We start from the raw sequence: 124,561 nt of genomic DNA on the forward strand, positions 1-124,561 counted from the left end.
ATCTAGAGTTCAAACATCCAAATATTTTGCATCTATAGCAGAGACAAAAAAATGTTGAAATAAATACTACTATTCGAGCACATATTCTTGTTTATGAAAAAATGTTGAACTTTTATGTTATACATAAGTGGATAATTCCTTGACAAAGAATTTTTCTTGGGAAACAATTGGAAACTATTTTATTTTTTTTTATAGGAAACCACGCAAGAATATATTGATAGAAAAAGAACTACAAAAGGAGGATGAGGAATCCTCCCTCCAAAAGAAAAACTAAACAACATGAAAAAATAACAATACACTAGGCTGTCCCATTGGAACTATTGGATCTACACATTGAAACAGTTTCAGAACTGGACAATGGTCCTTGTGCAGGATCACACCTGGGGAACTCAAGTTCTGAGAGTCATTCTCCAGGATTTAGCGGTAGTGATAATGGTGCTGTTGGGATATCAGAATCATCAACAGGAACCATTCCAGTGCCTGAATGTGGGGATAATCTTGACAAGATGACCATTTGTACTTTACATGGCACTTCTAGAAGCAAATGTGAGTGTAAAATGCTTGTTGAGGGCAAGATGGAGCTGGAAGGCTCTGCTTCTTTTAATTTCCAGAATCCTGATGGAGTGGATAATGTTTCAAACTTTGTGAGTGGTATACCTTTGGTTGAGAATCGAAAGGACGTGACTTTCACAAATTGGAAACTATTTTATTAAAATATTGTTTTTTGAAAATATTGCCAAACAGACCCTTAGTATTTAACAATTGCAAGTTTAATACTACTATTCGAGCACATATTCTTGTTTATGAAATAAATAATAAATTAGACATATACATAGTGTTTGAAAAATCGGAATTTATCGCCAAACTATCAGTGAAAAATCGGTTATAGGTGATGGCCGAAATGAAATCGACCACCAATAATCAGTTGGGCGAAAAATCTGCAAAATCATCAATAAATTAGCAGCAAAGCGAAATATTGAGGATAAAATTGAGAGTGGGACAACATGCGCAGGGGGATTGGGGACAGCGACATCAAAAGATCTTGAATAGTTTCATATTTTTAAGAAGCAAAAATGACAAAAACACGTTTGATTATCAATTATTTTCAAAACAAGTTGTTCAAGATCTTGGATCACTTTTCCTGCTCTAAATCTTTATATCCTTCTCCTTCAAGTTGCTCTGAAATGCAAGTTAAAAGTCAAAAATTCACAAAGTGTTTGAGCTATAAATTTATGGGATCTTTGTTAGAACTCTAATTGTCATTTCAATGAGTTACTACAATTTTGTTGATTGTTAGCTTCATTTATACCACATTTCCATATGACGAGATAAAAAAAATATTACAAATAGGGATCAACTATTAGGGTTATTGAAGATAATCCAGTTTTGACCCGCTTAATATCTAATAAGGTTTTTGGGTTCTCGATGATAAGGGGTTGAATGTGAATTCAATTATGAAAGATAGTTTTTTGTTTTTGGCCCTTCTATTTTTTATTTTTAATGTATATTTATGCACAAAAATAGTATAATATTCTTAGTTTTCTTTATATCAAAAACAAAAGATATATTAATTATGAAGATTTCAAGAGAAGAACAAGGAATCCTCCTCACAAATACAAAAATGTAATCAAAAGCCATAATGAACTACTCCACCATATAAGGAGATCTATCTAAAAAAAATATAGACCACACACAGATGTCATCTCCTCAAGTTCGGGCTACGCTCCTCTCATTGCTCATCCAACCCTTTTTGCCTATATACATATTGCAAATTGAGAAGAAGACAATATTCTTAGTTGATGGACTGAACCAACCTAGAGAATCATCTTGTAAAATTAACATAGAAACAGAAGATGACATCTCAGAATTGTAATGAAATATTTGATACTGCAACTATAACAAGTAGCTCAAGGAATGCTGAAATTAATCAGGTGTAGGTCGTGTTTGGAACAAAAGAATCAGGAAGGATGCAGTAACCCAGTACCTGGAAGGTGCTTTACATAAGGATGTAGAGGATCGTGAAGGATATAGTAACCCAGTACCTGATAGAAGGCGCCTTACACGAGGATGTTTGGAATCATGAAGTTTGTTCATGCTTGTGGAAAATCGAGAAAATGAAGAAGATGGTTGAAAGTCAAAGGAAATAGTGGAAATGCACGTCAAAAGGAAAAATGGCAGCAAAAGATTATTGAAATCTGGATTCTATTGCCTAAAGAAAGTCCGAAGATGATTATTTAAAATCAGAGTTATATGGATGAAGGTGATTTTGAAAACATAATTAAAAACATGTAAAATCATGGGGAAACCAAGAGGGGTGCAGAAGGAATAGGGTAGTGTGCACCAGAGTGGCCATGTCGGAATGAGGCTTGGGGGTCTGGCTGTGACTGCATTGCTGGTGGTTGTGTGAAGAGACCTCTGTGCATTGCAGACATGACTGGAAAAGAACTGACCGTATTCATTTCAGAGTCCATGTTCACTGGGTTTGAGTGTATAATTTTGATCAGTAAAGGCATTCCAACCCAACTCTAGCTTCCCAGAATCACAACTTGCATTGCTAGCAGGAAACTGTGGTGAAGCAATTAAAACCCAGTTCCAGATCTGATTCCCTTACTGCCACTCATTCTGGAGTTTCAAGTCTTTGCTCAGAAGTTCAACTGATTCATCTATTTTCTCAGAGTTCACTTCTGGATTCTTCTGTAGCTTAGTTTTTATGTTTTCCTGCTCCTCATGAGCTCCATCTTTTACCTCTTCAGCAGTCTTAACCAGTTATCTGCAGCCTACATAAGGGAGCTCGCTGATTGCTGCTCACTTCCATTAATCAAAGATGTAATTGTGGCAAGAGCGTCAGTTTCTGATCCTGGATATACTGTATTCAAAAAGAGCTCTCAACTCTATCCAGCGTTGTTGATGTCGTCATTAAAACTGACTTGATGGCAGCAAGGCTCCATTAAAGATGCTTTTCTTGACATCTCTAGCCCTACATGGCGCCTCAAGTTGTAGCTCAAAAGGCCCGGGTTCAAAGACCTTACTGCCACTGGCAGCTACTTGGTTCACGGTTCCAATAGATTTAGAGTCATCAGTACCGTTTTTGGTAGTTCCCAATTTTATGAAGGAAATGCCATCTGGCCAGAGAAAATCTTGGACCTACAGAATTCCTGGAGCAACAACTCCCCCTTGACTGAGTAATTGAATTTGCCTCAAAAGCCAGTTATCAATAGCCATTTCCATTATTGGCTGCAAGGATTCTCATTAAACACAAATGGCTATCTCCCAAATTCAGAATGAAGACCCTTTTCTGAGAATGGTTTTTCTGCTTTCTCTAGATTATTATCAGTATGGGAAGAACTATTCTGTATTATATGGCCATCAACATTGCTTGACCCTCCACAAGGACTAGCTTGGGTTGCATTAAAACCATTCTGGATATCTCCCATTGTGGCAAGAAGTGGCACCTAACGAAAAATCAGAGCCAAAAGGTCCTTGTGCAGTCCGGAAAATCAGCTTCTTTATTTGCTTTCAGACCATAGGAAAGTGACATCTGGTCGTCTGTCACACCCCAGGACAGAGATGTTTGATAGAGCTGAGTTTGCCATGAGTAAGGAGGTCTCATTGCTATAAAACGATTGGGAACATCACCAAATTCAGACTCTGGTGTATCAATACTGAGAGAAAGTGCATTACTAGTCCTTTCTGCTAAAGTGGCTTCCTTATTTGCAGCAGAACCAGAGGAAGTACAGTCTGGATCAAATTCTGTCCTGAATATGAGCCTAATCATTTGGGTCAACATTGCCTTTGATGCTGCTCGGTTTATAGGACTTTTGAGAATAGTGCTATCAGATGATGAATTATCAACTCAACTGCATACCGTATTCAGAATGCCTATAAACAGTGGTGCATTTCTACAGGTAATTAGATGCTTCATTATTTCTACTGATGAATATAGTTGGAAATGGGACAGCTTCTTATCCTGAGTAACACTTCCAGAAAAAGTTCAGGCTCCTGTAATTATCTACTTCTTCACCTTTTCAAACAACAACAAAGTTAATTCTTCTACTTCGCCTTCATCTAATATAAAAGCCACCGTATCATGTTCAGAAGAAAAATCCACTGCCACAACAATCAATCCAAAGCTAGCACTACCATCCCCATTTTCTCTGCTGCATTCGCCAATAGGCAAGGATCCACCAATCTCATGTTCCATATTACTCAAATCAGTACTCAACTTCACATTCCCTTCCTCAACAACAGGAACAACTGAATCAAAGTTATGAATACCACTCTACCTAGAGACTGCATTTTAAATGTGTATTTGAGTAGACTCGGATGGAGTGGAAATTGGAACACGGTCTCCAGCATTTATATCTTCTCCATGAACTCCAATTGCACATTTTACATTTTCAGTTGTATGTGATTCCCCATGAAATTCAGCTGAAGAAGATACCCCAAGCTTACTAGAAATATCTCCGTTGTGATGGCTTCCACTTCCATCACAATTACCTTCAGAAAGTTTATTGGTTTCCTCAGATAACAGAGACGTGTCCAAGTGACTGGTTGAAATCTCACTATTCAATTGGTTCCCACTTTCCAACAAATCATCCTTTTTCTTCACAAAACTGCTCTTTCCATAAGTCAGCTGCACATGAGAATCTATCTTCTGCTCTAATATGGCACAATTTTCTGCATTTCTGTTGCTCACCTCAACAGCATGCCCTGAAAAACTACTCTCACCTTTTGAAGCAATGGGTGAGCCCCCATGCATATTACCTGTAAATTGCTTAACCATTTCTGTGTCTTTTGACAAGACCAATTCTTCACATTTGCTCTCCTGAACAGATTCCTTTACACCCTCGCTGCATCCTTCCACAACATTCAGTTCAGAATCACCCTTCACTATCGTACTAGAAGGTCCCTCCACATTACTAGTACAAGTTTCAACAGCATGTCCTTCTCCCCTAGATTCTTCGGAGTCCAAATAGAGAGGGTGCTCCAAGTTACCAGCACCACTGTCAACTAAATTTCCCTCCAGAACTTTATCATTCATTTGGTCCTCCTTCCTCAAAACATTGTGCTCCTCTCCATCCACATCATTATCTTTTGATAAGGCATCTCCACTACCATGACTAATATCATTTATATGATCTGGAGGAGCCTTTTGATTGTTCAACTCCTCAGCACTTGTCATGACATTATGCATAGAGGTGATTATATTATCAACTTGCATCCCAGAAGCAGAAAAATCGTCCTGAGTATTGTTATTCAGGGATTCATTAACCAAAGTATCAATTTCCCTTTGATTTGCATCATCATCTTTGCTTTCAATTAACATATTTCCCTCAGTGACAGGTAAGTCAGTTGAACTTCTGTAAGCCAATGAGTCACTTTCATGAGTTTGTGACGTATCCTCAATCTGAGGTAGTTCTTTTCCTGCATCGTTTAGAACAGAAAAACTTCCCAGAAACTCATCTGGGCGTATTGTAGGTCCTGAATCTATAACATTACCCACGTTAGAAAGATTGCTATTATCTGGTTTCAGATTATGCTCCATTTGCTTGGTTATGCTTCCCAACTCATCACAGGCACCTGAGTCCTTGACAGTAGTTTGACCTGGAATAATTTCTTCCTCCCCAACAGATTTTAATAGCATTTCCACAGATTCCGAGGATGTGGCCTCAGACCAAACATTGGTCCGCCTGGAAATAGAGCAAGATTCTGCAGCACTTGAACTAAACTCTATCCCACTACTTCCCTGAGAGAAATCCTCAATCCACTGGTTGTCTTCTTCACTTTCAATGCCAAGAAAAAACCTCAGTTTCAACCAAACTATCAAACCTTAGATGCCCCTGGAGGCTGTCATCAAAATCAAACTTGGGAAGAGCATATGGCCCTAAAACAGGAGGAAATTTGGCACTCCCTTCACCAGCTAACCAAAGATTTTGGCTTTGAAAATCATTGTCATCATAATCCATGGGTGTATCCCAGAAGTAAGTCTAGGACGCTACCTCCAGTTTCCCCAGTTCACTACAATACCTCGGAATCAACTATCCAATATTTGAGCTTTCATCCATTAACACAAAAAAATCCTTAGAAAATTAGATAGGTTGTAGAGGAATTCACGGAGACATAAAAGTAGAATCACCAGAAACACTGAACATACTGAGATTGCTGCACACTTCATCCCTCATATCAACACTTCCATCATTCCCCAATGTACACCCAAATACAAAGACAAAGATTCGAACACCGTGCAGGAAAAGGAATAAAGAACAAATAAAAGCGAAGTAAAACTTGGAGAAGGAAAGAGCAGAAGATGTCGATCAGTAAACATAAATAGATCCACTTCAAATATTAATCCATGGGCTAAGAATAGAGGAAACAATGCAGAATAGGATTTAAACGAAAACAGAGCATGATCAAATTCAGGCATGGAGTCATAAATTTCAGAAAACATCAATGACACATTAAAGAATCAAAATCAAAATAGGGCAAAGAAGTAAACGACCAATCTCAACAGGACAACTTGTGGCCCTAAATGTCCACACCAAATGGCAAAATCTAAACATTCAGAAACGGCCAAGTGGAGGAATCGAATATGGGTAAGAACACCGAGAGTAACAAGAAGTGTACCTGGATAGTCTTGGCTGCAATCACTCCTTTCCCACTCCTGCTGAAGGGGGGGGGGGGGGGTGTGTGTGGGGTGTTCAAGGTGGGTGAGGGAAGGATATGGAGTGGGGGCATGGAAAGCTATTAAGAAAGGGTGGGAGGGTATTAAGAGCAGGTTTTGTTTCATAGTTAGGAATGAGAAAAGGATAAAATTTTGAAAAGATATTTGGTGCAACAATTTACCCTTGGAAGAAGCCTTCCTAAGTTTATAGCTTCAAACAAAGAAAGTTGGGTAGCATACACATGGGGGCAAGTGAGGGAATGGGGTGATTTGAGTTCCCGTTTTTCTAGGCAGCTCAATGATTGGGGTCTTATGTAGGTGGAGTCATTCTTTCAAAAGCTCCACGCCTTGTACCTCCTCATTTATCACATCCCAACACTTCTAACACATTGCAATGGTAAAACCATCCAGCTTGAGGGCTTTTTCGTTATCCAACTGAAAAACGGCAAAATGTACTTCCTCTTCTGAGAAGGGGCAGTCCAGCCAAGCAACACTCTCTCCTGATATGAGAGACCAATCGAAACCTTTTATTCTCCAAAAGTCGCCTGGGGGCTTGGAGTATAGCTTTCTAAAAAGATGCATTATCTTCTTTGAAATGTGCTATTAAAATTTATGAAATACACAACCGTGATATTCATTTTCTAGCTAACATCCAATATGCTCTTAAAATGTAGAATACACACCATAAAAGATGTCAATTCACACTGCTAGTTGCATCATACTAAAAGCAAGTTTCTTAATCATTCTCACTTCTCACTCATAACTACCTCCATTGTTGGTGTTGTCAACTCGAGTACATTAAGAATGTCTAGAAGGTGGAACGGGAAACTTGGCAAAGAAACACTGATATATTACTATCATGAACCTGCTGCCCCCACTTTCAAAGGCCTTGAAGCAACAAGAGCTTTGTTGGTAAAAATAATTGGGAGAAATATTATCCTCCTAATAATCTTGTAGCCATTTTAACTGAAAATATCCATTGTTGAATGGGGAAAGAAGGATGAATAAGTCTCAATGAATTAAGGCCCAACAAAGGGTTTTGAAAACAACTTGAGCTTTTATATAAAGCTATGAGCCTAGAGTAGAACTATATAAGGCTGCTTTACTTGAAAAGCAAAAGAATAATTTCAAAATGTTGTGCAGAAGAATGCAATGAAAAGTAAGGATGATGATGCTAAACAAACAAAATCCTACCTTTTGAGGAAATAGGGGAGGAGAGGCAGTTTATAATTTTTCCTTTCTTACCTTTTTCTTAGCAACCAAACAGATTATGAATGGATCAGAATATGAAATATTTCCTAAGGTAATGTCCCTGTTCTCTCACATGAGGCCTGGGAGGCCCTCGAGATCGCTGAAGGAACCGATGCTCACATCCGTGGAAGCCACCAAATGAAAAAAAGTTAAAACAAACAACACCAACAACAACAAAGCCGATTCTCTCACCATTTCATCCAATAAAAACAATAAAAAAAAAAAAAAAAATCAAGAATGGAAAGAGTAACCTTACCAATATCAATATCGTTGCTGAGGAGGACTTCAAGAGAGTTCTGGAGAACGACTATTCTTTACTCTCATGTGTCTGCGTAAGGCTTCACTATCTCAACATGTTCCTTCTCCACTGCCAATTTTCCCATTCTTGGAAAGAATCTGAAAGATTATTCAAAAATCAGAATAATTGTTTTGGAGATCAAACCAAGAACAAATGAATATCATAAAAACAAAATGCCCTCATTCCATAAATTTGTTTTTTATTTGTTACAGAAATCTATTTATCAAAACCCTAATTTAGAAATAAAATTGAAAAAGAAATAACTCTATAAAGACCAGCAAATTGAGAGCACAAAGTTTGGTTACCCCACCAAAGATCTTCCCAAAAACGAATTCTCTCCCCATTCCCCACCACTAGGCGGATAAAAGGGGAGAAATCCTAAAAAACTTGAGCAATAGCCTTCCAAGGACATCTGTGTGACCATCTAACCACCATGTTGGCATCCCATCCATTAGGATGTGTTCTATAAATACTTGCAATAACCTTATGCCAAAGACCATTTCTTTCTCTAGGGAACCTCCAGAGCCATTTCCCTAAGAGAGCAATATTTCTCAAAGAAGTCTTCCCGAAACCCAAACCTCCCAACTCCTTTGGCCTACAAACAACATCCCATCTGATAAGATGATCTTTCTTCCCTTGGAAGGCTATTAGATTCAAAGTGGTAAAATTAAAAATATAAAAACAAAGATCTTTACAAGATGATCAACACTGCAGGAACATCACAATGTAGTCAACCCCTTTGGTATGGCAATAAATAAAAAGTAATTGACAACACGAAATTGAGTTTCAAGATAAAAAAGCCAAACCCATCAACAACCATTGTGAAGGATCATCACCCTATATATGATTCTTCTGAAAAGCAACCTGAAGCTCTAAAGTCTGAGTCAAACTACATCATTTCTTTGCAGTTTAATGCTTTTTTTGGTAATCCAATGCTCCTGACTTCTTCAAGACAGATCACAAGGCTATAAAGTCAAACTTATATCATTGATGACTTCTTCAAGAAAGCAACCAAAACTCCAAACGAAAACTATATAAACCCTAAAGAAATATGTATTATATATATCTATATATATATATATATATATATATATATATTATAACTCTTGACTTCTTCCGATTTCTAACCTAAGCACCAAAATCGAATAAAAATCATCGTTTATTAATTATTTCATTTTTTGGTACATCTCTCATGAGCTCACATTGGTGGGTGATTTTCAGAAACTTCAGAATGATGATAATTTTGATGTTCGTCTTCGAAATTTTTAAACCCTTCCTTTATCTTTTTCCATTCCTCATGATATTTTTATATGTTATTCTGAACGTTATTATTGTTGGTTCAGCTCAGATAATAATTTGGTTTTGTGGTTTCATTTTACATCTTCTGTTCTCCCTAATTACTAAGCACCTGATCGTGACCTTTCTCATAGTCACATTTTGTCTTCTGCGCAAACTGGTTTGGGATTTTCTAGTTCAATCGTGTTTGGATTGAATCAATCATCAGGCAACCACTAGTCTGCCCATCCAAGCTTTGTGAATGGATTGGCCCTTTCTTATTCTGGTTCTGGCATCATTTCAGTTGCATAAGCTCCAATCCAAGGCTTCATCGGGCAAGAGAGACTCCTAAACAGATTAGTCTAAAGCTAGCAATTGACAAGGAAAAGAACCAAGTTTTATTTGCAGAATCTGATCTAGATTTTGTAGATGTTCTCTTCAGTTTTCTCACCTTGCCAATGGGAACTATTCTAAGATTGGCTGACAAGAAATCAGGTGTGGGATGCATGGATTACTTATATAAGAACGTTGAGGCTCTTGATGAACAATTTCTACAATCAAAAGAATGCAAGACCATGTTGCTCAATCCCAGAAGTGCTCACGACATTCATTGTAAGAACTTGGTTCTGAACATTGATGATACAGAGCCTACTAAAATCTACATGTGCTCAAAACTGTTCTGCCCTATTAAAACTCCAAATAAGAAAGCTTACTGTTTGTCTAGTATGGTTGAGAATTATAAATGTAGTTGTGGACAAGCAATGGATAAGGAAGTATTTCTAGAATACCAAGAGGGGATCATAGATGGAAATGGGGTATTCATGAAAGGAACATCAAGAATGTTTATGATCACAGATGATTTGCATATCACACCCGTTTCCATGTCAGATAGCCTTGCAGCGTTTCGGAAACTCAGATTGGAAAGCGGCAATGGCATTGAAGTAAGGACTGTAACAGTCGATGAAGAAGAGGTATTTTAGAATGCACCACCTAAATGAATATTTACTAGAAAGGGTACATCGATTGGCTTCTTTTTGTCACCTTTTGAAAAAAGGCTGAAAATAGCTACCACAGAGGAATCTTATTTTAAATATTTTTCAGCATTTTCTTCATTAATTATATTCTAATTTATGGATGATTGAGTTTCTGATTATCACTAATTCCAATAAAATTATTTTCACCAAAATAAACGAGATTTGATAGCAACCATGTCCTCTTATAATCCTTACTATATATGTTCCTTTTGTTGTTTGTCTTGAGCTAGGTTTTGCATCTACTCAAGCATTCATTACTATCCAAGACTCCTATGACAGATACATTCTTATCGAATGAAGAGAATACAGAAAATGCAGCACCTTTTGAACCACTAAGCAGACCCAATCACCTTGAAAATAGGTTTAGGAAGATGAAGGTAAAGCTCCTTATCAACAAATCCAGCACGAGGGTTTTATGCCTAGAAGCTAAAGAAGACTTTATGAACCTGGTGCTTAGCTTTCTTACATTGCCTCTTGGTTCTATAATAAGACTGTTAAGGGGACATTCTTCCCTGGGGAGTGTAGACAACTTGTATAAAAGTGTGGGAAGCTTGAAGATGGAGGATTTTTTCAATTCTACCAAAAGTAAGGATTTGCTTCTTAATCCTAAACTTCCGCTGCATTTCAGTTTGAATGAACAGCTACCACTCAAAGAGGAGGACCCAATAACCCATGAAAGCCGTAGATGTGCTGATTGCTTCAGGAAAAATATGGTTTACTTATATCCATGGGGTGAAAAGCTTTGCTTTATGAACCCTAAACTTTCTGGTCAGGAAGCATGTGGAGGAGGATTCATTAAGAAGGAAACATTACTACTGATTAATGATGACCTAACAATTCAACCTTTATCTCCTATCAATGGCATCCTTGACCTTGACAAACTTAAAGTCCTTGTAAGCAACTCAGAGGAGCATGAGGTTGAAGTAGGGGAAGAGGAGGTACATCTGAATCTCTTTCTCCATAGACACCACACACACATATATATGCATTCAATTGCTAAACATTCCTCTATATACAATAAGTTTTTTTATTTATTTGATAAGCAAGCCAGGAATTTAATAACAAGAGGCTCTATATACAATTAGTTATTAAGAAAGTTTTACAATATTTACTTCGGAGATATTTTAATAATACTAAATAATATCAGGTTCTTCATTCTTAATGATAGAAAAAAAGATTGTAGAAACTTAGATTGAAAATTCCATTCATAAAAACCTTGGCCTTCTATCTTTACCTTTAGTTTTATAATTGGATAATATATTGTGTTCAACATCTGAAAATAATTTTCCTTATTTTAAGCAGTATAAAGAAATGTTGCAAAGATCAACTTCCGAGTTTTATGATTGTTAACTATTTATTTAGTAATTATAATAAAAGGTGGTAATATACAATTAAATTATGATTATTGTAGATTTTATGAGTTTTCCTTTGCTTGTTCAAAAACCAATTTTTTTTATTTATTTTTTTCATTTTTGGCTGTAGAAACTTAATCAGTAGTTTATTTCAATGTGAACCCAAAGCATATAGTGGCAAAACAGGGCCCTAGGAAGTGCACTTTGGATAGGTCCCCTACCTCCAATAATGTTGGGCAAAATGGCTACTCTGAAGAATCAAACCTATGCATACACCTATTGATAAAATATAAATTTTTATTAATAATGCAGGTAGTAATTAAGAAATTAAAATCAGTAAGGTTCTTTTTCATTCCAATAGCTTAAAACTATAATCGAAGTTCGCTTTGGTTCATAGATGACCCTTTTTTTTTCTTGTTTCCGATAAGCATTTGGGTTCATGGCTGACTTAAAGAGAGAGGATTATGGATTCCCCAACAAATCCTGGTTCATTAATGAACAAATAAATATCCAGAAAGCACTAACTTTTCCCGAATTAACTGACAATACACCACAATTTACTATATCATTCTCATGTTTCTAGGGAATCTAGCTCATATAAATGCAATATAATGTAAATTTAGGTTTTGAAATTCAACCATCCACTCATTCCTATTGCAGACTAATTTGTACTTTTATTATGCAGGCTTTAACTCTTCTCAAGGCTTCTTTAATCTCCAGGAGTGTTCTGAATCATGTGTTCAAACCAAATGATCTGGGACAAATGCTTGGCTAGTGAGTGCCCAAACACTTCCCAGCATGTAAAAGGCCAGCATTGGCCTCACTCACTTGGGCTGTGTGCAGTCAACACCCTCAAGACTAATGAGAGGGACTTTGTTGTCTTTTGGATCTTATAGATAATCTAAGGCAGTTAAGCCTCGGATCCTCATCAGTACTGTTTTTATTGGTTTTTTTGTTGGGTTCTATTTGTCTGTTTTTATTCTTTTTCCTTCTTCTCTGGGTTTTCTTTACACTTCTCATGCACTCAGGTTGTGCCTTCTGTTGCACTTCATCTTTGATTTCTTAGTTACTGAAACTTAACCTCTGGCTCAGACTAGCATGGACTCTATATTCCCAATAATATAATATAAGTATGCTTCTACATCCATCACTGAATTTGGCCTTGTGGTCAACATTGAAATTTTTTTGCTCAAAACCAACCAACTGTTTTATTCCAAAGGCTCAATCTCTGAGCTGGAATTACCTAACTAAAGATGACACTTTTTCTGCCTGTAAGCCCTATACCAACAGGCAACAGAAACTCTATAATCTTCATCAACTAGTTTTGGTTTTATAATATACCATGTAACCATTTGACCTTCTATGAACATGGTTACATTGGTTCTATGATTATGTATATTCTTTTTGAAAACACATAGATTTTATACATACTACTATAATTAAAGACTTTCTTAATATCCTCCAATGGGACAATTTTAAAATTTAGAAAATTTGGTTTAAGTGAAATTTGAACCAAAAGAAATTCACCATCAACAAGTTCACAAGCAGTAGCTTTGTTCAACTACGCTAACCCTGAACCTCTTGCTTAAGAGCCAATTAAGAATTTAGAAACTGACATTGCAGTGAGCTCTAATTGGTCATAATGTAGATGGTAAAGTGCTAGGAACTGTCAGGTAGGGGGTAAGCCTAGGGTTCAAATATCCAAATATTTGTGCATAACAAAGAAAAAATAAAAAGCTGAGGAGATATATCATTCGGCAATAAGGGCTTGTTAGGCAAGATGGTTCTAAAGCCAACTATTCCTCTGGTGTGTGCTCTGTGCTTGATCATTGGAGGCAATAAACAATTTAAGAAGGAAAGATGAAAAGCAGAAAATTCTGGTTTAGGGTTGAGGTTGAAGTCTTTTGAAATCTCAGTAGAGGTTGTCAAAGGTAGGGTGGAAGCTTAAGCTTGGAAAGGGGACATGGGTTCTCTAGTTGGATTAGATTTGGAGAAAGGTGTCTTTCGTTTGAGAGGGCCATTTCCAAAGAGGAATGGAAAGAAGGGGGAAGTGGTACAGAGTCTACAGACTGCTGCTCCATAGTAATGAGCAGGGCAGTATCAGCTGTACTCGGTTTGCTTTGTGGAGGCATGGAGGTTCGCTTTGGGGTTCTCAGAAGGCAGGGGGTTTCTTGGGGGTTGAGTCATTCTAGCTAACAAGTTATGGAGAATGTGGGTGGTCTTTCCTGTCCCTGAAGCTGACCCTTTTACTAAGGTCCCCTATGCAGAGAGCAGTTAGAAGGATACCAAAAAGGGAGGGTCCTTTGATGAGCTTGCGAGGAAGGCCCAATATAGGTAGGTACTGCAGTGTGGATACAGTTAGGGGAGAAGGAGTTGAGCAGTACGATGAAGGGGGCTGCAATGTTGTTTAGTGGGTAGGCTGGGGGATTTTCAGACCAAGCTCCAGATCTAATTTTGTTGAAGAGGTGGGGTGTATAGCTGAAACCAAAGAGGGCATGCATTTGGCCTTGTCAGGGAGCTCCCTTATCTTATTTGGATTTGAGGCAGTTTCTGATGCAGAGTTGGTCCCTAAACAGGGTTGAGAAGGTAAAAGAATAAAATTCTGTTTTAGATAGTGGAGTCCCAGAGGTGGGATACTGTGGGGAAGAAGTTCATACTAGAGAAGCTTGTGTGAGAGTAGTTGGGTTGTCATTGCATTTCTAGGATAGGGAGTTGTTCAAGTAGCTTAGGGACTTTTGGAGGGGGGTTGTGGCAGTGGATGAAGATACCATGAATCACCAAAACTTATAGTGGGTAAGAGTCCTCGTGAAAACAATAGGGATAAAGGTGTTAGGACAATGCTGATGGCAATGGTGGTGGGCTGTTGGTGTTTTGCAATACAAGAAAACAATAGGGATAAAGGTGTTAGGACAATGCTGATGGCAATGGTGGTGGGCTGTTGGTGTTTTGCAATACAATTTTGGTGGGAAATCCCATGGTAACTAACCTTAAAATTATGTTGGATAAACTAAGCTAACCATACAAACTTCAATTGAGCTAAAGTAGCTAATAAATAGAATGGAAAAAATCAGAGCACATTTTATCCATATTCTCATGTCCTGAGATCTAGGAAGTAAAGGAATCTAACACTGTACATAGCTAGAAGTACACTAAAACCCGACATCTGTACCTGCATCCATGTAACATAGATGCACATACCCATTTCTCAATCATTCATTTTTCATGTTGTCATTCATCTATCTCAACACTATCATCTTGGCTATGATCATTTCCAAACACAATTCCAAACCAAAATTCTCAAAACTCCATAATAATAACAAAAAGGTCCCGTGCCTTTGGTAAATTGAATCCCATTTTCGACCCTAGCCTTCCTCGTCTTTTACTAGTTGACCCTAACAATATTTTCCTCCATTCTCTTCCTAGTTATCCTCATTTTCTTAGCAACCAAACAGATTATGAATGGATCAGGATATGACATATTTCGTAAGGTAATGTCCCTGTTCTCTCGCACGTGGCCTAGGAGGCACTCGAGATCGCTAAAGGAACTGATGCACACGTCCGTGGAAGCCACCAAATGAAAAACAGTAAAAACAAACAACACCAACAACAACAAAGCCGATCCTCTCACCATTTCATCCAATAAAAACAATAAAAAAAAAATCAAGAATGGAAAGAGTAACCTTACCGGTATCAGTATCATTGATGAGGAGGACTTCAAGAGAGTTCTGGAGAACGACTATTCTGTACTCTCATGTGTCTATGCAAGGCTTCACTATCTCAACCTGTTCCTGCTCCACTGCCAATTTTCCCATTCTTGGAAATAATCTGAAAGATTATTCAGAAATCAGAATAATTGTTTTGGAGCTCAAACCAACAACAAATAAATATCATAAAAACAAAATGCCCCCATTCCAAAAATTTGTTTTTTATTTGTTACAAAAATCTATTTATCAAAACCCTAATTCACAAATAAAATTAAAAAAAAAAACGCTAAACTCAAAAATCAAATTTAGGGAATCAACCCACCCCACCCTACCCATGCACCCCTAGTTTCAAAAATCAAAACAATTATATCAAAAATCAAAAACCCTATTACAAATCAAAGGAAAACCTAGACTCAGAATCAGAAAAACAAAAAAAAAAAAAAAAAAAAAAAAAAAAACAGTCCAGAAATCAAAATAATTATTTCATAAATAAAACAAAAAAAATCAATTAAAAAAATTTGTTTAACAAACCCTAATTTAGAAATAAAGTAGGAGAACAAAGAAAGAGACTCAAAAATCAAAATTAGGGAAACCTCCTATTTCAAGAAAGTGCTAAGGAAAAAAGAAAAATCACATTTTTGTGTTTGGCTTGGATGAAAAATGTGAAAGAAAATCTCATATGATGAAAATTGGTAATTTAAGTTGAAGAAAGAATATGGAGAGATTTTATCGAGCTTAAAAACATATTTTCTTCTTTCCCTGATACTTCCTAATACCCAAACAAAACCCTAACGGATTCGCCTTATATGAGGAAATGGCCCAGGATGCTCTGCTTTTGGTGCAGCCTTTTTCACTTCTGGCGTGCCAAAAGCATTCCAGAACTTGAGAGTCTCATCTCCTGCAGCAGTTGCCACTGTACGTCCATCTGGACTCTGCCAAAAGAGTTGATCGAGAATATTAGAACATATAAAGATTTGGTACTCAGAAACATTCACTAAACTAAGGTCCATTTTATTACCTGAGCCATGAAAAGAACTCTGGATGTATGACCAGTAAGCTCAGCAATTTTCACCATTGATGGATACATCCAGAGGGTCATTTGATTCTGCATAAAGCCGTGGGAGCTAAGCAACTCACGCTCGTTCTTGTTCCACAGCAGAGCACAGACCTGTGAGCCAGTGTCCACTGAGTTCAAGCATGCGCCAGTGTGGGTGTTCCAAAACTTTATGCAACCATCACTCCCACCTCCTCCAGACGCCAGCAAATTGCGCTGAAAAGGGCACCAAGCAAGCGCTTTTACTGCAGCAGTGTGATCCTCAAGCCTGTGAAGCCACTGAGAACGTGAATGCATAGAGGCCATCGACCTATCCCATATGTAGAGTAAATTGTCATTTCCTCCACTCGCTAACTGTTGGCCAGAGGTAGACCATTTCAGTCCACAGACCTCTTGCCGGTGTCCTCTAAAAGTTGCCACAATGTGCGAGTGCACTCTCACATCATTGTTAATGATCTGACCATCCATTCCCCCAGTTGTAAGGATGTGGTTTTTCCAATCTAGAGAACCAACTCGTGATTGGTGGCCACCTCTTAGAGTCCTCAGCTGCAGAATTGATAGAACATCACCGTATTAGGAAATCATCAACAAAAGACCATTCCAAAGGTTAAAACAAAGAAAAATTACATACCAGTCGATTAGCTGTAGAATCCCATAGCTGAACATCAGAATTGTTCAAGCCAATGGCAAGATATTGTCCATCAGCAGCCCAACTCACACTTGTAACAGGGCCATTCTCATCATCAACAGTGACAAGCTCTGAGGCAGAACCATTTGAAGCATCCCACAAATATACTGTGTTTTGAAGAGCAAGTGCAAGAACATTGCTGCTACCCCAATCCATTAAGTTCAAGCAAAAATCATCTATAATATCAGGAGCATCCAATGTCCTCTCAGGAGTCTGTCGCATCCGATCAAATCAAAAAACAATAACAAAAGGAAAAAAAAATCAGATAAAGTAAAGCTTAACAATCATATATCTTAAACAAGTAGAGATCGAATCAGTCAGTAAATATCATAAACTCCATTTTATTGACCTAATCTGAATTTGTCCAACCTGAGGAATACACCGCAGAGGCTTTGAGGGCTTGGATTGATGAACAGAAGAATAGAATTCATCTGGTATCAATTTTACTGGAGTAGGTGGTTTGTTCTTAAAGGCGAGGATGCGAGAGCGATTCATGTTGAATGTCTCAGCCAGTAGTTTCAAGTAGGCCTCTTTGGATTGAGACCTGACAACACTTTGGTTCTCTTTGCCTTTCCCCCTTTCAGTCAACATGTAATGGGCAAAGTCGAAGTCCATTGCTGATCTGTTTGGAATGAATCTGTCCAACTGAAAAGCAACAAAAAACCATTAAATCAAATATTCAAAACAGAAATCATTCTAATATGCATGTTTAGCAGAAATCATTCGACAAAATAAATATCATAAAAACAAAATGGCCCCATACAGAAATCCAATTTTTTTTCTTACATTTTCCCATCTCTGAAGAAATTCAAAACAGAAATCATTCTAATATGCATGTTTAGCAGAAATCATTCGACAAAATAAATATCATAAAAACAAAATGGCCCCATACAGAAATCCATTTTTTTCCTTACATTTTCCCATCTCTGAAGAAACTGCACCTGTTGAGGGCAAGAATTCAAAGACCCTGCATCCATAACATTTAATGAGAACCAAAGACCAGATTTTAAAAAAAAATCAAAACCCTAAATTGGAGCGATTTCGCTGAAATCTAAACGAGAAGCATTTAATTAAAATCAAATTGTGAATCAATGAAAGCGGTTAAGGGTTGGGGAGGGTTTCACCTCTGGAGAGGCGTGCAAGGAGGAGAACCGAAAGGGGGTCAGCCATCGATGATCGATTGCGGGGATCGATTGCGGGGGATCGATTGCAGGGGAGCGAGGGAGAGAGATTGCGGGGAGCGATGAGCAAGGCCTGGATTTTTCCAACGGTAAGTGCGGGAGAGAAATTGAAAGAAAAGAAATTGCGGGACTTTGTAACGGTAGCCAGCTCGCAGCGGGGATCGATTGCGGGAGATCGATTGCGGGGATCGATTGCGGGGGATCGATTGCGGGGATCGATTGCGGGGGATCGATTGCGGGGATCGATTGCAGGGGAGCGAGGGAGAGAGATTGCGGGGAGCGATGAGCTGTGCTTGGAATTTTCCAACGGTAAGTGCGGGAGAGAAATTGAAAGAAAAGAAAGTGCGGGATTTGTAACGGTAGCCAGCTTGAAAAGGTGAAACTCAGGCAGCTGCCTCTAAGGCCCGGCCCAGCGGGATAAATTGGGTTAGGACAGGCTTTGGTTCCCCGGCCCATACCGGTCCGGTTTGCCCCAACCCATTTCAAGCCTAAATTTCAGTTTTAAGCTTAAAAAGCAAGGGGGGAAAATAGTGAAGAAAAAAAAAAAAAAAAACACCGAGTGTAGTTGATTGACAGCAAAATGTGAGTTGCTCTCAACCCTAAAAATCTTTCCTTTTTCTCTGAGGTAAAATCCCTAGTTTTTTTATTTTATTTTATTTTATTTTTTCCTCCCAACCCTAAAAACACAATGTTTCCTTTTTAACATGGATCGGCTTTCCCTACCCAAATTCCATCTTGGTCCCGAAGTGCAGAATATATCAAAATTTTCAATTCAATCCCCATAAAAGAATGCATCCTCATAGACTTGAAAGACATAGGTTTATTTACTGTTTTATTGAACACAAGGTCAGGTCAAGTGTCAGACATATAGGAGCTATGGTTGCAATATTCCCAAGAAAGTCTATTGGTTTACATTTCTTTGTAGTTCTAGGATGGCTTTCAGGCTTTTGGGAACACAAAGGGAATTTTCAATTCAATCCCCTTGAAGGCATCTTGATTGCATTAGTTCAATGCAGAGGTGAAGGGAAGACAAACTATAATGGAATGATTCTCAATTTGTACATTGTGTTTGCTTTCCTATTGTTGACCTTAATTCTGAATTTACTTATTTTGAGTTATATGTGAGACCATTGCATGATGTAATGCCAATGGCTTTGGGAAGCCATTCTCGTTAGGTTTTCTGGATTTTATTTGTCATGGTCAATCCATGATAGATGAGTCTAAGATCATATTTGGGAGGACTCATGGGAGATGATCAAATTTTGTGCTCCACCATCTAGCTTCTAGCGCTTTTTTCTAGTAAGTCCAAATTGTGAAACTTTGATTTAGTAGAAACCTCAATGAGGCAAATTGAGGACTTCAATTGGGACCTTCCATTACTGAAAAGTATATTTTGATGCCCTTTTATCTTGGTAAGAGATGTTGATTTGGAAATTTTAGGCGCATTCCCCGTAAATTCTTTGACCTAGGATGGACAGAAGTCTAATGTCCCACATCAACTGATTATCACATTTGGTGTGGGGTTACCTCTATCCCCCAGTAGCTTAGGCTTTTAGGAGTGTATGTGGTCCCACATCATCCTTCTTGTTCCTTGGAACGACTCGCAAAATATCTTCCCTCTAACCAAACTTACTTGGAAGTGGAGAACTCCTTTTCAGGTGAAAAATTTTACTTGGTTAGTGACTAATAGGATTAAAATTTGCTTTAGATAAGGGACATTATACAAAGCCCTCAGCTTGAACAGATGAGTTTTATGAAGAGAGTTTGAAGAGACAGTTGAACATCTCTTTCTTTATTACCTCTTCACATAAGCTATGACAATCTCTTAGCATTTGGATATTATATGGGAATTATCCCTTTTTACTTTCCTTAACATTCAAATCCTTGAGAGGAATTCATTCTTTGAAGTATAGTGGAGTCATTGCTTCTAGTGATTATAATCAAAATGGTGATGTCATTTCATGAAAATCCTAATGATATTGGTGTAAGGCATGTCACAAGACTCTTACTGCAAAATAGACTCGTTTCAAATTGTAAGGATAACAAAATGGACTCATTCAAATCCTATGTAATACATGATGAACTGGTTTCTTTTTCCTATATGTTCACATTTTTTCTCAATCTATTTAAAATGTTGTAAAATATTAATTTAATCCCCTATCATCCTGGTGAGAGATGTTGATCTGGAAATTTTAAAAACATTCTCTTTGAAATCCTTCTTTGCGTTCCTTGAAGGACTGTCAACCAACTTCTGTCTAACAAAACTTAGTTGGAAGTCAAAAGCCCTTTTTCAAGTGAAAGATTTTGCTTGGTTTGTGGTTGATAGGAAAATGAATTTAAAATGTTCTTTGACGAGGACAGCTTACAAATCCCTCAACTCAAACAGGTAATTTCTATGAAATGGTTGCGGAGACAACTAAAGATCTCTTTCTTTATTGCCTCTCCACATAAACTTATGCCAACATTTTAGCATTTTATGGGAGTTGTCCCATTGTACTCCCCTTAGTATTTAAATCCCTAAAAGACAAATCTATCCTTTGAAATATAGTGGAGCATTGCTTCTAATGATGGTAAGGAACCAGGAGATATCATTTCATGAAAATCCTAATGATAATTAAAAAAACAGACATTTCAAAAGACTACAAGTGCAACATATACTTGTTTCAAATGGTAAGGACGAAAAAAGGGATTTATTCACATCCTATGTGATACATAATGGAATGGTTTCTTTTCCTGTATGCCCTCATTTTCCCTTAATCTATCATCCTAAAGTATTGATGTGTAAAGTTTTGATTTCTTTTCTTGTATGTTTTTTTCCCATTCTGTTGCAACTTACATTTATGTATTTGCTATTTTTATAGGACAAACATGAAAAGATAAGGGAGGTAACCCAGACACTGGCCTTTGAGAAGCAACTAGCTCAAATCTATAAAAGGTACATGGAAATGGTTATTGTGTACATTGAAGACTATGATAGGAGTATATCAAAGACCATTGAACTTACAGTAAATAATTTGAAAGAGATGGAGAGTAGAGAACAGTAATGTCATAGACAAATTGAGAGTGATTCGAAGCTCATTTTGTTTTTGAAAAACCAAATCAGGATGGTATGCAAAATGATGTTTGACGGGTAACTTATTATTTTGATTGTTTTGTAGGTATGCCTTTGTTCCAAATTCAAGAGGATCAAGACAGTTTTTATAGCATGAATATCTTCATCAACATGCATTTTCTTTTTTCTTTATGTGACTCTTCTCCTTGGAACACGTGGTTGATTGAAAAATTGGCTTGGCCAAACTCAATATGTGAACCTTTAAGCCAATATTTATTCTAACGAATAATACATAGGATTGTTTAAGGGTCGTTTTGACCAAGGTTTAAAGTATCGGTCAAGTCTAGTATGAGTGTGGTATTTGATACCATATTAAACAAAGAATTGGCAACGAATCGGTTAAACTCGATAGAATTGGTCGAGATTCTAAGTTAACTCAGGTGAATCGTTCGAGTTGCCAAAAAATTCCCTAGTTCAACTCTAAAATGAAAATTTTTTCTTCCAAATCATGGCAAAATAACACAATACAACAACCAAATTTGAGAAATCTTTGCAAATTAGTGATTCTATTCAAAAGGAAAGGTTTTTTACAACCCGTGATTGAAGGCCCGTGATGAAGAAGATGACACCGGTGAAGCCTTTGAAAAGTTTTTCAGTCCCTTGACTGTTTTTGAGGTATATAAGAAAAGGAGGTTGAGAGCATTTCATCGCTAACCTCACAATGGATGGACTATGGTGTTTTCGTGTCAGTGGTGTCATTGCGGTGATTGGTGAGAAATATTAGATTCCTCATCCTCCATTGATGATGATCCTGAGTGTTGGTCTCTCATTTCTATGCTTTGTTGTATGTTGTAGAGAAATTTTTTGTGTTTGTCAAACTAGGGTGCTCTTCTCTCTCTTGTGGTGTGGGTTTGAGAATTAGGGATTTGAATTTAAGGGAGTAATGTATGTTATCATTGTTTTAAATGCTAATATATGTAATACAAATGGTATTGTATTAATGTGTTATTTTATCGTTCTAGATGCTAATGTGTGGTATAAATTGTAACTTTTCATTTTTTTTTATTTGATTTTTGTAATTAAAGAGTAGGGTTTGTCATCAATTTCAATATTAAAAATTCTCTAAATAATTCTAATTTTCATAATATTTTGTGTTATTAATTTTTTAAACTTATTTAATTGTATTTTTTTTTTAATTTTTATCTATCTTATTTTGCACATCGTTTGATATAGAGTCGAGATGTTGAGACCAATGTGCTTCAAGACCCTCCAAGTCAATAACCGTGACCATGACTTTGATTCATGATCTTGATATACCATGTATATTGAATCTTCCATCCCCCCCCCCCCCCCCCCCCCCCCCCCCCCCCCCACTTTTTTTTTTTTCCTTTTTTGAATTTATTTTCTTAGCAGTTCAGAACAAGCTCATTTTAGGATCTCAATAGACATCTGTCTTCTTATCTATGATCCATTTTAGTGTTTTGAGTTGGTAATCAAGATGCAACTTTTGCACTACTTTCTCATTTTGTGCAAAAAAAAAAAAAAGAACATACTATGAGCTAAAACTCTTGCTAGACTTGGATACTTAGTTTCCATAGACTCCTAGGACCTTATGACTTAAAACTATGAGGTTCCTATTTCAACTCTGTGAAAGTTAGGGTTACTTCATGAGTAAAACGATCTAGGTTTTCTTTTGCAAGAAGGAAAACAATGGTAGACTAGAAAAAGAAATCCAACATGGACATGAGCATGACGTTTGTTTAGATTGATTATCCAACTTTAGTAGAATAGGAAAAATTTATCCTAGTCATGCTAGTCAGTTGCATGTTCAGTAGGAGATGGTTAGTGTGAGTGCTTTTTGGCACTTGTGATTGGAGGTGATTGATATGCTCGATATGACATCTTACATGAATAACAAGAAATTAAGTCCGATGCAATTAACCTAGTTTATCGCAAGTAATTGATAACACACATGGTGTTGCTCCCCCTATATTCTAATTCCCAATTGTATGAAACATTGTGAAAATATTTTGAATAATCCCATGTTGACAACATAGATTTTCTTTCTTGTTTTTTTTCCCCTTAAATACGCCTTATCAAGATCCAAATTTATTGGCAAGTTGCACATTGATGTTGGAGCTCCATATAACACATTCTAAGATGGCTAGGGCCCAGAACTTCAGAATAGTAAACTAATTTGCTTATTTTCTTACATTTTTATTTCTTTTACTTTCCTCATCTAAGTTCTTCTAAACTCTTCTATGAGTTACTTAGGAATTCCATTAGTCACTCATTTTGTGCTTTGGCATGTCTAGTATCCCTATCTATAGTAACAATAGAGTTCCTACTAAATTTAGAAGGTATGATTATGCAACAGTAGTGGGAAATGAAGATAATATTAATGGTGCAATATTTATGAGTGCAGTTACTTTGGAAGGTTTCTTTAGCACTTCTATTGAAAAGGTTAAGAATGCCAAATTGGAATATCATACACAACAAGTTCAGTTTGACCTCTAAATATTTTGTGTTCCACTTGCTTTCTTAGACTGCTTTCCTTGAGGTGGTTTTCTAAATTTTTGCCAATACAAATGTTACCTCTTCAAGACTCAAGTAAAGCTACATTCTCTAGCAAAATTTTATTGTAATCTAATGATTACATGTGTTTCTTTTGTTTTTTAGGTATGAATAATACTAATGACATGTTCCAAGAACCAAATTCTGCTCAAATGGCATTAGTCTCAATAGCCCCCTTTTTTTAATAGAAAACATAGGAATTTATAGAAAAACGCCAATATGAGTTTGAAACCAACAATACATAGTGTGGAACAAGAAGCTCGAAAGGAAATGGAAAATGAAGAGGCCAAAACAGGAGGTAGTTACAACATTTGGCTTATTTGAAGGCCAATCAACCTTAGACTAACATATGTTTCACCATCTTATATGAGACCAAGCATATCTACATAAGATTAATTTGATTGTTTGAGTTTAAATCATGTGACTTGTAATAATACCCTTTCTGGGACAATGCTTGTCTTAGGAGTTAAAACTATCACAAGCTTGTGTGACCATCTTAAAAATTTTATTGGACACTATTGCTTGTAGGTCCCATGAGTTACAAAAATGTTGTATAGTAATTAATAGTTATTTTTGTGCTATAATTGTTTTTAAATATACCATTTGTGTAATAGTTATTATCTTACCTATATAAAATATGGTAAGAGGATGAGATTTTTTTTTGTTTGGTTCTTTTGGATACTAGATCTATTTCTATGTAATCATTACAATAGTGCTCAATGTAATATATATTTGTGTGTGTCCATATATGTGCATGTATTATAGTGTGATTAATAATTATTTAATCTGAAATAATTATTTAAGTATTCCATTTTTATACCATATATGCTATATAGAATGTGGCATTTTGAAAGAAAAAAAATATAGTCATAACTTTAGTTTTTGACATGAATACAATTTTTTTGTAATAATTATCATAGTAAATTAGTAATTAATGTCATAATAATAAAATTTACTTCTTTTGAGCACTGGTTATTCTTAAATATAATATCAAGATAGAATTTCTTATATACAAGGTTTTTTTTTTTTTTTTAAGAAACAAGCCAATACACACTATTATAGCCAATGTTACAATAATAAGATGGTAAATTTATGGATGTCTTACATAGTAAGTAATAGTTATTTTGGAATAATAACAAATCTAAATTTGGTATTTATATATCATATCTTTGTGAATCATTATGGAGATGGGTACCTATGGAAGAAAAAGGTGGAAAAATACTTTTTAAAATAATTAATATAATAGCAAAAAGATAATAATTATTGTATTGTTTTTGTATAATAATTACTTTAAAATAGCATTTGGCTACAATCTTTTATGGCAGAAAACAATGGATGACTATTATAATTATTACTCCAACCTGTATTACTATTATAGTGGATGTGATATCCAGTATTTATAACTAAACAATAATTGTTTTTTGAGACTTATTTCTAGAGAAAAAGAGAAAGTACACAGACACTTACTATTGAGAGATAAAGATAGGTTTGGGACAAAGAGTCTTGAATTGCATATTGACTGTGAGGCTAGAATTTTCAAAATAGTACGAATTCTCAGTCAGTTTCTCTAACTTTTCTTTTCTTTCATTTTTATTCTATTATAATTTGTTTAATATTATGAAAATTTGGGTTTGCAGCCATGATATGTTAATTTAAGTGTTAGTTGATTCTCTATTTGATTGTTGAAGAGCTTAAGAAAAGAAGAAAAGTAAAGTTTGAATCTTTATGTTACGTTATTTGGTTTAGATTGAGAAAAAAATGAAAGGAATATGAAAATTATTTTGTCAAAAGTTGTATATTTTCCCCCCCTGCAGTGAATTGGTGTATTAGGCTTTTTGGATAGAATTTCATGTGGGTAATGTGTATTTTGATTTGCGCTTCAAAAGTTTGAAGAATGTAGGGTTCCCTTTGTTTTTAGAGTACTATTGCTGGGAGTTTTCTCCTTTGTTCAGTTTGTGTAGGAAGGACCTCTCATCATTCCCTTGGTTTCTTCTCTTTCTTTTGTACCTTTTCTTTCTCCTGTATCTTTTCTTCTATCAATATATTTTCTTCGTTTATGATAAAAAAAAATGTGTATTTTGGTTTGTTAAATCATTCTTGTTAGTTTTGACTTTTGAGTGTGTTTAGTTTTTCTTTATTTTTGTTATAACATTTGAAATTGGGACTCATGAAATGCATGTAGAATTTCATGTAGCTAAAAAAAATTATTAGATGGGCTCAAAATGAATAGTGATTTAGGTCTGTTTGGCTGCTGAGTTGTTGGATTCATAGATAAGGAAAAGAAAATTTAATCTTTATCTGTCTATTTAGCTCCTATAAAGAATGAGAGAAAACTCCTTAACAAAGAAAACAATTTAAAACAATTTTCTTTTCTTTCATTCTTTCCAAGAAATTATTAAATGAAAAATGTTGATCAAGCCTTCAACAATTATTCAACCATGTAAAGCATTTTGCTTCCACAAGGTTTAAACAAAAACAAATTCTCTTGTCGGTTTCTTTTTTCTTTTTAGAGGAAAAAGTCTTTATCTTCCCATTTGTCCACATAGATAACTAAAGAACTGGAGTTTTATAGTCTTCTTTTTATTTTTCCCTTGCAACCTTTTCATTTTGGTCTGAAAATCATTAATTCATTGTTTTCATTGCAGTGGATTTTGGGGCCACAAACGATGCTGGTGGTGAGGTGGTGGGGAATTCTGTTAATATGGAGGGTGACCAGCAGGGAAGTTTTGTTGAAGTGATAGCTCAACAAGATGAGGATGATAATTTGGATCAAGATTCTTCAGGAAGGGAAATACTTCCTGGAGATGAACCTTATGTGGGTCAGGAGTTTGACTCTGAAGCTGCAGCTTACGCTTTTTATAAGGCATATGCGAAGCGGGTAGGTTTCATCATTCGTGCAAGTAGGCTTTCTAGATTGAAGGATCATAGATCTGAAACTCGCAGGATGCTGGTTTGTACCAGGGAGGGTTTTAGATTGTGTGACAAGCATGAAAGTGCTCTAGAAAACAAGGAAGAGAGAAAGGCTGGTTGCAAGGCAAAACTTGTAATGAAGAAAATGATTTCTGGTAAATGGGTTGTCCAGAAATTTATCAAGGAGCACAATCACACTGTGGCTCCTGTAAAAGGTCAAAGAGATTTGATCTATGATCAATATCTGGTAAGTTTTATCTCCTCCATTATTTAAATCATGTTCATTAATATAAAATCTTCAGCTTAAATTGTAAAAGAAATCATTATGGAATTTCAGAGAACCACATAAACCTTTGAAAAGGAAATTATTTTTCCTTAGTGTTAACTTCATTCTAAAAATTTTAATGAAGGATTTAATAGCTCGTAAGTTCTATTTCCAAACATTAGGAGAAAAAGTTGCAAGAGTTTTTCTTGGTCTCAAGTTATCTATGTTGGACTGTGTGTGCAACTGTGCATGTGTATGCACGGTTGTGCATTCATGTATGAACACCTATGTACCAGTGGGTGTATATTTGTTAATATTTTGTGATGTTTATGATAGATGCGCTATAACTGCCTTGGTAATGTTGCTATTCTACAAATAAATAAAATATAAAAAAAAATGTGAAAAGTTGATTTTGCACCAATGATTATACTTGAAAGGGCACCATAGGCTCAACGCCCTAACCCTGAGGAGTAGCTCAGTTGGTCCGGCCTTGGGTTTGCTCCCTAATGGTCACCAGTTCGAGTCTCCTCAGGGCCATTGGAGGTTTACCCGGTCATTAACTTCAGGGCCCCGTGGGATTAGTCGAGGTGCGCTCAACACCCTGATATAGGTAATAACTAAATGGGCAGTATCCACTAGACATGAATAAGTTGTGATCACTTGAGAGTATTTATTTATTTCTGTTTGTTATAATTAGTTTCATATTGCACTGTTTATTGTCCTTGAAGATGTTCTTTAGGCTTAACATTGTAATGATGTCACTTATGTCGACCAAGTTAGGAGAAAGCCTTTGGAGTGTCTTATATACACACAATGCACCTTATTGGTAAGCACAACCCTTGATTGACTCTTACGGATGGAGGTTCAAAAAAGTGGGAATAAACTGTATGCATGTCAAAACCATTTTAGCTATTTTGAGAAGAAACGAGCCCACCCATGTGTAGGAAACAAGTGTTAAGCAGTACAAAATTTGGATCCCTATGAAGATTTAATTTTCCATTTAGAACAGAGGATTGAAAATGACTCCAATATCTAACCTTATTTTGTTGATTAATTTGATTAATTTTGTTGATTAATTTCCATTCTCTTTTTTTATTTTGTTGATTAATTTCCATTCTTTTCAGACTAATTTGTTTTTATTTTTCATGGTACAAACTAAACAGTCTTCCAAGCTACTACTAAAGACTGTCTTTTACTGCATGGGATTACTAAAAACGTATACTCTCCAATAGGTCGGACCCAATATTGTGGTTAGATGGTCACATCATTGCCCATGAAAAAATATTTCCTAGGGGCTTCCTTGATTTTTCATAATACAGTTGATTTTTAGTTGGTGATATCACTTAATAGACCAAGTGGTTCTCTAATTTTATTTTGCTACCAAATAACATATAGATTTGGGAAATCTCCTTGGTTGGCACTGGTCAAATTAAAACATATAGACTGCACAGTCACGACTTTAAACATGTTTTGAAGTAAGACATCTAGCTTTTGTTACCACGTCATATTGATTCATTCTTCCCATCCTCCCTCTCATTCTCTGTTTGCCCTTTATTTCCTTATCTCTAAAAAAAGATCTGAAATATACACTTGCCTTCTACTTTAGTGGGGCCAATGGATGTTCATGAAGTTTGAATTGCCATTTTTTTTTTCATGTGATGCTAAATCCACTGTTTTATGATATTTTAATTTAGGATACGACAATATTTCCAATGTTTATTGTTGTTCTTGTTGATGAATCCATTACCTTATCATTTGAAAGAATCTATTAATTATAGATTGCTTAGGCTCTTTGTACGTGTAAAACTAAGTTGAAAACTTGAAAGGGACTAAATCCGATCAACATACTATTGTGTTATGATTGAGTGATGGCCTTGCCTTGAATTGTTGTAAAGAACTGAGAGACGCTATTTCATGAAAATCTTAAAATGTTGGTAAAAAAATTAGAGTTGTTTCATGAACACCTAAGTGCAACATGGACCTGGTTTTTCAACGGTTAGAAGAACAAATGCATGTTTTAATCCTTATTAGATTTAATGGAATGATTTCATTTTCATCAGACTTCCACATTTGATGTTGGTATTTCAACCCTTTTTTGTTCATTACAACTTACCTTCTTTTATGATTTTGCTTTTGTAGGATGAACATGAAAAGATAAGGGAACTAACCCAGTCACTGGCCTTTGAGAAAAGACGAGCAACAACATATAAGAGGTATCTGACAATGGTTATTGGTTATATTGAGGAGTATAATGAGAGGATGTCGAAGACGATGAACAAAGCCACTGAGAATGTGGGAGAGATTGAAGTCAAAGAACATGAAAATCATTAGATAGTTTCAATACAATTTGAAGAAGATTTGTTTTTTTTAATATATAAATAAAACCCGGAAATGGTATGCAGAATGCTGTTATAGTTTGTTTGTTGTTGTTGTTTTTTTTTGGCAAAAGCAAATTGTGATTGTAATGTTGGCATAAATTTGTTCCAATCTTCATTCCAGTTGTGGCGGTTATACTACATTTGTTGTCCAAAGAACTTGTTGTAGATCCTTTATTTTGTTCTAGTAGCAAATGTTTTTTTACGTGTTTTCCTCCGCTAGTCATTACCTTGTATCCATCCCAAGGGTGGTCCATTGCTACTCATTTGATACTATTTTGTCCTACCTCATCTAAGGCAAAGCATTAAACTTCTTGTCCTTTATATGGGACACACACCTTTGAGAGTGATTTTCTACATTTCTCTCCACTTTTCTTTCACCTTATGTACATATATATATCAACATATTTGCTCCAAAGGTAATTCTATGAACCTTAATTTGGGTTTGTTAACATTAGATTTTGCATATTTTATTAATGTTTATTTTCTTTATCTAAATTATGTTATATATAGACATGACATACAATCCAATTATTATATGTTTTTATGATTAGATAGATAGAATTGTTTATTTGATTACTACTATCAATACCATTCCAATGGCGATCTTCACTTGTTTCCTATATCAAAGCTATGGATAAAAGAAGTCACCGTCAAATAGCCCACCCCGCTAAAGTACCAATGGTGTGCTCTTCTGACAAAAAGAAATTGGTTTGCGCCTAAATTGAAGTGATGAGATTAGTGGTTGATCTTTAGTAAGCTTCTTATGCATGAGTGTCAAAAGCAAGATATTTTTTAGTTTGGTCCATCAACATTTGGTTACTTTTTTTAGTAAGTATTGAAACACGTCATAAGTAATGTAATGTCACATATATATTTTTAAATCTCATTATTTGTATTCTAATTGTATTTATTTGTACTTCTATATATATATGGAGATAGATAGATAGAGAGAGAGAGAATTATTTATTTGGTTACTACTATCAATACCATTCCAATGGTGAACTTCACACGTTTTAGATTAAAGCAGTGGATGAAAGAAGTCATTGTCAAATAGGCTACCCTGCTATAGTACCAATGGTGCGCTCTTCTACCAAAAAAAAAAAAAAAAATAGTTTGCACCTAAATTGAAATGATGAGATTAGTAGTCAATCTTTAGTAGACTTCTTATGCACTAGTATCAAAAATAAGATATTTTTGAGTTCGCTCCATTAACGTTTGATTATATTTTTGGATAAAGATCGAAACACGTCATGAGTAATATGATGTCACATATATATTTTTAAATCTCATTATTTGCATTCTAATAGTATTTATTTGTACTTTTATATTTTAATTGTATTTACTTGTATTCTTATTTTCTTATTATACATATTCAATGATATGAATTTAGATTTTCATAGGTATCAGAATGACACCTTAGCAATTTTTTTTTTAAGTTAAAATTATAACTTATATTTTATAGTTAAAAAGTGAGATAAATGATTACGTGATTACAAAGATTGATAAATATTTTTTGAAGGGATGTATTTCCATTATTTTTTCTTTAAAAGCACTATTTTGCCCTTAAACTTTTATTTATATATTTAAATTTAGCTATATATTTTTTAAAATTTTTATGAAATCATTTTTAAAATGCATTTTTTGGTACCTAAAAAATAATAGCACGGGAAGACCCAAAAGCGATCCCTTCTCCCTCTTAAACCCTCGCTGTCACCAGCCCTGAAACCACAAGCTGCTTACTCCGCTCCGGCGAACCACCACAGCATCTGGCTCCGAAGCCCTCCGTAGAGGTACTCTGTCTTCGCAGCCTCTCTGTATCTCTCTCTCTCTCTCTCTCTCTCTCTCTCTCTCTGTTTTTGTTTTATCGGCTCCCAAATATTGAAACTGTTAATGGGTAAGATGCGGCTATTCTCAGAACCCTAGGTTTAGACAGATGAACAAACAGCTTCATTTTTTCCCCTTAATTTTTGAATTGGGGGAAATTAGAATTTGGTTGGCTTGCTTGACATTTGGATTTCACATCACACTCTGTTCTTCCACGATATTTTTTTTTTGAAATTTTTTTTATTAGTGGCCTCCAGAAATTAGCTGATCCAAGGAAGTTATGAGGCTCATTGCTTTCTCACCTTGTAGCTGAAAGTCTTTCACCTCCCTATCAGCAACTAATAATTGAAAATTTGGGATATGCATGAAATATAATCATTTATACGAAAACCTATACAAGTAATTAATATCAGCATGAAAAATAATGCCATCCTTAGTGTATTTAATTGTCTAGTTAAATTTCTTTTGTTTACTGAAATCATTGCCAAAATAATTTTAATTCAGTTAAATTACTGGGAATATATCTCAAGCAAAAGAAACCCGTTTCTCCTTTCTTTTTTTTTCTTTTTTCTTTCCCCCACTTTTCTCTGCAACCAAACAGTTAATCTTGCTGATTTGTATATTTTCAATGTAAATTTGTGCTAGTTTTATGTAATCATGTTACTATTTTGTCTAATCCTCTTGTTCATAGTTGATGGAGATTCTACTATTAATTTGCTGCAGTTTTGGGTTTATTGTGTTTGAATGTTTATGCATGATTTATAGTGGGTAGGAAATTTATCAGTTTTTCAATCAAAGTTTGAGAATATTGCATTTTTTTTTGGATTGCTTTTGTAGCTTAGAATGATTATCTGTTTGATAAATAGTTTAGCTTTTCCTAATGATGCTTATCTTTTCAATAGGGCGATCTCAGAAAGGGATTGATAATTGAAGCAATTCACAAGATTGTGGAGCAAAATCAGCAGACAGAGCTATCTAACAGAAGACTAAAGCAGGAAATTCCAAATGAATCAACCAGTCCAGAAGAATACCCTCTATGTTGGTAAGCAACTGAAAATCCTGATTAATCAATCCACATTTACTCATATATGAATGATGATGATGATGGTGGATGACTCAAACAGGGGGGCTAGCAGAGGAGGTGAATGAGTCGATACTGCATTCGGCATTCATACCTTTCGGGGACATAAAGGATGTGAAGACACCATTGGACCAGGCAACCCAGAAGCATAGATCCTTTGGGTTCGTTACCTTCCTGGAGAAGGAAGATGCAGCTGCTGCCATGGACAACATGGATGGTGCTGAGCTCTATGGTCGAGTCCTCACTGTTAATTATGCCCTTCCTGAACGTATTAAGGGTGGTGAACAGGGTTGGGCTGCTCAACCCAGTAAGTTTTTCCTCACTCCTTCAAACCCAACTTAGTTCTTTCTATTTTTTCTTCCAAACTTATGCTTTTACTTTCCTTTTGGTGCATAAAGTATTTGTTTCTCTTTTGGGTAATTTTCTTTTATTATCATCTGTGATTAATTAGAATTAGAAGGGCCAGGGCCTTTTGGACAAGATGTATTTCCATTTTTAAAAAAACCCTGTGTTATGTAGCATTTTTCAACATTAGATTTTCATCATTTAAGATAAAATCATTACCACTCATGCATGAAATGAATTTGTCTGTATATTAGTACATAAATCAGTATAATGCTGGTGAAGGTTTAATGCTGTAGACTAATTTGTAGAGGTTAATTATCTGAGAATAAGAGATGCAATGTTCCAGGAGAATCTTCTGAAGTCCTAGTGGTGTTGGGTTACTTAGGGTTTAGTCTATTATCTAACTCAAATTAAGGTTCAGCTCTAGGCTTCAATATAATCTATCAAAAGAAAAAGCTCTAAGCTTCAATATAACAGGTAAACTGCTAATATATTTCAAACAACCTGTCAGGGCCAACTCCCTGTTATCAAAATACATGTATATTGAAACTCAACCAAAGAGGCATATGGATGTTATTGAGCGCATATGTTTGGTTCATGGAATAATCAATGCTGCTCAATAGGTCCTGCTAATAACTAATTAGGAACATGCCCCCCATAAAAAAGAAACAAAGCTCTGTATTGCTGTGACTTCAATATGGCGTTGTGCATGGTACTCCGTTTTTCACTTGGTTATGGGGTCTTCAAGCTGTTTACTCTAGTCAATACTTGTAATATACTCCTTTTGACGAGCCATCCTTGAGGTGGTTGTAAAATCAGTTGGATAGAGTACTCTTTCTATCTTTCCTGCTGATCAATTATGCCAAGTAGATGGAGTACTCTTTCTATTTTTAGAGACCTACAACTCTTACTTGCATCTAGAGGGCCTCGGACATGTAGATGAATGGCGAAAAACAGTGTGGCTGATTTGATGTTATATATAATTTTCTGTCAAGGCTCTTGCTCTGCGTTTATTTGTTACTCATTGAAACCCAATTCCTAATTATTTTCAAGAAAAAGAATCAACTTTCCCAGTATTCAAGAGGACCCCTTCAAAAATGAAACTCGTAAGAAATGATACATTAAATATCGGAGATTATGTTTCTTAACCTTTTCGCCTATACTGGACATTTTTTTGTATACTTCATGTGTACTGTGCTATGCATCCCCTTTGGTGTTTTTAATATATGTTCTCTTTTGCCTATACAAAAAAAAATTAAAAATGTGGGAGACTACCAAGGACTTCTAAAAGGTTAAATCTTCTGATGAGTGGTGACCACTGGCTGGACTGATACTAATACAAACCTTAGCTCTATTTACTTGATGTACATAATTGGGCTATAAGCCATGAAATTAGATTCTTCTTAATCACCATTTTCGGATTTGGGATAATCTTCTTTCTCTGACTGGCAGTTTGAGGATTACCCTTGTGCATGTGGGATTGATATGCATGTGGTTTTCTGTTTTGCAGTTTGGGCTGATGCTGACACATGGTTCGAACGACAACAACAAGAAGAGGAAATGCAGCGCATTCAAGCTGAGAATCGGGCTGCAATGCAGGCAGCCGAGGAGTTACACAGAAAGAAAATGGCACAGGAACGGGAAGGGGAGAAGGACGAAGAAGTAGAGGGCAAGGATGATCCCATGGCAAGGGTGGAAGCAGAGGTCTTGAACCAGAGTAACAGTTCTTAGCAACCAAAAGCAAGCACTCAAGTCCCGGAAATGGTCACATTTTCATCAAGAATTATCCCCCCCTTGTTCTTTCTCACAACTCACTGCTCTGGGATGAAACTGATATAGTGGAACAAATACTTGCATTATCATTTCCCAATGTTATGTTTGGTTCTTGAAAAATGAAAAGGAAAGAAAAAAAAAATTAAAGAAAATGATATGAAAAATATTTTTTTAAAATTAAATATAATTAAAATTAGTTAGAAATTTGTGTATTTTAAAATTATTTAATTTTTGTGTTAATGATTTAAAATAAATACAATGAAGTAATAAATAAAAATAATTTATTGGGTTTTAATTTTTTTTTCTTTCACTTTTTTATTTATTTATTTATTTTCTTATTTTTCTTTTCTCAAATTTCTCATAACCAAACATGACCGATAGGTTGGTAGCTTGAAAATAAGTGATTTATCCAACATCTAAAAACTAATCTTTAGAAATGTTGAAATGAAAACATTTTGATAAAATAATATTTAAATATAATTTTTATAAAATACCAAAAATATCTGGTATTTCTAAATCTTTTTTTTTTATTCATTTTTGTCTTGTAAAATAACTTATTTTTTTTACATAAATGCCCCTTAGTTTGTTAATTATTTATGTTTGTGTTTTAAAAGAAAATATTATATCTCTGGCAAAAATTGGTATTTTTCAAGGTTTGATAGAGAGTTGGAAGATTGACAAAGAAACAAAAACAATTTGGCACATATATTTATTTATTTTTGGTTATAAATAATTGCTAAATATTTTTATTTTCATATATGGCCCTAGTTATTTTTTACTTATTTATTTTTTCAATTAGGAAAAGGACTAAATAAAAATAAATGCATTTTTTAAAAAGTAGCGACAAACGGGCCCTTAGGAGTCAGCCCTAATTCATCCATTTTCTATTCTACTGTTTCTCTTCCACTTCAGCTGCAGTAGCCTCCACCACTCCTGCGCCATGAAGAATCTCACAGCCTTGGGGTTCGAGGGCTCCGCTAATAAGATCGGCATCGGCGTCGTAACCCTAGACGGCACCATCCTCTCTAACCCCCGTCACACCTACATCACTCCTCCCGGCCAAGGCTTCCTCCCCCGCGAAACCGCCCAGCACCATCTAAACCATGTCCTCCCTCTCGTCCGCTCAGCCCTCGACGAGGCCGGTGTCTCCCCTGCCCAAATCGATTGCCTCTGTTACACCAAGGGCCCTGGCATGGGCGCTCCGCTCCAGGTTTCGGCCATCGTGGTCAGAGTACTCTCTCAGCTCTGGAAGAAGCCCATTGTGGCCGTGAATCATTGCGTGGCACATATCGAGATGGGGAGGGTGGTGACTGGGGCGGTTGATCCGGTGGTATTGTACGTCAGTGGAGGGAATACTCAGGTGATTGCGTATAGCGAGGGGCGGTATAGGATTTTTGGGGAGACGATAGATATCGCTGTGGGGAATTGTTTGGACAGGTTTGCGAGGGTTTTGACGCTGTCCAATGACCCGAGTCCTGGCTACAATATTGAGCAGGTATATGGTTGATTTCCGCTGTTCTGCAATCAGTTCAAAGGCCGCATTGCTGTTCTATAATTGTGTGTCGTTATTCCATTTGAGATAGTGAGTGGGTTTTGTTTCCAGTTTGCGTGATTATTTGCTAAATGGGGTTTGAGGAAGTAGCTTATTTTTGTATGCCTGGATTATATGCATGGAATTTGTAGATTTGGATCTTCACAGTGATACTTTCAATTATTTCATAGTTATCATGAGATTGTGTGTTTGTACTGGTGCAGAGATTTTTATTTTTAGCCTCTGAACACAATTCCATTCATTTAGTGTTTGTTACTTTAGAATAAATAAATAACTTACAAAAAATCTAATTATTACTTAATTTCATGTTTATAATATTTTGGTAATGAGAAATTGCAAAGTTTTGTTTGGTTCTCAAGAAAATGGAGGAAAGGAAGAGATTATGAGTAATTATTTTTGAGATTTTATCTTTTAAAGAAAGCTGGGTAACTTTTAGCACGTCTTGCTTACTAGTCTAAATTATTTCATATTCTCTGGACTTTGAGGTAATGCTATATGTCACATTGTCTTTTAAGTTTATTTGAACATGTAACATATTATGGCTAGGACTGAAGTTAATTTTGCATATTATAACTAATATAGAGATGAAAGGTATGCAAATATGTCAATAATAATTTTGGTTTTGAAGATGGAGAAATCGAAGTTGAATTATTGGTGGGTAGTCTTATGCATTGGAGATATCGACTTATTGGTAGAGGCTGAACACCGTTTTGCTTATTTAGTTTCAAATGTTCATTTTTTTTTATAGGTAAATAAGAGATTGTATTAGAAAAGCCTAGAAGAGGCGAAAAGAGTACACACGAAGTATACAAGCAATGCCTAAGAAGTTAGGCAAAAAGAAAGAAGAAAACCTTTCTCCTATCTAGACAAAAGCCACTCTATAAAATCAATCAAGGACAAAAAAATGATCCTTTAAATACACCCTACCCCAATTCACAAAAGTGTACAATAATGAAAGTTTTAAAACTTGGTCGGAACATTCAGTGTCATTGAATACTCTTTCATTTCTTTCCTCCAGGCCTTTTCCTTTCTCTTAGTCACAAAAGCACCATTCCAACCTTTCAAATTCCTTTTGATTGAGGAATGTAGGACCCACTGCACATCAAAAAGAAGAAAAGCAAGCTCCATAGTATTGAAGCCTTCTTACAAAAAAGGATTAAGTGGTCACTGATTTCCTCTTCCACTTTACATAAGTAACACCTATTTGGCATATTCCAACCCCTTCTTTTAAGCTGATCGATGGTCAAGATTATGTTCCAAGACGCTTTCCAAGCAAAAAAGCTTACCCTCATGGGAGCCCAAGATCTCCAAATAATACTCCAAGGAAAAGGGTCATTAGAGGCTTTTGTGAGGGAGCGATAGAGAGATCTAACAGAAAAGGAGTCGTTCTTGCTATTCTTCCAACTCAAGACATCCTCCACATCTCTATGCAAAACCAAAGAATGGAGTTTCCGGAGCAAGCCCTCCACCTCTTCCATTTCCTAATCGTTAAAGTGTCTTGAAAACAAAGGATTCCAACTTCCCACCTCTCCACCCTCCTCCCAAGCATCAAACACCCATTGATCCTTGTTGACCACCAATCAGAATAAGTTAGAGAAAACATATTTCAAAGCTTGGTCCTCATAACACAAATCCTTCCAAAATTTGACCTTTCTCCCATTCCCTACGATAAAGCGGGATCTAGAGCGAATGTTTTCCCAATCTTTTCTAATAGCTTTCCACACTCCCACACTATAGGCTCCCCTCACTTCTCTCGAACACCAACCTCCTTCCTTTACCCCATATTTGTCTATGATGACTTGTTTCCACAAAGAATTCCTCTCTACAACAAATTTCCAGCTCCACTTCCAAGCAAAGCTTTATTTAGGGCCATAAGACCGCGAATACCTAAGCCTCCCTGTCTCATATCAGCACAAACCACACTCCAATTCACCAAGTGCGTCTTTTTCTCTAAGGCACCACTGCCCCACAGGAAGTCTCTTTGGATCTTTTCAAGTCTTGTATGCACCTTCCGCGAAATGACAAAGAGAGACATAAAGTAAATTGGGAGACTTGAAAGAGTGCTCTTTATCAAGGTAAGCCTCCCCCCTTTAGAGAGATATTGTTTCTTCCACAAGGACAAACGCTTTCTAAATCTCTCTTCCACTACGTCCCACACCCTTGAGGATTTGAAAGGAGCACCCAAGGGTAGACCCAAATAAGAAGAAGGGAGTTTCCCAATCCTACACCCCAATACCGAAACGATATTCTCCAAAGAATCAACCCTTCCTATAGGGATAGCCTCACTTTTATCCTTGTTCACTTTTAACCCAGTAATTGCCTCAAACCATAAGAACACCCAACTCAAGTATCGTAGCCGCTCACTATTGGCCTTGCAGAATAAAAGGGTATCGTCAACAAATAGAAGATGGAGCAAATCCCTTCCTACTCCATTACCGCTTCCCACCTTAAACCCCTCAATGAAACCCCCGCTTCTGGCTCTGAAAAGCAGCTGGCCGAGAATCTCCATGACTAATAAGAAGAGATAAGGGGATAACGGATCACTTTGTCTCAAACCCCTAGTGTTGCAAAAAAAGTTTGAAGGGGTTCCATTAATTAAAATTGAGAAATTAGTTGTGGAGATGCACCATTTGATCCAATTAATCCACCTTTGCCCAAACCCCATCTTGGACATAATTGACAAAAGACAAACCCAGTTGACATGATCAAACACCTTCTCGATGTCCAATTTTAGAAGGAGACCAGAGAGATTATCCTTCAACCTGGAGTCTACAACCTTATTTGCAATGAGTGCGGCATCCAGAATCTGTCTATTCTGAATGAAGGCATGCTGACACTCTGAAACCCCAACAACTAGTTTCAGCCTATTTACCACGACTTTGGCGAGTAATTTTTAAAGGCTCCTAACCAAACTTATCGGTCTGAAATCTTTCAACTCTTCTGCACCCCCCTTTTTTGGAATCAGTACGAGAAAAGTGGAGTTTGGACTCCTCTGGAAAGTGCCAAGGCCTAAGAACTCACCAAAAAAGGCCATAATCTCAACTTAGGTAAAATCCCAAAAAAATTGCCAAAATGCCATGGTGAAGCCATCTGGACCAGACACTTTATCTCCAGAGAGACTGCATAGGGCTTCAAACACTTCCTTTTCTGAGAAAGGCTCCTCTAAACTTTTGGACCTTTTTGTCCCCAGAATACGAAACTGTAAATCCCCAATTCTCGGTCTCCAGTCCTCAATTTCTGATAACAAAGTCCTATAAGCCTTACACACCCCAGACTTGATATCTTCCTCACTAGTAAGAGTGTCCCCATTGATAATCACCTTGGATTAAAAGTTTTTTCTCGCCTTAGCGTTGGCCATCTTATGAAAAAATTTGATATTCTTATCACCCTCCTTTAACTAGATTTCCCTAGATTTTTGCCTCTAGAAAGTTTCTTCCATTAAAATACACTTCTTGTACTCCTCCAAATCCCCCATTTGAGCCCTTGCTTCCTCAAAAGACAGGGGATTAACACTCTCCTTTGAATCCTAGAACTGAATTCGAGAGAAGGCCTCAGATTTTCTAGCAGAGACATTACCAAAAACTTCTTTATTCCATATTCTTAGATCTCTTTTAAGAGCTTTCAACTTTTTAGCAAGGCAGTGGCTTTTAGACCCTGCAGCCAAGTGCCTTGTCCACCACGCTCTTACTAGCTCTTTGAACCCATCCGACAAAAGCCACATATTCTCAAAGCGGAAGGGAGTCTTGCCTATTTTAACCCTCCCTTCCTCCAAGGAAACGGGACAGTGATAAGAGACTATTCTAGGGAGAGCACATTGAAAGACACTCGAAAAATGATCCTCCCACTCGTTGGAGATTAGAAAGCGATCCAACCTTGAAGCTGCTTGAGAATTAAGACCACCATAGCACATGAACTGACCACCGGAAGAGGATAGATCCTTTAGACTCAACTCCTCGATGACGTCAGAGAACCTTCTCATCTCTGCTGTTAGATTGAGCCCATTCCTCATTTCCCCTAGAAATCTAATGGAATTGAAATCCCCCCCACGCACCAGGGATCATCCCACAGACCTTTAACAACACTAAATTCTTCCCAAAACTCCTCTTTTCCCACAATAAGACTGGTCCATAGACACCAGTGAACACCCAAACAAAGGCATCTTCCACATTCCTGAAGCGACTTGAGATGGTGAAACCACCGTGCTCTAGCTCCAAGAGTTCCAAAACCCTGTTGTCCCAAAAAATCAGAATGCCTCCAAAGGCACCCCCAGCATCAACTGCACCCCAGTCCATAAACCTTCAAGTGCCTAAGCTTTTCATCACCTTTAACAATATCCCCTGCACCTTTGTTTTTAGAAAACAAACTAAATATGCCTTCTGAGCTCTAACTATTGAATTAATCATCATCTTTTTCTCCCTGTCGTTAAGCCCTCTAACTTTCCAAGAGAGGATTTTGATCTTCATCAATCCACAGGGATCATTTCCCATTTGTTCCTGTCGCTCTTATTCGCAAGCACAAGCTCTCCATAGCTAACCGTACAATCCAATCTCTTAAGTTCCCTTTCAAAGCGTGATGCGAACATCACTTTCTTCTTTCTCTTTTTACAGAGGGTCCCCACACCAGTCATCTTCTTCAACTTCTTTAGCAACAAAACTATTTTTTCTTCGCACCCCTCCACCGACATTCCCAAAAATCTATTGAAATCTTTGAAATTGGAAAGCTCCTTGTTGGAGGACGGATCCTCTTTGAAGGAAGCATTCTTAGGGAAAACCACCTTTGACCCATCTTGCAGAACCATAGATAAAGGCCCTTTACAGCATCGACCCTTACCTCCAACGCACCCTCTTCCCACTCAGGGGATCCTCCCCAACGCTTCAGAAACAGTGTTGTCCCTTTGCGATCCTTGCCCAAAGTAGAAGAATCCGACACCCAGAAAGGAGTAGAAGAAGAAGGCCCTTCCCCCCAAGAAGAACGGGACGAAGAAAATGTACCTTGGAATCTGAGAACTTCTTCTAAGAGAGCAATGTCTGCTAGAGGTTTCGTGTTCGCCTCCAAAGCCGTCGGAAATGACGCACAAGGGTCAAGGCCTTGGGGAGGATCCATCGCCGTGGACGGAAAGCTAGGGCACCAATTGTGAAGAACTTCTTTGGGAGAAGAGTGGAAATTCTTCATTCCTTTTAAAAGACAGGCTCGACCCACTTCCATCTAGGCTTTGCCTAAGGAAAGCCTTTTAAGGCTTCTTCCAAAAATAGAGCTCGTCAAGGCTCAGGATCCAGCAACAAGGGCCTTTTTCTTTGAGCCTAACAAAGCCCTAAAGCACCCGTTCCACAAAGCTTCCTTTTTCTTTCTGTACATGTAGTGTTCCTGTCAGAATAGGAACAGTGTCCTCTCCCTCTTTTGCAGAGAGCAGCGGGTCAACCATCGACACCTAACCATCCTCTTTCCCAGAGCAAACTTCAGCTACTCTCGGGAGGGCACATGACCCGACCTCACCCTCATCCTTTCCCCCTCTACCTCTACAACACCATGAAGGTTGCACCTCATTGATCCAAGGAGTATCTCCCACCACAACCGGACTGCGAAACAGGTAGAACCAACGACTACCTGCAGAGAGCTAGGGAAATTCCACCCTCTTACCCCGACAAGGACCTTTGCCCACTACAAGTTCTGGCGTTCCACCGTGTCCTCGTCAACACCCACAAAGCGATCGTAGGTTTCCCCTAAATTCTTGAAAAAACTCATCCCCCAAAGATGCAGTGGAAGACCCAGAATTCTTACCCACACCTCTTGGCTCTTCCTGTCCTCTATGAGACAACCAATAGAAGGGTTCCACCAATCCAATAGGAGGCATTTACCTTTAAACCACTTGACCCCTGAGTGCAACACCCTCTCAGCTTCAATGACATCTTCAAACTCAAAGAGGATAAAAGGACCTCTTAAAGAGCCAAGTGAAGTTTTCCTTTCAACATCCAACTGGATTGAGCCCAAGACTTAAGGGAATCAGGGTTTGGGGGCTGATCGGAAAGTCCTCCCATCTCCTCGCCAAGCTCTTCTTCCTTGTTGCTATCGATCACCCCTTTTTCAATTTCTAACCACACAACATTTCGAAGTTCAGCATAACCAGAAAATTCTGCCTCTACTAATGGGTCCTCCTTTCCGACACTGACCCCTTTAAGAGCCCTCCCTCTTGAAGAAGAGGCTGAGGACTCCTCTCCCTTTTGGGACAAGGAGAAACCCAGACTTCTTAACTTAGCCAAAAGTTACCAACCCCCGACCACACTCCTACCTGTAGGGAAAACCAAGGAGAATTTCTTACCTTTCACATCCCAGGCCGTGCAAAACAAAAACTGTCCTGCTTTGTTAGTGCGCAATTCCAACTGATACCTTCTTCCCCCTCTGCCCAAGATTTTTTGAAACGCTCCCCTACTTTGAGGCAGCAACAGGTCTCAACCCCTTCCAAAAGGAAGGTCAAGCCCTTACCACTGAAACGAACCCAAGAATAAAAGTTGGGGCCCCTTTCGCAGACTGTTCCGAACACTTTCCCCTTGGCCTCGTTGATTGAAATCTCGAAGGTCTTCGAATCCACTCCAAACCAACACTTTCCCCCGGAAGAAACCACAGTCATTGGATAATATATTTCTCTTTTCAGCTCCCTTCTTCAATCTGCAATCCAGATGCTCATCACCTGCAAAAGTTATTAACTAAAAAACAATGATACCAGCAACAATGGACAGAACTCCTGTCATTTATCTATTTATCTCCTATAGGGAGAAATAAACTATGTAACACCAAAAACTACTCTACATTGCTCAAGGCTTTTGGATAAAAGTGTCTTCCTGTAACATCTAACATGAAGAAACCCCAAAATCACTTTTTTCACAACAAATTCCTCAAGCAATAAGTCACAAGATGCTCTCCCCTAGCCATAAGCTGGCAAGCAGTTTATAGCTTAAGATAAGCTAAGCCAACTACTTCAGGTGTTCATATTTCACTAGATTTGGGCATTGGAGTTATCGACTATAGTTAAGTGCTTGATACCTTGTGTTTATTTGGTTGAAGTGTCAATATTCATAAGACTAAACACCTCCGCTGTACAAGGAGGACCATACACATAGGCATAAACAAATCTCCTCAAGACCGGACTCAAAAGCCGCTCAATGTTATCCACCCCCTCTGAATTACAAATAGAAAGCCAACTGAGTTGAATAACATTAAGTGGAACACCTCCAAAAGCGATGGTACAAGAGACCCACAAGAAGGAATAGGGTGAAGTAGATCCGACAACATCTCTTCTTTTCTCTACTTTTTCTCAAAGATCCTAGCATTTATCTCTTGCCACACAATCCAAAATATAGTAAGACAAGTGATTTGTGAAAGGGCCTTGCCTTTGATGAAACTTCCCAAACCTCTAAATGAAATAGTCATCATATCACAACTACTCCTAGGCAGAACTCAATCCATCTTGGCTAGATATGTGCAGGGTATAATTTGAGTCCCTGTTTTTTAGAAATCCTGTATTTTATCATGTTTTCAATCCTGATCATATAGAAAAATTGTAATCATAAAATCTTTTCTTGTTTATGGCAAGTTATATACTTGAACATATGATCAGTTGTTGTTCTTTGGGTTTTCTGTATGTGGCAAGTTATGGAGTGTTCTTCCCCTTCTGATTGGTGCCTTTTCTTTTCCTTCTTCACCAGCTTGCAAAGAAAGGAGAACAGTTTATAGACATTCCTTATGTTGTAAAAGGAATGGATGTCTCTTTTAGTGGACTATTGAGCTATATCGAGGCCACTGCAGTGGAGAAACTACAAAATAATGAGTGCACCCCAGCAGATTTATGTTACTCCCTGCAGGTAGCTGTGCATTTGTGGTTCTTTTTGCTTTTCATTACAATTAACACACATCTCAAAATTAAACTATGTTAGATTGAGGTCATTGTTTTTGTAATTAGAAATATTTGTTTTATACTTATGTATTGTAGTTCTGATGCACTTCCTGCATAATATTTTAATTTTTCATAGGAAACAGTGTTTGCTATGCTTGTGGAGATCACAGAACGGGCAATGGCGCACTGTGATAAGAAAGATGTTCTTATTGTTGGTGGTGTGGGTTGCAATGAGCGATTACAAGAGATGATGAGGGTGATGTGCTCTGAGAGGAGTGGGAGGTTGTTTGCTACTGATGATAGGTATTGCATTGACAATGGGGCAATGATTGCATACACTGGTCTCCTTGCTTATGCTCATGGAGCAACAACTCCTTTGGAGGAATCAACATTCACACAAAGGTTCCGAACAGATGAAGTGCATGCAATTTGGAGAGAGAAAGAAGAATTATCTAACACGGATGGTCTATTGGAGGGAAGCACCTAAATCAAGTACATTATAAGGTATGATATTACAATATTTGCAAGTATTTTCGAAGATTTGCTTGTTTTAGTTTTGGTAAATTACATTTCTTATTGAAATGAGAAGTGAATTTCATGTGAAAGCATGAATCCGGATGATAGGTAAATGTGATTTATGAAGTGGGAGAAGTGCTTGCCTTAGGCATTCATTGTTTTGGAGCATGGAGGAAGCATCTAGACTATATATATTTTTGTATGCAATTCAAATATAAATTCAAACTTTGTAGGAAATATATTAATAATCTAAAGTATCAATAGAATAATGACTAATTTATTATGTGAAATAATATTACGTGATTGTCTTCAGCTCTAAATTTGAAATTGAACACTAGAATAGAGGTTATTTGATGTTTGTATGACTTGTGGAAGTGTCATATATACCTAGAGTACATTTTGTCTTCGCCAGAGTGTAAACTATTCTATGGATGAGAATTTAACTTTATTAAACCTCTTCTTCTCTCTAGGACAAGGAGTGTGGAAGTTGTTTGCCAACTAGAAAACCTTGGCCTACACAGGTTTCTAAGCAAGAGCAATTTCTGATCATATAATTCACCTAGTATAGAGAGATTCTATGGGCAAGGTTGCTGACCATGTTTGGAACAACTTTTGCTCCATATGATGGTGGCACTGTCATGAGTGTCTATGTGCGATGAGATATGAGTTATTCTGTTTTGAACCTAGAAATGCTGCTTATTTCATGTTAGCAATCTATGGCGTTGGTATTTTTTCCTCCTTGCTATAAAGAACTTTGTCATATTGAGTGTGGTGGTGGATGCCTTCTGTTTAATCTACCGTTCCATTACACCTTGAACATATAAATCTTCTTTAGATCTTTTTATGTGTAGCTCACTTGCTGGCCCTTCCTGAACAATCTTTTATACTCTTCAATGAATAAATTCTTTTGCATTGCAGATTCCAGCTATATCTGAATGCATGCACTGATATTGGATCACATCTCCTTTGCAGAAGTATTTTCATCATTCAGTTTTTCATAATACTTATGTTCAAGCTCCCTTTACACATTTAATGTGTAAAAAATAGTTACATCAATATCAAATTAGTATTTAACCCAATAAAATTTCTAAAGAAAACGTAAGCTAATTAGATCTCAGACATAATCTTGAAAACTTTATGTTCTATGATATTGTTTTGGTTGAACTGGTACCACATCTATCAGATCTGTTTTATATAACAGTTCATCTCCTGGTCGATGTAATGTAATTTGTCTCCTATAGGCTATAGTTTGGTTATTTTCTCTGTATTTCTCCTCTTCTTTTATGGGTTTTGTTGTTGAAATCAGTGTTTTATCGATACTTAATGAACAACTTCTTTTCCATGTTTACTCTTTTGCTATGATTAATGTCAGTTTTTGAATGTCCAAAAGACAACTATTGAACCTAGATTCAAATTTCCTTTTTTCTTTTTTCTTCTTTTTCCTCATTTCCTGGTAATCAGATGTTCTTAAACATTTCTTTCAAAATCTAATATATATTACCCATCTTGTTTTGATCCAGATTCAGTACTTGCAGTAGCTTGGAAGATTAAAAACTACTCAATGAAGTTCCCATGAAGGTAATATGATTAAGCCCCTTGGGGTTCTGTATCAATTTGTTGCCACTAGTTTGTCAAAAAATATCAATTGATGGAAAAAAGGACTCTTTTTGGAAGATTATTTATAATTGATATTTAAAAAGGAAAAAAAAAAAAAAAAAGTGTAGAGGCCATTGATGTCTCTTGTGCTTCTTAGGGCCAGTATTATTGCTGTATAATTATTTTCCTGATGAGATTTCCCATTCAGCCTGTTTGAACACTGAAGTTTTGTGCCTAAAATATGATAGTGATGAATTTTTTTTCCTTATTTTCTAGTGTTTTTCTCATCCATCTTCTTCCCAGGCCCCTAATGTTAATAAAGGGTAACCCATTTTTTTAATGGCTTGATCCTTCTTGAAAAATCCAAAACTGAAACAAAAACAAAATACAAAAAGAATGGACATCACAGTGGCCATGTGTGACAGAGAAGGTGGTGGTGAATGTGAGGAAGAAGATGAGTGAAAAATGAAAACCCTCATGGAGAAAATGAACATTAGTGGGAATCATTGGAGATTAGGGTTTGTGCACCATGTGGAAATGAGGAAGAAGAAAGCCTTTTAACTTATCAAAATGAATTAAGTTTAATTTAAAGCCAATTGGGATTAGTTTGACTGATTGAAGTTAATTAGAATTAATTTGTAAGTATATTAAAAATTAATTCTCTGAGCACATAAATTGACAGTATCTTCACCCTCTTTCGGTATTGAATATATATTAGCCATCATGTTTTGATCCAGATTGAGTACTTGAAGTAAATTGGAAGATTAAAAATTACCCTATGAAGTTCCCATGAAGGCAGTATGATTAAGCCCCTTGGTGTTCTGTATCGATTTGTTGCCACTAGTTTGTCCAAAAATATCAATAGATAGAAAACGGACCTAATTTTAAAGGCTATTTATAATTAATACATAAAAAAGGAAAAAAAGAAAATTAGTGTAGAGGCTGTTGATATTTCTTGTGCTTTCTAGGGCCAGTAATATTGCTGTATTATTATTTTCCCTTTTTATATATCCCATTTAGCCTGTTTGAGCTTGAGTTTCATGTATAACAATATCCATGGTGATAATGATGAAGTGTTTTTCTTAGCTATCTTCTTCTCATGTCCCTAATGTGGTAAAGGCTGTAATTTAATAAAGGATGATCCTTTGCTTTTTTAATGACCTGATCCTTGAAAAATCCAAAACAAAAATAAATGAAAATGAAAACCACAGAGGAGAAAATGAACATGAGTGAGAATCATTAGAGATTAGGGTTTGTGCATATGTGGAAATGAGGAAGAAGTCTAATTTTGAGTCAATTGGGATAATAAGTTGATGACTAATTAAAGTTTTTTAGAATTAATATGTAAATAGAATAAAAATTACTTTTCGCGTATTCTGGGCCCCTTGTTTTGTCCTATTCTCTGGTTGCTTAGCAACTAAGCAAACCCAACTTTTGCAGTGAAAGTAGTCCACTTGAGTGTTCACAACTTTACACTTCACCCATTGAAGTTAAAATACCAGCAAGGATGAAAATTTCTGTTTTTTTCGCCGAAATTTCGGCGAAATTTCGTGTTTCGGCCGGCGGCGAAACGAAAGAGGAGGGCGAAATGTCGACGACAGAAATATCCAAAAAATTCGCCAAAAATCGGAGAAATTTCTCCGAAATTTCTGTAAAAAGAGAAATTTCGGCGATTTTTTCAAAAAATCACCTCCAGTTGAAAATTTTCTGAGAAAGATCGTTTTGTTTCGGTTTATTTCGGCGATTTTTCTCTGATTTTGTGAAAAAAAATTTGTACCTGTATTCATCAAAACGTCGATGCTGAACAGAGGCGTTAATGGCGGAAGACGGTGGTGTTAGGGCTTGAAGATGGGTTGATTTCATGGCAGAGAGAGAGAGAGAGTTGAGGCGATGGGTCCGGCGAGCAAGGCGATGGGTCTGGCGAGCAGCGGCGATGGGTTCAGCGAGCAGCGGCGATGGGTTTGGCGAGCAGTGGTGATGGGTCCGGCGAGCAGCAACGATGTGTCCGGTGAGCAACGGTGATGATGATGGAGGCTTGGAGCCACTTTGGCAAGGTGGAGACAAAAATGGCAACACGTGTAATTTAGTGAGGGGTGTCTTGCACCTGCTGCTCATCCAACGGCTCTCAAATTCTCCGCGTTGATCTGATGGTCCAGATTTGGTCTGAGCTCCAAAGGTCAATTTTATGTACATCTAATGGTCTAAATTGAAGATGGATGTGATCTAACGGCTAGAATTGAACCCCAACGGCTATGTGATGATCCAATGGTTAGATTTCACCCAGATTTCGATCCAACGGCCAATTTTGTTTTCCAACGGTAAAATAAGATTCTAATAGCTTTTTTGGCCCAATTTTTTTCTATAAATAGCTTATTTTTCACCAATTTCATCCACATTTCATATTTGATATCTCATTGCTCCCAAGATTACTCATTTTGTTTTTAAGGTATGTTTGTTTTAAATTTTTATTATTTTGTATTGAAGTTCAATTAATTAGTATATTATTTAAATCTTCAATTTTATTTATTTTCTTTTCAATTGTCATGAATTAGTACATCAATGTTTTTTTCTTTTCATTTGTAATTATTGAATTAATTAGTACATTTTTTAAATCTTGAATGAATTAGTAAATTTTCATAAAATTAATTTAGTTTAGTTAATTTATTAACTTAATTAACAATATTAGTAGTTTGCCAAATTTTTCAATTTTTTTAATATTTTTATTCGTAATTAATTAGTACATTTTTTAAATCTTGAAAGAATTAGCAAATTTTCATAGAATTAATTTAGTTTAGTTAATTTATTAACTTAATGAACAATATTAGTAGTTTGCCAAATTTTTCAATTTTTTTTAATATTTTCATTCGTAATTAATTAGGACATTTTTTAAATCTTGAAAGAATTAGCAAATTTTCTTAGAATTAATTTAGTTTAGTTAATTTATTAACTTAATTAACAATATTTTCCCAAAATTTTCAATTTTTTTATATTTTCATTCGTAATTAATTAGTACATTTTTAAATCTTGAATGAATTAGTATATTTTTATAGAATTAATTTAGTTTAGTTAATTTATTAACTTAATTAACAATATTAGTAGTTTGCCAATTTTTTCAATTTTTTTTAATATTTTCATTCGTTAATATTAGTACATTTTTTAAATCTTGAAAGAATTAACAAATTTTCATAGAATTAATTTAATTTAGTTAATTTATTAACTTAATGAACAATATTATTAGTTTGCCAAATTTTTCAATTTTTTTTAATATTTTCATTCGTAATTAATTAGTACATTTTTTAAATCTTGAAAGAATTAGCAAATTTTCTTAGAATTAATTTAGTTTAGTTAATTTATTAACTTAATTAACAATATTTTCCTAAAATTTTCAATTTTTTTTATATTTTCATTTGTAATTAATTAGTACATTTTTTAAATCTTGAATGAATTAGTATATTTTTATAGAATTAATTTAGTTTAGTTAATTTATTAACTTAATTAACAATATTAGTAGCTTCCCAATTTTTTCAATTTTTTTTTATATTTTCATTCGTAATTAATTAGTACACTTTTTAAATCTTGAATCAATTAGTATATTTTCATAGAATTAATTTAGTTTAGTTAATTTATTAACTTAATGAACAATATTATTAGTTTGCCAAATTTTTCAATTTTTTTAATATTTTCATTCGTAATTAATTAGTACATTTTTTAAATCTTGAAAGAATTAGCAAATTTTCTTAGAATTAATTTAGTTTAGTTAATTTATTAACTTAATTAACAATATTTTCCTAAAATTTTCAATTTTTTTTATATTTTCATTTGTAATTAATTAGTACATTTTTTAAATCTTGAATGAATTAGTATATTTTTATAGAATTAATTTAGTTTAGTTAATTTATTAACTCAATTAACAATATTAGTAGCTTCCCAATTTTTGCAATTTTTTTATATTTTCATTCGTAATTAATTAGTACACTTTTTAAATCTTGAATCAATTAGTATATTTTCATAGAATTAATTTAGTTTAGTTAATTTATTAACTTAATTAACAATATTAGTAGCTTCCCAATTTTTTCAATTTTTTTATATTTTCATTCGTAATTAATTAATACATTTGTAATAAGTTTGATTGACATGATTACTATATTTGCAATAAGTTTATTTTTAATTACTTGTTTAATTTAAAATTTTATTCAATTGTAATGAAATAATATATTTTCAATAGAGTTGCAATGGCTAGTGGAAGTGGAGGTGGAGATAGAGGTGGAGGTGGAGGTAGAGGTACAGGTGGAGATGGAGGTGGTGGGAGTGGCACATTCGGCCGAGATTTAGCTTGGAAGTATTGTTCACCATTAGAGGGAAACCGAAATGGGACAATTTGTAATTTTTGTGGGCTGGTGATGAAGAGTGGAGGCATTAGTCGATTCAAGTATCATTTAGCGCATAGAGACCCGAATAACAATACCAAAAAGTGTCTTTCAGTGCCACCCGAAGTGAAAAAAGAGATACGAGAGATGTTGCATGAAAAAAGTAAAGCAAAAGAAAAGAAAGCTATGGATATTGAAGAGATCAGAGATCAATTACGTGGCACTATGGGGGCTAGGCATACACATGACATGGATGAGGATGATGATGATGATGAAGATGAAGAAGTGTACATGTATCCAGCAAATATGGACCCGGATGAGCGGGATGCTTATCGAGAAGCGATTCGTGCATCGAAGGCAACAGAATGGGAGAGACAACAACATGAAAATCTTGTAGGAAGCAAGCGTAAAACAGGGGAGTCGTCACGACGTAGTGGTGCACCGATAATGCGGAAATCTCAAAGTATGCGACATTCAGACCCATCACCACCTATTGCACCCTCACTCTACAAGTCTTCTAAGGCAAAGCAAAAAAATATTAAAGATATGTTAAAGGGTGGTTCAATTAAAGAAACGATGGGACGCTTAGTAAGCAAATTCTTCATTTATGATAGTGTCGCGCCCAATAAAGCAAACTCTCACCACTTCAAGAATATGATTATTGGTGCACAACAAGCAGGTAATTTTTAAGTTCTCAAATTTTATATTGTTTTATACCTTCAGTAGGTGTGGTCTTTTATGTCATGTTTTAAATATTTCTTACATATGATTTGTAGGAATGGGAATCGAACCTCCATCTCCATATGAAATAAAGAATAAGTACTTGGAAATGGAGTACAAAGATATGGAAGCTTATGTGAACCAGCAAAGAGAAAAATGGAAGACATATGGTTGCACCATAATGTCAGATGGATGGACAGGGCCCACGAGATTAAGCATAATTAATTTCATGGTTTATTCAAAAGGGAGTACAGTGTTCCTCAAGTCAGTTGATGCATCCAACAGTATTAAAGACCACAAATACATATACAAGCTATTGAAGAATGTTATCAAAGAAGTCGGGGTAGATAATGTGGTCCAAATTGTCACAGATAACGGGTCAGCATTCGTGAAAGCAGGGAAGTTGTTGATGAAAAAGTTTAACTTATATTGGACCCCATGTGCGGCACACTGCATCGACTTAATGTTTGAAGACATTGGGAAAAGACCTAGTACTGCCGAGGTAATACGTAATGCTCGCAAGATAACTAACTTCATTTACAATCATTGTTGGTTACTTGCAGAAATGAGAAAGTACTGTGGTGGAGACATTGTTCGACCAGGAGCTACAAGGTTTGCTACAAACTATATTGCTCTTGAAAGTCTTCTTAAAAAAAGGGCTGATTTGAAGAAATTGTTTATGAGTGATGAATGGGCACTACACAAGCTTAGTCGGACAAACATTGGACGAGATATAGAGAAACTAATGTTTGATCATCCGTATTGGGATAGAATGAAACATGTTGTTTCATACTTTGAACCACTATATGTGGTGCTTCGAATCATTGATTCAGAAGTTGTTCCAACAATGCCGTTTGTGTACGAGCTTATGCAAGTGATGAAAGAAAATCTCAATCGTCAACAAGTTGGCGATTGGATCTTCAAAATACTTAAAGATCGTTGGGAGAAAACACTAAAACATCCACTTCATGCAGCAGGTACTTAATTTTCATCAATTGTTACTTTATTTTATTTCATTTTCTCTTACACAATACTAAATCTACATAATTTTATTGTAGCATACTTCTTGAATCCAAGGTTTCAATATAGGCGTGGAGTTGGTAGTGATCCATATTTAATTCAATCAGTCCATGAAGTATTTGCTAAATTAGACCCAAATGCTGAATCGGTTGGTCAATTTGGAAATGAGGTAAATAAGAAACTCTTATTTTACTAAAATCTCTTATTTCATTCATCATTTTATTTGAACATTTACTAACAAATATTATTAACAATTTAAATTATGAATACATAGCTTGTGCTTTTTCGAGATGCAAAGAGAGGATTCAGTGATCGAGCGGCGATTGCATCAAGGTCAACCATGGTGCCCGGTAAGTACTATTTCTTAATAGAGAAAAAAAATTGATTATCATTATTGTAAGTTCATCACATAAGTATTTATATAATTATGAATTCCCTTGCAGCTGAATGGTGGTTCATGTATGGGAACCAAACACCTACATTGAGAAATTTGGCCATTAAAGTTCTCTCACAAACTGCGTCATCTTCTGCTTGTGAAAGAAATTGGAGCACATTTGCTTTAATCCACACAAAGCAACGCAATCGTTTGGCTTACTCCAGACTACAGCAATTAGTTTTCTGTTACTACAATATGAAGCTAAAGTTACGCGATATGGAGGCAGAAAATGATCGAGTTGCTGAGAAAGACTACCTTGATCTTCTTGACATTTCAGCCGAGGTGGGTGAAGAAGAAGAGAATCAGTTATTCCAATGGGTCAGGCCTATACACTTAGATGATGAAGTTGGTAATCCTGATCCACGAATTGCTGCTCATGCTCGAGAATTTGGAGTTGATGTTGAACGTGTGTTGTCCGAAGAAGTTCACAGTGAAAGTTTTAGCAAAGATACTGAGGATTCATTTCAAGGGCCATTGAATTCCCACCAAGAGGTTGACTCCACAAGTATTGGCCAAAGTAGTAGACCTAGTGCTGCTGGTACTTCTGCTTCTGGTTATGATGGTTCAAGAGGTGGAACTGATGATGGAAGTGATCAAGCAGGAGGAGATATTGGGGAACGCCAACAAAGTCAATATCCAATGAGTCAATTCACTTGTGAAAATGATTTCACGCATTGCACACAAGATGAAGACCATGGCTCTAGAAGAGCTGGTCCAGGTATAGGAGCTATTGGGAAGCCATACAAAGGAAGAGAACGGACGATGACTTCATATAACGAGGAGTTACTTTCAGGGAGTTTTGAATCTATGAGTATAGGAACTCAATTTAGTGACTCCTCAAATGAGGCTAACGTTTACCCTCCTTATGTGATGGGTTATGGTCAACCTTCAAGTTCAACTGATGAAGAGTATGGTATGCCAACCTACCCCTCTGCTGCACAAATGTCTTACCAAGTTCCATATCAAATGCAAGGAGGATTTGACATGAACACATGGGTCAATCTTGAGTATCCTATCCATGTAGAGGCAGTGGGTAGGACTCAAGAGATATATGCATGGCATGTTAGAATTTTTAACCAATATTATCGAGGCTCAATGAGTTGGTACCAATATTGTCTCCAACAGCAAGACGGGGTTCCTTCATCTACCAATTCCATTGAACCACATCGATCCTCATTTTGGTACTAAAGGGTCATTGCAATGTAATATGTACAAAGTATTGATATTTAATGAAATCAAGTCTTTCATGAAGCTTCATAATGAGTGTACAATTACAAAATTCACATTTCTTATCCACCGACATGATATAATTACATTTAATATTGCAAATTATATCATACATATATCAAAATTTTCAACAAAACAACTTTAAATTGTCTATTATATTTCTAATTACATTACTATGAGGTTTTTCTTACATTTCCATGAGTTTTGATCACATTTTGGCATACCGAAATTTTTTTCCAAAATATCCGCCGATATTTCTCCGATATATCCGATATATCCGTAAAATCAAGTTACCGATATATCCGTGATTACCGATATTTTCATCCTTGAATACCAGTAAGAATTGATGATGAGATGTGCCGAAGTTAACCTAGCTTGAGGCCTTCTCAGTATGCCATTGGTTCCAAGCTTAGAGTCCTGTGACTTTTTCTGCTGCATCCAACCATCTGTGACCACATCATCAACCTCACCTAGGCCCTCCCGCAAATAATACTGAAATAGTCGGTTCTTGAAAATCCCCAAAGGAACCTAGGCAAGCAAGTGGAAAAGTCACCCAAGTCAAGTCAAGCATTGATTCTGTACTGGAAAAGAGATGGGGAACCCGCCATGAAACATCCTCTTCATCCTAAATATCAAGATTACCCTTGTAGATCAAGTGCGAGCCACCCCACCCATTCCCTCTCTGCTCTCAAAAGAGGATTCTAGTTTGCTTGAATGCTCCTCTACTTAGTCCCCCACGCTCACATTCAACTTCAGCAACCTCAGATCTGAGAGGAAAAAAGAAAGTGTAGGCTGGAAGTGTAGTGTGTGATACTGTGATTGGCAATGGAGAAAGAGGGAGTCCCTGCAAAAGGGGGCATTTTAGCGAGTATTTCGAATAAGAAAGCCAAAGTGAATTCACTCATCAAATCTTTCTCTGAGTCCATCACTGGAGCGGTTTGGGGGCTCAAGTCGTTTGTAACCTCTCGCAGTGAAAAACCTGGGGAAGTGCATTCAGGGGTCAACACCCACGTAGACAACTCCTCAGAAAAGAAAGTGGTGGTTCAGGTGGCTGTTGAGGAGGGAGAGAAAGTGATTGTTCCGGTGGCTCCAGAGGAGGGAGAGAAAGTGGTGGGTCAGGTGGCTACTGAGGAAGTTCAGGTGGCTCCTGAGCAGGAGGAGAAAGTGGTGGTTCCGGTGGCTCCAGAGGAGGGAGAGAAAGTGGTGGGTCAGGTGGCTACTGAGGAAGTTCAGGTGGCTCATGAGCAGGGGGAGAAAGTGGTGGATCCGGTGGCTCCTGAGGGAGAGAGAGTGATGGTTCAGGTGGCCCCTAAGGAGGGAGAGAAAGGGGTGGTTCTGGCGGCTCCTGAGGTGGGAGAGAGAGTGGTGGTTCTGATGGCTCAGGAAGGAGAGAAAATGGTGGTTCTGGTGACTCCTGAGGGAGAGAAAGTGATGATTCAGGTGACTCGTAAGGAGGGAGAGAGAGTGATGGTTCAGGTGGCCCCTAAGGAGGGAGAGAAAGGGGTGGTTCTGGCAGCTCCTGAGGTGGGAGAGAGAGTGGTGGTTCCAATGGCTCTTGAGGAGGGAGAGAAAATGGTGGTTCTGGTGGCTCCTGAGGGAGAGAAAGTGATGATTCAGGTGGCTCCTAACGAGGGAGAGAAAGGGGTGGTTCTGCTGGCTGCTGGGGGAGAGAAGGTGGTGGTTCTGGCAGCTCCTGAGGTGGGAGAGAGAGTGGTGGTTCCGATGGCTCTTGAGGAGGGAGAGAAAATGGTGGTTCCGGTGGCTCCTGAGGGAGAGAAATTGATGATTCAGGTGGCTCCTAAGGAGGGAAAGAAAGTGATGATTCAGGTGGCTCCTGAGGAGGGAGGGAAAGTGAGGGTTCTGGTGGCTCCTCAGGAGGGAGAGAAAGTGGTGGTTCTGGTGGCTGCTGAGGAGGGAGAGAAGATGGTGGTTCTGGTGGCTCCTGAGGAGGGAGGCAGAGTGGTGGTTTCGATGGCTCTTGTGAAGGGAGAGAAAGTGGTGGTTCCGGTGGCTCCTGTACCAGCAAAAGAGAGCATTTTGGTGCGTGTATGGAAAAAGATGGATGAGGCTTCCACTTGGGCGAAAGCCAAAGTGAAGTCCGCCTTGAAGCTCTTCTCTGAGTTGATTACTGATACTGTTCTGCGGCTCAGGTCGTTTGTCACCTCTTGCCCTGAAAAACTCAGGGAAGTGCTTCCAGGGATCAACACCCAGATAGACAACTTGTCTGAAAAGAAATTGGTGGAGGTTCGGGGGGTTCCTGAAGAGGGTTCCCTTCCGCATGAGATGAAGATGCTGGTTCAGAAGGCGAGGAAGCTGGTGGAGCAATGGTTCGGGCCTGACAGCAGCCCTGAAATGAAGCATGTAGGCTTCAAATTGAGATGGTCTCTTGATTTGGTTCAGGGGTTCATTGAGTTGTGTGAGTATCTTAAGCAGCCTGCGGTCCTCATAATGTTTCTTCTTAAAGGATATAGGATGTACCACGGTAGCAACAGAGCAGGTGGAGTTGAGATAGTTTCAGGGCATGAAGGTAGAGCTTCCATGGCCTTTGGTACTCTTGCAACTCTCGTTTTATCTCCTTTGAGGTCAGAGTGTGGTTAGGTTTTGGAGTTTGGGGCCAAAGTATTCCTCATGGCAAAACAAATATCAAGCACCCTCTTTTAACTTACATTCAAAATAGCCCTCTTGTTTGCCTTAAGGAGTGGCTACAATAGATGTTATTCAAAAAAGAAAAGAGGAGATTTGGCTCAAAATTAGAGGTTTTCTGGGTTTGTGCGAAGTTCAGCTTTTGTTAGTATGTGTGAAGCTGTCTTGTTGATGGGTATTTTTGCAGCTACGTCTTCCCTCAGATGGGATTTTGCACTGTAAAAATGTGATATCATTCTACTGTCTTGTTGTGTTCCTATTGCCATTTAAAATAACTTGAGATCAAATTGAAGATAAATTTGGAACTCATAGGGGAAAAGAAAGGTAAGATTTAGCCATTTGTTTGGCAAATTTTGGTGAAATTTCAACACAAACAGGACCTAGGATGGGATCTGCCACGGTGTTTGTTTTTTGTTTTTATTACTTAATTCTAAATAAAACTTAAAATTAAATAATATTTAATAGTGTTAAGTAGTATACGGTTTATTTTTGTAATATTTTATTTTTATTACGTGTTAATATATATATATAATCAACATATTATTTTTTCTATTTAATAAAAAATTTATAATAAATTAAAAAAAAAATAAATTTAGAGTTGAAAAGCAAATTATTTGATAATAATAAAGTTTTTTATTTTATAAAAATAAAATATCAAATAAGCAAATAAATTGTTGATCAATTAATTGATTTTCAATATTATTTATAAATTTTTTAATATGAAACCCTAAAATCATACTTCATTTTTAGCTTCTTAAAAAACTTCTTTACTTCACTCTTTTATATATATATATATATATATATATATATATATATATATATATATATATATATATATATATATATATATATATATTTTGTTGTCTATCCTAACTTTAGGCATTTTACATTAAAACAATATAATTTTGGCTATTTATATGTTCTATTTTTCTAGATTTAACTGTATAATTTTAAAATTATTCCTTTATTTATTTATTTATTTATTTTTTTACTTTGTTGCCTTACTAAAAAATATTTTTAAAAAACAACTACTATGTAATTGTGGATATACATATTTAACAAAAAAAAAAAAATGTATTTTTAAGTATGTTGAAAAGTAATTTTAATAAAAAGGAAATAAGAATATTACAAGTAAAGAAAAAAATTATATATGCTTGAATCTTTTTCAACTTTCTTAACTATCCTTTACAACTTCATCATCTTTTTAATTGAAGAATAAAAAGTTTTAAAACTATAAGACCCCTTTAGCTATATTTTCTTATACTTATTTTAAAAAAAAATATTTTTAAGTTAAAAAGAACAAAAAATAAATAAACAGTTTTTTTTTAGTATTTTTTTTTTTAAATTAGGGTGTTTGGCAAGTTCTTTATAAAATTAGTTTAAAAAAAACTTGTTTGGGCAAGCTGTTTTTAAAAATATTTTTTATTTTGATTTTGTAAAAATGCTATAAATTCAATTCATATAATATTAATTAAATTTAATTCAAATTTTATTAAAAGTGAAAATAATTTTGGTAATTATAAATAAATAGTTTTTTAAGTAAAATATGAATTGCAAAATTATAATAAAGTCATAAATTATATTTTTATAAAAAATACACTATTTTTTACATGTTATAAAAGTAAGGATATTAACATATTTGAAAAGCATAATTAATTTTTTTTTTATTAAAAATGAATAATAATATTTTATTTAAAATCAAATAAAATGTAATTTTTTTAAGATGTAAATGAGTCAAATTTAAATAATTTATAAAAATATAATTATATATAGAAAAGAAATAATAGACATTATGGATCAATTTTTATCCATTTTTTTTTTATATTAATTGGATTACAATTTGATATTCAAATTAATTTTAAAAATCATTAAGCTTATTAATGAATCAAATGTATTAAGGTGGTATTTGTTTTTTTTGGACTTTTTTCTTCAAACAATTTAGTTTTAGAATTTAGGTTGTTTGTTTTTCTACTTTATCATAACTTATTATAAACTTTTTACTAAATAGAAAAAACTAAAATATGTAACTTTTTCTAAATAGAAAAAATAATATATTAGTTTTTTTTTACTTTTAATACTTAATAGAAATAAAATACTACAAAAACAAACAACCTAATATTTAATATTATTAAGTATTAAGGTTCTATTTAGAATTAAGTAAAAAAACAAACACCATCTTAAGTTTTACTGAATTTAAAGTTTATTTGTCTAACAATATATATATATATATATATAAGTCATTCAAGGCCAAATTTTGTTAATAAATTTACGGTATTAAATGGATCACTATTTAAGCTTTAAATTATTTTTAGAAATTATTAAACTCATTAATGAATCTAATACATTAAGTCTTCACTTGATTTGAAGTTTATTTATCTAGTGAAAAATTTGTAAAAATGTGATTTCATGCAAAAAAAAAAAAAAAAAAAGAAACTAGCCAAATCATTAAAAATAAATTTTGGGATATGATTTTTTAATATCATTGAGGTGTATGACTTTTTAGTACTAATTAAATAGATTTTTGAGTCTCAAATTATTTTTAAAAATTAATAAATTTTATATATTAAGTATAGCTTGATTTGAAATTTATTTGTTTAATGAAAATTGTAAAGAAATTAAAGGAAATTAAGAAAAACAACATGGAATTCAAAGAAATATTATATTTGAAGATAGAAAAGGGAAGATATAATATTTAATTTTATTCACTTTTTATATATATTTTTAAATTTTCTCAATGTTTTTCTTTTGATTATAAAAATTGGTAAAAATAACTTTTATTTGTTTTTTAAAAATTGTTCCATATTTCACTTTTTTTTTTTTAAAAAAAGAATACTATCCATTTTTATTTTTTATTTTTTTAAAAGTAAAGAACTATTTTTAATAATTATATATATATGAATCATATTACTCATTAAGTCAAAAAAGTTATTGGTAAAAGTTGATTTCTAGAATTGATGGTCTAATTGTGATCTCATAATATATAAATATATGATTTATATTTTATTAAAATTAAAATAATTAAAAAAATTAAGCATATTTAATTTTGATTGAGGAAGCCATGATAAAAATAAAATTTATTAACCCATTAATATTGTCAATTTTATTGAATAGTAGAGATTTAACTTTGAAATAAAATTTAAGTATTTAAATACATTCACATTTCAGTAACCATATACTAGCTCTAGGATTATCACACATTCACACCCATACAAAACCTAATTATGATGTATAAAGCCTTTTCAACTTCTCAAATTTAATTATTGCTTACATTGCTGTGTTTTTGGGAAAATCCGGTATCAAGTGTATTTTTTGAAAGTATTATAAGTAATTTTTTAAAATTATAAACTTTGTCAAATGATTTATCTTATTTGATAATTGTTTTTTAAAACAGTTTTTCATTCTTTAGAATAAAATAAATAGAAAAATATGGTTGATAACCATAAAATAGAAAACAGTTTTTTATTTGTAAAAAATAGAAAACGGTTTCCTATTGAGAAAAACAAAAAACATGATATTTTTAAAGAAAATCTTTTAATTGTTTTTAATTGTATTTACTTGTTTTCTTAGAATTGTTTTTTTAAAATAATTATATAAATATGAAGAATGAATAAAAATAAAATATTACATAGAAAAAATATTTTTAAAATATATCTAAAAATAGAAAAAAAATAAGGTTAAAATCATTTTAAATTTTCAAACAAACTTTAATTTTATAAAACATTAGAGAACGATTTTTGAAAAAATGTTTTAAGAAACTGTTTTTTAAAATTATTTTCTAAAATAATTTTTAAACCGATTTCTTATTTTAATTTATTTTTAAAAATGGTTTTTAAAATCATTATGAAACGGACTTTTAGTTTAATTTGTAGCTAATTAGGATTGGTTTACGATTAATTGAAGTGAATTAAAATGATTTATAACTAGATTAAAAATGAATTTTCTCCCAGGGCATAAATCTGACAGCATCTTCATTTTTCTTTTGCTTTTGTTTTGTTCTCTGGTGGCTTGGCAACCAAGCAACCTTACTTTTGCTGTGAAGTGGTCCATGTGAGTGAGCGTTCATCATATACAGATGCTGCCTACTCAGTATGCCATTGGCTTAGAGACCTGTGAGTTTTTCTGCTTCATCCAATCCTCTGTCAACACATGATCAAGCTCTCCGGATAGTAGGTTCTAGAACTCCCCAGAATGAACCTAGTCAAGCCAGTGAAACCAAACACCAAGTCAAGTCCAGTCAAGCTCTTTATTCTGTACTGGAAAAGGAATTCGGAGCCACCCAAGAAATATCATCTCCCATCCTAAATATCAAGATTACCCTTGTAGATCAAGTGTGTGCCACCCCACCCACTTCCCTCCTTGCTCTCAAAAGAAGATTCTAGATTGCTTAAGTGCCTCTTTACTTAATCCCTCTCACTCACATTCAACTTCACCAAGCTCAGATCTGAGAGGAAAAACAGAGTGAAGGGTAGAAGTGTAGTGTGTGTGTCTGATTAGCAATGGCGGGAGGGGGAGGGGGAGAGGGAGAGGGAGAGGGAGGCCCAGCAAAAGAGAGCATTTTTGTGAGTGTTTCGAACAAGATAGATGAAGCTTACAATTGGGTGAAAGCCAAACTGAATTCACTCTTCAAGCTCTTCTCTGAGTCCATCACTGAAGCTCTTCTGGGGCTCAGATCCTTTGTCACATCTTGCTGTGAAAAACTCCGGGAAGTGCTTTCAGGGATCAACACCCAGCTGGACAACTTGTCTGGGAAGAAAATGGTGGTTGGGATGGTTCCTGAGGAGAGTTGTCTTCTGGGTGAGATGAAGATGCTGGTTCAGAAGATGAGGGCGTCGGTGGAACAATGGTTGGGGGTTGAGAACAGCCCTGAAATGAAGGCTGCACACCTGAAATCGAATTGGTTTCTTGATTTGGTTGAAGGGTTCATTGAGTTGTTGGAGTATGCCTACAAGCAGCCTTTGACCCTCATACCTGTTCTTCTTGATGGCTATTTGATACACCGAAGCAGTTACAAGAAGGCTGGTGGAGTGAGGAGAGCTGTGAGGGGTAAAGGGAAAGCTGCCATGGCCATTTTTACTCTAATAAATTTGATTGTACCATCAACTATCCTCTTCTAGTTTAGGGTGAGGTTTGTGTAGGTTTATGTGAAGCTGAGCTTTTGTTAGGATGTGTGAAGTTGTCCCTTTCTGTGTTGTGTCATGTGTGTTGATGACAGTAAAAAATACTACTATATTATAATAAATTGTAATACATCTCTGATGTCTTTTCATATTGATCTGGATGGACTGAGTTGTGTTCTTATTGCCATTTGTGTCTCAAGTGGCTTGTTGAGTTGAGATCAAATTGATGATCAATTTGGGTTGAGGAATGGGGATCTCACATGGTAATGAAAAGAAAAGGTTGGGGGGGAAAAAAGTGAAAAACTTAACTTAAAGCTTTACTTTCAATCATTTTGCTTATTGGTACCATTATTTTTTAAAATATTTTCTAAAACAATAAGTGAAATCAATTGAAAATAATTAAAATATGTTAAAAAAAATCACATTTCTGTAATAATTTTCAAAAACCTGTTTTGAAAATGATTGATAACCGGAGGTGTTTTCATATTTTTTTTGCTTCTTAAAAATACAAAACTAATCTAAAATTAGTTGCATTTTTTATTTTTTATCCTAAATGATTTGAAGCTATGGGGTTAAATATTGAACAAGCTCGAACTTAAGACCTCGGTTCATTGTTGAAGGGCACTAATATTGAGCTCGATTCCAAAACCAATATAAGGCTCTTTGAATTCTAAATTCCACCCCTTTGATGTTTTCATTTTCTTTTTAACCCTTTTAACCCTTGATCAATCTTCAATGATCTTAATTAAAAGTGCCAAAATCGAAAACCTAAACCCTAATAAACTAACGGGCCTATTTTGAAGTCATGAATAATGACATGATGATAATAACACAACAACAAAAATTTCGAATAAAGTGTGACTTTAATCTCTATTTATTCTATGCATACAAAGTCTAGAATCGTTACACAAAATCTAATCAAATTATGTATGATCAATCACAATTTACCTCATGGACCTCCGAAACATATTGGATTTTTGTGCTGTTAAAGATGAACCCCACATTGTACCATAAGATGAACCCAATGGGGGGATTAGCTTGATCACACTCACTACATACTTGTGCTCACTATGCATTATCAATAGTGTAACTAGCTAAATTCACGACAATTTGATCCGATGAGATTATTACTTTCCAAATTGTTTTTCTTGTCTCTCAAAAACTTTGGACTTTAGTGTCTAATAGAAAATTATTTTTTAAAATAGTTTTCCATATATCTTTAAAGACAAAAAACAATTTTCTAAATTAAAATACACAACAATCAAACTTTGATTGAAACTCAGAATTTTTTTTTTAAAGTTCTTAGGTATTTTGCATAGAATATTCTAAGAAATAATTGAAAATATAGAAAATACTTCAAAAACTTTTACATTATCCATAAGCAGATAATTCCTTGTTTGAGAACTATTTTATTAAATATTATTTTTCGAAAATATAACCAAATGGACCCTTAGTATTAAACAATTGTGAGTTTAATACTATTATTTGAGCAAATATTCTTGTTTATGGAATAGATATAAAATTAGACATATACATATACCTTGAACATCATGCATCTTAATATGGAATGGTTGTTCTCCATATATCCAAGTCATGTTAATCAAGTCTGATTTCAAGCAAATTAGGATTAGTTCATGACTATATTTACAAATAGTTTAGAGATTAATTATAATTAAATATAATTAATCTATTATTAAGGTAAAAATTAATTTTGAATCTTTTTCATTCTTTTTCTATAATTGCCCCTCAACCAAACAACCATACTTTTGAAGTAGGTCATGCCAGTGTCAAACTAAAGTTATTGAAGTCACATTAGACTATACCTAGTTGGGCCAATCAAACCATCAAAATATCTCTAATATTGAGTAACTTTTTATAATTTTTATTTTTCTTACTTCACTATTTTTAAGAATTATTACATACTTGAAACTTCTTTATCTTTTAGGACATTAAGTTTTAATACCACATCTATTTATTTTTATTTATTTATTTATTTATTATTTTTTAAAGTCTTTCTAGCTTTACAATTAATAACTATCTTTTTATTTCTTGTAGACTCTTAAGTTTCTACGTACTAACTTTTTTTCACATCCATTATTTTTAAATTTATAAATCATACATGTATAGGTACCGTATAGTAAAAACATAATACTCTTTATAAATTAATAAATAATTCATTTATCAATAAATTAATTAATTATTCATTTATTAATAAATCAATAACCATTCTAAGAAAATAATTTCTCTCGGTCCCAAGAGTATTAATATTTTATAGGGGTTTTACCATATATATTTATAATGAAGTTTAGCCTTTGCATGCTTTTATGACAAAAAATATTAAAATAATAAAATGATAAAATATAAAGCTAGAAAAATATGAATTAAATAAATAATGAACTTTTGTTTCATTCTTAATATATGATATATCTTCTCTATAATTAAATATATAATTTTATTATTTAATAAAATAAAAGATATTAATACATTTACATTTCATCTTTGTTATAATTTAATATAGTAATATTAAAGATATTTTTAGTTTTTTAATTATATATATTAAACTTTCTATAATTATTTTTAATCTTAATAATATATAAATGATATATTCACGAGGTTATATTATCATCACGGTTTGCTCACAGCTCCATCGATCCATCCATTGAATTGTGACTTTGTAACTTTTTCAATTCAATTGTCATCATAGTTTATAAAACATTAATTCAAACTCATCAAGTTATTAACAACTTTTTCAATTCAATAATCGATTTGGTTTTCAAACATTGGCTCAAACTAAGGGTGACAATTTGTGCTAACGGGTCATGTTTGTGTCATGTCAAAGTTTAAGCATTAATTCTACAAAGTAGGTCAACTCAAGCAAGGTACGAATAATATTTGAGTTAAAAATATAAACTCAAATACAACTTAATTATTAAACATATAACAAACCATGTGACCAATTTAACAATAAGGTTGTCATGTTTAATAATGTGGTTGAATTAAGTCTTGTATAAGTCTATATGATTAATATTTCAATCCGTCATACTTATAATTCGATTGACTTATTTATTTAAAACAAATTTAAAATGAATCATATATAAGTTAAACATATTATAATTATATTAGATTAATCAACATGATTATTAAATATATCAATTCAAGTTAAATTTGCATTATTCATATTGGCCTAAAATTAACCTATCTGTTAAACAAGTTATATGTTTGATACGAATTTGACCCAGTCATGATTATACACAATTATAATCCATGAAAAAAGTGTTAGATTTGAATCATGTTAATGAATCGTATTAAATTTTGTCACCCTTAATTCAAACTTATTAAATTAAAAGTTCAACTAAAGTATCGATGGGTACCTTTTTGACACCAATAAAAAAATGCCACTTAAACAAACAATTCCTTTGCTTCGTATATATTTTGGGTTTGATATTTTTAATCTTTCACGTAATCTTATTACCTTATACTTAAGTTATCTTTATTCAATAATCTATATTTTCAGTATACTCATGAATGAATAACAAGCTCAATAGAAGCCCAATTGGTGCCACAACATTTTCTTTCAAGTTATTTAAAAAAAAAAAAAACATCAGATATGCGGAAAGGTAACCGAGCTTGCTGTTTTGTGAATATGCCAATGGTTATGATTAAAGAGTCCTTCTGCTGCATCCAATCATGTGGCAATACTTCCTGCCATACAAATGCCCAAACACCCACGTCTAAGTAAAGCAGTCACTCAGTGCTGGAAAAAGCTAGGTGTAAGTTGGGAACTAAACACCCTAGTCTAAGTAAAGCACTCAAATCGTACTGGAAAAGTTTGGGCTTTGTAGATTACCTTTGTATCAAGATTATCTTTGTAGATCAAGTGTGTGCCACACCACCCAATCCCTCCCTGCTCCAGAAAGGAAGATTCCAGATTTCTTCAATGCGTCTTTATTTAATCCCCCACAGGACTCATTCAACTTCAGCAGTGGCCATCCTCAAATCTGAGAGGAAAAACAAAGTGAAGGTTAGAAGGGTAGTGTGTGTGTGATCAGCAATGGAGAGAGAGGGAGAGGGAATCCCAGCAAAAGAGAGCATTTTAGTGACTGTTTTGGACAAGGTAGACGGGGCTTGCACTTGGGTGAAAGAAAAAGGGAAGTCAGTCTGCCGTTTCTTCAGTGGAGCTTTTCGAGGGTTGAGGTCGTTTTTCACCTTTTCTTCTGAAAAACCTGAGGAAGTGCTTTCAGGGAGCAACACCCAGATAGACAACTCCTCTGAAAAGAAACCGATGGTTCAGGTGGCTCCTGAGGAGGGAGAGAAAGTGGAAGTGGTGGTTGATCAGGACGCTTCTGTCCCAGCAAAAGACAGCTTTTTTGTGCGTGTTTGGAACAAGATGCATGAAGCTTGGACTTGGGTGAAAGACAAAGTGAAGTCAGTCTCGAAGCTCTTCATCACTGAGTCCATCACTGAAGCTCTTCTGGGGATCAGGTCTTTTGTCACAGAAGTGCTTTCAGGGATCAACACCCAGCTAGACAACTTGTCTGGGAAGCCAAGGAAGGTCGGGGAGGTTCCTGAGGAGGGTGGTCTTCTGGATGAGATGAACAGGCTGCTTCAGAAGATGAGGAAGTTGGTGGATCAATGGTTGGGGGTTGGGAACAGCCTTGGAATGAAGGCTGCACGCCTGACAGTGAATTGGCTTCTTGATTTGGTTGGAGGGTTCATTGAGTTGTTGCAGAAAGCCATTAAGGAGCCTCGGACCCTCATACCTGCTCTTATTAAGGGTTTTTTGCTATTCCTCAATTTCAAGAAGGTTGGTGGAGTGATGAGAGATGTGAGGTGTAAACAAGGAAGAAAATGTCGCGAATCGCCGAAATATCGCGTATCGGCTGGCAACGAGCCAACCGCTGGGGCAAGTTTGCCCCTTGATATATAATGGGGCAAGAAAATGTGCACCCTATGGGAGGACTAGTTTCATCACTATACTAGTGCTTGCTAAGCATTATCAATAGCATAACTAGATAAATTAGTAAATATGGATGGTGGCTAGTATTCAACCAGCTTTTATTTTTCATCAGAGATTATTACTTTCCAAATTGTTTTTCCCCATCTCTCCAAAACTCTAGATTTTAGTGTCTAATAGAAAATTAGTTTTAAAACAATTTTCTATATATCTTTGAAGGCCAAAAAGAAAAAAAACAATTTTCTAAATTAAAATACAAGACAATCAAACATTAATTGAAACTTTGGATATTTTTTTAAACAACCTTTTTTTTTTTTTTTTTTTAAATTTTTAAATTTTTAGGTATTTTGAATATAATATTTTAAGAAGTAATTGAAAAATATAACAAATACTTTAAGAACTTTTATATTATACATAAGTGGATAATTCCTTGACAAAGAATTTTGCTTGGGAAACAATTGGAAACTATTTTATTAAAATATTGTTTTTAGAAAATATAGCCAAATAGACCCATAGTATTAAACAATTGCAAGTTTAATACTACTATTCAAGCACATATTCTTGTTTATGGAATAAATATAAAATTAGATATATACACAATGTTTGAAAAATTGGAATTTTTCATCAAAATATCAGTGAAAAATCGGTTATCGGTGATGGCCAAAATGAAATCGGCCATCGATAATCAGTTGGGCGAAAAATCTGCAAAATCATCGATATATTAGCAGAAAAGCGAAATATCAAGGATAAAATTGAGAGTGGGACAACATGCGCATGGGGGATAGGGGACAACGACATCAAAAGATCTTGAATAGTTTCATATTTTTAAGAAGCAAAAATGACAAAAACACATTTGATTATCAATTATTTTCAAAACAAGTTGTTCAAGATCTTGGATCACTTTTCCTGCTTTAAATCTTTATATCCTTCTCTTTTTAGTTGCTTTGAAATGCAAGTTAAAAGTAAAAAAATTCACAAAGTGTTTGAGCTATAAATTTATGGCATCTTTGTTAGAACTCTGATTGTCATTGCAATGAGTTACTACAATTTTGTTGATTGTCGGCTTCATTTATACCTCATTTCCATTTGAGGAGATAAAAAAATATTACAAATAGAGATCAATTATTAGGGTTATTGAAGATAATCCCGTTTTGACCCGCTTAATATTTAATAAGGTTTTTGGGTGCTCGATGATAAGGAGTTGAATGTGAATTCAATTATGAAAGATAGTTTTTTGTTTTTGGCCCTTTTATTTTTTATTTTTTACGTATATTTATGCACAAAAATAGTATAATATTCTTAGTTTTCTTTATATCATAAACAAAAGATATATTAATTATGAAGATTTCACGAGAAGAACAAGGAATCCTCCTCACAAATACAAAAATCTAATCAGAAGGCATAATGAACTACTCCACCATATAAGGAGATCTATCTAAAAAAATATAGACCACACACAGATGTCATCTCCTCAAGTTCGGGCTACGCTCCTCTCATTGCTCATCCAACCCTTTTTGCCTATATACATATTGCAAATTGAGAAGAAGACAATATTCTTAGTTGATGGACTGAACCAACCTAGAGAATCATCTTGTAAAATTAATAAAGAAATAGAAGATGACATCTCAGAATTGTAATGAAATATTTGATACTGCAACTATAACAAGTAGCTCGAGGAATAGCTGAAATTCATCAGGTGTAGGTCGTGTTTGGAACAAAAGAATCAGGAAGGATGCAGTAACCCAGTACCTGGAAGGTGCTTTACATAAGGATGTAGAGGATCGTGAAGGATACAGTAACCCAGTACCTAATAGAAGGCGCCTTACACGAGGATGTTTGGAATCATGAAGTTTGTTCATGTGGAAAATCGAGAGAATCAAGAAGATGGTTGAAAGTCAAAGGAAATAGTGGAAATGCACGCCAAAAGGAAAAATGGCAGCAAAAGATTATTGAAATCTGGATTCTATTGCCTAAAGAAAGTCCGAAGATGATTCTTTAAAATCAGAGTTATTTGGATGAAGGTGATTTTGAAAACATAATTTTCTGCGTATTAGTGCCATGCGCACGCAGCTTCATCTCATGCCATGACCACTCCTCCGCCTCCACCTTCGCTACTTGACCTCCGCACCTCTGCTCATCTTCTTCTTCCGCACTGTTGTCGAAGACGGTACCCATATCTTTACATTCGGCTTCATCTCTATTTCCATTAAATGCAAAGAACCCATTAGTGAATAATAATATCTTTCATTCAAATTATACCAGATGTTTGATCAATCAACTTAATAATTTAATTTAAGTTATTAAATAAATTAAGTATATTTTATAAAATAACTTAATGGTATAACTTAAAGTTAAAAACTATCTTAAATAATAAGTAAAAACAATTAACTTATTCTTGAGTACATATTTTTATTTTATTTTTTTACCCTCATTTGCCCCGTTACCTCTATGATCTCTTTTTTTACTCCATAACCTCCATTATTACTTGACTTACTTTGCTTTAATTCTAATTTATGAGAATAAATATGTTAATTTAATGATTTTAAATAAAATTTAAGTTAATTTATCTAACAACATTAATATATAAAGTAAGAATTAAGTAATAAGTTTTAAGTCAACATTAAATATAATTTAACTTAAAATCGATCTAAATCATTAAGTAATAAATATTAAATCAAATATCCTTTTAAATCCATGGTAAAAACTAAAGTTTTCCCTTTAATGGCAATTACAACTTGTCATTCTAAATTCACCTACAAGGTTTCTTTTTCTTGTATGTTCACATTAATCCCCTATCATCTTGGTGGGAGATGTTGATCAGGAAATTTTAAAAATATTCTCCTTTAAATCCTTCTTTTCGTTCCTTGAAGGATTGTCAACCAACTTCTATCTAACAAAACTTAATTGGAAGTCAAAAGCCCTTTTTCAAGTGAAAGATTTTGCTTGGTTTGTGGTTGACAGGAAAATGAATTTAAAATTTGCTTTGACGAGAGACAACTTACAAATCCCTCAACTCAAACAGGTAATTTCTATGAAATGGTTGCGGAGACAACTAAAGATCTCTTTCTTCATTGCCTCTCCACATAAACTTATGCTATAATAGTTATTTTGTGCTATAATTGTTTTTAAATATACCATTTGTGTAATAGTTATTATCTTACCTATATAAAATATGGTAAGAGAATGAGATTTTTTTTTTTTTTGTTTGGTTCTTTTGGATAATAGATCTATTTCTATGTAATCATTACAATAATGCTGAATGTAATATATATGTGTGCGTGTCCATATATGTGCATGTGTTATAGTGATTAATAATTATTTAATCTGAAATAATTATTTTAAGTATTCCATTTTTATACCATATATGTTGTATAGAATGTGGCATTTTGAAAGAAAAAAAATATAGTCATAACTTTAGTTTTTGACATGAATACAATTTTTCTGTAATAATTATCATAGTAAATTAGTAATTAATGTCATAATAATAAAAGTTACTTCTTTTGAGCACTAGTTATTCTTAAATATAATATCAAGATAGAATTTCTTATATACAAGGTTTTTTTTTTATTTTTTATTTTATTTTTTTTAAGAAACAAGCCAATACAAACTCACTATTATAACCAATGTTACAATAATAAGATGGTAAATTTATGGATGTCTTACATGGTAAGTAATAGTTATTTTGGAATAATAACAAATCTAAATTTGGTATTTATATATCATATCTTTGTGAATCATTATGGAGATGGGTACTTATGGAAGAAAAAGGTGGACAAATACTTTTTAAAATAATTAATATAATAGCAAAAAGATAATAATTATTGTATTGTTTTTGATAATAATTACTTTAAAATAGCATTGGCTACAATCTTTTATGGCAAAAACAATGGATGACTATTATAATTATTACTCCAATCTGTATTACTATTATAGTGGATGTGATATCCAGTATTTATAACTAAACAATAATTGTTTTTTGAGACTTATTTCTAGAGAAAAAGAGAAAGTACACAGACACTTACTATTGAGAGATAAGATAGGTTTGGGACAAAGAGTCTTGAATTGCATATTGATTGTGAGGCTAGAATTTTCAAAATAGTACGAATTCTCTGTTAGTTTCTCTAACTTTTCTTTTCTTTCATTTTTATTCTATTATAATTTGTTTAATATTATGAAATTTTGGGTTTGCAGCCATGATATGTTAATTTAAGTGTTAGTTGATTCTCTATTTGATTGTTGAAGAGCTTAAGAAAAGAAGAAACTTAAAGTTTGAATCTTTATGTTACGTTATTTGGTTTAGATTGAGAAAAAAAGGAAAGGAATATGAAAATTATTTTGTCAAAAGTTGTATCTTTTTCCCCCCTGCAGTGAATTGGTGTATCAGCTTTTGGATAGAATTTCATGTGGGTAATGTGTATTTTGGTTTGCGCTTCAAAAGTTTGAAGAATGTAGGGGTTTCCCTTTGTTTTTAGAGTTCTATTGTTGGGAGTTTTCTCCTTTGTTCAGTTTGTGTAAGAAGGACCTCTCATCTTTCCCTTGGTTTCTTCTCTTTCTTTTGTACCTTTTCTTTCTCCTGTATCTTTTCTTCTATGAATATATTTTCTTCGTTTTTGATAAATAAAAAAAAAATGTGTATTTTGGTTTGTTAAATCATTCTTGTTAGTTTTGACTTTTGAGTGTGTTTAGTTTTTCTTTATTTTTGTTATAACATTTGAAATCATGAAATGCATGTAGAATTTCATGTAGCTAAAAAAAATTATTAGATGGACTCAAAATGAATAGTGATTTAGGTCTGTTTGGCTGTTGAGTTGTTGGATTCATAGATAAGGAAAAGAAAATTTAATCTTTATCCGTCTATTTAGCTCCTATAAAGAATGAGAGAAAACTCCTTAACAAAGAAAACAATTTAAAACAATTTTCTTTTCTTTCATTCTTTCCAAGAAATTATTAAATGAAAAATGTTGATCAAGCCTTCAACAATTATTCAACCATGTAAAGCATTTTGCTTCCACAAGGTTTCAACAAAAACAAATTCTCTTGTCGGTTTCTTTTTTCTTTTTAGAGGAAAAAGTCTTTATCTTCCCATTTGTCCACATAGATAACTAAAGAACTGGAGTTTTATAGTCTTCTTTTTATTTTTCCCCTGCAACCTTTTCATTTTGGTCTGAAAATCATTAATTTATTGTTTTCATTGCAGTGGATTTTGGGGCCACAAACGATGCTGGTGGTGAGGTGGTGGGGAATTCTGTTAATATGGAGAGTGACCAGCAGGGAAGTTTTGTTGAAGTGATAGCTCAACAAGGTGAGGATGATAATTTGGATCAAGATTCTTCAGGAAGGGAAATACTTCCTGGAGATGAACCTTATGTGGGTCAGGAGTTTGACTCTGAAGCTGCAGCTTACGCTTCTTATAAGGCATATGTGAAGCGGGTGGGTTTCATCATTCGTGCAAGCAAGCTTTCTAGATTGAAGGATCATAGATCTAAAACTCGCAGGATGTTGGTTTGTACCAGGGAGGGTTTCAGATTGTGTGACAAGCATGAAAGCGCTCTAGAAAACAAGGAAGAGAGAAAGGCTGGTTACAAGGCAAAACTTGTAATGAAGAAAATGATTTCTAGTAAATGGGTTGTCCAGAAATTTATCAAGGAGCACAATCACACTGTGGCTCCTGTAAAGGGTCAAAGAGATTTGATCTATGATCAATATCTAGTAAGTTTTATCTCTTCCATTATTTAAATCATGTTCATTAATATAAAATCTTCAACTTAAATTGTAAAAGAAATCATTATGGAATTTCAGAGAACCACATAAACCTTTGAAAAGGAAATTATTTTCCCTTTAGTGTTAACTTCATTCTAAAAATTTTAATGAAGGATTTAATAGCTCGTAAGTTCTATTTCCAAACATTAGGAGAAAAAGTTGCAAAAGTTTTTCTTGTTCTCAAGTTATCTATGTTGGACTGTGTGTGCAACTGTGCATGTGTATGCACAGTTGTGCATTCATGTATGAACACCTATGTACCAGTGGGTGTATATTTGTTAATATTTTGTGATGTTTATGATAGATGTGCTATAACTGCCTTGGTAATGTTGCTATTCTACAAATAAATAAATAAATAATAAAATAAAAAAATAAAATTGTGAAAAGTTGATTTTGCACTGATGATTATACTTGAAAAGGCACCATAGGCTCAACACCCTAACCCTGAGGGGTAGCTCAGTTGGTCCGGCCTTGGGTTTGCTCCCCAATGGTCACCAGTTTGAGTCCCCTCAAGGCCACTGGAGGTTTACCCAGTCGTTAACTTCAGGGCCCCATGGGATTAGTTAAGGTGCGCGTAAGCTGGCCCGGACATCCACGATTATCAAAAAAAAAAAACCGTAGGCTCAACACCCTAATATAGGTAATAACTAAATGGGCAGTATCCACTAGACATGAATAAGTTGTGATCACTTGAGAGTATTTATTTATTTCTGTTTGTTATAATTAGTTTCATATTGCACTATTTATTGTCCTTGAAGATGCTCTTTAGGCTTAACATTGTAATGATGTCACTTATGTCGGCCAAGTTGGGAGAAAGCCTTTGGAGTGTCTTATACACACACAATGCACCTTATTGGTAAGCACAACCCTTGATTGACTCTTATGGATGGAGGTTCAAAAAAGTGGGAATAAACTGTATGCATGTCAAAACCATTTTAGCTATTTTGAGAAGAAACGAGCCCGCCCATGTGTAGGAAACAAGTGTTAAGCAGTACAAAATTTGGATCCCTACGAAGATTTAATTTTTCATTTAGAACAGACGATTGAAAATGACTCCAATATCTAACCTTATTTTGTTGATTAATTTGATTAATTTTGTTGATTAATTTCCATTCTCTTTTTCTATTTTGTTGATTAATTTCCATTCTTTTCAGACTAATTTGTTTTTATTTTTCATGGTACAAACTAAACAGTCTTCCAAGCTACTGCTAAAGACTGTCTTTTACTGCATGGGATTACTAAAAACATATCCTCTCCAATAGGCCGGACCCAATATTGTGGTTAGATGGTCACATCATTGCCCATGAAAAGATATTTCCTAGGGGCTTCCTTGATTTTTCATAATACAGTTGATTTTTAGTTGGTGATATCACTTAATAGACCAAGTGGTTCTCTAATTTTATTTTGCTACCAAATAACATATAGATTTGGGAAATCTCCTTGGTTGGCACTGGTCAAATAAAAACATATAGACTGCACAGTCACGACTTTGAAACATGTTTTGAAGTAAAACATCTTGCTTTTGTTACCACGTCATATTGATTCATTCTTCCCATCCTCCCTCTCATTCTCTGTTTGCCCTTTATTTCCTTATCTCTAAAAAAATATCTGAAATATACACTTGCCTTCTACTTTAGTGGGGCCATTGGATGTTCATGAAGTTTGAATTGCCATTTTTTTTTTCATGTGATGCTGAATCCATTGTTTTATGATATTTTACTTTAGGATACGACAATATTTCCAATGTTTATTGTTGTTCTTGTTGATGAATCCATTGCCTTATTATTTGAAAGAATCTATTAATTATAGATTGCTTAGGCTCTTTGTACGTGTAAAACTAAGTTGAAAACTTGAAAGAGGGACTAAATCCGATCAACATATTGTTGTGTTATGATTGAGTGATTGCCTTGCCTTGAATTGTTGTAAAGAATTGAGAGACGCTATTTCATGAAAATCTTAAAATGTTGGTAAAAAAATTAGAGTTGTTTCATGAACACCTAAGTGCAACATGGACCTGTTTTTTCAACGGTTAGAAGAACAAATGCACGTTTTAATCCTTATTAGATTTAATGGAATGATTTCATTTTCATCGGACTTCCACATTTGATGTTGGTATTTCAACCCTTTTTTGTTCATTGCAACTTACCTTCTTTTATGCTTTTGCTTTTGTAGGATGAACATGAAAAGATAAGGGAACTAACCCAGTCACTGGCCTTTGAGAAGAGACGAGCAGCAGCATATAAAAGGTATCTGACAATGGTTATTGGTTATATTGAGGAGTATAATGAGAGGATGTCGAAGACGATGAACAAAGCCACTCAGAATGTGGGAGAGATTGAAGGCAAAGAACAGGAAAATCATTAGATAGTTTCAATAAAATTTGAAGAAGATTTGTTTTTTTTAATATATAAATACAACCCGGAAATGGTATGCAGAATGCTGTTATAAGTTTGTTTGTTGTTGTTGTTGTTTTTTTTTGGCAAAAGCAAATTGTGATTGTAATGTTGGCATAAATTTGTTCCAATCTTCATTCCAGTTGTGGCGGTTATACTACATTTGTTGTCCAAAGAGCTTGTTGTAGATCCTCTATTTTGTTCTAGTAGCAAATGCTTTTTTACGTGTTTTCCTCCGCTCGTCGTTACCTTGTATCCGTCCCAACGGTGGTCCATTGCTACTCATTTGATACTATTTTGTCCTACCTCATCTAAGGCAAAGCATTAAACTTCTTGTCCTTTATATGGGACACACACCTTTGAGAGTGATTTTCTACATTTCTCTCCACTTTTCTTTCACCTTATGTACATATATATATCAACATATCTGCTCCAAAGGTAATTCTATGAACCTTAATTTGGGTTTGTTAACATTAGATTTTGCATATTTTATTAATGTTTATTTTCTTTATCTAAATTATGTTATATATAGACATGACATACAATCCAATTATGATATGTTTTTATGATTAAATATATAGAATTGTTTATTTGAATACTACTATCAATACCATTCCAATGGCGATCTTCACTTGTTTCCTATATCAAAGCTATGGATAAAAGAAGTCACCATCAAATAGCCCACCCCGCTAAAGTACCAATGGTATGCTCTTCTGACAAAAAGAAATTGGTATGCACCTAAATTGAAGTGATGAGATTAGTGGTTGATCTTTAGTAAGCTTCTTATGCATGAGTGTCAAAAACAAGATATTTTTTAGTTTGGTCCATCAACATTTGGTTACTTTTTTTAGTAAGTATTGAAACACGTCATAAGTAATGTAATGTCACATATATATATTTTTAAATCTCATTATTTGTATTTTAATTGTATTTATTTGTAATTTTATATATATACATATAGAGAGAGAGTTATATATTTGATTACTACTATCAATACCATTCCAATGGTGAACTTCACTTGTTTCCTAGATTAAAGCAGTGGATGAAAGAAGTCACTATCAAATAGCCTACCCTGCTATAGTACCAATGGTGTGCTCTTCTACCAAAAAAATAGTTTGCACTTAAATTGAAGTGATGAGATTAGTAGTCAATCTTTAGTAGACTTCTTATGCACTATTATAAAAAACAATATATTTTTGAGTTCACTCCATTGACGTTTGGTTACTTTTTTGATAAAGATCGAAACATGTCATGAGTAATATGATGTAACATATATTTTAAATCTCATTATTTGCATTCTAATCGTATTTATTTATACTTTTATACTTTAATCGTATTTACTTGTATGCTTATTTACTCACCATACATATTCAATGATCTGGATTTGGATTTCCATAGGTATCAGAATGGCACCTTAGCAATTTTTTTTTTAAGTTAAACTTATAACTTATATTTTCTCGTTAAAAAGTCACATAAATGATTATTTGACTACAAAAACTAGATTGGTAAATATTTTTTGAAAGGATGTCTTTCCATTGTTTTTTTCTTTAAAAGCACTATTTTGCCCTTAAACTTTTATTTATTTATTTAAATTTAGTTATATATTTTTTAAAATTTTTATGAAAGCATTTTTAAAATGCATTTTTTGGTACCTAAAAAATAATAGCACGGGAAGAGTGAGTATACCCTTTCTATTGAGAGGTGAAAGTCAAAACCCAAAAGCGATCCCTTCTCCCTCTTAAACCCTAGCTGTCACCAGCCCTGAAACCACAAGCTGCTTACTCCGCTCCGGCGAACCACCACAGCATCTGGCTCCGAAGCCCTCCGTAGAGGTACTCTGTCTTCGCAGCCTCTCCGTCTCTCTCTCTCTCTTTGTTTTTGTTTTATCGGCTCCCAAATATTGAAACTGTTAATGGGTAAGATGCGGCTATTATCAGAACCCTAGGTTTAGACAGATGAACAAACAGCTTCATTTTTTTTCCCTTAATTTTTGAATTGGGGGAAATTAGAATTTGGTTGGCTTGCTTGACATTTGGATTTCTCATCACACTCTGTTCTTCCACGAGATTTTTTTTTTTGAAATTTTTTTTATTAGTGGCCTCCAGAAATTAGCTGATCCAAGGAATTTATAAGGCTCATTGCTTTCTCACCTTGTAGCTGAAAGTCTTTCACCTCCCTATCAGCAACTAATAATTGAAAATTTGGGATATGCATGAAATATAATCATCTATACGAAAACCTATACAAGTAATTAATATCAGCATGAAAAAATAATGCCATCCTTAGTGTATTTAATTGTCTAGTCAAATTTCTTTTGTTTACCGAAATCATTGCCAAAATAATTTTAATTCAGTTAAATTACTGGGAATATATCTCAAGCAAAAGAAACCCAGTTTCTCCTTTCCTTTTTTTTTCCTTTCCCCCACTTTTCTCTGCAACCAAACAGTTAATCTTGCTGATTTGTATATTTTCAATGTAAATTTGTGCTAGTTTTATGTAATTATTTTACTATTTTGTTGAATTCTATTGTTCATAGTTGATGGAGATTCTACTATTAATTTGCTGCAGTTTTGGGTTTATTGTGTTTGAATGTTAATGCGTGATTTATAGTGGGCATGAAATTTATCAGTTTTTCAATCAAAGTTTGAGAATATTGCATTTTTTTTTTTTTTTGGATTGCTTTTGTAGCTTAGAATGATTATCTGTTTGATAAATAGTTTAGCTTTTCCTAATGATGCTTATCTTTTCAATAGAGTGATCTCAGAAAGGGATTGATAATTGAAGCAATTCACAAGATTGTGGAGCAAAATCAGCAGACAGAGCTATCTAATAGAAGACTAAAGAAGGAAATTCCAAATGAATCAACCAGTCCAGAAGAATACCCTCTATGATGGTAAGCAACTGAAAATCCTGATTAATCAATCCACATTTACTCATATATGAATGATGATGATGATGGTGGACGACTCAAAACAGGGGGGCTAGCAGAGGAGGTGAATGAGTCGATACTGCATTCGGCATTCATACCTTTCGGGGACATAAAGGATGTGAAGACACCATTGGACCAGGCAACCCAGAAGCATAGATCCTTTGGGTTCGTGACCTTCCTGGAGAAGGAAGATGCAGCTGCTGCCATGGACAACATGGATGGTGCTGAGCTCTATGGTCGAGTCCTCACTGTTAATTATGCCCTTCCTGAACGTATCAAGGGTGGTGAACAGGGTTGGGCTGCTCAACCCAGTAAGTTTTTCCTCACTCCTTCAAACCCAACTTAGTTCTTTCTGTTTTTTCTTCCAAACTTATGCTTTTACTTTCCTTTTGGTGCATATAGTATTTGTTTCTCTTTTGGGTAATTTTCTTTTATTATCATCTGTGATTAATTAGAATTAGAAGGGCCTTTTGGACAAGATGACTTTCCATTTTAAAAAAAAATCCTGTGTTATGTAGCATTTTCAACATTTGATTTTCATCATTTAAGATATGGCGTTGTGCATGGTACTCCCTTTTTCACTTGGTTATGGGGTCTTCAAGCTGTTTACTTTAGTCAATACTTGTAATATACTCCTTTTGACTCTGATCTAAAAATATATATATATATATACTCCTTTTGACGAGCCATCCTTGAGGTGGTTGTAAAATCAGTTGGATAGAGTACTCTTTCTATCTTTCGTGCTGATTAATCATGCCAAGTAGATGGAGCACCCTTTCTATTTTTAGATACCTACAACTCTTACTTGCATCTAGTGGGCCTTAGACATGTAGATGAATAGCGAAAAACAGTGTGGCTGATTTGATGCTATATATAATTTTCTGTCAAGGCTCTTGCTCTGCATTTATTTCGTTACTCATTGAAACCCAATTCCTAATTATTTTCAAGAAAAAGAATCAACTTTCCCAGTATTCAAGAGGACCCCTTCAAAAATGAAACTCGTAAGAAATGATACATTAAATATTGGAGATTATGTTTCTTAACCTTTTCGCCTATACTGGACGTTTTTTTTTGTATACTTCATGTGTACTGTGCTATGCATCCCCTTTGGTGCTTTTAATATATGTTCTCTTTTGCCTATAAAAAAAATTAAAAAAATGGGAGACTATCAAGGACTTCTAAAAGAGTAAATCTTCTGATGAGTGGTGACCACTGGCTGGACTGATACTAATACAAACCTTAGCTCTATTTACTTGATGTACATAATTGGGCTATAAGCCATGGAATTAGATTCTTCTTAATCACCATTTTCGGATTTGGGATAATCTTCTTTCTCTGACTAGCAGTTTGAGGATTAACCTTGTGCATGTGGGATTGATATGCATGTGGTTTTCTGTTTTGCAGTTTGGGCTGATGCTGACACATGGTTCGAACGACAACAACAAGAAGAGGAAATGCAGCGCATTCAAGCTGAGAATCGGGCTGCAATGCAGGCAGCCGAGGAGTTACACAGAAAGAAAATGACACAGGAACGGGAAGGGGAGAAGGACGAAGAAGTAGAGGGCAAGGATGATCCCATGGCAAGGGTGGAAGCATACAAGAGAAAAATGAACAACGGTGAGATTTTGAGAGAATAGGGAATACGGAAGAAACTTACTTAACAACTATTTCCAAATAAACTTCTCTTGTCCCCGACAAATTTGAAAATTTCCACCCTTGCGCTTATGGAAGATAGGGAATGTAAAAACGAGAATAAGAAAATTACCTCTTAAGGCACAACGTTGTTGAACGGACATGAAATTATTTTCACACGAAACTAAATAAATGAGTAATAGACAACGAAACAACAAGATCACAAGAAAACAAAGAAATCAACATAATGAAAAATAATTTTGCTAGTACAGATACATTTAGCACACAACACCCAAACATACAAGAGAAAAATGAAGAACAGTGAGATATTTGAGAGAATAGGGAATACGAAAGAAACTTATCCAAAAACTATTTCCAAATAAACATCTCTTGTTTCTTGCCAAGAGATGTTCATTTGGAAATAATTTTTGGGTAAGTTTCTTCCGTATTCCCTATTCTCTCAAATATCTCACTGTTCTTCATTTTTCTCTTGTATGTTTGGGTGTTGTGTGCTAAATGTATCTGAACTAGCAAAATTATTTTTCATTATGTTGATTTTTTTGTTTTCTTGTGATCTTCTTGTTTCGTTGTCTATTATTCATTTATTTAGTTTCGTGTGAAAATAATTTCATGTCTGTTCAATAACGTTGTGCCTTAAGAGGTAATTTTCTTATTCTCGTTTTTACATTCCCTATCTTCCATAAGCGCAAGGGTGGAATTTTTCAGGTTTGCCAGGGACAAGAGAAGTTTATTTGGAAATAGTTGTTGGGTAAGTTTTTTTCGTATTCCCTTTTCTCTCAAAATCTCACTGTTGTTCATTTTTCTCTTGCATGTTTGGGAAGGGAAGAAGTAGAGGGCAAGGATGATGCCATGGCAAGGATGACACATGGTTCTTTATCTTTTATGATATTAAGTTTTAATACCACATCTTTTTATTTTTATTTATTTATTATTTTTTTAAAGTCTTTCTATCTTTACAATTAATAACTATTTTTTTTTATTTCTTGTAGACTCTTAAGTTTCTACGTACTAACTTGTTTTCACATCCATTATTTTTAAATTTTTAAATCATACATGTATAGGTACCGTATGGTAGAAACATAATACCCTTTATAAATTAATAAATTATTTGTTTGTTGATAAATTAATTAAATTTTCATTTATTAATAAATCAATAACCACTCTAAGAAAATAATTTCTCCATGTCCCAAGAGTATTAATATTTTATAGGGGTTTAACCATATATATTTATAACGAAGTTTAGCTTTTGCATGCTTTTATGACAAAAAATATTAAAATAATAAAATGATAAAATATAAAGCCAGAAAAATATGAATTAAATAAATAATGAACTTTTGTTTCATTCTTAATATATGATATATCTTCTTTATAATTAAATATATAATTTTATTATTTAATAAAATAAAAGATATTAATACATTTACATTTCATCTTTGTTATAATTTAATATAGTAATATTAAAGATATTTTAAGTTTTTTAATTATATATATTAAACTTTCTATAATTATTTTTAATCTTAATAATATATAAATTATATATTCACCAGGTTATATTATCATCACGGTTTGCTCATAGCTCCATCGATCCATCCATTGAATTGTGACTTTGTAACTTTTTCAATTCAATTGTCCTCATAGTTCATAAAACATTAATTCAAACTCATCAAGTTATTAACAACTTTTTCAATTCAATAATCAATTTGGTTTTCAAACATTGGCTCAAACTAAGGGTGACAGTTCGTGCTAACGGGTCATGTTTGTGTCATGTCAAAGTTTAAGCATTAATTCTACAAAGTAGGACAACTCAAGCAAGGTACGAATAATATTTGAGTTAAAAATATAAACTCAAATACAACTTAATTATTAAACATATAACAAACCATGTGACCAATTTAACAATAAGGATCTCATGTTTAATAATGTGGTTGAATTAAGTCTTGTATAAGTCTATATGATTAATATTTCAATCCGTCATACTTATAATTCGATTGACCTATTTATTTAAAACAAATTTAAAATGAATCATATATAAGTTAAACATATTATAATTATATTAGATTAATCAACATGATTATTAAATATATCAATTCAAGTTAAATTTGCATTATTCATATTGGCCTAAAATTATCCTATCTATTAAACAAGTTATACGTTCGATACGAATTTGACCCAATCATGATTATACACAATTATAATCCATGAAAAATGTGTTAAATTTGAATCATGTTGATGAATTATAGCAAACTTTGTCACCCTTAGTTCAAACTTATTAAATTAAAAATTCAACTAAAGCATCGATGGGTATCTTTTTGACACCATACAAAAAATTATCACCAATAAAAAAATCCCACCTAAACAAACAATTCCTTTGCTTCTTATATATTTTGGGTTTGATATTTTTTTATCTTTCACGTAATCTTATTACCTTATACTTAAGTTATCTTTATTCAATAATCTATATTTTCAGTATACACATGAATGAATAACAAGCTCAATAGAAGCCCAATTGGTGCCACAACATTTTCTTTCAAGTTATTTAGAAAAAAAAAAAAAAATCATATATGCCTTTGGAAAGGTAACCGAGCTTGCTGTTTTGTGAATATGCCAATGGTTATGATTAAAGAGTCCTTCTGCTTCATCCAATCATGTGGCAATACTTCCTGCCATACAAATGCCCAAACACCCACGCCTAAGTAAAGCAGTCACTCAGTACAGGAAAAAGCTAGGTGTAAGTTGGGAACTAAACACCCTAGACTAAGTAAAGCACTCAAATCGTATTGAAAAAGTTTGGGCTTTGTAGATTACCTTTGTATCAAGATTATCTTTGTAGATCAAGTGTGTGCCACACCACCCAATCCCTCCCTGCTCTAGAAAGGAAGATTCCATATTTCTTCAATGCGTCTTTATTTAATTCCCACATGACTCATTCAACTTCAGCAGTGGCCATCCTCAAATCTGAGAGGAAAAACAAAGTGAAGGTTAGAAGGGTAGTGTGTGTGTGATCAGCAATGGAGAGAGAGGGAGAGGGAGTCCCAGCAAAAGAGAGCATTTTAGTGACTGTTTTGGACAAGATAGACGGGGCTTGCACTTGGGTGAAAGAAAAAGTGAAGTCAGTCTTCCGTTTATTCAGTGGAGCTTTTCGAGGGTTGAGGTCGTTTTTCTTCAAATTGATAAATGGTAGTTTTTTTCATTCATACTTTCATTCGTTCATGTATAGAGTATATATAAAGGGTAATCACCATTCTAAGAATGGGAAAGAATGATACAAGGAAAGAATGATATAAGAAAATAACAACTAATATCCTAATATCTCAACTTTCCTAATATCTCAATATTCCTAGTATTTCAATATTCCTAATATCTCAATATTCATAATATCTCAACTTTCCTAATATCTAAACATTCCTAATATCTCAACACTAAATGATATAAGGAAAGAATGATATAAGGAAAGCATTCCTAATATCTCAACACTCCCCCTCAAGTTGGTGCATAGATGTTACACATGCCCAACTTGTCTAAAAATTTTAAGAACACTTGACTTGAGATAGCTTTGGTAAGGATATCGGCCAATTGATCTTCTGATCGAATCTTAGGCAATTCCACAATCTTATCATCCAACTTTTCCTTAATGAAGAATCTATCCACCTCGACATGCTTTGTACGATCATGTTGTACTGGATTATGAGCAATGTCACATGCGGCTTTATTGTCACAAAACAATCGGATTGGTTGCCTAGATAGGTAACCTAAATCCTATAAGAGGAATCTTAGCCATAATGCCTCACAAAGTCCTAGAGCCATACCTCTAAATTCCGCTTCTGCACTTGAACGAGCGACAACATTCTACTTCTTACTTTTCCATGTCACAAGATTACCACCTACAAAGGTAAAGTAACCAGATGTAGATCGCCTATCATCCACTGCACCGGCCCAATCAGCATCAGTATATACTTCTATACTTTGATGATCAACATTTTTAGCGAATAAAATTCCCTTCCCAGGAGCATTCTTCAAATACCTCAAAATACGCATGATTGCATTCATATGTTGCTCTCCAGGATTATGCATGTATTGACTCACTACACTCAATGCATAAGTAAGATCTGGTCTTGTATGAGCTAAGTACATTAATCTCCCCACAAGTCTCTGGTATCTTCCCTTATCGGTTGATACTTGATTAGGCTCAACACACAATTTCAGACCTTCTTCTATTGGTGTATTAACAAGTTGACATCCCGACATTCCAGTCTCCTGTAAAAAATCTAAGGCATACTTTTTTTGAGATAGAAAAATTCCTTCACTTGATCGAGAAACTTCAATCCCAAGAAAGTATTTCAGAGGACCTAGATCTTTCATTTCGAATTCTCTAGATAGATAATTTTGTAGAGTTTTTCTTTCTTCAGGATCATTTCCTGTAATTACCATGTCATCCACATATAGGATGAGTGTCGTAATCTTACCATGTTGCTTTTTTAGAAACAAAGTGTGATCTGAATTACTTTGACGATGGCCAAAAGCTCTCATTGACTTTGTGAACCTTCCAAACCATGCTCTCGGGGATTGCTTCAACCCATACAATGACTTCTTCAATTTGCACACCTTCTGACATTGCTTTTCTGACACCATGCATCTTGGTGGAAGATCCATATATACTTTTTCAGATAACTCGCCATGCAAAAAGGCATTTTTCACATCGAATTGTTGTAATGGCCAATCTAGGTTTACAGCAAAAGACAATAATACTCGAATTGTGTTGATATTAGCTACAGGTGCAAATGTCTCTGTGTAGTCAATTCCATAAGTTTGAGTGTACCCTTTTGCTACCAGTCTTGCTTTAAATCATTCAATATTACCATCTGCCTTGTACTTCACAGTATAGATCCAACGACACCCAACTGGCTTCTTTCCTGGTGGACATTCTACGAGTTCCCATGTTTCATTCTTCTGCAATGATTTCATCTCTTCATTCATGGCTGCTTTCCACCTTGGATCAGCTAAGGCTTCCTGCACATTATTAGGAATAGCTACAGTAGATAATTGATTTACAAATGACTTATTTGATTCAGACAAACGATGGGTAGACACATAGTTGCTCATGAGATATTTGACTTTAGTAGACAATTCAGGTTCATATGTGGGTTTAGGAATACCTCTATTATGACGATGTGGTAACCGTTTCATGAATGGACCAAGTTCCAAATTAAGAACACCCTCAACAGACGACGATTGGTTTGGTATTTCAGTGAAGACATCTTCGGACCCAAATTGTTGACCACTCACATCCAACTCACCCACTTCCTGGTTCACTAGTTCAGATTGTCCAGATTCATCTTCCTCAGAGATATGATAATCATAATCGAGAGTCTGAATTTCCTTATGGTACTCCCCTGAAGTTCAGACTCAGATGAAAAATACATTGAATCTTCATGAAACACCACATCCATTGTAATATACATTTGTCGAGTTGGAGGATGGTAACATCGATATCCTTTTTTGTGCAATGCATATCCAACAAACACACATTGCAATGCATGGGAAGTTAACTTGGTGCGTTGGTGCTTGTGTAAATGCACAAATGCCACGCAACCAAAAACACGAGGAGGTAGATTTGGGACGGTTGGGGCAACTACGGCATTAGTAAGAGCTTGGAGAGGTGTTTGAAAGTTAATTGAGCTAGAAGGTACCCGATTGATCAAGTATGCGGCAGATATGATTGTTTCTCCCCAATAAGATATCGGTGTTTTTGCTGCTATCAAGGAAGCACAAACAACCTCTAACAAGTGTCGATTTTTTCGTTCAACGACTCCATTTTGCTGGGGTGTATTGGAACAAGTAGTCTGATGAATGATGTCATGTCCTTCCAAATACTTTTAAAGATCAGAACTTTGATATTCTCCACCATTATCACTACGCAGAACCCGAACCTTTGCATTGTACTGAGTTTCAATCATTTTATGAAATTTTTGAAATAGCAAGTTCACTTCATCTTTGGTCTTCATCAAGCATAACCATGTCATTCTGGTACAATCATCAATAAAAGTAACAAACCAACGTGAGCCACTCAAAGTTGGGACTTTGGATGGGCCCCAAACATCAGAATGTATAACCATAAAAGGAAACGAACTTTTATTCAAAATTAACGAAAACGAAGCACGATGGCTTTTAGCCAATTCACAAATATCACAATGGAAACCAGAAATATCACTCTTTGCAAACAAACTAGGAAACAATTTTTTTAAATAACCAAAGGAAGCATGTCCCAGACGTCGATGCCACAACCAAATTTCAGACTTTTTCTTCTCCCCCTTAGATCCATCTGCCATCAAGGCTTGTTGCAACTTATTTGAATCCTTTGACTGCAAGTCCAAGTAATAGATTTTTCCCCGTTTAATACCACAACTAATCGTCTATCTTGTTTGGATGTCCTTAATCACACAAAATTCAGGCAAAAAAATGACAATACAAGATAAGGCTGCAGTGATTTGAGAAACTGACAAAAGATTGTAATCTAAAGATGGAACAACTAAAACAGAATCCAAATTCAAAGTATCAGTAAGAGTTAAGGATCCTTCCCCAATGACTGGGGTTGTGTTACCATTGGCTGTGGAAACAATTTTTTGTGAGGAAGGTCTAAGGGGTGAAACCTGTCTAGAATCAAAAGTCATATGATCTGTAGCACCAGAATCAATTATCCATGCACTATTAATAACATGTGTAAAAGTATTTAAAAACTTACCACCATGATCAGTAACGACTACCAATGCAGAGGCTTTCTCAGCAACATTAGCCTCTGTTTTTATTTCGGCAACAGTTGCAGTCGAGGTTTTCTTGGAATCCTTCTTCCGTTGATCACGATTATTATAATTAATAACAAAGTGTTGATAGCCTAAACATGATCTAAAGGTCCATGGTCTAAACCCTCGGTTCCTTATTGTTTTCCTGGTCATACCAAGAGTCGTTGCTTTGAAATTGTGGGATATCCAGACTGGTGGGACTAGTCTTATTGCAGTGAATGCATTTGAAGGTTGACTTATCAATATTAGGGCTTGTCTTGAAATGGTTGATCGCTGTCGGACTACCATAGCAACAAAATATCCAGGATTTCAGTTTCATGGCTCTGATACCATCTTCAAATTGATAAATGGTAGTTTTCTTCATTCATACTTTCATTCGTTCATGTACAGAGTATATATAAAGGGTAATCACCATTCTAAGAATGGGAAAGAATGATACAAAGAAAGAATGATATAAGAAAATAACAACTAATATCCTAATATCTCAACTTTCCTAATATCTCAATATTCCCAGTATCTCAATATTCCTAATATCTCAATATTCATAATATCTCAACTTTCCTAATATCTAAACATTCCTAATATCTCAACACTAAATGATATAAGGAAAGAATGATATAAGGAAAGCATTCCTAATATTTCAACAGTTTTTCACATTTTCTTCTGAAAAACCTGAGGAAGTGCTTTCAAGGAGCAACACCCAGATAGACAACTCCTCTTAAAAGAAACCGATGGTTCAGGTGGCTCCTGAGGAGGGAGAGAAAGTGGAAGTGGTGGTTGATCAGGACGCTTCTGTCCCAGCAAAAGACAACTTTTTTGTGCGTGTTTGGAACAAGATACATGAAGCTTGGACTTGGGTGAAAGACAAAGTGAAGTCAGTCTCGAAGCTCTTCATCACTAAGTCCATCACTGAAGCTCTTCTGGGGCTCAGGTCTTTTGTCACAAAAGTGCTTTCGGGGATCAACACCCAACTAGACAACTTGTCTGGGAAACCAAGGAAGGTTGGGGAGGTTCCTGAGCAGGGTGGTCTTCTGGATGAGATGAACAGGCTGCTTCAGAAGATGAGGAAGTTGGTGGATCAATGGTTGGGGGTTGGGAACAGCCTTGGAATGAAGGTTGCACGCCTGACAGTGAATTGGCTTTTTGATTTGGTTGGAGGGTTCATTGAGTTGTTGTAGAAAGCCATTAAGGAGCCTTGGACCCTCATACCTGCTCTTATTAAGGGTTTTTTGCTTTTCCTCAATTTCAAGAAGGTTGGTGGAGTGATGAGAGATGTGAGGTGTAAAAAGAAAGCTGACATGGCCATTTTTACTATAATAAATCTCATTGTACCATCAACTAACCGCTTCTAGTTTAGGGTGAGGTTTATGTAGGGTTTATGTGAAGTTGAGCTTTTCTTAGGATGTGTGAAATTGTTCCTTTCTGTGTTGTGTGTTGCTGATGGGGTGTTTTTACAGAAATGTGTCTTCCCCAAATTGATGATCAATTTGGACTGAGGAATGTAGATCTTAGATCTCACATGGTAATGAAAATAAAATATAGGGGGGAAAAGGTGAAATGAGCTGAAAATAATTAAAATATGTTATAAAAAAAATCATATTTTCGTAATAATTTTCAAAAACTTGTTTTGAAAATAATTGATAATGAGATGTGTTTTCCTATTTTTTGCTTTTTAAAAAATTATTTGAATATATGGGGTTAAATGTCAAACGGCTCGAAAGTAAGACCTTGGTTCATTTTTGGAGGGCCTTTACTTTTGAGCTAGATTCTAAAGCCAACATAAACCTTTTAGAATTCCAAATTCTACCCGTTTCATATAGACACTCCATGGGTGTTTCCTTCTTTCATTTTCTTTTTAACCCTTTTAAACCTCGATCAATCTTCATTGATCTTAATTAAAAGTGCCAAAATCGAAAACCTAAACTCTAACACTATAACAAACCTAATTTGAACTCATGTATTATGATATGGTGATAATAACACAATAACAATAATTTAAGATAAAGTTCAACTTTAATACTTATTTATTCCATCGCATACAAAGTCGAGGATCGTTGCACAAAATCTAATCCAATTATGTCATTATCAATCACAATTTACCTCATGGACCTCTAAAACATATTAGCTTTTTGTGGTGTTAATTAAGATGAACCCTATGGGAGGACTAGTTTCATCACTATACTTGTGCTCGCTAAGCATTATCAATAGCATAACTAGATAAATTAGTAAATATGGATGGTGGCTAGTATTCAACCAGCTTTTATTTTTCATTAGACGAGATTATTACTTTCCAAATTGTTTTTCCCCATCTCTCCAAAACTCTAGATTTTAGTGTCTAATAGAAAATTAGTTTTAAAACAATTTTCTATATATCTTTGAAGGCAAAAAAAAAAAAAACAATTTTCTAAATTAAAATACAAGACAATCAAACTTTAATTGAAACTCTGGATATATTTTTAAACAACTTTTTTTTTTTTTAATTTTTAGGTATTTTGTATAGAATATTTTAAGAAGTAATTGAAAAATATAACAAATACTTTAAGAACTTTTATATTATACATAAGTGGATAATTCCTTGACAAAGAATTTTGCTTGGGAAACAATTGGAAACTATTTTATTAAAATATTGTTTTTAGAAAATATAGCCAAATAGACCCATAGTATTAAACAATTGCAAGTTTAATACTACTATTCGAGCACATATTATTGTTTATGGAATAAATATAAAATTAGATATATACACAGTGTTTGAAAATTTGGAATTTTTCGTCAAAATATCAGTGAAAAATCGGTTATCGGTGATGGCCAAAATGAAATCGGCTATCGATAATCAGTTGGGCAAAAAATCTGCAAAATCATCGATATATTAGCAGCAAAGCGAAATATCAAGGATAAAATTGAGAGTGGGACAACATGCGCACAAGGGATAGGGGACAACGACATCAAAATATCTTGAATAGTTTCATATTTTTAAGGAAAAAAAATGACAAACACATATTTGATTATCAATTATTTTCAAAACAAGTTGTTCAAGATCTTGGATCACTTTTCCTGCTCTAAATCTTTACATCCTTCTCCTTTAAGTTGCTTTGATTGTCATTTCAATGAGTTACTACAATTTTTTTTATTGTTGGCTTCATTTATACCACATTTCCATTTGAGGAGATAAAAAAATATTACAAATAGGGATCAACTATTAGGGTTACCGAAGATAATCCAATTTTGACCCGCTTAATATCTAATAAGGTTTTTGGGTTCTCAGTGATAAGGAGTTGAATGTGAATTCAATTATGAAAGATAGTTTTTTGTTTTTGGCCCTTTTATTTTTTATTTTTAACGTATATTTATGCATAAAAATAGTATAATATTCTTAGTTTTCTTTATATCAGAAACAAAAGATATATTAATTATGAAGATTTCATGAGAAAACAAGGAATCCTCCTCACAAATACAAAAATCTAATCAGAAGGCATAATGAACTACTCCACCATATAAGGAGATCTATCTAAAAAAAATATAGACCACACACAGATGTCATCTCCTCAAGTTCGGGCTACGCTCCTCTCATTGCTCATCCAACCCTTTTTGCCTATATACATATTGCAAATTGAGAAGAAGACAATATGGCAGAACCAACCTAGAGAATCATCTTGTAAAATTAACAAAGAAACAGAAGATGACATCTCAGAATTGTAATGAAATATTTGATACTGCAACTATAACAAGTAGCTCGAGGAATAGCTGAAATTCATCAGGTGTAGGTCGTGTTTGGAACAAAAGAATCAGGAAGGATGCAGTAACCCAGTACCTGGAAGGTGCTTTACATAAGGATGTAGAGGATCGTGAAGGATACAGTAACCCAGTACCTGATAGAAGGCACCTTACACGAGGATGTTTGGAATCATGAAGTTTGTTCTTGCTTGTGGAAAATCGAGAAAATCAAGAAGATGGTTGAAAGTCAAAGGAAATAGTGGAAATGCACTCCAAAAGGAAAAATGGCAGCAAAAGTTTATTGAAATCTGGATTATATTGCCTAAAGAAAGTCCAAAGATGATTCTTTAAAATCAGAGTTATTTGGATGAAGGTGATTTTGAAAACATAATTCAAAACATGTAAAATCACAGGGAAAACAAGAGGGGTGCAGAAGGAATAGGGTCGTGTGCACCAAAGTGGCCATGTCGGAATGAGGCTTGAGGGTCTGGCTGTGACTGCATTGCTGGTGGTTGTGTGAAGAGACCTCTGTGTATTGCAGACATGACTGGAAAAGAACTGACCGTATTCATTTCAGAGTCCATGTTCACTGGGTTTGAGTGTATAATTTTGATCGGTAAAAGCATTCCAACCCAACTCTAGCTTCCCAGAATCACAACTTGCATTGCTAGCAGGAAATTGTGGTGAAGCAATTAAAACCCAGTTCCAAATCTGATTCCCTTACTGCCACTCATTCTGGAGTTTCAAGTCTTTGCTCAGAAGTTCAACTGATTCATCTATTTTCTCACAGTTCACTTCTGGATTCTTCTGTAGCTTAGCTTCTATGTTTTCCTGCTCATCATGAGCTCTATCTTTTACCTCTTCAGCAGTCTTAACCAGTTATCTGCAGCCTGCACAAGGGAGCTCGCTGATTGCTGCTCACTTCCATTAATCAAAGATGTAATTGTGGCAAGAGCATCAGTTTCTGATCCTGGATACTACTGTATTCAAACAGAGCTCTCAACTCTATCCAGCATTGTTGATGTCATCATTAAAACTGACTTGATGGCATCAAAGCTCCATTAAAGATGCTTTTCTTGACATCTCTAACCCTACACGGCACCCCAAGTTGTAGCTCAAAAAGCCCAGGTTCAAAGACCTTACTGCCACTAGCAGCTACTTGGTTCAAGGGTTCCAATAGATTTAGAGGAAATGCCATCTGGCCAGAGAAAATCTTGAACCTACAGAATTCCTTGAGCAACAACTCCTCCTTGACTGAGTAATTGAATTTGCCTCAAAAGCCAGTTATCAATAGCCATTTCCATTATTGGCTGCAAGGATTCTCATTAAACACAAATGGCTTTCTCCCAAATTCAGAATGAAGACCCTTTTCTGAGAATGGTTTTTCTGCTTTCTCTAGATTATTATCAGTATGGGAAGAACTATTCTGTACTATATGGCCATCGACATTGCTTGACCCTCCACAAGGACTAGCTTGGGTTGCATTAAAACCATTCTGGATATCTCCCATTGTGGCAAGAAGTGGCACCTAATGTAAAATCAGAGCCAAAAGGTCCTTGTGCAGTCCAGAAAATCAGCTTCTTTGTTTGCTTTCAGACCATAGGAAAGTGACATCTGGTCGTCTGTCACACCCCAGGACAGAGAGATGTTTGATAGAGCTGAGTTTGCCATGAGTAAGGAGGTCTCATTGCTATAAAACGATTGGGAACATCACCAAATTCAGACTCTGATGTATCAATACTGAGAGAAAGTGCATTACTAGTCCTTTCTGCTAAAGTGGCTTCCTTATTTGCAGCAGAACCAGAGGAAGTACAGTCTGGATCAAATTCTGTCCTTCTGAATATGAGCCTAATCATTTGGGTCAACATTGCCTTTGATGCTGCTCGGTTTATAGGACTTTTGAGAATAGTGCTATCAGATGACGAATTATCAACTCAACTGCATACTGTATGCAGAATGCCCATAAACAGTGGTGCCTTTCTACAGGTAATTAGATGCTTCATTATTTCTACTGATGAATATAGTTTGGAAATGGGACAGCTTCTTATCCTGAGTAACACTTCCAGAAAAAGTTCAGGCTCCTGTAATTCACTGCTTCTTCACCTCTTCAAACAACCGCAAAGTTAATTCTTCTACTTTGCCTTCATTTAATATAAAAGCCACTGTATCATGTTCAGAAGAAAAATCCACTGCCACAACAATCAATCCAAAGCTAGCACTATCATCGTCATTTTCTCTGCTACATTCGCCAATAGGCAAGGATCCACCAATCTCATGTTCCATATTACTCAAATCAGTACTCAACTTCACATTCCCATCCTCAACAACAGGAACATCTAAATCAAAGTTATGAATACCACTCTGCCTAGAGACTGCATTTTAAATGAGTATTTGAGTAGACTCAGATGGAGTGGAAATTGGAATACCGTCTCCAGCATTTATATCTTCTCCATGAACTCCAATTGCACATTTTACATTTTCAGTTGTATGTGATTCCCCATGCAATTCAGCTGAAGAAGATACCACAAGCTTACTAGAAATATCTCCCTTGTGATGGCTTCCACTTCCATCACAATTACCTTCAGAAAGTTTATTGGTTACCTCGGATAACAGAGACGTGTCCAAGTGACTGGTTGAAATCTCACTATTCAATTGGTTCCTTGTCCAACAAATCATCCTTTTTCTTCACAAAACTGCTCTTTCCATAAGTCAGTTGCACATGAGAGTCCATCTTCTGCTCTAATATGGCACAATTTTCTGCATTTCTGTTGCTGACCTCAACAGCATGCCCTAAAAAACTACTCTCACCTTTTGAAGCAATGGGTGAGCCCCCATGCATATTTCCTGTAAATTGATTAACCATTTCTATGTCTTTTGACAAGACCAATTTTTCACATTTGCTCTCCTGAACAGATTCCTTTACACCTTCGCTGCATCCTTCCACAACATTCAGTTCAGAATCACCCTTCACGATCGTACTAGAAGGTCCCTCCACATTACTAGTACAAGTTTCAACAGCATTTCCTTCTCCCCTAGATTCTTCGGAGTCCAAATAGAGAGGGTGCTCCAAGTTACCAGCACCACTGTCAACTAAATAATCCTCCAGAACTTTATCATTCATTTGCCCCTCCTTGCTCAAAGCATTGTGCTCCTCTCCATCCATATCATTATCTTTTGATAAGGCATCTCCACTGCCATGACTAATATCATTTATATGATCTGGAGGAGCCTTTGATTGTTCAACTCCTCAGCACTTGTCATGACATTATGCATAGAGGTGATTATATTATCAACTTGCATCCCAGAAGCAGAAAAATCGTCCTGAGTATTGTTATTCAGGGATTCATTAACCAAAGTATCAATTTCCCTTTGATTTGCATCATCATCTTTGCTTTCAATTAACATATTTCCCTCAGTGACAGGTAAGTCAGTTGAACTTCTGTAAGCTAATGAGTCACCTTCATGAGTTTGTGACGTATCCTCAATATGAGGTAGTTCTTTTCCTGCATCGTTTAGAACAGAAAAACTTCCCAGAAACTCATATGGGCGTATTGTAGGTCCTGAATCTATAACATTACCCACATTAGAAAGATTGCTATTATCTGGTTTCAGATTATGCTCCATTTGCTTAGTTATGCTTCCCAACTCATCACAGGCACCTGAGTCCTTGACACTAGTTTGACCTGGAATGATTTCTTCCTCCCCAACAGATTTTAATAGCATTTCAACAGATTCCGAGGATGTGGCCTCAGACCAAACATCGCTCCGCCTGGATATAGAGCAAGATTCTGCAGCACTTGAACTAAACTCTATCCCACTACTTCCCTGAGAGAAATCCTCAATCCACTGGTTGTCTTCTTCACTTTCAATGCCAAGAAAAAACCTCAGTTTCAACCAAACTATCAAACCTTAGATGCCCCTGGAGGCTGTCATCAACATCAAACTTGGGAAGAGCATATGGCCCTAAAACAGGAGGAAATTTGGCACTCCCTTCACCAGCTAACCGAAGATTTTGGCTTTGAAAATCATTGTCATCATAATCCATGGGTGTAACCCAGAAGTAAGTCTAGGACGCTACCTCCAGTTTCTCCAGTTCACTACAATACCTTGGAATCAACTATCCAATATTTGAGCTTTCATCCATTAACACAAAAAAATCCTTAGAAAATTAGATAGGTTGTAGTGGAATTCACAGAGACATAAAAGTAGAATCACCAGAAACACCGAACATACTGAGATTGCTGCACACTTCATCCCTCATATCAACACTTCCATCATTCCCCAATGTACACCCAAATACAAAGACAAAGATTCGAACACTGTGCAGGAAAAAGAATAAAGAACAAATAAAAACAAAGTAAAACTTGGAGAAGGAAAGAGCAGAAGATGTCGATCAGTAAACATAAATAGCTCCACTTCAAATATTAATCCATGGACTAAGAACAGAGGGAACAATGCAGAATAGGATTTAAACGAAAACTGAGCATTATCAAATTCAGGCATGGAGTCATAAATTTTAGAAAACATCAATGACACATTAAAGAATCAAAATCAAAATAGGGCAAAGAAGTAAACGACCAATCTCAACAGGACAACTTGTGGCCCTTAACGTCCACACCAAACAGCAAAAAACTAAACATTCAGAAACGACCAAATGGAGGAATTGAATATGCGTAAGAACACCGAGAGTAACAAGAAGTGTACCTGGACAGTTTTGGCTGCAATCGCTCCTTTCCCATTTCTGCTGAAGGAAAATCCCCCTTCTTTTTGATCCCCCAAGATCCTTGGCCCTCTGGCAGCTGTCCCCCATTCAGTGCCTTCTATGGCAAGCGTGCTTCTTTTTTAAGGAATTCCAAATATATGGGTGTCTCTGGATCTCTTTTGCAGCCTGTGTATATGGCCTTTCCAAATGCATCAAATGTGGTTTCCTTTACGATGCCAAGTGGAAATTTCTTCAAAGAAGCAACCTTCGTCTCTTGCTTGGAAAGTGGAGATTTCCTCATTGCAAAATCCCATGCAAAATAGAAAGTAAAGAGTAGAAGAAAAAGAAAATCATATAATTGAAAATTAAGAATTAAAAATTAAAATTATGCAATTAAAACTAAAATATCAAACACATGCATATTTAAAAATAATAATAATAATAAAATATAATTTCAAATAACCTAAAAAAAAATAATCATTAATCTTAAGCAATTTCCTAAAAATAAATAAGTGACTAAAACTAACAAATAAAAAGAAGAATCAAGCACATGCAAGTCATACAAGCCATGCAAGTTATGCAACTATGCAAACCATGCAGGAAAGTGAGTCAAAAAGTGCCTAAGTGATGTGAACTAAGTGGAATCTAACCTAAAGTGCACCCAAGTGAAGCTTAACCTAAATTTGAAAGGCGGCCAAGGTCACGATGAGGGGTCAAATAAATCCCTTAACTAAAGCCTCCGAGGTGGCTCAAAAAAGGGTAAGTTGTATGAGTAGCCATGGGCCACCAAGAGACTATTATGGAGTACTGAAAGAGCACTTAAAGACATGTGCTAAAGGAGACAAAATAGAGGGTCTACAACTAACAGCTTGGAAGGGGCAATACCTTTTAAGAGGAAGACTAACTTTGATCAAAAGTAAGTTATCAAGTCTTCTAAATTATTTTATATCCTTGTTTGTCATTCCTAGAAAAGTCAATGTAAGACTGGAGAAGATTCAACAAGACTTCTTTTAGAGAGGTGGCTTGCTTGAGAAAAAACCACATTTGGTTAAGTGAGTTGTTGCTTGCTTGGGAAAAAGGAAGGGAGCCTTAGTATTCATAATCTTTTCACTTTAAACAAGGCTTTGGTTGGTAGGTGGAATTGGAGATTTGCAATGGAAAGAGATTTGTTATGGAAGCATATCATAATAGAGAAGTTAGTAGAGAAGGAAGGGAAAGGGGGGGGGCCTTCAAACAAAGATAGTTGGGTAGCATACACATGGGGACAAGTGAGGGAATGGGGTGATTTGAGTTCCCACTTTTCTAGGCAACTCAATGATTGGGGTCTTATGTAGGTGGAGTCATTCTTTCAAAACCTCCACGCCTTGTACTTCCTCATTTATCACATCCCAACACTTCTAACACATTGCAATGGTGAAACTATCCAGCCTGAGGGCTTTTTCGTTATCCAACTGAAAAAGGGCAAAATGTACTTCCTCTTCTGAGAAGGGGCAGTCCAGCCAAGCAACACTCTCTCCTGATATGAGAGACCAATCGAAACCTTTTATTCTCCAAAAGTCGTCTGGGGGCTTGGAGTATAGCTTTCTAAAAAGATGCATTATCTTCTTTGAAATGTGCTATTAAAATTTATGAAATACACAACTGTGATATTCATTTTCTAGCTAACATCCAACATGCTCTTAAAATGAAGAATACACACCATAAAAGATGTCAATTCACGTTGCTAGTTGCATCATACTAAAAGCAAGTTTCTTAATCATTCTCACTTTTCACTCATAACTACCTCCATTGTTGGTGTTGTCAACTCGAGTACATTAAGAATGTCTAGAAGGTGGAATGAAACACTGATATATTACTATCATGAACCTGCAGCCCCCACTTTCAAAGGCCTTGAAGCAACAAGAGCTTTGTTGGTAAAAATAATTGGGAGAAATATTATCCTCCTAATAATCTTGTAGCCATTTCAACTGAAAATTTCCATTGTTGAATGGGGAAAGAAGGATGAATAAGTCTCAATGAATTAAGGCCCAACAAAGGGTTTTGAAAAGAACTTGGGCTTTTATATAAAGCTATGAGCCTAGAGTAGAACTATATAAGGCTGCTTTACTTGAAAAGCAAAAGAATAATTTCAAAATGTTGTGCAGAAGAATGCAATGAAAAGTAAGGATGATGATGCTAAACAAACAAAATCCTACCTTTTCAGAAACAGGGGAGGAGAGGCAGTTTATGATTTTTCCTTTCTTACCTTTTTCTTAGCAACCAAACAGATTATGAATGGATCAGAATATGAAATATTTCATAAGGTAATATCCCTGTTCTCTCACATGAGGTCTGGGAGGCCCTCAAGATCGCTGAAGGAACCGATGCTCACATCTGTGGAAGCCACCAAATGAAAAAAAGTTAAAACAAACAACACCAACAACAACAAAGCCGATTCTCTCACCATTTCATCCAATAAAAACAATAAAAAAAAATCAAGAATGGAAAGTGTAATCTTACCAATATCAGTATCGTTGATGAGGAGGACATCAAGAGAGTTATGGAGAACGACTATTCTTTACTCTCATGTGTCTACGCAAGGCTTTACTATCTTAACCTGTTCCTTCTCCACTGCCAATTTTCATATTCTTGGAAAGAATCTGAAAGATTATTCAAAAATCAAAATAATTATTTTGGAGATCAAACCAAGAACAAATGAATATCATAAAAACAAAATGCCCCCATTCTAAATTTTTTTTTTATTTGTTACAAAAATCTATTTATCAAAACCCTAATTCACAAATAAAATTGAAAAAGAAAAACGCTAAACTCAAAAATCAAATTTAGGGAATCAGCGCACCCCACCCATGCACCCCCAGTTTCAAAAATCAAAACAATTGTATCAAAAATCAAAAACCCTATTACAAATCAAAGGAAAACCTAGACTCGGAATCGGAAAAAAAAAAAAAAAAAAGTCCAGAAATCAAAATAATTATTTCATAAATAAAACAAAAAAATCAATTAAAAAAATTTGTTTAACAAACCCTAATTTTGAAATAAAGTAGGAGAACAAAGAAAGAGACTCAAAAATCAAAATTAGGGAAACCTCCTATTTCAAGAAAGTGCTAAGGAAAAAGAAAATCACAATTTTGTGTGGCTTGGATGAAAAATGTGAAAGAAAATCTAATATGATTAAAATTGGTAATTTAAGTTGAAGAAAGAATATGCAGAGATTTTATCGAGCTTAAAAACATATTTTCTTCTTTCCCTGATACTTCCTAATACCCAAAAGAAACCCTAACGGATTCTCCTTATATGAGGAAATGGCCCAGGATGCTCTGCTTTTGGTGCAGCCTTTTTCACTTCTGGCGTGCCAAAAGCATTCCAGAACTTGAGAGTCTCATCCCCTGCAGCAGTTGCCACTGTATGCCCATCTGGACTCTGCCAAATGAGTTGATCAAGAATATTAGAACATATAAAGATTTGGTACTCAAAAACATTCACTGAACTAAGGTCCATTTTATTACCTGAGCCATGAAAAGAACTCTGGATGTATGACCAGTAAGCTCAGCAATCTTCACCATTGATGGATACATCCAGAGGGTCATTTGATTCTGCATAAAGCTGTGGGAGCTAAGCAACTCACGCTCATTCTTGTTCCACAGCAGAGCACAGACTTGTGAGCCAGTGTCCACTGAGTTCAAGCATGCGCCAGTGTGGGTGTTCCAAAACTTTATGCAACCATCACTCCCACCTCCTCCAGACGCCAGAAAATTGCGCTGAAAAGGGCACCAAGCAAGCGCTATTACTGCAGCAGTGTGATCCTCAAGCCTGTGAAGCCACTGAGAACGTGAATGCATAGAGGCCATCGACCTATCCCATATGTAGAGTAAATTGTCATTTCTCCACTCACTAACTGTTGGCCAGAGGTAGACCATTTCAGTCCACAAACCTCTTGCTGGTGTCCTCTAAAAGTTGCCACAATGTGCGAGTGCACTCTCACATCATTGTTTAATGATCTGACCATCCATTCCCCAGTTGTTAAGGATGTGGTTTTTCCAATCTAGAGAACAACTCGTGATTGGTGGCCACCTCTCAGAGTCCTCAGCTGCAGAATTGATAGAACATCACCGTATTAGGAAATCATCAACAAAGACCATTCCAAAGGTTAAACAAAGAAAATTACATACCAGTCGATTAGTTGTAGAATCCCATAGCTGAACATCAGAACTGTTCAAGCCAATGGCAATATATTGTCCATCAGCAGCCCAACTCACACTTGTAAAGGGCCATTCTCATCATCAACAGTGACAAGCTCTGAGGCAGAACCATTTGAAGCATCCAAAATATACCGTATTTTGAAGAGCAAGTGCAAGAACATTGCTGCTACCCCAATCCATTAAGTTCAAGCAAAAATCATCTATAATATCAGGAGCATCCAATGTCTCTCAGGAGTCTGTCGCATCCGATCAAATCAAAAACAATAACAAAAGGAAAAAAAATCAGATAAAGTAAAGCTTAACAATCATATATCTGAAACAAGTAGAGATCGAATCAGTCAGTAAATATCATAAACTCCATTTTATTGACCTAATCTGAATTTGTCCAACCTGAGGAATACGCCGCAGAGGCTTTGAGGGCTTGGATTGATGAACAGAAGAATAGAATTCATCTGGTATCAATTTTACTGGAGTAGGTGGTTTGTTCTTAAAGGCGAGGATGCGAGAGCGATTCATGTTGAATGTCTCAGCCAGTAGTTTCAAGTAGGCCTCTTTGGATTGAGACCTGACAACACTTTGGTTCTCTTTGCCTTTCCCCTTTCAGTCAACATGTAATGGGCAAAGTCGAAGTCCATTGCTGATCTGTTTGGAATGAATCTGTCCAACTGAAAGCAACAAAGAACCATTAAATCAATATTCAAAACAGGAAATCATTCTAATATGCATGTTTAGCAGAAATCATTCGACAAAATAAATATCATAAAAACAAATGGCCCATACAGAAATCCATTTTTTTTTGTTACATTTTCCCATCTCTGAAGAAATTCAAAACAGAAATCATTCTAATATGCATGTTTAGCAGAAATCATTCGACAAAATAATATCATAAAAAACAAAATGGCCCCATACAGAAATCCATTTTTTTTTCTTACATTTTCCCATCTCTGAAGAAACTGCACCTGTTGAGGGCAAGAATTCAAAGACCCTGCATCCATAACATTTAATGAGAACCAAAGACCAGACTTTTAAAAAAATCAAACCCTAAATTGGAGCGATTTCGCTGAAATCTAACGAGAAGCATTTAATTAAATCAAATTGTGAATCAATGAAAGCGGCTAAGGGTTGGGGAGGGTTTCACCTCTGGAGAGGCGTGCAAGGAGGAGAACCGAAAGGGGGTCAGCCATCGATGATCGATTGCGGGGATCGATTGCGGGGGATCGATTGCGGGGATCGATTGCGGGGGATCGATTGCAGGGGAGCGAGGGAGAGAGATTGCGGGGAGCGATGAGCAGGGCCTGGAATTTTCCAACGGTAAGTGCGGGAGAGAAATTGAAAGAAAAGAAATTGCGGGACTTTGTAACGGTAGCCAGCTTGAAAAGGTAACTCAGGCCAGCTCGCAGCTGCCTCTAAGGCCCGGCCCAGCGGGATAAATTGGGTTAGGCAGGCTTTGGTTCCCTGGCCCAAACCGGTCCGGTTTGCCCCAACCCATTTCAAGCCTAATTTCAGTTTTAAACTCAGCTAACATCACCTCCACAGTTGGAGGAGATGAGCCTCCTTTATAATAGTCCTCTGCGTATCAGTGCCATGCGCACGCAGCTTCATCTCACGCCATGACCACTCCTCCGCCTCCACCTTCGCTACTTGACCTCCGCACCTCTGCTCATCTTCTTCTTCCGCACTGTTGTCGAAAACGGTACCCATATCCTTACATTCAGCTTCATCTCTATTTCCATTAAATGCAAAGAACCCATTAGTGAATAATAATATCTCTTTCAAATTATTACCAATATTTAATGGATGTTTGATAAATCAACTTAATAATTTAATTTAAGTCATTAAATAAATTAAGTATATTTTATAAAATAACTTAATGATATTACTTAAAGTTAAAAATTATCTTAAATAATAATCTTGGGTACTTATTTTTATTTTATTTTTTTACCCTCATTTGCCCCATTACCTCTATGATCTCTTTTTCTATTCTATAACCTCCATTATTATTAGAATTACTTTGCTTTAATTTTAATTTATGAGGATAAACATGCTAATTTAATGATTTAAAATAAAATTTAAGTTAATTTATCTCACAACATTAATATACCAAGTAAAAATTAAGTAATAAATTTTAAGTCAATATTAAATATAATTTATTTTAAAACCAACTTAAATCATTAAGTAATAAATATTAAATCAATTATCCTTTTAAATCCATAGTAAACACTAAAGTTTTCCCTTTAATGGCAATTCCAACTTGTCATTCTAAATTCACCTACAAGATAAAACTTTTCATATTAAACTTAAGTTTTGCATATATTTTTGATAAGTAATTAAAAAAATAGTTGCAAAACCATAGAAAGGAAAGGAAAAAGGAAAAAGGAACAAACAACCAATGCCCTTTGGGGGTAGTGAAAGAGGAGATTTTAGGCATCCAATTGAAACCAAATCATTCAAATCATCCATTGTGCTTCAAGTAAGCACTTCAACACCCAAATGGTATGTCAAAGAAAGGAAGAAACCATCTATGGAGATTCTAAAAATGACCTTGTCTTCAACTACAAAAGAAAGGAATACAATCATTTGAAAGCTATACAAGATAAAAACAGGCTCAAATTCAAATTCTACATAAAATAAGAAGGGAAGTTTCAATCGCAATAGGAGCTCCAAGATGCCCCTTACAATCTTTGTATTGTCAGTCCATGGAAGAGCTTGAACGACTGCATATTGAATTGCCTACTTTTTCCTAACAACTGAGCGTTACAAGCAATACGAGCATGGTTTTACAAAGAAAAATGGAATGCACATTGACCTGAATATTCATGCTATAAAACTGGCCTGATCACCTAGAAAACTAGAACAAGTTAGCAAAATAATATCATATACCAGTACTACAATCATGACAATTTGCTTCTCATCCAACAGCATCCTGCCATTCCATTTTGTGATCTTGTTTACCAAAGCACAATGAGCTTTAAATAACACTAAAACTATCTGTGGTTTTGCTTCTCCTTGTTTTCCATGTCCCTCACGCTGTCTACTATGTGTTGAATCTTCTTTGATAGACTCTCGTTGTGCTCCTCAATGTACTCAAACACCATTTCTAGATGCCTTTTATATGTTGCAGCTCGCTTTTTCTCGACTGCCAGCTGCTGGGATAGTTCCCTTATCTTGTCATGTTCATTCTACAAAAACAACACACATAAGTCATAATGAAGTTCAAAAGTTTCCAGAAAAAAGGCTGCAACATAAAAAATTTTAACTTTCTTCTCTTTAACATTTGAAATAAGTCCCAGGCTTTCATGAAAATGACTCCAGTTTTCCATTATCATTTCAGGATTTCATGACATGGTGTGTGTATATATGTACTCACAAACATATAAAATACAGTTCAGGGTAATTATTTCCACTCTGTAATAACTATATTTCATGGATGAACCAACAAGACGTCAGACAGACCCTTAGTTCATACATCATAAAAACTTTTTACTGAATGTGCAATAGTATACTAACAGGATTCTGTTCCTTTCAACTCATTGCTAGATGTACAAAAAGCAAAACCATCTTCTTATCTTAATTTTGTTTTTGGGCAATGGGATGAAGCTCATCATGAAAAACATTTTTTTTTTTTTTTTGATAGATAGAGAGAAAAAAATAAAAGTTTGAAGTGATCTCAAACCAAAATGTCATTGATAAACTCATTTTCCATGGAATAGAAAACACAAATGACTCAATATCAAAAAAAAAAAAAAGAAGCAAACTTCAATGACTAAGGAGAGGTGAACAACCATTTGGTTTAGGATGTGGGAAATTTCATAAAAGGAAACCCATTTGAGTGAGTATTATATATTCTATGTATAATGACAAGAATCTGTTAGAAGGAAGTCCGTTTGAATAAATATCACACCACATATGCCATAATTTGGTCATACTTCCTGCAAAAATCATAAAGACAATAAAGTGTAATTGTGATGTTGATAGTGAGACAGAGAAGAAAAACAAAACTAATGGAAAGATGAGTAAGAAGCATCAGATGATCTATGCCAGTGACATCAAAACAAATCATCCAAAATAGAGGTGGAAAAAAAAGCCTATTATAATCCTTGGATGCAAGTATAGAAGCAGCTGGACAAAGAAAAACCAGATCCTGGATTTTCTTTTTGAGCCCTTCTGTAGCATTAAACCCCAAAAAGAAATGCTTAATGACTCCAAATATTCTCAGTAAACAACACAAGGGGACATTCTCAATCATATTTTAGCTCCAGTAAAAAAGGAACCAGTCAACCACCTTCTGAGTTTCACCACCTCTCTAGCATGGTAACAACAAATGACATGCCTGACTTTTTCATGGTTAGTGGATCCTAAAAAGGTTCACTCTATCAACTTTGTTTCAGATAAGGAGACCAAAAACCCTCAGCTTGAACATGTGTTTTACATGGAGAAAGTGATGAAACAGTGGATCATCAGTCTCTCTCGTGTCCTTTCATGTATGAACTAGGCAATAACACTTCTCCAAGGCAAGGCTTAAAACAGTGGCACCCCAAGTGATATTACAGATGCCGACAATTTCTTTACATGACCTTGGCATAAAACCTAAGCTGACTGGATCTAGTTTGAGAGAAGTGGATGAATATTCTAAGATCAAAAGAACCCTATCTAGAGCTATGGACTAAAATTTGATTCTTGACTTCTTAATAGGCTTCTGTGACAAGATTCTTTAGGCAAGCCATTAAGGTCAATATCCATGGAATAGAGTGATGTGTACTTATTCTACATGGAGAAAAACTATCATTTGTGAGTAATCTCCTTGATTTGGTTGTATCAAACTTAGCTTTGATGGGTTGTCTCTTAGCAACCTAGGTTGGTGGGCATTGGCAACTTCTTTAGAGTTTATAGGTATATATGGTCTGGGCTTTTCATAGGGCAACTAGCAATAGTTGGGACATTGAGGTTAAGACATTAGCACCATTGGAGAGATAGAAAGAGGCCTTTGAAGTTCGATTAAGAGGATTCTTCAATTTTCTGGTTTGGGCTTGTAACCAGAGTAGTAGACCATGGAGGTATTCATTCAATTAGGTGAACCCAAAATTTGACAGGGATGTTGCATCCATCTTCTACTATAGGAGGGTCATATCAGAAAATCACAAAACATATATAAAAAGCAAGAGGAGATATGAATACGGGGAAAATTCCTAACAGCAAATGTTTCTGAACAACAAAATATCTCTATAGAATTTTGAGGCATGACATATAGAAATTGAAAACACAACTTTCATTTTCGTTTGCATTCTCCAAATCACAACCACTCGTTTAAATATTAGAATTTTTAAAATGATTTGGTTAAAGTTTCAAGGAAGATTGTTGACAATGAACTGCATTCCTTTGTCTAAAAAATGCAGCAAAAATGGTGGTTTCAACTCAGTGATCACTATATGAAATTTGCAATTAGGTATTCAATAGCTAGCCACAACTGTGCTCAGTAAATCATTCATAGAAGTTATGTCTCATGCTTGCTTTTACTTGAAAATGTACTGTGTACTAAGAAAATACTGCTTTCACAAATACTGGGAAATTTGTCTCTTTCCTCCTATCAGGATTCTCTTGACTTTTTTGCAATAATGGTCGATTGGTAATTTTCAAAACACCAAACAATCCATTTCATGATGATCTTAACCTACTTTTCCATCAATTCTGTGCCTGATCAAATGTAGTCCCCAGATTCATTACTGGAATTTTCAAGGAATCACAGCTTGCCTGACATGACTAAGGCTCGAGAATGTAACTGATCTAGAACAAGGTGGGCAACAAAGAAAAGAGATTATGTGAAAAGAAAAAGAAAAGTGATTGGACAGGGATAATTAGATTAGAAATATGGAAGACAAAATGCTATAATTAACAGTATTCTCTGAATTGCTTTTCTGACAAATGCAACCACATATGTCCTGTAATTTATTATGGCATTTATCACTGTATGTCCAATAACAAGACAGAGAGAGCAGCATTACTCAATATGGAATGTACAAAGGAATTTGCCTGGTCTGTTCATAAAATCCTCCACCAAAGCCCAAGGAATCCACCTGAAGGAATAGAAGGATAGCTATCCAACTGTATTTTTACCTTCAAACTACAGAACTTACCTATAAAAAAATTTCCCAATTCATTACCCTTTAGAAGACACAAATACCTGATTAACAAGAGGAAAGGATAGCCAACCAACTGTATTTTTACCAAATCGAACTCTTGTAATGCAGGGAAAGACCAAACAAAGAAGTTTCCGATGTAATAACACATCAGCTGCTCCAAATAAAAAAATAAAAAATCAATCTTACAGACCTCAATATTTGTTTACATATTTGTGAATTATGTTCCTATTTAATTAATCTGAAAATCACTATAAAAATTTAAAAATCATTTCAGCCTTCTAAAACATGTTAACTCCATCCAGGAAAAAAATCCTAATGATATCACATAACCAGGACTGTTGCCATACAAGGATTTCCACAAAACCAATTGTTACAGGATAGGTTGCAAAGAAGGTGTATCCTTTAGAAACCACAGTATGGCCTTTGCTGCGAACTAATTGGAATAAGCAGCCAACATGCTCTGTTTTAGTCAACCAAATAAATGTACATCATCAATAAATGAATCATTTTAAAGGCACCAACAGCTACTTCCAGTGACACTATTAAAAATAAAGTGTAGTGTTTTTAGAAAAACTGAATATTGCAATCCCTGCCAAGGCCACTAGTAATTGAACAACTTGTACATGTTGAAGGATGTATTGTCATTGTTGCAGGGTCTAACAGCTAATGTCAATCATGAGCCAAGAAACACGTTCCTGATTCTATGATCACAAATGGGTTAACGTGAGCCTGCACTTTGTCAGACTCTAAAGTATAAACATTTCAATTACCAGCAAATAGCACTTCTTCTCTTGAGGATTTTTAAACCTCTCCAAGTGCAAGGAAGCAAGGTGAGCTGACTGAGCACATCAAAACACAATTGTTGAACTACTAAATAGTGCACCATTCATGCATATGAGTCCAGAAAAGATCGGCTTGAAACAAAGGAAAAACTGTTGTAACTTTTCTATCCTCACAATTGGAAAACAAGGCAAAGGAAAACAATGCACAAAGGAATAAATTAGTCCATTGTAAACCTAACTGAATGCAAAGTTCACCATCAATAAGGGAAAACAGATCCTTTTGCAAATATTTATATGAGTTGTCCTAAATTCTGCATAGTTTCCTTAACAATTTAAGATGAAGATTTAATAACTTGAAAATGTAATAAAAATAAAATAAAAATAAAAAGCGAACTTTAATAGTGGAGGAGCAAGAACTGACCGGATACTGATCATAAATCAAATCTCTTCGACCTTTGCCAGGAGTCAAAGTGTGAGTATGCTCCTTCACAAATTTTGTGACAACCCATTTGCCAGAACTTACTTTCCTCACCAAAATCATTGCCCTGCAACCTACCCTTGTCTCCGCTCTTTGCCTTACAATTTTTTCACGCTTGTCAGGCATTCGATAACCTTCCTTGTTACAAACAAGTGCCCGACCAATGGCTGATCCATCACGCCTGGATCGAGACAGCTTGCTCACGCGAATGATGAAACCCACACGTGTCGCATATGCATTATAAAAAGCATGTGCGGCTGCTTCAGATTCAAACTCCTGACCTACATAGGGCTCATCCACATAAGGCTCAACTACTGGAATGATTTCCGTTCCCGAAGAATCTTGATTCAATTTATTGTCCTCGCTTGATTGGAACGCCACTTCAACTGAATTTCCCCCCATTTCACTCTCATCACTGGTCCTAACCATATCAACAGAACTCCTTACCACCACCTCCCCATTAGCATCACCACCAACTCCAAAATCCACTGTAACACAATCAATTCAAAATTCATTTTAAACCCATGAAAAGGAAATTTCCATAATCTTCCTCATTACTCACATCCATAAAAACCCAAATTCAAGTTTCAGTTCCCAAGCATAATCATAACAAGAAGGCAAAAAACATCAAACACAAAACACCAAAAGCAACAGGAATAACTCAATAATCCAAAGGACAAATACAGACACTAACCACTTCAAATTCTAAAAAATAAACCCAAACATTCCCTTTGCTTGCCAAGAAGATACAGAAAGGGGAAGCAAATTACAACTTCAATTTATATTTTTCATTTAGCCAAACATCTTTCCTTTTCTTTGTTTTGATCACAAACAACCTAACCAAACAAAAAGATTCAAAATTTAATTTTCTTTTCCTTTCTGAGCTTTCTCAGCCACCAAACACAGAGCAAATTCACAATTAAATCACCAAATTGGCGAAAAAGCCCTAATTCTCAAAACAATGTATCATATCCTCTCTAATCTAAACAACGCAAGCAAAACGCAAAAATTCAAAATCAATTTCCATTCCTTCTCTTTCCTTTTCCAGCATCCAAACAGAACCCAAAATTCAAAATTCAACCAACATACAGTACCCAAAAAACCCTAAAATTCTCAAGACATAGTATCATGTTACAATCAAAATAAAATAAAATAAAAATGAAAAAGATTAAATAAAGGGAGAAACTCACTGAAATTCGGGCTATTTTGACGATCGCAGAGAGAAATTGTTCTAGAGAGAGAACGAGGAGAGAGAGAGAGAATGAGGGTTCAAGTTGTGATTAGATGGGGTCGAGTGCACATGAGGTGGCAAAATCTTATTGGTTGAAGAAAAAGTAAAAGTCAACTTTTTATATTCTGAACCTATCATATTGTGAGACGAAGTCAATCCACTGCACTTGTGCTCTTCTGATCGCAACTCGGTTTGGGCCTCTCGGTCGCTATCAGTGTGGGTTCATGTTGAGTAAATTTAGGCCCCAAAGCAGGACAAACAAGAATTAGAACCCGGATGTTTTTAAATTATTTTAAGGAATAAAACACTGCTTGACAATCTAAATATAAAAATAATTTTCTTTATCAGACAAGAAATCAAGAAAAGAACGAAGTAGAGAGGAAGGGTTATGAAAAAACCCGAAACATGTGATTTTCATTGATTTAAGTCAGAGTTGGAAAAACCAAAATTAAATACAATATTTAATTATTTACATGTAACAATAAAAGTCTTTATCGATAATTGTGAAAGTCATTCACAATTATTAATACATATTTATAGCACTCCCCTTAAATGGTTATCGCTATAGAAGAAGAATTAGATAAACATCGGTTGTTAGGATTGTCTCATTATAAGTCATTCAAAAAGAAAAAAAAATACAGTATGCTAACATTCTATGATGATGTTCTCTTTCATGATAACGTGATTATGTTGTCTTTGATGGTTTAATGTTAAGATCATTGAGTTGACGCGTTCTAATTTGATATACGAACTTCTTGAATGTAGCCGTAAGAATATATTTTGTGAATAAGTTTGATAAATTATCATGTGATCTTATTTGTTGAACATCGATTTTACTACTCTTTTGAAACTTGTGTGTACAAAAGAACCTTGGTGAAATATCATTGGTTCATCATCTATAATATATTCTCCTTTAATTTGTGTAATAAGTACAACATTGTCTTCATATAATATTGTCGAAGCGTATTTGATAAAAGATAATTCTCAAGATTTTTGAATATGCTTTATCATAGATCTTATCCATGCACATTCACCATTGGCTTCATAAACTGCCAATATTTTTTAATGATACGAGGAAGTGGTGACCATTATTTGCTTACCCAATCTCCATGATATTTAAGCATCCCTATAAGTAAATACATATCCTATTTAAGATCAAGTTTTATAAGGATTTGAAATATATTTTGCATATGAAAAACCTAATTATTGCGATTTTGATTATTTTGAATAATAGAGGTCAATGTCACTTGTTTTACGAAAGTATTGTAGTGTATGTTTACTTTCGTTCTAATGTCTTCTAGTCGAGACAAACCTGTCTTTGCTAGTAAATTGATAGAAAATGTTCAATTTAGTCTAGTATAATTTGCAAGATATATTAGTGCATTGCATTGAAATATGATACTTTGAGACCAAGTAATTTTTCATTTTTTAAAAGATGAAATAGGTCTTTGTTCACTTCAAGTGAACGAACAACCATAAGAAAATTGAGTGGATGCTATTTATCTAATCACACACATATGTTCATGTGTAAACCAATATATACATACAAACGCACATAGATATATGTCCTGTGTAAAAAAATCTAAACTAGTAATCATTCTTTTTCACAAAAAGTTTGCTAATTGGTCGACGAGCATGAAAACCAAACAAAAGAGGGTCGCAGCTCTAAAGACATCTGAAATCTTGTGCATGCAAATTAGGAATCCAAACTTCAAAGTATCTTTCTTCCTCAAACAATACCAAGAAATAAATTTAATGAAATACATTGTTATTTAATGAAGCCCGGGAAAATGTATTAACAAAAATACAATAAGTTGGCATATTTCAAATGCATATCTTAGAAATTTAAAAAACAAAAAAAAAAAAATATTCCTTTGTACAATGTGCTTTTAAGAGAAATAAGATAAGGTGCTTGAAAATGATTAGAGCTAAGAAGAATACATTATTGTTTCAAGAAGCCTTACAAAATGTATTACAAAAAATACATATGGCTTGCATTTTTCAAATGTGTATCATAGAAATAAAAATAAATAAATAAAAAATCCCTTGTCCAATGTGCTTTTAAGATAAATAAGATAAGGTGCTTTAGAATGATTACGAGTTAAGAGAACCTAAATCTCGTAATTAAACCTTTCACTTACTAAACATAAATAAATTTACATTCAATAGAAAACAATCATCCTCGACCTGATCACTCTCATTATCATATTTAAAATAATAATAATTAATTCTAAAAATATTATTAAAAATCAATTATAAGAATAATAAATGAATGATTTGCAAATAATTAATACTAAATATATAAACAAGGAGATAGATTTGTGCCAATGATTCTCTCATTATTGAAAATGAAATAAGTTTCGTAATTGACTTATTGTATTGAATAAGTTAAAACACAATTAATTTATTGTTCCGAACAAGTTATAACAAGATGAATAGTTTCATAAAAACAGTAATGAGAACACAAATGGCAACATATGAGAGGAAATTTAAGACATTATATTAAAAATAACATTGATTTTATGACATTTATCACTAATAAATCATTAATCTTAGCAATACAGGGAATGAAGAATAATTTTATAATGGGACACAAAAGAAGAGATAAATAAGATACAAGTTAGATTAAGTAAATGTCATAAAACATGACACATATGAGATGTACAATTGACTAAATTCAATTCGATCTGTATTCCAACATATATCATTTTTATTATATTGTATAATCATTATTTAATTAAGCTAATTATATCTTAGTTCCTCTTTTATGTTTCACTTTTATCAAATATTGTATCGATCTTGAAGTTGAAGAGGAACTAAGATATAATTAATAAGAATAGTCATTATCTTGAAGTTGTTCAAATACCTTATAGACCAAATTGTGCAATTTTTTAGCACACATTTGAATCAATGAACAAGAACAAAAATTTAAAAAAAAAAATGCAAGTTAACAACATATCATTTGTAGCTCAATTAATCTAGTAAGATCATTTTCGATAGATTACTAAATATGGGGTGTGCCTTTGATCATTTAGATAACATTTGCTTTAATGAATCAAGAAGAAGTTCTAATAATTAAGCAATGATTTCTAGAAAGAAAGAAAGAAAAAAAAAAAAGATGTAAATAAGGTCTAAGATCGGTACCTTAATTCAATAAAGAAATATCCAAGATCATGCTTAAAGATCTTAAAAAATTTGCATACTACGGCTTTGTCTTCATCGCAATGGGGGATCACGTTTCAATTCTAATATAATATTTGCAATGAAATTTATTAATAGGAAGATCCGACAATTAATAAGAAGGGTGAAAGACATTCTAAATTCTATTTTTTATGAAATTGTGGTATGTGTTAACCTCATGACCCATCAAACCATGCTCATTAAAGGATGATCGACGTCTTCTTGCAAAAAAATTTTAAAAAGTTTTCATCAAAATCTAGGATTTCCACCAAGGTCATGATCTAATGGACTCATTGAAAATCCCTTATACGGACATAAAGATTTGGAAAATTTTTTGCGAAAAGGTGTCGTTATCATTTTTCAATGAGCATCATTTGATAAGTCACCAAATTAGCTCATACGAAGAACATCATAAAAAATGGACTTTAGATAGTATTTGACGCTTTGGTCAATGCTACATAATGCATTTTTATAGACACGAATGGATATGAATATCAACTCCAAACAAGGAAAGAGAACATAGGTTATCTACGTAATTAATAACATTAATCCCTCAATTAATACTATATAGTATAAATAGAAGATGAGCAAAGAGATCAAATAGATAATGAGAAAAGAGGAAATAAATATTTCTCAAAGTAAAATTATGGTGTGAATACGATTAATTCATACAATTGGCATCATAGAAGTTTTTTTGCCAATACTAAATGATACATGTCATAGATAGAAATGAGATGTTGACATGCCCAAAAGCTAGGACAAGGAGAGAAAAATTAGTGCATTGACTTATTATTTATTCTTATGTTAATTACTAAATAAATTATCATATAAGTTCATTAATTAACAATTTTAGAATATACATATACATGCAATCCCATGAAGGAAAAATAGTTTTTACATTAAAAACAATTTTAATAAAAATTAATTATTACATGTATTGTTAACGAAAATATAAGATTTTTAATGTGTTTCGATAATTAATGTAATCCCTACATCCACAGAGTACACCAACATTCGAATATCCACTAATCAAAATGAATAAAAAGTGTTATAATGGTGTAACTCAAAAAAAAAAAAAAAAAACCTCTCAATTGTGGCTGCATTAAAAAAAAAAAAAAACAAAACTCTAAACATAAAAATATTAAATATATAATAGGAGTAAACTCGTTAATCATCATATAAAAAAATTTCTCTAAAAACATTGCCCCCTTCAACCACATGAGCTTACTGGGCAATTCAACCCTAACATCTTGAACGAAATGTAACAATATTGATTCATATTTCACAATGTAAGAATTACATTAATTATTATAATAAACATATACTCTAAGACTAAAATTAGTAAAGCTATAATGAATTGTTTTTCATGAGAATAGAGGTGTAAAGAATAAAATATAATAAAAATATTAAAAAGTTTAATCATATTCAAATTCTTTATTATTTTTATAAAGAAATAAAATTAATGTTATGTCTATTTCTAAAAAAGTTTGATGGAAAATAAGAGGAAAAGAAAATAAAGAGAAAAAGTAAAAAAAAAAATTAAAGTCAATAAATTATTTTTATATATTACTTTATTTATTTATTTATTTATTTATTTTTATAGATTTAACTCTCTTATATATGGGTTAAATAATATAAAAATATACAATTTTTTTTAATAAATTTTAATTATATTTAACTTTCTTTTACATTTTTCATAATAAAACGAAAATTATTTTCATTAACATTTGTTTTCTTTCCTAATATTTTTTGGAATCAAATATAACGAATGAAAGAAAATTTTATTAATTATTTATTTATTTATTTTCATATTTTTTCTTTGTTATTTTCTTTCCATGCTATACTTTTCCAAACAAGGCCCCTATAGCTTGTGGGTGGTAAAAAGTATGCACATTAATATCTTGGCACAACTTTTCCATATATGGAGACATGACTCTCAAGGATAATTAATGACTTAGTAAAAAAGGTCCACCAATGTCATGCCATGGCACGACATAGCATTCTAGGAATGCCCTAATTTCAAATCGAGAGAGACATGTCACATCTTGGACAATATTCACAAGTTATGTATTTGCATAAATGTAGGCACTATTGTTATTCTACAAGTCTTAAGCAAAAATAATTGATTTAAAATAAAATAAAAAAATTCACAAACTAGATCTCCTAAAATAATTTTCAAAGTAGTGATTCTTGGTTAGATAGACATCCATGTGATTTGATTTTTTTTTTTTTAATAAAATCATAATCACCAGTTCTATTTTAAATTTAAGCTTAAACTCGTAATTGATAATTACAAATTTTATTTTTAAAATAATTAAATCTATAATCATATATTATAATTTTAAATTTAAGTTTAAAATTACTATAATTTTAAAGCTGAGTTCAAAATTTAGTTAGCAATCATGATTTTATGTTTAAAATTATAATAGATGACTAGAGTTTTTGTTATGATTAAAGTTGAGTTTGAGTGTTCAAGTGAGTTGACTCGACTCGACCCAATAAATGAGAAAAGGGGAGTAGGGAGCTTTAAAACTACTCATAAAAATAAAAAATAAAATATGTTTTTTTGTGAGAAGACTTTCTCTTTCTAAAGATTTAAAAAATAATAAGTTGTCTATTATTTCTCCTTAAAACCCTAAAAAAATTAGAAAGAACTCGATTTTTTTTCTGAAAAATAAAAATCATTTTTCCTAAAGTTTTTTCTTGTCTTATCTATGAAAACAAAAATCAATATACTTGCACTATGGAAATAAAATAGTTCTCATATTCATAATTTTATTCACGACTTAAAACGAGAAAATTGATCATTGAAATAATTAATAGAGATTTTTGGGCATCTCACTTTGCAACAACATGATGTCTACTACTACACCTGACGAGCACAAATTTAGGAACCCGCAAGACCCAAATGGTGTCCTACAATAAATATCAATGACAGCCACTAGACCAAACAAAGACGGATTATTGGACAAACTACATAAGGGAAAAAAAAAAAAAAAAACCATATCTTAAAAACTAAAGCATCAAATGAGACGTGAGGCTATGTTTGGATATTAAAAAAAAAAAATCCAAGGGAAAACAAATAGAAAGCAAAAAATTAAAAAATGAGGAAAAATGTGTATGACTTTTCTCTTGATTGATGGCAAAGAGTTAATGGAAATAAATTAAATTGTTAAAGAATATGAGTATATTTGACAACTAAATTTTAGAATAGTTTTTTATTATTTAGAATAAAAAAAATTAGAAAAACACGTTTCATAATAAAAACTGTTTTTTAATAATATTTTTACTTATTTTTTGTGTTTTCACTTTTTTTTTTTCATGATTGTTTTAAAAAATAATTATACACGTGAAATGATTAAAAATAAAATACTAGATATAAAAATTATTTTAAAATATTAAAAATATTTTAAGTTTTTAAATATATTTTTGTTTAACAAAACATTGGAGAACAACTTTAAAAAATCGTTCTTAAAAATTGTTTTTCAAAACAAAATTTTAAAATAGTAACCAAACATGTCCTATATTTTCTCTTAATTTTTTTAAGGAAAGTTGAGAGAAAAATCTTTTAATATTTCCCCTCATTTTTTCCTCAAATTTTCCCTATAATAACCAAATTGACTTTTGACTTTAGGTTGAAGTCAAAATCGAACGTAAGGTCATAATGTTAGAGGAATAAATATTGGCTTGACATAATTTTTTGACTTTAAACATAGAATAACATATGGTATCAACGGGGAAAAAAAAGTCCCTTCTACGAGAAGCAATAATATCCTTTAATGCCCAATGGGCCTATGGAGCCTGAACACTGTGGACTGACATTGGAGACCAAAAAGGAGATGGTATCCAAACCCCAATGGGTCGAATTGTACAGCCCAGTGGGCCCAAAAAACCTGGTCCAGGGATCCAACCGACCCAGCCTTTTACCCTTAATGTTTCTCCTCTCAGTCCAGAGCCATGGCGAAGGCCTTGTTTCGGATTCTCCGCAGAGCTTCACCAAAACCCTCCATTTTCCAACCAATTTCTTGTCACCCAGAATCCATTTTCCCCCTTCCCAAACACCAACCTCCTCCAACCCCTTCATGGGTTTCCAGAAACCTGAGCCACGGCTCAGTCAACCTCGTGATATCTCGGGGGAAACTCAAGTTCGAGACCCACGTGACCGACCCACCAAAGAAGGATAAATGGAAGACCAAGAAGAGATTGAAGATGCAGAGGAAGAAAGAGAAGCAGAAGAGAAAAGCGGCCAATAAGAGAGACCCACGAAGGCTCAGTGTCAAGGGTAAGAAAAAGAAGCAGAGGTTCGCAAATGCCGAAGAGAGAATCAAGTTCAAGCTTGAAAAGGTGATCATTTTTTTTTTTATTCTGAACTCTTGATTACTATTATTATCGTTGTTCTTCTTGTTATATTATTTGAATTGTTGATTGTGGCTAGTTGAAAAGGGTGGGATTATTAAAATGCTGCGCTGATGAAACCTTTTTGTTTGTTTGATCATTATGTTAAGCTTTGTAAATGTCATTATTGTTTCTATTTTTGAATTGGCTTGGATTTACTGTTGACATTAGTGGATTTGATGGACAATTGGGCTTTGTGTCGTTGGTTTCTGCAGTACTTCATCAATTTGGAGGACTGGTTTTGCCGGAGACTTTGATACATTGATTGATTTTATAAGAAATATATTGTTTTTTTTTTTTTTTCCTGCTTCAACTACAAAAGAGTTGGGTTGATGAATTAGTCTAATACTGTAAAGAACACTAGTTTTAAAGCCGATTGGGAGCTGGGAAATGATGTAATTTGTTTTTGTCTTGCATTCAAGATGTGATTGTATTTGTTACAAGGATGATAAATATAGTTGAAGTCTTCTAAATATGGGAAATTCCTTGTCAAATCTACCTTAAGGCTGTGAATTTGGATCACAGTATCCATTTCCAGTATAGATGGGTTTGGGGATCACTTGTTCATTAAGTTGGTATCTTATTTGGGTAGCAGTTTGGAAGCATATTTTTATTTTGGACAATTTAGGTGAATTGGTGTTGTTTGTGTACTAAGGAGAAGGAATGAGCCAATTATTAACTTATCCATTGTGAGATGATTGAAGCTTGGTCTTTATTGTTTTGAAGATTTGGTATTCCTAGGGTGCTTCCTTGGTCAATCAAGGAGACATTGATTAGTTTGCAGGGAAGGTTTGTCTGTGAGGGATATGTTTATTTTGATGTATTTGAAAGGAGTGGAATTAATGGCTTTTTTTATGAATTAGGCCAATAAGAATTGCAATGGAAAAATGTTTCATGACCCTTTTGTTCAAGTGGTTCAGTAGATAGACTAGAGATGGGAGGATATCATTTGTGGATTTCATTGATATTTTGGATTGTATTTTAGGTGTTAGGAGTTTTATTCTTTATGACCCTTTTGTTCAAGTGGTTCAGTAGATAAACAGGAGATGAGAGGATATCATTTGTAGATTCCATTGATATTTTGGATTGTATTTTAGGCATTAGGATTTTTATTCTGTTTTTTTTTTTTATCCCTATTGTTGTTGGGTAATCCTTGTTCATATTTGTGTGCATAGTTTGTGCTACCTTTACGAAATAAACTAAGATTAAAAAAAAAAAAAAAAAAAGAGCCTAAAAAAGAATTCTAAAGTTTATCTATTCTCATTTAGATTATACCCGTTATCACCTATTTGATACACATGGGTCTTCTCTATCCACTTTGTGCATATTATCTTAGTGGAAAATAGTGTTATCAAAGGCCATCGCCTAGGTTGTTTAAGCTATTAGGCCAGGTGGGACAGATAAAAGTCGCCTTTTGAAGACCTAGGCAAGGTGGCTTAAAAAAGGCAACACTTAGACAATCACCTTGGGATAAGGAGCACGGCATAAAGGAGGTCATCTTTTACCATGAGTTAAGATTAAACATACTTAGATTATAATTTCATTCAATCTAACATTGGATTAAACAAAGTATAAGATGAATTGTTATATTATCAATTATAGAGATAATGAGATGAAGGGTTATCAATCTAATCTTAATGGGAGTGATGACAATTTTAATTTCAATGATGACTGTAATAATGATACCCAAAGCTTCTCTAGGATGTTCTTTCTCTTATTTTGTTTTTTATTCTGTTTTTTAGATGTCTGAAAAATTAGAATATGCATTTAGATATCTCTAAACAATATGATGTTTCATATGAAAAGGGGTATAATATTTAACACTTTGAATAATTATTACTATTTTATTTTAAAACAAGCAAAAATAACTTTAAACAATTAAAATATATTCTTATATAACACCCTGTTTTCAAAACAAGTTCTCAAAAAACTTTTCTATCAAAAAAATTAATAAACATGTTTTTCGTTTCTAGAAAACAAGTCCCAAATAGGCTTTCGGCCTCTCTCTCTTTCACCTCCCCTCCCTCCTCTGCTCCTCTTCTCCTTCTCATCATGATAATGGACAAAAGTTTTGTAAATTAAACTCTGCTGAAACATACTGATGTTCCCGGTTTTCGATTACTCATTCATGAACTGCTAGGATAAAAAGGTGTATTGATGTTCTTATATGCACCATAAAATAAGAAATGTCACCGTCTCTCTCTCCCCCCATGATAATGGACAGAAGTTTTGATATCTCAAAATAACATCGATCTTTGCTGAAACATATCGATTTCCTAGTCTTCTATTACTGGTTCAGGAACTGATTCTCAATTGTATTGTCCTTATCCAAAGCCCTAATTTCTTGTGATCTTAGCTATATGTTCCGTTTATTATTTTTCCATTGCAGGCAAGAATCAAGGAAGCCTTACTTATTGAAAGACTAAAACGATATGAAGTTCCTAAACTTCAGGGTCCTATAGTTCAACCAGTTAATCTGACGGGTGAGGAGCGGTTCTATATGAAGAAGATGGCCCAGAAGAGGTCTAATTATGTACCAGTTGGCAGACGAGGAGTATTCGGAGGTGTTATTCTCAACATGCATATGCATTGGAAGAAACATGAGACAGTCGAGGTCATCTGCAAGCCATGTAAACCTGGCCAAGTGCATGAGTATGCAAATGAAATTGCCAGATTGAGTGGTGGGACCCCAATTCAGATAATTGGAGATGACACCATAATATTTTACCGAGGAAAAAACTATGTGCAGCCAGAAGTTATGTCGCCAATAGATACATTGTCCAAGAAAAGGGTGCGTGTTCCATCTCAAATGCTGCATTTTATTTTCTCTATTACCTACTGTGGCTCTGTGGCACAAGTTATTTCATGTAACACTTTTATTTAAGTCACTATCCACATGATTATGGAACCCCATTGTAGCAAGAAATTCCACTTAATGGCTCCACCTCTATTGTCATTTAAAAGCCAAATCATTAATCTAGATGTCTCTCCATAGATTGATTTCTTAACCATTTCCAATTCCCGTGCTAGCCCCTCCTGAAGCACATGACCACCTTTGAGGATGCTTATTGACTCTTGCATGTATATGGTCTATTGATTTAGCTTTACAACTAAGTACGAAATTCATGTGTCTGATTTTTTGGCATTTAGAATCTGACCAAGTGATATTCATGAATTGTATCATACAAAGTTCCATAATGAGAAAGTGATCGAATTCTCTTACACATTTGAATAAAAATCCAAGGTTTTTAAGATGAACTTACAAGATTGCCTTCAAAACTTGAACCATAGAAATTTACTGATTCACATGTCCTTGGTGCTAGAGATTTGCATGGCATAAGTAGTTTTCGTAGAGTGTATGTATATAAATGAAAGGTTGGCTAGCCTGGTGGGGGCCCTACAATTTGTCAGCCTGTTGCAGATCTTCTTACCAACATAGTTGTAGTGGATTGTTGAAATTGATACTTGAGTGGAATAGTTAAACATATTAAATTTAATGGAATTTATCATTTACAAGTAAGAGAACTGATGATGAAGATTGGTGGGATGAACATCATTGAACAATATACTGAACAACAATGATCTTTGTCACAACCAAACTCCATTATTTTGCTTCTTAATCACCATTCTATGATTATGCTTGCCAATCCCAAAAGGGCAGTTATCTCTAGATGTTGTATAGTCGTTTGAGATGACCCATTCCTTCATTATGGCTTCAAAACATGTCTACATGGTTAAGAAGGACTTACTACATATATAGGGTCAGGAAATTCAACTTCTTTCTCTAATCAATTTGGAATATCATAAGACCCGTGATTCAATATTTTATGTAATATATTAAGAAAGGTGACATATTCATCAAAAATATTAAGAAAGGTGACATTATCACTTGTAGATTGGTTTGAAGAAGATATGGGTGCCTTTTCGATAGATGGCAGATCTTATTTGATCTTTTGTTTGAAGATTGATTTGAAAATTAAAAAGTCCCATTTGAATAATATTCCCATCTGTATGCTTTGACTTGCTTAATAATTTGGTTGATTTTCACGAAAAGTACGGCAAAATCATTGCTATTGCTTAGTCATTTGGCTCTAGTTGAATATTAGCCGACTGAGTTCTTGTTATTCTTTTGACAGGCACTGGAAAAATCTAAGTACGAGCAGTCACTGGAGTCAGTGAGGCGATTCATTGCTATTGCTGAGAAGGAACTAGAGCTCTACTACCGGCATATTGCACTTTATGGTGACCCAAGTGATCGAAATCCCACTTCAATCTTTGACAGCCCCAGCAAATACACGAACGAATCAGGTAAAGAAATGCCCAGAAGGCAAGACTTTGACATGTCCACCAATGGCTTTTCCTTCTCCCCAGGTCATCTTCCAGATACAGAATCTGATTCCACAGATGAAGAACTAGGACCATCACTATCTGCTAGTGAAGATGATTTAGAAGACGAAAACTCATCCGTAATTGAATTTGATTCTGATGATGAGGATGAGGATGAGGATGAAGATGACGATGACTTTGATTCTGATGGTGAAGAAAGTGCAGAAAGCTTTTCAGTTATACAAGAAAGCTCAGGTACAATACTGGGTTGATCAATCATGTGTGGAAGGAAGTAGATGTTATTCTGATGATTAAGACTTCTTGAAAGGAGGATTTCTCAATAGGAAAATTCAACTTGCACTTGTCTTTAGTAAGATTCAAAAGTTTTGTGATGTATATTTAGGTCTTGTATATCAACAAAAGACGCTTTGTAGAAAAACAAAAATTACTTAAACATGGCAATGAAAATTATTTTCCGGGAAAATTTGGGATTGTGATTAGAATAGAATAGAATCAAACTTTTTCCTAGCTTGATGATTCAAAGGGCCCAACTTTTCTTTTACGATTTGCTTTGAACCAAACAAGAATCCAATCAATTAGAAAGTGGGTTGTGCAGGAATCTGATAACTACATCTTGCAACCAAACAAAACTGAGGAAAGGTTTGGGCTCATTTCACGTGGGCCCCTGTGCTCTAGCACGTGAAATCTCACGTGCCTTTATGTAGAATCTGACTCACATGCCCAATTTCCAATACATATATTACCTATATTTTTATATCCCTATGTTTTTTTTTATTCTCTCTCCTTTTTTGTAATTTTATTCCTCTCTTGCATTATATTTTTTTATTATTGCTTTTTTATTATATTATGAAGTAAATAAATTAATATTTTATACCATGATGCCATCATGTTTTTTTGTTGACAAAAAAATAATAAAATAAAATATGTTCTCAATCCCACTAAATATAACTTTTTTTTGGTTCTATTCCAATCTCTCATTTTACCATTTTATTAATGAGAAAAAAAAGCAAAAAAAAAAAAAAAGAAGGGTATTCTTTGTCCTCATCTAGAAGTATATGTTTTTATATTTTATACAAAAATATTTATTAATTAATATATTAATAAATACGGCGAGAAACCAACGGCTAAAAGCCCTTCACACATGCCACGTCATAGGGATGTCATCACCATATGATGTGCCACGTCATGATTAGTTGGAGAGTGGGGCAAAAGACTTAAATTTTTCCATAATATCTGAAATTGTGGTGTTCATTTAGTGATAGAAAATCAAATCAAAGAGAATCCTTTAGCCAAAATCCATGAGTCATGGAATCACATCTCCATCACATTTCTTTTTCTATGCTCAATCATATTACTATTTTTACCCTCAATTTTACCTAATTTTTATTAACTACAACTTCTTGTTATATACAATTATCACTTGTTCTCTTCTAGATTATTATTTTTTTCCTTTTCACATGTTCTAATTTAATATTTTACAATAAACATTTTCAATTATTTACTATTTAGGATGTTTGGTACGTGGAATAATCATTCCCTCTTTCGTTTTGTGTTTAGATAAATTTTATAAAAATAGGAATGAAATAAAAAATTGATTCCGATAAAAATCAAATCTTATTAATAAATGAGATTTCAATTCATTTAGTGGTATTATGATATATTCATTTAATGAGAAAATATAAAACAATCTAAAATTACTATTTTACCCTTAGATTATAAAATATTATAATGGAAATTTCTCATTCCTATTATTATCAAATATTATAATGGAAACAAATAATCATTCCAATCTTAAATTTCTAAATTCATCCAAATACTATAAATAAAATCACCAAATCATTTTCATTCACCAAAAAATAAAAATGGAAACAAATTATTCATTTTCATTCTCTATTCCCATATACCAAACACCTCTTATATAAATAATATTTGATAAATATAAATAATTAATATTTTTATAGTAGATAAAATAAAATTAATTCATAAAACCTATTAATATTAATAAAAAAATTAAAATGAATTTAAAATTATTTTTCAAAAAGGGTTTATTTTATGGAAAAAAAAAAGAGGAATTAAAGAAAATTTGAATTACCAAATAGTTAATTCTAAATTTTCCTTGATATTATCTTTTTACTATTTTAACTTTTAAATATTTGAACTAATTATGCAGTTGGTGAAAAAGAATCAATTTTTTTTTTTTTTTTTTTTTTTTGCTTAATCTAAAAGATCTTTTGATAGATTCAAAGAGGATTTAAATTGATTAATGCAATTAAAGGCATAATTAATTTTAAAAAATCAAACTACAAAGTGGATAAAAGATATGCTAAAAAGACCACAACAACAAAAGAAACAAAAGGAGAATTAATTTTTTTTTATCACCTCTCTTATTTATTGGAAAACGATCAAGTGAAAAAATCTTTCCTAATTCTCAGATGGTCATTAATTCATTTTCATATCTCTTATCATGCAGATGAAATAAAACCATGTCATTTATCATGAATAATTAAAAAATTAACAAAATAATTGAAGTCAAATAATCTAACTCTACTAAATGAGTTGAATTAGATATTAAATATTTTTTGTTTTTATTATTGTTGGAGTTAGGTTAGGATGCCCAAATGGCCAAACCCAAAAAGAATGATTCTCGTAATTTCATTCATGACTTGAAATAAGAAAATTGGTTAATGAAACAACCACAATCGGGATTTTTCAGTATTTCAAAAGGTAACTCAGAAGTCTTATTTTATATCAATTATCGTTGAAATATTGTTGGGTGCAATGACGTCCCTCTTAAACTTGATGATGAGTCATAAAAATAATAGTTTTTCGAATAAGGTTATGGAGTGTGATATAAAATGTCATAAAAGTTTTGATTTATCTTCACTAAATATCAATTAATTTTCAAATAAGACCGGCAAAGCCTCTACCAACAAATGGAAAAAATGGATAATGTGGTTAATATAATAAAATGAGAAGCAATGTGTTTTACCTAAAATGAAATAAGAAAAAAAAAAGGTATCTAATAAAATAGGTAACTGTTATAAATAATTAAAAAAAGGAACATATAATTCAATACGATTTGAAAATTTTATACAACTCATTATTACCATTTCATAAAATAAAACTTTCTAAGAATATATTAAAATTAAGAATAAGTAAGATAGTTTTTTATTTGGTTTAATATTAAAGACAAAAAAAAAAAAAAAAAAAGATGATTTAATAAAAATGGTCCATGCCTAAACACCTTAAAAACAAAGTTTTTCATCATTCATTAACTTCCCTTTAAAGGCAAGTGACTTTGATTTATCATCAATTATTTTTATTTTCTTTTTTTTAATAGGTGTGGTACCTCTATTTGAATAATTTGAATTTCTAACCCATATAGTACTACCCCAAAAGAAACCAACTTTCTTGTGCAAGTTGTATGTGACACCATGATTTAATTTATGCCCATGGATTGTGGGTTTTCTCCAAAAGGTTTCTTTACAAAATTTAAAAGAAAAAGGACAAGTGGTTGTGATTGGATGCATTTAACTTTTAGGCATGGTCCAATTGCATGTGTGGTGCACCAATTGATTTTAAATTTAAGGAGTCTAGTAATTCACTTGTATTTTTGTTACTATTTTTCTAATAATAAAGTTTTATTATAATGGGGTTAGGTTTAGGCCATGGTTATAGAATGGATAGTGAGGTGGTATTGATTGGAATTGGTTTGAACCCTTAACAATTTTAGAAAGCAACATGCCTTCGATGGTGATTGAACGGAGGAGAAAACATAAATTTAAAATAAAAGATTATTTATCAATGACTTACAGTCAATTTTAATTGGTTAGAAATTTCATCAAATATTTCTCCTATTATTTTTATATGATATTTACATTCATCTCCTTTTATTCTTCTCTTTTAATATTCACCTTTACTTCTCTTCTAATTCAAAATAAATGGGTATTTTATTAATTTTCAAATCAATGGGGTCAATTGTATTTATTTAAAATATTGTAGGAGGCGAATGAAATTAATCATTTCTAATGAAGGTATAATATTTTCCTATCTTGTTTGATTAAAATATTGTTGAAAATACAAATTCGAAAAATTAATAATATTCTTCTTTAGAACATATGAAATATAAATAAAAATACTTTTAAGAGTATTTTTTGGAAAAAAAAATTAAAAATAAAAATATTAAGATAAGATTATATCTGCAATTTTAAATATTATATAATCTTTTGATCAAATATTTCTATTTAAAACTTGGGCATGATAGAAGGTTACCATACCTTATAGGATTGATGGTGATAGGGTGCCCATAAAGATAGGGAAAAAGAAAGCTAGGGCATATTCTTTTGTCTTTGACTCTTTGCAATCATAAAAAATGAGTAGCATAAAGCCCTAATCTCCATTTTGTTCTTCTCCATTTGTACATTTTTGAAAATTGTAAAGTGACCCTCCTCATATCTAACCCCAAAAGATGAAGACATCCAATTTCTATACAATAACTTTAACTTTTGACTTCTAAACAAGGAAAGAAAATATCTCAAAAAAAAAAAAAAAAAAGAACCAATTTTTTATTAGAAGTCTTTTATCACTTTGCATCTTTATCACTTGTCATATTTTTAGATAATGAATTAAATTTTCTTAATTTGTATGAAATTATATTAAATATTAAAATAAATTAATTTTAAAATTCTAATTATGATGAAGAATGTTAGTGTGGTATGAGTCACGCGTGACATTTAATTAATTAATTAATTGTTTGATATTTAAAAATCTTAATTTTTGTATGCTATACCATCACATCAATCTTAGAGAGGCATAGAGGGACATAAAGGGTATTTTATTATATACACAAATGTAAAAGAAAATATATAATAATGTCAAGTTGGATTAAGGTGTGATTAATTTGACCTAAAAAAGTAAAAAATAAGTCTATGGCTCCTAAAACAATGGGGGTGACAAAGAGGAAGAAAAGCCCAATCAAAATTGGACACATCATCATATCTAGAAGATGAAAAATTCAATTTTGGGTTTGAGCTTGAATTTTTGGTGACATGGTCGTAACTTTAGAGTTTCTTTTTAGGCAAGTGGGTCACGTGACAAAACAATGGGTTGGTGTGTCACCCACCAAACCAAA

General features: G+C 34.3%; 10 protein-coding genes, 1 long non-coding RNA gene and 1 pseudogene across 13 annotated transcripts; 8 read left to right on the forward strand and 4 right to left on the reverse strand.

Annotated features, from left to right (window-relative positions):
- Window positions 1-1,632: 1,632 nt before the first annotated feature.
- Window positions 1,633-18,579, reverse strand: LOC117913762 (cell division cycle 20.2, cofactor of APC complex-like). Its single transcript, XM_034828792.1, has 8 exons — window positions 18,442-18,579; window positions 18,232-18,284; window positions 17,687-17,962; window positions 17,261-17,530; window positions 16,594-17,175; window positions 16,369-16,507; window positions 8,169-8,308; window positions 1,633-1,754 (listed from the first exon to the last, which is right to left on the reverse strand). Exons 1-7 carry the CDS (start codon window positions 18,485-18,487, stop codon window positions 8,256-8,258), a joined length of 1,419 nt encoding a protein of 472 aa, XP_034684683.1. The 5' UTR covers window positions 18,488-18,579; the 3' UTR covers window positions 1,633-1,754; window positions 8,169-8,255.
- Window positions 18,580-19,052: 473 nt separating this feature from the next.
- LOC117913765 (protein FAR1-RELATED SEQUENCE 1-like) lies at window positions 19,053-29,823 on the forward strand. Its single transcript, XM_034828796.1, has 4 exons — window positions 19,053-19,123; window positions 21,360-21,433; window positions 26,770-27,281; window positions 29,439-29,823. The coding sequence occupies exons 3-4, from the start codon at window positions 26,826-26,828 to the stop codon at window positions 29,628-29,630; spliced, it is 648 nt and encodes a 215-aa protein (XP_034684687.1). The 5' UTR covers window positions 19,053-19,123; window positions 21,360-21,433; window positions 26,770-26,825; the 3' UTR covers window positions 29,631-29,823.
- A 1,520-nt stretch (window positions 29,824-31,343) lies between these two features.
- LOC117913767 (peptidyl-prolyl cis-trans isomerase E-like) lies at window positions 31,344-34,820 on the forward strand. The gene is made up of 4 exons (XM_034828798.1): window positions 31,344-31,467; window positions 32,404-32,543; window positions 32,626-32,889; window positions 34,438-34,820. Exons 2-4 carry the CDS (start codon window positions 32,507-32,509, stop codon window positions 34,656-34,658), a joined length of 522 nt encoding a protein of 173 aa, XP_034684689.1. The 5' UTR covers window positions 31,344-31,467; window positions 32,404-32,506; the 3' UTR covers window positions 34,659-34,820.
- Window positions 34,821-35,566: 746 nt separating this feature from the next.
- On the forward strand, window positions 35,567-46,520 carry LOC117913763 (probable tRNA N6-adenosine threonylcarbamoyltransferase). 2 transcript variants are annotated; one of them, XM_034828794.1, is made up of 4 exons: window positions 35,567-36,195; window positions 43,953-44,108; window positions 44,277-44,644; window positions 45,575-45,773. In XM_034828794.1, the coding sequence occupies exons 1-3, from the start codon at window positions 35,641-35,643 to the stop codon at window positions 44,625-44,627; spliced, it is 1,062 nt and encodes a 353-aa protein (XP_034684685.1). In that variant the 5' UTR covers window positions 35,567-35,640; the 3' UTR covers window positions 44,628-44,644; window positions 45,575-45,773. The 2 variants fall into 2 exon arrangements, with proteins under 2 accessions (XP_034684685.1, XP_034684684.1); XM_034828793.1 differs by lacking the exon at window positions 45,575-45,773 and adding an exon at window positions 46,177-46,520 and having other exon boundaries at window positions 35,568-36,195.
- Window positions 46,521-50,491: 3,971 nt separating this feature from the next.
- Window positions 50,492-53,438, forward strand: LOC117915286. Its single transcript, XM_034830839.1, has 5 exons — window positions 50,492-52,316; window positions 52,398-52,528; window positions 52,634-52,709; window positions 52,803-52,861; window positions 53,367-53,438. Exons 1-5 carry the CDS (start codon window positions 51,398-51,400, stop codon window positions 53,436-53,438), a joined length of 1,257 nt encoding a protein of 418 aa, XP_034686730.1. The 5' UTR covers window positions 50,492-51,397.
- A 12,314-nt stretch (window positions 53,439-65,752) lies between these two features.
- Window positions 65,753-66,869, forward strand: LOC117913764. The gene is made up of 2 exons (XM_034828795.1): window positions 65,753-66,523; window positions 66,587-66,869. Exons 1-2 carry the CDS (start codon window positions 65,834-65,836, stop codon window positions 66,707-66,709), a joined length of 813 nt encoding a protein of 270 aa, XP_034684686.1. The 5' UTR covers window positions 65,753-65,833; the 3' UTR covers window positions 66,710-66,869.
- Window positions 66,870-70,481: 3,612 nt separating this feature from the next.
- Window positions 70,482-74,860, forward strand: LOC117915287 (protein FAR1-RELATED SEQUENCE 1-like). The gene is made up of 3 exons (XM_034830840.1): window positions 70,482-70,485; window positions 71,934-72,445; window positions 74,669-74,860. Exons 1-3 carry the CDS (start codon window positions 70,482-70,484, stop codon window positions 74,858-74,860), a joined length of 708 nt encoding a protein of 235 aa, XP_034686731.1.
- A 1,726-nt stretch (window positions 74,861-76,586) lies between these two features.
- Window positions 76,587-79,747, forward strand: LOC117913766 (peptidyl-prolyl cis-trans isomerase E-like). The gene is made up of 4 exons (XM_034828797.1): window positions 76,587-76,721; window positions 77,643-77,782; window positions 77,866-78,129; window positions 79,223-79,747. Exons 2-4 carry the CDS (start codon window positions 77,746-77,748, stop codon window positions 79,453-79,455), a joined length of 534 nt encoding a protein of 177 aa, XP_034684688.1. The 5' UTR covers window positions 76,587-76,721; window positions 77,643-77,745; the 3' UTR covers window positions 79,456-79,747.
- Window positions 79,748-89,647: 9,900 nt separating this feature from the next.
- Window positions 89,648-95,055, reverse strand: LOC117913768. The gene is made up of 2 exons (XR_004651160.1): window positions 94,684-95,055; window positions 89,648-94,298 (listed from the first exon to the last, which is right to left on the reverse strand). It is a non-coding gene; the product is annotated as an uncharacterized LOC117913768 (long non-coding RNA).
- Window positions 95,056-97,711: 2,656 nt separating this feature from the next.
- LOC117915073 lies at window positions 97,712-100,282 on the reverse strand (annotated as a pseudogene).
- Window positions 100,283-101,402: 1,120 nt separating this feature from the next.
- On the reverse strand, window positions 101,403-107,570 carry LOC117915437 (protein FAR1-RELATED SEQUENCE 7-like). Of its 2 annotated transcripts, XR_004651390.1 has the most exons (5): window positions 107,468-107,570; window positions 106,221-106,765; window positions 105,103-105,168; window positions 104,880-105,011; window positions 101,982-102,059 (listed from the first exon to the last, which is right to left on the reverse strand). XR_004651390.1 is itself a non-coding variant. In XM_034831030.1 (3 exons), coding segments are annotated over exons 1-3 (741 nt in total). In that variant the 5' UTR covers window positions 107,469-107,569; the 3' UTR covers window positions 101,403-101,864. The 2 variants fall into 2 exon arrangements, 1 of the variants encoding a protein (XP_034686921.1); XM_034831030.1 differs by lacking the exons at window positions 104,880-105,011; window positions 105,103-105,168 and having other exon boundaries at window positions 101,403-102,059; window positions 107,468-107,569.
- A 7,075-nt stretch (window positions 107,571-114,645) lies between these two features.
- On the forward strand, window positions 114,646-119,971 carry LOC117915288 (uncharacterized CRM domain-containing protein At3g25440, chloroplastic). Its single transcript, XM_034830841.1, has 3 exons — window positions 114,646-115,032; window positions 117,473-117,874; window positions 119,220-119,971. The coding sequence occupies exons 1-3, from the start codon at window positions 114,646-114,648 to the stop codon at window positions 119,679-119,681; spliced, it is 1,251 nt and encodes a 416-aa protein (XP_034686732.1). The 3' UTR covers window positions 119,682-119,971.
- The last annotated feature ends 4,590 nt before the right edge of the window (window positions 119,972-124,561 follow it).

The sequence above is a fragment of the Vitis riparia genome, chromosome 5 (genome assembly GCF_004353265.1).
Source record: "Vitis riparia cultivar Riparia Gloire de Montpellier isolate 1030 chromosome 5, EGFV_Vit.rip_1.0, whole genome shotgun sequence".
Taxonomy (NCBI): Eukaryota; Viridiplantae; Streptophyta; class Magnoliopsida; order Vitales; family Vitaceae; genus Vitis; species Vitis riparia.

Bases quoted from the DNA above. Each gene is read 5' to 3' on its own strand.
- LOC117913762 (XM_034828792.1), bottom strand. From the start codon at position 18,487: ATGGCTGACCCCCTTTCGGTTCTCCTCCTTGCACGCCTCTCCAGAG. The intron at 17,963-18,231 runs GTAAGGAAAAAA...GTTGCTTTTCAG, and splicing joins TTCTTCAGAGATGGGAAAAT to TTGGACAGATTCATTCCAAA. The intron at 16,508-16,593 runs GTAATAAAATGG...CTCTTTTGGCAG, and splicing joins GAGTTCTTTTCATGGCTCAG to AGTCCAGATGGACGTACAGT.
- LOC117913765 (XM_034828796.1), top strand. From the start codon at position 26,826: ATGGAGGGTGACCAGCAGGGAAGTTTTGTTGAAGTGATAGCTCAACAA. The intron at 27,282-29,438 runs GTAAGTTTTATC...TTGCTTTTGTAG, and splicing joins TGATCTATGATCAATATCTG to GATGAACATGAAAAGATAAG.
- LOC117913767 (XM_034828798.1), top strand. From the start codon at position 32,507: ATGAATCAACCAGTCCAGAAGAATACCCTCTATGTTG. The intron at 32,544-32,625 runs GTAAGCAACTGA...TGACTCAAACAG, and splicing joins GAAGAATACCCTCTATGTTG to GGGGGCTAGCAGAGGAGGTG. The intron at 32,890-34,437 runs GTAAGTTTTTCC...TCTGTTTTGCAG, and splicing joins GGGTTGGGCTGCTCAACCCA to TTTGGGCTGATGCTGACACA.
- LOC117913763 (XM_034828794.1), top strand. From the start codon at position 35,641: ATGAAGAATCTCACAGCCTTGGGGTTCGAGGGCTCCGCTAATAAGATC. The intron at 36,196-43,952 runs GTATATGGTTGA...CTTCTTCACCAG, and splicing joins CTGGCTACAATATTGAGCAG to CTTGCAAAGAAAGGAGAACA. The intron at 44,109-44,276 runs GTAGCTGTGCAT...AATTTTTCATAG, and splicing joins ATTTATGTTACTCCCTGCAG to GAAACAGTGTTTGCTATGCT.
- LOC117915286 (XM_034830839.1), top strand. From the start codon at position 51,398: ATGGGAATCGAACCTCCATCTCCATATGAAATAAAGAATAAGTACTTG. The intron at 52,710-52,802 runs GTAAGTACTATT...ATTCCCTTGCAG, and splicing joins AAGGTCAACCATGGTGCCCG to CTGAATGGTGGTTCATGTAT. The intron at 52,862-53,366 runs GTTCTCTCACAA...ATGGTTCAAGAG, and splicing joins TGAGAAATTTGGCCATTAAA to GTGGAACTGATGATGGAAGT.
- LOC117913764 (XM_034828795.1), top strand. From the start codon at position 65,834: ATGGAGAGAGAGGGAGAGGGAATCCCAGCAAAAGAGAGCATTTTAGTG. The intron at 66,524-66,586 runs GAGCCTCGGACC...AATTTCAAGAAG, and splicing joins TGTTGCAGAAAGCCATTAAG to GTTGGTGGAGTGATGAGAGA.
- LOC117915287 (XM_034830840.1), top strand. The intron at 72,446-74,668 runs GTAAGTTTTATC...TTGCTTTTGTAG, and splicing joins TGATCTATGATCAATATCTA to GATGAACATGAAAAGATAAG.
- LOC117913766 (XM_034828797.1), top strand. From the start codon at position 77,746: ATGAATCAACCAGTCCAGAAGAATACCCTCTATGATG. The intron at 77,783-77,865 runs GTAAGCAACTGA...GACTCAAAACAG, and splicing joins GAAGAATACCCTCTATGATG to GGGGGCTAGCAGAGGAGGTG. The intron at 78,130-79,222 runs GTAAGTTTTTCC...TCTGTTTTGCAG, and splicing joins GGGTTGGGCTGCTCAACCCA to TTTGGGCTGATGCTGACACA.
- LOC117915437 (XM_034831030.1), bottom strand. The intron at 102,060-106,220 runs GTCAGTTCTTGC...TTGTTTTTGTAG, and splicing joins TGATTTATGATCAGTATCCG to AATGAACATGACAAGATAAG.
- LOC117915288 (XM_034830841.1), top strand. From the start codon at position 114,646: ATGGCGAAGGCCTTGTTTCGGATTCTCCGCAGAGCTTCACCAAAACCC. The intron at 115,033-117,472 runs GTGATCATTTTT...TTTCCATTGCAG, and splicing joins TCAAGTTCAAGCTTGAAAAG to GCAAGAATCAAGGAAGCCTT. The intron at 117,875-119,219 runs GTGCGTGTTCCA...TTCTTTTGACAG, and splicing joins ATACATTGTCCAAGAAAAGG to GCACTGGAAAAATCTAAGTA.